General features: G+C 39.7%; 6 protein-coding genes and 1 pseudogene across 7 annotated transcripts; 2 read left to right on the top strand and 5 right to left on the bottom strand.

Annotated features, from left to right (window-relative positions):
* Nucleotides 1-13485: 13485 nt before the first annotated feature.
* pdzph1 (PDZ and pleckstrin homology domains 1) lies at nucleotides 13486-28959 on the top strand. The gene is made up of 12 exons (XM_085358622.1): nucleotides 13486-13546; nucleotides 14050-16284; nucleotides 16378-16539; nucleotides 16909-17070; nucleotides 19836-19937; nucleotides 24221-24331; nucleotides 24444-24622; nucleotides 24707-24864; nucleotides 25060-25102; nucleotides 25269-25455; nucleotides 28249-28384; nucleotides 28860-28959. The coding sequence occupies exons 1-12, from the start codon at nucleotides 13486-13488 to the stop codon at nucleotides 28957-28959; spliced, it is 3636 nt and encodes a 1211-aa protein (XP_085214748.1).
* LOC146629470 (uncharacterized) lies at nucleotides 20085-22699 on the bottom strand (annotated as a pseudogene).
* Nucleotides 28960-33883: 4924 nt separating the features above from the next.
* Nucleotides 33884-38956, bottom strand: macir (macrophage immunometabolism regulator). Of its 2 annotated transcripts, none has more exons than XM_085358620.1 (2): nucleotides 38899-38956; nucleotides 33884-34884 (listed from the first exon to the last, which is right to left on the bottom strand). In XM_085358620.1, the coding sequence occupies exon 2, from the start codon at nucleotides 34865-34867 to the stop codon at nucleotides 34226-34228; it is 642 nt and encodes a 213-aa protein (XP_085214746.1). In that variant the 5' UTR covers nucleotides 34868-34884; nucleotides 38899-38956; the 3' UTR covers nucleotides 33884-34225. The 2 variants fall into 2 exon arrangements, with proteins under 2 accessions (XP_085214746.1, XP_085214747.1); XM_085358621.1 differs by having other exon boundaries at nucleotides 33884-34880; nucleotides 38899-38949.
* A 4035-nt stretch (nucleotides 38957-42991) lies between these two features.
* LOC146629467 (uncharacterized) lies at nucleotides 42992-44512 on the top strand. Its single transcript, XM_085358619.1, has 3 exons — nucleotides 42992-43071; nucleotides 43258-43301; nucleotides 43806-44512. Exons 1-3 carry the CDS (start codon nucleotides 42992-42994, stop codon nucleotides 44510-44512), a joined length of 831 nt encoding a protein of 276 aa, XP_085214745.1.
* Nucleotides 44513-47157: 2645 nt separating this feature from the next.
* lonp2 (lon peptidase 2, peroxisomal) lies at nucleotides 47158-71099 on the bottom strand. The gene is made up of 17 exons (XM_085360107.1): nucleotides 70773-71099; nucleotides 69236-69371; nucleotides 67594-67707; nucleotides 65769-65900; nucleotides 64978-65100; nucleotides 64732-64892; nucleotides 64440-64534; nucleotides 63318-63436; nucleotides 63053-63192; nucleotides 53621-53762; nucleotides 53149-53299; nucleotides 52718-52844; nucleotides 51989-52128; nucleotides 48902-48987; nucleotides 48371-48578; nucleotides 48083-48273; nucleotides 47158-47997 (listed from the first exon to the last, which is right to left on the bottom strand). The coding sequence occupies exons 1-17, from the start codon at nucleotides 71003-71005 to the stop codon at nucleotides 47767-47769; spliced, it is 2529 nt and encodes an 842-aa protein (XP_085216233.1). The 5' UTR covers nucleotides 71006-71099; the 3' UTR covers nucleotides 47158-47766.
* On the bottom strand, nucleotides 58201-60205 carry LOC146629466 (uncharacterized). Its single transcript, XM_085358618.1, has one exon. The coding sequence runs from the start codon at nucleotides 59755-59757 to the stop codon at nucleotides 58204-58206; it is 1554 nt and encodes a 517-aa protein (XP_085214744.1). The 5' UTR covers nucleotides 59758-60205; the 3' UTR covers nucleotides 58201-58203.
* A 3672-nt stretch (nucleotides 71100-74771) lies between the features above and the next one.
* il34 (interleukin 34) lies at nucleotides 74772-99927 on the bottom strand. Its single transcript, XM_085358617.1, has 8 exons — nucleotides 99728-99927; nucleotides 95962-96207; nucleotides 83698-83801; nucleotides 83166-83243; nucleotides 82968-83045; nucleotides 80810-80917; nucleotides 76507-76690; nucleotides 74772-75713 (listed from the first exon to the last, which is right to left on the bottom strand). The coding sequence occupies exons 2-8, from the start codon at nucleotides 95996-95998 to the stop codon at nucleotides 75655-75657; spliced, it is 648 nt and encodes a 215-aa protein (XP_085214743.1). The 5' UTR covers nucleotides 95999-96207; nucleotides 99728-99927; the 3' UTR covers nucleotides 74772-75654.
* Nucleotides 99928-116303: the final 16376 nt, after the last annotated feature.

Here is a 116303-nt window from a genome sequence, read left to right as displayed (position 1 = left end):
CATTTCAGTGTTTTTTTCTGTAACGCTACCGATCTCCGACTTGTAACCCCATGTGATGTCTGTGTTATGTGTGTAAGGTCGGGGGGGTTCCCATCTCGCTGCATGGGCAACCTGCTTGTGACAAATAAAGCTTTCATTCATTCTTTTGGTGTCTCATCAACCTGCTGCACTCTTCATCTCCTCTTCTCTCATCTTTCCTGGTTATAATAAGAATGCAATCAGAATTTGCCATTCAAACTCCATCCAAACCTGTGAGTAATTAAATAATGTAAGAAAAATGTTCTGTGTAATATGCACAATACATGATTTTTATTTTTTATTTTTGGAAGGACTCCAAAACTTGTCACAACAAAGATGGGAAACAACTCCAACATGCACAAATATTTGATCACACAGCATGCAATTAATTTGCACAAAATGTAATGTCCATTGTAATATCTGCTACTCAGAGATGGTAATGACTCTCAAAGTGGTGCCAATGAGAATGGATAAGAGAACTGATAAGGAATTAAATCAATAAGCAATAGTGATAGTGGAATTGGAATTGCTAAGTGCTTATCAATTCTTATCTCATAGTACTATATCACCCCAATAGATACCTCACTTTCAGACTGATGGCTTACTTGTTGTTCCTAGGATAATTAAAAGCGGAATGGGAGACAGATCTTCAGCTTTGGGGCCTCTCTTCTTTGTAGCTGATTGTTTTTCCCCTGCAGAGAGAAATTACAAAGTTGGAGGGAGCTGCATGCATAAAGCTGACACTAAAAAATTAACAAGCTCTGATAGTAAGCTACAAAGTACAGCAAGCTGCCCATACCTGAGGCCCTGGAAACTGCCAAAAAAAGACTCATAGCCTTGGCCATCTGCTTGAAGAGGTATACCAGGGAGCTGGAAGGCAGGAGAAACCAGCTGTGCTCCACAGAACCATCTGAGGTATACTACCATTGTCAGGGGAATGAGAACAGCCCCACCAAAGCTGGAGACGAAACACTACTGGAAGAGTATATGGGAGAAGGACGCAACCCATAACAGTAATGCACACTGACCGAAGAAGCTGACTGTACTCCAAGAGTTCAAATGAACTGAAGCATATATTTTGTAAATTCAGTCAAACAGAATAAAGAACAAACAACAAAAATAGTTATCAAGGACTCAGCAGCCAATTTTTATTGAAAAAAAAAGCCCTTCAAAACAAAGTTCCAAACTAGATTTTTACTTAGATTATCAATCAAATACCTCACTAAATTAAAGCCTTCAGTTAATCCAAAATGCTGTAGCAGGAGTACTGACATGGACTAGAAAGAGAAAGCATATTTCCTTATATTGGCTTCCCTTCATTGGCTCTGTGTTAAATCCAGAATTGAATTCAAAATCCTGCTTTCACTCATGTGTTTAGGCACCTCTCTACATTTAACTGTTAGTTGGTAGTTATTATCTCTGGCTCTCTTCCACAGTGTGTCTTTGTCCTGTCTTCCTTCCCTCAACCCCAACAGTTGTTGTGATTTGCCATTATATAAATAAAATTGAATTGAATTGAATGGCTTGCTAGAGTACTCCCACTCAAATTCAAATTTAATTAGTAGGCATCTATTGGCTGATCACGTAGGTCAATCACACCCCAGGGATCATTACAAAAGGGCAGCTTGACCAGCTGTGGCTGCGTCTTACTCTCTTTTGTTTCGCACTTTCTGTATGTGAATAGAGTGTTTGTAGTGAAAGGCTGGACAGGTAACTGTGGGTACCCTGTATACATGCGACAATATAGTTTCTAGCGACAACTGCTAGAAACTAGTGATAGCCAAATGAAGTTTTCTGAAGCATTGTATCGAGAAAAAAAAGGGTTCATTACTTGAAGCTTTTTAAGAAAATCCTCTTTGGTGACATCTGGTGGCCAAAAATATGAAGTGCACTGCTTCAGTATGATTGGCCACTCTACAGAGCTGGGTGTTCAGCTTCTGTTTAATATCATGTGAGAGTTCAATGAAATATCAGGGTACTTCTGTGTTGCTTTGAACTTCTTTTTGTTTGTGTGGAAAAAATACACATATCAATTTGATTAATAAATAATTTTGACGATTAACATGTTTAATCACGTGCCTTTCTGTGTTTGCGTGTGATTTTGTTTTGTTTTTTTTGTCAATAGATAAAATAAAGAAGGCATTATATAGACAACACAATCTTCTGATAGGTTGGGACCAAGTATTTGTGATCACTACAAACTTTAAATACCAAAATATGGTGCAAAAAAACAAACAAAAAACATAGTAAGCAGGTGTTGCTGGAAAGACTAATCGAGTTAGATGTCTTTATTGACCCTACTGTGACTGTGATTGATGTCTCCTTTCAGGAAGCTTCAGCTCCTCCTGGAAGCAGTGCTTATCTTGTTTCACTTGATAGAACTGAGCACCATGCTGTACTTGCTACACCTCCAGGTGCCCAAATCAAGCCCAATGCAGCTCCAGCAACCCTGCCTCGCTTTAAGCTTTTCTTTCAAGAATCCCATGGACCTAGCAGTGATGCAAAACTTGAAGTTTGTTTACAGTAGGAGACACAGGAGAAGGATAAGCTGTGTGAAGCAGATTGTGATCTCTGGCTGCAGATCCATAGGCTTGAGATAGAAGCTGAAAAAGCAGATGTGTTAGCTGATGAGTTTATGCACACAAAAGTACAGTCCCGATTAAAAGCTTAAGATCATTTAATAAAGTGGCAAATTTTTTTTTTATATCTTTCATGGTTGGGTCTTAACAAGGTTCCAAGTAGAGCTTCAGCATGCAACAAGAAGAAATGGGAGTGAGACAAAACATTTTATTGAGCTTGCAATTTATTGAAAACAGGCTGTTTTACAGCTGATCAAAAGTTTAGGACCACACCTCCAGTGCCAGGATGATTGCCATGATATATGCACCAGGGACACCAAACAACATCTGAAGAAGTGGATGGCACAACACAGAAGAGCTAACTTGTCCGGCCAGGACTCCACAGTCTATTTACACCTACAGGCCATTGGACACTCTTTCAATGTTGAGGATGTACACATCCTGGACAGGGAGGAACGCTGGTTTGAGCGCGGAGTCAAGGAGGCCATTTATGTGAAAAGGGAAAGACCATCTCTGAATTGAGGAGGCGTTCATCTTTCACCATCTTACAATGCTGTGATTGCAGCCATTCCCCAATTTTCTGTGAACAGTACTCATGGCCATTGATCAGTGGTCATTGATCATTGGCTGTGTCATAGTCTGCGGTGGCAGGCCGTGGGGGTGTGGGGAAGAAGGACCCAAATGCAGAACTCTTGGCCCTGTTTCAGGAAGCCGGTTTGGAAAACTCAGAGTGAAAAACGATACGCAGGGTTGAGTAACCCCGAACTGTCCAACTCGGAATATTCGGTTTCAGAAAGGCTGATAACAATTAGTTCAGTCAACGCGGAGTTGCTTTAACCCCAAGTGAAGCGCGCGGACGAGGATACATAAAGCCCTGATAAGCGGAGCACAGATTAAGCGAGTCACCATGGAGACAGAGGGAAAGAAGGCGCGGTCAATGTATTTCACAGCGCTTGAGGCCGAAATTCTGATGGCAGCATATGCCGATAACATGCAAATTCCGCGGAAAAAAGTAACACAGCCTCAGCTGCAAAAGCATGCATGGCAAAACATAGCCGACAGAGTCAATGCGTGAGTGTTAATTTAAACATTGATCGAGGGATTTCCACCCATTTAACACGTTATTTTATCATATGTTATTTTATTTGTTATTTTATACATTTTATTTTGTGATGTGATGTGAGCACAGGTGCAACCCAACAGGCCCCAAACGTGCCTGGCAGCAAGTAAAAATGAAATATAAAAATATAGTCCAAACAGGTAAGGTGTAATTGTATTATGAGCCATAGTGCTTGGTCTGTTTGTCCCATGTAAATCAATTGCAGTTAGAGGCTACATTAATTTCCTTTCTGTAAGCACTTATTGAAATTATCTGAGCACATTACAAGTACATATTTGCTTACTCTGTATGCTCAAATGTGGCCCGTTATAGCCAACAGAAAAAAAGCGGAGGCCCGAAAAACAGGTGGGGGTCCTCCACCACCACCACTCACAGAGGCTGAGCAGTTGGCCCTCAGCCAAAACAGTGGGCGCCCTGTGGCCGAAGGCATCTCTGCGGGGACATCCTCTGAGGCAATAACCCCGCAAGACACAAGTGCCTACATAAGGGGTAAATTCAAAATAATACATGATGTGCATACATCCTTTCTTCACAGTCACCTTTGCAGTGCTGCTCATTCATTTGATAAACTCTTTACCATAATGAATTATTTTGTAGTGAAGTTATTTTCCGACTGATTTTGCCTTCCCTCAGCCTTGGTTGTCTTTGAGAGCATAATGACAATGAAGTGTAAGGTGATTGGTATGTTTGTTAATTGCCATTTGGTCCCTTGTAAGTTTAAGTGACCTGTATAAACCTCATATTCTATCAGTTGATGGTGATGGTGTACTGCATCTGGTGCAGCCTCCTGTTGAGCCAGAGCAACATGCAGTTGTGAGTAATACTCCACAGATTATATGAGTTTACAGTAGAACAGCAATGTTGTCTATTTCTTTACTACAGGAAAATAATGAAGAAACATTGACAGCTGTTACAGAGGAGGAAGCAACAGAGACACTTTATGAGGTTTACATCTTTTAATACTTTGTGTACAGGAAACACAGGCGACCAATAAAGCCAGTTGAACAAAAAATCTGTTTATTCTTCTTTCAACATGTTGAGATGATGGGTCAAAGGAAATGATTGTGACATATGGTGTCTCTGACTGCTCTTCCATCTTGTATGTCCGTGGGAGGGTCAGGATGTTCATGGTTTGGATCACTGCTGATGTTTGGTTCAGAAGGACAGTGTTCTCCTCTAATTGTGGCAATGTTGTGAAGAATCACACATGCCACAATAATGTCACATGCCCTTTCTGGGGTGACCCTGAGTCTTTGCAGGCACTGGAACCGGGCCTTAAGCATTCCGATAGTCATTTCAATTCTGGCTCTTGTCCTGCAATTAGCCAGATTATATCGCTGCTGTGGGCCCGGTTCAGGGTCAGGGTAAGGGGTAAGCAAATAGGGTAAACATGGATACCCCCTATCACCAAGCAAGTAGCCAGTGAACTCTCCTAAGACAGAAGGATACACTTCAGTTCAAATGTCCCTGAAGCAATTGGTCTTTATATATTTTAAAGTATTCTCAACTCACCATGTCCAAATTTTGTGCTCAGTGTACATTCACGGAATATTTGTGAGTCATGGACAGAGCCTGGCCACTTGGCTTCCACATTTGTGATAATGTTGGCAGCATCACATATGATCTTCACAGTGCAGAGAACACAAATTAGCATCCATTACTATAATGAAATAATTTGTTAGTTTGACATGCTACAGGGAACTATGTACCTGTACATTAATGCTGTGGAAAGACTTCCTGTTCACATAGTCTCCTTCATTTACTGAAGGAGCAATGATTGGAATGTGAGTGCCATCTATACAGCCAATCACACCTGGGAACCGTGAGAATAAATGTAAAATTTAAGTAGTAGTTCAAGTATCACCACATCATAAATTAAGTTTCGTTCATCCTGCTACCTGCAATTTTGTGGAATCCCTCTTTGATAAATCTTGTGGGTCTATGACCGGGGAACACCACAAACGAGTACAGGAGACGTTTCAGTGCAACTGTAACATTCCTGACTGCCCGACAGACGGTAGCCTTGGAAACGTGCTCAGCGTCACCAATATTATACAGAAAGCTCCCGTTTGCAAGAAACCGAAGTGCAATACAAATAATATGCAATGAACTGAGAGCATGTCCGCGATGTGTCACATGCGTAATATATGGCCTGAGGATGTTATCCAAATAAATTATAGATTGTGCTGAGAAACGGTAACGTTCGCACAGAAAATCATCAGGAAATGATAAAATGTCCAAACGCGCTCTGATCACTCTCTCCCGGCGGAGAGCTCTGCGGAGAATTTGGGCTTCAACATCTACTGGCTCTTCAAGGAAGTGGCACGCCATGTCCGACACTTCCTACTGTCAGGTTTCCGACAAAGGGGCGGAGACAGTCAGGGTTAGTTGTAGTAAACCTGCTAGGGGGCAGGTTAGCTTCACGGAGTGTGTCGTCATAGTGACTCACTCAGGCTGCAGCTGAACTCGCTTTGTGAAACCGAAAACCCAGAGTTTTCGTTAACTCAGGGTATACTTACTCAGTTTTTCCACTAAACCGGCTTCCTGAAACAGGGCCCTTGTGATGAAAGCAGTGCGTTTATTTACAGTGCTGTAAATATTACACAATATGCATGCACTCCCGTGTTGTGTGTTCTGCTCCCGAAGTCAGTGCTTCATGTTCTCCACTTCTGTGTCCGCACACCCCGTGCTCGCTGCCTCCTGGGGGGTGAGGGGATAACATAGGCAGCTGTCAGGACACTCAACTACAGCAGGCATACACTCACTAAACTTGGCTCACTAGGAAAACTCACATGGAGTTTCACACAACGAGTTTCTCCCCCAACGAGGCTGAGCAGCTGCAGGTGCGTGGCATGAACTTCAGGTTTGGCCAGCCACCTGGCAGGGCCACACCCACCAGGCCTGAAGGTGCCTGTCACCCAGCCTGTCAGCCTTACAAACATGGGAACACATGAACAGCAGCACAGTGCAGCAAAAACACATGTAATATAATATGAGTCCACACTGCTCATGGACCCTGGGTCCCTGGAACTGACCTCACAGCCCATTGTTCATTCCATGGGCTGGTTTCAGTCATTATGCAAATATACTGTTTATAAGATTGGGGAAACCTGCAGTCAGCTGAGACAGAATGAGTCACTTGGATGAGTGACGAAACGTTTTTACCACTGAAAATGCTACGTCCAGATGAACAGTATCAACCTTTTGGGATTCACTTACCTGGATGATTCAGCATGCATCAAGACATTTTACCTTTGTAATAAAATGTTATACTGGAGTTTTGATCTCCTGACATTTTACTGTGATTTAGGGTGTGTATGTGTGTGTGTGTGTGTGTGTGTGTGTGTGTGTGTGTTCTTCTTTGCTGGGATTTTTTTGTACCAAAGGAGAATGCACACATGGCACACAGCCCAGATCTTGTGTGGGGGAGAAAAGCCTTCAGTGTTTGGTCTGGATGACTAAGCAAAGTCATCCTTAGTCATCCTGCAGTGTGGCTTGTAGCTGCAAGGGAAGGGTGGAGCAGTGGGTTCAAGGAACAGTATCAGGGGAGGCTTGCTGGCATCCATCACGCTAACCATCAGTGTTAACTGACTTTAACATGCATGATTTAAAAAGAAGTTATATTGAGTATATTGTGATTGACAAGGACAGAGTCATGATGAGAAAAAGTTTCTATGGACTGAGTTAAAAGGAGATCATGCTGAAATAAATATTCAGGAATATGTGAAATGGCAGAGGCCAGAGGTAATGGCGGGACTTGAGACCACTGGCTTAAGCTGTGAAACATGGAAAGTCAGATAGATTTGTAGTGAGGCAGTCAACTTCAATCGGACTGCCGAGGGGCTATTTAATAGCCCCTCAACCTGGACACCATATATGTATGTATATATATATATATATATATATATATATATATATATATATATATTAGGGGTGCAACGATACACAAAATTCACGGTTCGGTTCGGTTCGATACTTTGGTGTCACGGTTCGATATTTTTTCGATACAAAAAAAATGTTCATGCCTTTTTAATTTGTCATTTATTAAAATTATAAATATATATTTTAACTCAAAAGTACAGTTTTTAAATTTAACCCTAACCCTTGTGCGTGTTTTTTATTTTGACAGCGAATGCGCACCTGCGGACCACTTATGTGCAGCCCTGGTTATTTAGCTCATCATATTGCAGCCACAGAAATTCTTTTGTCCATGAAACCATAAAGCTGCACTTTCTTTTTGCCTTATAGTCTGATTTGTCATAACTTCTCAGTTTTGTGGTAAGCTTTTCTTTGGCTGTCACTTCTTCACCCTGACCTGTCTTATTTGGCTCAGCAGAACTAAAATATATATCTGTCTGTGAAGGTCATCGTAGTCAAATATAAATCCTGCTGCTTTTACACACGCACTCACATAAGCTCAGCGATTCTCTGCGCGATCAACCTCTCACATGTTTAAGCTTGCTGCGGGAGATTTCACTTGTCATGTTTGCATAGTAAGCTAACGATTAATAAGACGATGTCAGAGGAATTGGTGCACAAATTATCATCACTCACAGATCAGTGCTGTCATTGCAAAGTGAAAGCAAAAAAACAAGCGCAAATTCAAACGCGATTTCAATATGTCACATATTGACAGTGGCTCACCGATGCCAATGACATAATTACCCAGCTACATTTCTGAAAGAATGCAAAAGCATTGACATATATTTTTCCTTCCTACAATAGCCCGACGGGCAGGGAAGAGATAGATTTTGGTAGCCCGACTGAAAAGATCGCTAGCCCCGGGACGTCGGGCTAGCGATATTGCGAGCCCTGTATCTGATTGAGGAATCACTCATCTTTGGAAAAAGAGAGTTTATTACAGAGAAATGGCTCTTTCCAAAATAAAAGCTATACTATCCGCTTCTTCTGGGCTATATTCTCAGCAGCATATTAAACATATAAGGAGAATCATGTGCTAACAGCTGTCTAAATGACTCGGCTAAAGTTAGTAGCATGCTTGCTTGTTTTTTGTCTGCTTCCACTTGTCTTTGCACTAGGATGATGTCGGCGTAAATGTGCAGTCATATTCGTTGTGTTCCCACTAGTGCTGTCAGCGTTAATCTCGTTGAAATGACCTTAACGCCACAACACGGCAAATCTCCGTTAACGAGCTACCGCCGATCGCCCCGTGCATGGGGCTAGACGGCCAACACGTTAACGAGCTAACTGCGCTAACACACTAGCTCCCACCCATGTAATTGAGCATTGCATGGCACATCCAACATACTGTTTTACTTTAGTGCATGACTCGCTTACCTTCAGGGTCATACGTCACATGAAAACCAAAATAATTCCAAACGCCAGATCTGAATGAGGGTGCGGGAGGTCCATGTTGTAAGGAGAGCTTAACTTCTGTCTCGCTAGCTTGCCCTGCGCTCTTCCTTCTGATGATGCTGTCTGTGTTGAGCGCTCAGTGAATCTGCGTTCGACTACTCCGCCTAGGCTCGACAGTGCAGCCTAGGCGGAGTAGTCAAACGCAGATTCACTGAGCGCTCAACACAGACAGCATCATCAGAAGGAAGAGCGTCTGTGTTGAGCGCTCAGTGAATCTGCGTTTGACTACTCCGCCTAGGCTGCACTGTCGAGCCTAGGCGGAGTAGTCGAACGCAGATTCACTGAGCGCTCAACACAGACAGCATCGTCAGAAGGAAAGTTGATAAAATAAATAAAAAATTTTGTATTGTTCGATACATATGCGTACCGAACCGAAAGCACTGTATCGAACGGTTCAATATCGATACGAATATCGTTGCACCCCTAATATATATATATATATATATATATATATATATATATATATATGAGTAAATATTTCTAAGCATAATGACAATCAACAATATAAACCTGACAGCTTGTGTGGGTCATCAGAAGTGGCCAAGGGCAAAAAGCCTGCTTTTGGTTTATTCGCTCTCTCTGGGCGCCATCTACCGCTCCACCATTGTGCTGGTTTGTTAGGCTATCTTTTGGTTCTTGCATCCTTATTCAACACCTTGCATGTACTTACCCTCGTCCATGCACTACTGATACCTAACACTTTAACAATTTATTGCCTGTTCAATTAAATAAACTGGAAAAGGTGTGTGTGTGGACTCTCCTTTGTTTTTTGCCAACTTGAGCAAACTGGTAACAGTAGGAAACAAACATAGTGACTCCTTTTGTATGCCAATTATTCACACTCACATTCACACCTTTGGACACTTAGAATAACCAATTAACCTAACCCCATTAATTCCATGTCTGTGTAAGGAAGCCAGATTTACCTTTTGGAATGTTTTATAAAGTAAAAAGCAAAGGTTGCATGCTTGTATTGTCTGGTCTCCTTACCCGAAGTGGAAACTGCTCTGACCTGGTTCCTTTCTCATCCTGCATTGAATCATATCTGTTATTAACCTCTGTCTCTCTTCCTCAGCATGTCTTTTATCCTGTCTTCCTTCTCTCACCCCAACCGGTCACAGCAGATGGCCCCGCCCCTTCCTGAGCCTGGTTTCTTCCTGTTAAAAGGGAGTTTTTCCTTCCCACTGTCGCCAAAGTGCTTGCTCATAGGGGGTCATATGATTGTTGGGTTTTTCTCTGTACCTATGAAGCGCCTTGAGGCGACTTTTGTTGTGATTTGACGCTATATAAATAAAATTGAATTGAATTGAATTTCTCTCCAACTGATCTAAAATCTGTAGCTTATCTTCAGTTTGTTTAGAATGCAGCAACTAAGGTCTATTGTCACCATTCTTGTTGACCTTTGTTGAAATTCAGAATTGAATTTAAAATTCTTTTAATTACAACTAATGTCCTGCTAATATAACTGTTCTGTTATGATCCTATTTCTCTTTAGAGGCATCCATACTTTAGCACCTTCATCAAAAAGGCAATAGTCTTTTTAGTGAAACTCAACACTTTGCTTTGGCTCTGCAAAGTGTAATATAAACATTTTAAAAAAGTAAATAATTGCAGGAATCGTTGAGCAAAAGGGAGGTAGTTATTCACAGTTGGTATTGTGAAAAAAGGACATAGAGAGATAGGGGTGAATGCTTTTTAAACATGTAGGAAAAAATGTGCATCATGTGCTTTCTGCTTTCAATTGACCAGTGAAAAAGTATAGCTGAATAAGCAGGCTTAGTACTGCATCATCAGTGGCTGACAAGATTAAGCGTAATAAGCTGCTTAGTATCAAGAATAGAAACAATAAGAACTGGAACAGTCTGAGAGACACAGGCAATGTAGACAGTGGAAAAGAAGCAGCTGTTCGCCGGCAGTCTGTCTATCTTTTCATGTCTGCTACATAAAGGTTTGATAGCAGTCATCAGGATATCACATCAATAGGTAAGTCAGATGTTTTTCTATTTTTAAAATAAGTTTACTTGGTCAACATGATCCCTATAGAGCAAAGCTTTCTAACATTAAACATAGTAACCTAACAGCTAGGGGTGCAACGATACACAAAATTCACGGTTCGGTTCGGTTCGATACTTTGGTGTCACGGTTCGATATTTTTTCGATACAAAAAAAATGTTCATGCCTTTTTAATTTGTCATTTATTAAAATTATAAATATATATTTTAACTCAAAAGTACAGTTTTTAAATTTAACCCTAACCCTTGTGCGTGTTTTTTATTTTGACAGCGAATGCGCACCTGTGGACCACTTATGTGCAGCCCTGGTTATTTAGCTTGTCATATTGCAGCCACAGAAATTATTTTGTCCATGAAACCATAAAGCTGCACTTTCTTTTTGCCTTATAGTCTGATTTGTCATAACTTCTCCGTTTTGTGGTAAGCTTTTCTTTGGCTGTCACTTCTTCACCCTGACCTGTCTTATTTGGCTCAGCAGAACTGAAATGCTTTTACACACTCACTCACATAAGCTCAGCGATTCTCTGCGCGATCAACCTCTCACATGTTTAAGCTTGCTGCGGGAGATTTCACTTGTCATGTTTGCATAGTAAGCTAACGATTAATAAGACGATGTCAGAGGAATTGGTGCACAAATTATCATCACTCACAGATCAGTGCTGTCGCTCTCTATACACAGTTCGCACGATTGCAAAGTGAAAGCAAAAAAACAAGCGCAAATTCAAACGCGACTTCAATATGTCACATATTGACAGTGGCTCACCGATGCCAATGACATAATTACCCAGCTACATTTCTGAAAGAATGCAAAAGCATTGACATATATTTTTCCTTCTTACAATAGCCCGACGGGCAGGGAAGAGATAGATTTTGGTAGCCCGACTGAAAAAATCGCTAGCCCCAGGACGTCAGGCTAGCGATATTGCAAGCCCTGTATCTGATTGAGGAATCATGCATCTTTGGAAAAAGAGAGTTTATTACAGAGAAATGTCTCTTTCCAAAATAAAAGCTATACTATCCGCTTCTTCTGGGCTATATTCTCAGCAGCATAAGGAGAATCATGTGCTAACAGCTGTCTAAATGACTCGGCTAAAGTTAGTAGCATGCTTGTTGTTTTTGTCTTTGCACTAGGATGATGTCGGCGTAAATGTGCAGTCATATTCGTTGTGTTCCCACTAGTGCTTTCAGGTTAATCTCGTTGAAATGACCTTAACACCACAACATGGCAAATCTCCGTTAACGAGCTACCGCCGATCGCCCCGTGCATGGGGCTAGACGGCCAACACGTTAACGAGCTAACTGCGCTAACACACTAGTTCCCACCCATGTAATTGAGCATTGCATGGCACATCCAACATACTGTTTTACTTTAGTCCATGACGCGCTTACCTTCAGGGTCATACGTCACATGAAAACCAAAATAGTTCCAAACGCCAGATCTGAATGAGGGTGGGGGAGGTGCCCTGCGCTCTTCCTTCTGACTATGCTGTCTGTGTTGAGCGCTCAGTGGATCTGCGCTCGACAGTGCAGCCTAGGCGGAGTAGTCGAACGCAGATTCACTGAGCGCTCCACACAGACAGCATCGTCAGAAGGAAAGTTGATAAAATAAATTACAAATGTTGTATTGTTCGATACATATGCGTACCGAACCGAAAGCACTGTATCGAACGGTTCAATATCGATACGAATATCGTTGCACCCCTACTAACAGCTCTAATTTTCACATTTGAATAAGTCACATGTCTGACTTTACTGACATTATTGTCGTTTATTGAAAATCATCTCTTGTCTTTCTCAGAAAAACAAAACAAAAAACAAAAAAACAAAACAAAACCAGGTGTCAGCTCTAACTTGTTAACACACTTTGATGTTTTATCTGTTTATAGATGGTGCTCATTCAGACAAAAGGAGGTTTTTTTGTTTGTTTGTTTTTTGCTTCTTAAGCAGGAAACTGTTTGATGCACATGTTAACTGAGTTGCACAGGATTATATACCAGTGCATAAACTTTCTGTACATAACTGGATATTGCCAGGTTATAATTTTTCCTTTTGTATCAGTTTGTTCAACAGTAATTAGACATTTCAATAATTACTAGTGTTTGTATTTTTAAAAAAAATGGTGATAAATACTGAGAATTAAGCATCTTAATGATTTACATTTTCTGTTTCTTTAATAATTGCTTTCATGTCAGTGTAAAAAATGCCAAGCAAAACATTCATTAAAACAGTCAGAGCAAACTGACATATGATCTGCTTAGTCTGGAATCTGAAAATGTATTGAGCCAAAATGTGTACATATACCCATAAAAAATACAACACTTGTTTGTCTTCGTTCAGTGTTTTGTTTCCCAGCGGATGTGAGACTGTGGTGGATTTCAGAATGAGCAAGAGGGGGAGAAGGAGAAATAGCAAGAGGAGGAAGAGCTCCAGCAGCAACAAACGTGAGTTGGAGCTTGGGAGGACGCAGTGAGGTTAATCTTGTGCTTAGCTGATTCACATTTTTCTCCACACGTGCATACAACGTGCAAGTACTTCTTGAGACCGGTAGAGGACTAATAGCAGCTTCATAATAGTGGGTTTTATGGCATAACTAGTATAATGTTGAATCCTAATGGGCTTTTAACTTTATGGAGAAAAAGCTAAAATAAACAAGCAAAAGTATTGATCAGTACTTAAACCTCAATGCATGAGGTATCCAACAATCAAGCAACCCCAGAATGAAATTCACCAGTTCCAAAGTAATTTTGTAGTGTTGGGAAAATTGTGTTATATCATTTTATTTATGTAGCACTAACTCACAACAGCATTTGAGCTTTATATTGTTACAGTAAAGGGCCTACAATATTAGAAAGAAACCAGAACAAACTATGAGTAAGCACTATAATACTTGTACTGTCAAACATCCTCTAATATAATTATTTCACTATTTTGCTTTTTCTTTCAGAGAGTATCTCACCATACATCTTTAAAAAGCAGAACAAAAGCACTGTCTGCACCAAAGATGACATTGTTGAAAAGGGAGAAACAGACTCTTTTCGAAAGGAAAATGTACTGTCAAGATCTGAAGATGAGGAAAAATACAACAATCCTGAACCCAAGGAGAAAAGATTTAAGCAAGATTATCACTTGAATTCATTTGCACACCAAAAGAGTATTTATACCAAAACAACAAAGGACGAGAAGAACGGAGTGAAAATAGTAACCTCAGTTTCTGTAACAGGAGATTCATCACCAAATATTATGTTTCAGCAGTCACAAGAACCCTTATCTGAAAATCAAATCCACTCACCAATTCCAGTTACTAACATCCTGAATATTAACTGCACTGGATCACATTTAAAACTTCAGCTTAATACATCTGGCAACAAGACCACACTTGTTTTCATGAATAAAAGCTGGTCCAGTACTGAGGTTTTTAAGAGCAAATTTGAGGAGACATGGATGCCAGACAATGAGTCTTCTGAACAACCATTGGATAATGTCACTGATGAGGAAAAAAATCACAACAATAATGACAAAGATCACACTGGAACCACAAGTAAACAAACTGAGCCTTATTGTGATTCAAAATGTGCCAGATCTGCAAATATATGGGACAATCCAGACTGCAGTCAATGCTGTAGTGATGACAAACAACAAGGATCGGGAGACTTTAAACTGGCAGATCATCTATCAAGCCCACCGCTGCTGTTAAATATTAAACCTCAAGGAAAGAGGCAAAGTTTCCATACAAGTCTCAGTTCTGGTGATGGGTTCTGGCACATCCCCCCACCCCAAGAGTTTGCAGATATTAAAAACAATAGTTTAGAAGGTCTGACACAAGACTTAGCTTCTTGTAGAATCAACACTTCTAGTCCAGCTGTTGATAAACGAGGAGACTTGACCTCCACTGAGGAACTTCAATGTCTATTTTGTGCACAAGAAGAAGAAAGAGGGGGTCTGCCACCTTCTTTTGATGAGTTATCACAATCTGACAATTATGACCCAGTGTTCATGAGACCCTTGATGTCTACCAACAGGTCTAGCTTCATGAAAGACTTCATCAATAGTCAGAAAAGAAAATCCTGGATTAGAAATAATAGTATTGCCACCGTCGAACACAAAGTATGTTCATTACCCAAGAAAAGACGTCAAACATTTCCTGGGATGTCACAGGGTCTAGGACTGATGCAGGAAGATCTCCAGCTACCTTACAGAGAATCTTTTTCCTCTTTGGTCATGTGCTCACTTCCCCTCCAGACAGAGAAGCTAGAAAGGACTGAAAAGGGCGATGACAGGTTATCTGCATTTGGATTAGAAAATGATACATTTTCACAAACCAAAGGGAGTTTAAAACAAGTTCCGGAAATTCTAGACAGCCATGCCAGAGCACAGCCATTGCTCAGTCCATTCTATGTGACTGGTTCTGAGATTAATCCTGAAATCATCATGAACACTGAACACTGTGAAAGACATGACTTCAACAGTCAACATGATACTAACTTGAGCATTTATAAGGATATGGAAAGTCTAGACACTGATGATTGTGAATATACTGTTGATCAATGTGAAGTAGCAGACAGTGGATTTGACCAAGAATTTGGAGAAGGAGAATATCACAGTCCAGAGCCCCTTACAGAAGAGCTAACTCGAAGAGCTTTTTCTATACAAGTCATCCCTCCATCCTGCAGTGGCTCAGAGGAACATATGCTACAGAGTCACCCAGAAATACTACCTGCAAACAATGAGGTTAAAAATGCAAACCAGAAGGATTCAGTCTCTTTTTTACCCGGATATAGCAAGTTCTCAGTTCAGACAATAACAGATGGTGCATTTGAGCCAAGTCTCTTGCAGAGGGACTCACAATTATCCCTGGATAGTTGTCTAAAGAGGGATTTTAGAAATGCTGTGGACGACCCATGCATGTCCCTCTTGCAGGACTTAGATGTAGAATCATTAAACTTAAATGAGGTTACAGAGGACATTAAACCTAAACCAACTAGTGAAAACATGGAAGATACCGACCCTATTCTCCCACTGATAAATGAGAGGACAGATTATCTGGAAATCGACACAGAAAATTCAAGACAACCTGCAAGCATATCATCAGGTCCAGCAAAAGATTTTAAAGACACAGAGGTCCTTGCAAAAGAGACGCTTGGTAAAACTAACAGGACTGAAAAACAGTGTGTATCTAAATGTAAGTTATTTCCATTCATATTCATTTAAATTCGTTTCAGCCAATTAGTTATGTAAAACTCACCTATTTGTGATTCTTCATGACCATTCCCAGCTTCTTTAGAGATCAAGGAGCATCTGAAGCCTGTGGTTCATAAAGATTCGGAAACAAGTGGCTCTGAACACTTGGCTAAAAGGCGAAAGCTCTTCAAAGAGAGCAAGCAGTGGAGCTCTGTTGGAGGAAGCTCAATCACCAGTGACATCACAGAGGAATCAGGTGACTTTGATGGAAAGCTTGAACAAATGTCAGGGAAAAAATGTCATAAAGAGTAAGTTTAGTGATTAAATTTGATCTGCCAGTCCTGTAAGTGGTGCAAGCAGAATGCTGTATTATCTGTTTATTATCCATAAAAAGTGACTGGACTTCTTTAAGTTTTGTGAAGATGTTTCACATCTCATCTGCGAAGTTTCTTCAGTTTTATACAACCAGGTGGACAGGTATTCAAAACTTAAGTCGCTTTCTTTCCAAGCTCCTTACACTTCTTTGCTGATTTGACAACTGCAGATATAGAAATGCATCTATATGTAATGAATTGTGCTGTTTAGTGTTCGTTTGTTTGATTTGTGTCTTTCTTTGTTTTGCTAGTATCAGAGGACACGCCTTCTATGGACATAGCATTTCAAGAAAATGAAGACAGGGGCTTTTATACAGAAACATTCCACTCATCAGCATGGATTTTTCAAGGAGATAATGTAGGCTCTGGGGGAATTCATACCAGCCTAACCACCAGAACTCGTGCCGTCTCAAGTAAGCTGTAGCTTTTGTGTTTTTACAAAAAAGTTAACTTTATTTAATTTAATGACAGTAACAGGTCATTTAGTACTGAATCCTAGTTGTTACTGAGAATTACTGAGAAACTCTTGAGTACTGCAGAGATATTACTGTGAATTTAACTTAGCACTACCAGTCAAACGTTTTAGAACACCCCAATTTTTCCAGTTATTTATTGCAGTTCAAGTAGTTCTACTCCAATGAATAGCTTGAAATGGTACAAAGGTACGTGGTGAACTGCCAGAGGTTAAAAAAAAAAGGTAAGGTTACCCAAAACTGAAAAAAGTGCAGCTGTTCGGCAGCAATGGAGGTTGATCAAGCCTTGAAAGCTAGTGCAACTAATTCCTACAGGTGTTCCAACTTTTCTGGATTACTTACAACCCCCTCTGTCTGCATAACAGCAGTGTAGGAACACACTGTGGTACCGTACCCTCGTGAGCATCAGTTGAACAGCACTGTACTGCAGAAAGTAGTGTGTTGCTAAAAAAAAAAAAAACAGTGCAAAAAACAAAATGGACAATGGAAGAGAGCCACACCAGCATAACACTTAAAAATGTACGTCTTCCTACAGATAAATTGCAAAGAAAGTCAAGGTGTCAGTGAGTACAGTGGCACTCATAAACTGGGGCAAACTCTGACAGGAAGAGGTCTGGCAGATGCAAAGCCACAACTGAATCAGAGAACAAGTTTCTGAGAGTTAACAGCTTGCGGCATACAGGACAACAGCTTCAAGCACAGCTTAATAGCAACTGTAGTAAGCAATTCTCAGTTTCAACTGTGAAGAAAACCTTCAAGCTGTAGGTTTGACAGGACAAGCTGCAGAAAGAAAGCCCTCGCTAAGACGTCAGAATAAAACAAAGAGGCTTGCCTGGGCCATGAAACGCTGCCACTGGACTACAGAAGACTGGAAAATGGACTGATGAATCAAAATTTGAAATCTTTGGTTCATCACAAGGAATCTTTGGATGCTGTCAAGTAAGCAAAAGGATGGTTCCACAGTGTGTGGCATCAACTGTCAAACGTGGAGGAGGAAGTGTGATAGCCTGGGGCTGTTTTGCTGGATCAGGGGGTGGTGACTTGTACAGAGTGAGAGGCACCCTGAACAGAAACGGCTACCACAGCATTCTGCAGCACCATGCAGTACCGTCTGATATGTGCCTAGTTGGTCAAGAGCTCATCCTATAGCAAGAAAATCGATTACCTCAGGAAAAAAGAACAAGATGGTAAGCTTGAAAACATGGAGTGACCAGCACAGTCTCCAGACTTACTATCCATCAAGCTAGTTTGGGATGAACTGGACAGAAGAGCGAAAACAAAGCAACCTACAAGAACTTCTGCAACAGATATGGGAAAAACGTTTTGAAGAATATTTGATTGCTATTGTAGAAAGAATGCCACGGGCATGTTCAGCTGTTATATCTGTGGCTACTTTGATGAGTCAAACGTTTAGAATACATTTTGCTCTATAAATTGATTCCACGATTTCTGTGCTTTGCATTGCTTATTTGTAATATGCTTTCATTTCAGAGTGCAATGAGGCATTAAATTGCATAATCTTCTAAAAATCGGGGTGCTCTAAAACGTTTGACCGGTAGTGTACATACAGCGGGTGAAATAAGTATTGAACAAACTAACAATCCTCTAAGTAAATATATTTCTTTCTTTTTAGTAACCTGTCCTGTCTGGAAGTTTTAGCAACCAGATTCATGATCTAAATGCTTTGTGGTGCCAAACACATTTGCTTTGCCAAGAGGAACATACAATTTTGCGTGTGTGTGAGTGTCTGTGTGAAACAGAGAGAGAAAGAAAGAATGTGAGTGCCTGTGCATGGGTGTTTGTCATGAAACGTACTTGATAATGAGGGTGAGAGACTGCAACAACGTCCCCTGGGGACGAGAGACAGACAGGGGAAGACCCCACCCAGTCCCCCAAGAGTGTTGAAAATCCGAGGCCAAAGTGTGTCCCCGCCGGTTTAAGGAAGAGGGAAGCCCACAGCTAAAAGGCAGGAGTGCTAAAGAACCAGAGGCACTAGGCAGCTGACCCTGGCAGAGGCCGGCCATCCCAGCACAATCCGAGGAAATGACCTGGGCGCAATCGGTGGAGCCCCAATGCAACAAAAATGTCCAAGCCAACCAGGCAGCAGGTCAGCAATCACACCAAATCGCCCAGCCAGGCACCCCAGAGCCAGCAAATGCCCATATCCTGTGGGTGGGGCAACAACAACCAGTGGATAGCAGCAGGGAGAGGAACCCCCCCCACCCCTCATGAAGCTGCACAAAGACAGATAACCATCCACATCCACCCTGCCCTTCGAAGTGCGGATGAATGGATGATCCCCAGAGCCAACAGCAACCCTGGGATGCAGTTGGCTTGACCCTGGAACACCAGCCAACCTCTGCCCCAGACAAGGTGCAGGAAACACGGGTGCATGAAGACCTGCCTGCTCCTATCTCTGCTTGTCAGTGTTAAACGTGGCCCGTTGGGTGTATGCGTTGGGGTGTGAATTGTAAATAGTGAGTATGACTGTGTAAAAAGTAGAGTGCTATTAAAATGACGATTTTGTGTCATTTTCTCATTATTACACATAAATTAATTCATGTACATATTTGGTTTGATTGTGTACATTGGATATTTACCTAGAAAATTGGTGATGAGTTCAATACCTTTTTTACCTGCTGTGCATATGTACATTTTGCTGCTCTTGTTAAACATCTCTTTCATCATCTTCAAACATCTTCCAGTTCGAGAGAGGACTGTTAAGATCAGCAAAGGGACAGGAGAATATCCCTGGGGCTTTCGAATACAGTTTTCTAAACCCATTGTGGTCACAGAGGTTGACACAAGTAAGTAAATTTCTATATCATAGTGCTGACTCAACTGCTTTGTAGTTGTTATTTTGCGTGTTTTTTTTATTTTCTGGAATTTAAGCATTGCAAAAGTAACCAGGATGCAAATGTAATTACACATTTCGTGGACCTGCTGTTTATCCTCTACCTAATCACACGAGCCAAGGTGTGAAAACAGGTGTGGGCCACAATCAGGGTTTCAGGTGAATCCATTGTGAGATCTAGCCCCAACCTATCATGTGATTTCCTGAGGTCAGATGGCCCAGGATGTGAGTGGGCGTTTAGGCGTCTGGGAAGGGATCTCGAAACTGGATTATAGATGGCAGACAGTTGGTGTTGTAAGGCACCGCCTCTGTTCAAAGAAGGTCGTTTACAGTGGACATAGATGGCTTCTTTCACTCCTCATTCAAACCATCTGTCTTCTCTGTCCAAAATGTGAACATTGGCATCCTCAAAAGAGTGATCTTTGTCCTTTAGATCCAGATGGACAGCTGAGTCTTGTCCCATCAAGGTGGCTCTTCTATGTTGTGCCATGCATTTATGGAGTGGCTGTTTGGTTTCTTCAATGTAGAGGTCTGAGTATTCCTTGCTGCACTGTACAGCATACACTACATTGTTAAGGTTGTGTACGGGAGTTTTGTCCTTGGAATGAATCAGTTTTTGTCTGAGTGTGAGGCTGGGTCTGAAGTACACTGGGATGTCATGCTTGGAGAAGACTCTCCTGAGTTTCTCTGATAAACCTGCTACATAAGAGATGACAATATTGTTCTGCTTGTCCTGATTCTCCCTAGTTGTGTCTGACCTTCTGCTCTGTGCATCTTTGCTGATTTGTCGAAAGCCCAGTTAGGAGAACCACATGTTTTAAGAGCTTTCTTTACATGTGTGTTTTACCCCCTTTCCCCTTCTGGCTTAGAGGGAACATTTTCTGCCCGGTGTTGTAGGGTCCTGATTACTCCAAGTTTGTGTTCCAGAGGGTTTAAGTTTAAAGATATAATTAATCCACTGTTATCTTCTTCAATGCCATGTGGCAACAGTGCAGAGCAGCTACCTGATCTTTGGTTTGTCTGTTTGGGAGCTGACACAGTCTCTAAGTCTACACAGCCAGTGATGAGAGGTGTGTAAGATTGCAACTCTGCTTCCTGGTCCCAACTCTGGATAGTCACGTTTTGGGGGAGGGGTTTATAAAATTGGCCAGATCTCTAGAAATGAGACCCATCCATGAGCTGCTCGATCCAAAGTGGGATAGATGTTTTCTCTCCTAACAAGACTGGGTTTTCTGTAGAAAATTTCCCAATCATTTATAAAGCCCACATCATTTTTGGACACCACTTGCTAAACATGTCATTACTGGTCCAATTGGGGAGGCAACCAAAGAAAACAACTTTGGTGATCAACCTATCACTATTAATTAGCTACATACCACAGACCTTCAAGTTGGCAGTAGTTAAAACTATTACTTAAATAGCCGTCACTTGACTGAGCGGTCTTAGCTAATTATAGGGCAATCTCCAACCTTCCTTTTGTCTCAAGAATTCTTGAAAGAGTACCCAACAGCTAACTGATCATCTGCAGAGGAATGGCTTATTTGAAGAGTTTCAGTCAGGTTTCAGAGCTCATCACAGCTCAGAAACAGCTTTAGTGAAGGTTACAAATAATCTTCTTATGGCCTCTGACAGTGGACTCATCTTTGTGCTTATCCTGCTAGTCCTCAGTTCAGTAGTCGATACGATTGACCACAACCGCCTCTGTCAGTGCGCCCCAGGGCAGCTGTGACTACAATGTAGCTTGCCATCACCAGTGTGTGAATGTGTGTGTGAATGGGTGGGTGACTGATTGTGTAAAGCGCTTTGGGGTCCTTAGGGACTAGAAAAGTGCTATACAAATACAGGCCATACCATACAATACAACAACAACAACAATAATAAAAATAATAATAACAACAACAACAATATTGTTGCAATTAGAGCATGGTGTAAGAATTACAGGTACTGCGCTGCAGTGGTTTGAACTGTATCTATCTAATACATTCAGGTAAATGGAGAGACCTCACCACACACTAAGATTATGTTTAATTCAGCTATAGGTTAGTAAATGGCCTGCATTTGTATAGCGCTTTACTCAGTCCCTAAGAACCCCAAAGCGCTTTACACTACATTCAGTCATTCACCCATTCACACACACATTCACACACTGGTGACGGCAAGCTACATTGTAGCCACAGCTGCCCTGGGGCGCACTGACAGAGGCAAGGCTGCCGGACACTGGCGCCACCGGGCCCTCTGACCACCACCAGTAACACGGGGTTAATATCTTGCCCAAGGATATTTGGCATGCAGCCAGTAGGCAGCCTGGGATCGAACCACTGACCTTCTGGTTAGTGGCTGACCTGCTCTGCCACCTGAGCTACAGCCACCCTAGTGTATAGTTTAGCCCTAAAAATCTTAGAAATATTGAATCCAACTGGATGTTTACTCTTGATGACATTACCTTGGCCTCCAGTAGCACTGTGAGGAGTCTTAGAGTCAATTTTGACCACGATATGTCCTTCAATGCACATATAAAACATCACTCTGCAGTTAATCATAATTTATTATTATTCTCTGACTCTCTTGCACTACTTGTCTTTGTCCTGTATTCCTCCCCTCACCACCAAATGGTCGTGGCAGATGGCTGCCCCTTGCTGAGGCTGGTTCTGCTGGCGGTTTCTCCTTATTAAAAGAGAGTTTTATCTTCCCACTGTCACCAAAGCACTTGCTCATGTAGGGCGATTAGATTGTTGGGGTTTCTCTGTTTTCTCTGTATTATTTTAGGGTCCTTACCTCACAGTATAGAGTGCCCTAAGGCAACTCTTGTTGTGATTTGGCACTAAATAAATAAAACTGAATCAAGAATTAGGTATAAAACATGAGTTAGTAAAAAACTGCAAATTTATACTTTACTTCTTGTTTTTTTATATACTTTATTTTTATTGAAAGTTTTATAATTTTGACATTCATCCACATAAAAAAAACAAAAAACATAATACACACTGACAACAACATCTTGGCACAGTGAAACCCTCATATCTGCCCGGTCTGGGGGAGCTCCCCTCCACCTCTTTTTAGGTGTCTTCAGGTTTTGTGTTACTGCTGAAGTCTACGTAGCACTTTACAGTCCACCCCTGGTGATGTTCGGAAGGGTATTTCCAGTCTATTTTATGCCTTCTAAAAGCAGTGGCCACATCCTTAGCTGGCTTTTCTTCTTCCAGTGGTTGCATTAAAAAATATTTAGCTAAACTCTGGTTATATAACCCACCACCCATCATCCCACATTTCCACCTTCAACAAATCTCTCCCACTTCCTCCAGTTTTTATGAAATTGGTCCCTTTTGAGATTCAAAAGAGATGTAAGTTTTTCCATTCTGTATATTTCCTCCATTATTCCTATCCAATCTTTCTTTGTTGGGTGCTCTTTCTCCAGCCACTTCCTGGTAAGAGCTTTTTTACCCGCTCCCAACAGGATATTTATCAAATATTTGTCCCTTAAGAAGACTGCTGATGGGATATCGCCCAGATACACAGTACAGAAATCCAAATTTAATTTGAGACCAGTCACCAAGTAAATTGATTCGACCATTTCACCATTTCACTGCAGTATGGTTGGATTACTGGGCATTTCCAAAATATATGAAAGTGATCTGCCATATTTTCCTCACAGTTTCTCCAGCAGCGTCTCTCGGTTGACCAGTTTGTTTGTATTTTATTTTGGGGGTTATAAAAAACCTAATAACATTTTTCCCTTCAGTAACCCGAACTAGTGGTTTTCATCTGTGTTCCACATATATTTAACCAACTTTCCTCTGATATGTTGACTTTAGCCTCCATCTCCCATTTAATTTTAATATAATTGGTTGATTGATCTGTGATTGCAGGTTCTGATAAAGTTTAGCTATCAATTTATTTTTAATCTTCCCTTTATAAGCTTCTAGTATAAGGGGGACTAGGCCTCCACTATGTTCTTCTGTAGTTTTTATGTTACTGTTGAAATAGGACCTGACTTGGAGATAGCTGAAAAAAAAATCTTGGTTTTCCAAACCAAATGGGCTCAGCCCTATGTATTTAGAATGGGAAGGCAGATGAGCAAAAATCTAACTCCACAAAAAGGTTGTGTAATACTTGAAAAAATTTCTGTGCAATTATGTACCGTAAGGACTGTGTTTGCTTTTCTGCTTGTCATTTGTTTTGATAACTTACATCGTGTTGTTTCCTTGTTAGTTTAACATTTATTTATTTCTGTTTCAGATGGAGCTGCAGAGGAAGCTGGGTTGATGCTAGGAGACTATGTCCTAGCTGTCAATGGTATTGATGTCACCAGCATTCCTCATTCTGAAGCTGCTGATTTAGCCAGACAAGGTGTGTTGTGCTATAAACAATAAAGCACATTTGTGGAATGGATTCATAAAGAACCAATATGGAGGCCAGAAGGGTAAATTAGATGGTAACTGTGATATTGTTGATATTATAGGTCCAGATGTTCTGACATTGACTGTTGGTTCAGACATTGCTCGTGGTCCTAACGCACCGAGACCAGCCTGTCGTGGTTACCTTCATAAGCGTACTCAGTCTGGTCTGATTAAAGGATGGAGAAAGAGGTGGTTTGTACTGACGCATGACTGCTGCCTTTACTACTACAGACACAAACGGGTAAGCATGATACAGGTCATCAAAATCAAACAGTCCACAAAGAAATTTTTGTGTACTTTTGGCGCTACTTCATGGTCATTACAGGATGAAGGCAAAAGGCAGGCACTTTCAGCAATAAAGATGGAAGGGGCTGAGGTGGGACCAGACACTTCACTTGGAAAACCATTTGTGTTTAAGTGTCATCCTCAGTCTGGTTTTCGAGTTTACTTCTTCTGCGCCACTTCCAACCAGGAAATGAAAAGGTAGAATGACAGATATAACTTTCCAAACCAAACATATTTAAAATATTTTTATGTACCATTTTCTTTTTCTGTATTCTGAATTCTAATTGCAGTTCTTTAAACTGCAGTCTATATTCTTTATTTCTTCAAAAAGCGAAAGAGAGAAATTGAAATAAAAACCATGTTTAAAATCTTATTTGTCTTGTTGGATTCCAGATGGCTGGAAGCAATGGAGAAATCTACCCATACCATTACACAAGTAAGTTCTATATTTTCATAAATCAAAGAGGGCTTGTTACAGAAAATGTTCATTTAATTGCATATAACATTTACCTCAGATTGGAGTAAATAGGTCATGTTGTTGATTGTGGTGGCTTACTACCAGTTTAAGCTTAAACTGATCTCAAATAACTCTTATGTTTTAGAACCATGTTTGGGTGGATGTCACTAAACACAACTCTAATCTGCCCCCGCTGGCTGTAAAAAATCCAGACTGTCTTGGATTGCTTCATAAAATGGATAAAAGCAAGGATTCCTGGGTACAGCACTACTGCATTCTGAAGGATGGGTGCCTCTACTTGTACAGTGGCATCCGTGCAACTCACGCACAAGGTACAGCTCTACATCATGTTTTAAACACTGACATGGAACATAGCAGTGGCAGTTCCAGAATTATAGGAAGGGAAAAATATTTCTGAGAAAAATAATGACAGAACTGGTGTTTTATTGATTTTTTTTTTTTTTTTTAGCATTTGGCAGGTGGTACTGTGATGTCTGTCTTTGGTGACAGGGGTTGCTGCAGCACCCTCAGCACCCCTGCTTCCCACAGCCTTGGACAGTTCTGTTAAAATGTTTAATGTTGATGAAAAAAGGCTGCAAAAAAATTGACTGTAATTATAAAAACTATTTGATGTCATATAAATGTCACAAGCAGAAAATGCCAGAAAGTACCAGTGCTGGGCTCTCAACAACAAAACTGAAGTTTGCAATAAGATGTTAACAATCAGTAAAAATTAAGGGTGTACTATCAACTATATCATTTTCAAAGTCAAGATTCCAGAGTTTAAGCTAGTCTTACTTATACAGTGTTGATCAAAAGTTTCAGACCACTTGAAAAATGGCAAAAAACATCATATTTTCCTTGGTTGGATCTTAACAAGGTTCCAAGTAAAGCTTCAACATGCAACAAGAAGAAATGGGAGTGAGACAAAACATTTTTCTGAGCATTCAATTTATTGAAAACAATGCTTAAACTGAAACTGGCTGTTTTACATCAAAAGATCAGGACCACACCTTCAAAAAACCCATAACCCCCCCCCCAAAAAACAGAAATCAAAGATCCAGACATGAACTCAGTAATGAGTAGCTCCGTTATTGTTGATCACTGCAAAAATTTGTTGCGGAATGCTTGAAGCAAGCGTTTCCATGAGGTGAGTGGGAACATTTCTCCAAGTGGTGAAGACGGCTGCACAAAGCATTGGCATCTACTGTCTGAAACTGTTGTCCATTTTTGTAAACTTCTCTTGCCATCCATCCCCAAAGGTTCTCAGTTGGATTAAGATCAAGGGAACATGCAGGATGGTCCAAAAATGTGATGGTATTCTCAACGGCATTAACGTTGGAAACATCCCATGTTTGGTGCTCTTTTGCAAAATCCAAACAGTCAGTTCTGTGGCGTTCAAGGAGACGAGGCCTTTGAAGATGTTTTTTATTTTTGAAGCCCTTCAGTATCAGATGCCGTCTGATGGTTATCAGGCTGCCGTCGGCACCAGTAACGGCCTTAATTTCGGTCGAGGATCATCCAGTGTCTTGACGGACAGCCAACTGCATCCTCCGGCTCATTGCTGGTGAAATATTTTTCGGTGTTCCACTTGACTTTTTTGTTCCATAACCCTCAGGATCATTTAAGAAATTCCAAATGACTGTCTTACTGCATCCCACCTCAGCCGTGATGGTGCGCTGCGAGAGACCCTGCAAAATATGATTTTAAACTTTTGATCGGGAGTGTACTACAGGTGAATTAACAGCTTACTGAGCTTTATGCAATAGCAAATATTTTCGTCTCTGTACACTAAAGGTAATAGTTATAGGAATAGAAATAGAAATTCAACTTCTTTTCTCAAAATAGAATTACTTTTGTCAAAAGTGTAACTTTAGTCTTAAAATGATCAATAATATTCTTTTTTCTTAATGTGGCCCTAGTACTCGTCTGTACATTTAGAGTGGTGTTATTATTACTTATCTGCTCCTCTGTGTATTAGGAATTCAATCGAGTTTTTTAGAGACACTTCTACTGCCCCAGTTTTTAAATTCAAAGCCAATCTCATAGCAAAAATTGGTATATTCATTAGAAAAGCAAACTATACGCTCATTTTCATTAATAGGTTTATTTGTGTCAGTTATCATGACTTTATAACCTATACATTTCTATAGGAGTAAATAAACTGCCACAGGAGTGTTTTAAAATCTGTCTGTGAAAATTTTTAACTCTTTGGTCATGTTATTCTTGTCCTATTTTATTCCTCTTTTATGTTGGGGAAACAAATAAATATTCACTCTAAAAAATACTGTTCTCATAAACTTTGTTCATGCTCTTTATCTCAACAACACACTTGACGGGGAAACGTTAATGTGACACAACAAAAAACATCAGCGCTATCATCAGCATTGGCTGTTTCTGATAAGCTGGCAACAGTCAACAAGGCTGATTTTCAGCTCATATATATATATGTGCATCCACAGCAAGCGGCAAGTTGGTGACAGCCTATTTCATGAACTGGTGAATCAAAATAAGGATCGAATAAAGGCTCAAAGGAATTCTGTATATTAAATAATGGATCTCTGTGGGTTTGTTAGACCCATGTTCAACATGATACAGATGTTCTAAAACAGGTCTGTGTGCAATGGTGAGAAACAATTTATTGTATACACTCTTCTCTAATTGGCCAGAAACTGTAGTACAGAAACATACTTTTTCACCTTGGTCTTATATAAATTATTGTAACAGCCACCGTGGAGCTTTTTTACTTTCTGTTTCATATTAGTTTTATGCCTTACCAGCATGAATGTAATGACATAAATACAATGTAAAATGTCACTAATGTTTATTCCCATTTTTATTTTTTAGGTAAGGACAAGTAAGCCAATCACTCAAACCTATTGGTTATGTCTCACAGTGTTTTGTCCCTTAAAATCTCACTTCAAGTGTCTGCATAACCACTTACCAGTTAAATGAAATTATTTTTAGAATAAATGCTGAAAGGTGGTTTTGCTCTTTTGATTGAAAAAGGAAAGCAAATACATGACCTGCTGCTGCGAATGAATGATCTGGTCTGGTGACCTTCCATTGTGACTACATTTGTGAAAAAAATGGAACATATATTCATCTTATCATCATTTCTTCAGGTGGCATCTACCTTCAGGGTTACATGGTGCGAGAGCAGTCTTATGGAGCCAAGAATTCAATCATTGAGCTGAAACCTCCATCTGATGAGTTCAGAACTTTCTACCTGTGTGCTGAAAACGCAAATGAAAATAAACGGTGAGGAACTGACTCTTGTTTTATTCACAGGCTTAGTACGTGAGCTTGTTGGCTGACCAGCATGTCTTCTTAGTACTAGGAACAGCAACCCCTGTGATCTTGCACTTAGTACACCTGTGTCAGTATAAGAGAGCTTTGTATGAGTGCGGTTTAGGTATCAAAAGTGACTGACTTGTAACAGCGTCTTCTATTTGACCCAACAACGCCAGGGACTGTGGTGACATTCTGTTACTCTATTTGTACACAAAGACATCTTTCTAGTGTGTTTTTGTTGTGTCTGCTTCTCAGTGTGCTGCTGCTGCTGCTGCTTCTGCCCTCCGACTCTCCACTCTCTATCCCAGTGTGCTGCTTAAATTAGACGACAATTGCAGGATTTATCAAACTATCTCGTACATAAGCTTTTTTAAATATATATATTTTTAAAAACAACAGTTGAAAGATGCTGTCATGTTGACGTTTCTGTTTTTCTTTACAGATGGATTATAGCTATCAAAGCTTCAATAAAGAAGTGGCTGCCTTTACACCAGGCACTTCAGCACTACATGAATGGACCACCAGAAGAGACCAGAATGTGAATGAACATGTGTCTGTAAATACTGACAGAATCTTGTGGATCACTGATTAAGCCTCCTGTTTGCAGACTGCTATACTTTCCATATGTGAGGGACAAGATTATTTATTTGATTTTTCTTTCTTCTCTTTTTTTTACACTGCTTACTTTCAGCCTTGTTCATTTTTTATAATTCATTGTGGATATTTGCAATGGATTCTAATTTTTTAGATCAAGGTTGTATACGCAAACAAATGAGGCGTAAAATTTATACTCTATAAATAAATTTTATTATGATTAAAAAACAGTCACATGGGAAAAGTCAGTACATCGCTAAACGGTTCAAATATCACATCGATCACCTTCATCTGTGTAGACTGCATTAAAAGGATTACATGTTTGTTTCCATTTCCTGTGATGTATTATTTTACCTAACTAATCTTATACCTAAAAATACCTTATACCTTTTCATTGTTTTTAAACAACCATGTTCTTTTCCTTTGAAAGCATCCTTTACACGTCCTGTATGCCTGTCTCTATAGACAGCACCAACTACTTAAGAATGCTGAGGATTTTGCAGGACGGTGACATCAGGCTTATAGGCAAAATAATATCTGGATATTAATAAAATTACTTCTGATATTTTTCATTTTCTTAAAGGAAATGTGAGTCATTTTATTGTTTTCTGTGTGCACGTACTTCAGTTAAAAAATGTTTTTAGATAGCTTCGTAAAACAATTCACAAGATTAAAATTAACAACAGACTCAGTGAAAACAAAAAGATATTGATTACATCAGTTTAGCTAATTGCCCTTTAATCTTTAGCCATTTTGTTCTGTACTTCATTTATACTGTGTTGTGAATTCCAAAAACTCTTTGGGCAGGTTTCATTTTTTTAAATTTTTTATATCACATGTTGACATTTCTATGCTTTTATATTAATATGGTGTTTTTATACCAGTTTTCCTTTTGATACTTCCCCCCACTGTAGAACAGACAGAAATGTATTACTGTCACTGTAATAAATTCTACAATCAAGTCCTGAGATTTTGCTTCTTACATTTAATTACCATCCATTTCTTACAAATGTTATGATTCAAATTAAATTAATTTATGAACTCTTTCTGCATTCAGTATCTTCCTCGAGGACACTTTGACATGCAGGGATTGAACCACCAAACCTCGGATTAGGAGATGTGCTACTAATATAGTTTCTTGAATAATAAATAGTAAGATATTCCTGCTTTACGTAGGGCTTTTTTGTAGAACAACAGAATAGAGTAGAATTTTTTCCAGTCTAAATGACGATCCTCTAATGTAGTGAGATGCAATTTCCTCTCCAATTTGCAAGTTTTCTGCTTGTATTTTATTGTCTTGTATTATGCGTTGTATTACTGGCCTTTGAACATTTTGTTCCTTCTACTATAGTCACTCTGAGCTGTGTGTCTTCTACATGGTAGTCTAGCTGACAGTGAGCTGTTCATGCCCCTTGCACACAACCTTCTATTAAAGTGACTGCATGCAGTTCAGAATTGAGACTTAATGCGCAACTAAGTAAGATAGTGGGATGACTTTTTTTTTTTTTTTAAAGTGACCCAAGTTCTTTATGAAGTCATCATATTCAATCATTATTGGGGTGTCTCCAAAAGCAGCTTTCAATACAGCCACATTGTCAAATAATCTTTTACTGCAACATTTACAGTGATCTCCATCGCGCTCAATAGATAAAAACTTTAGAAAACTTCTTTTTTTTATCAGCTGAAAGAAATAGGAACATTTTAAAAAGTGATCACAATAAAGTACAAAAAAGAACTTGGCTACACAGGAGATCTACATTACCTTTCACAGCATATCACAGACTGTCTGGCTATTTAAACTGTTGTATAAACTACTGAATTTCACATCCTCTACTGCCAAAGGTTTTTCTTTTAGGTAAAATTTTTTACCTAACTTAAGTCACTCATATTGCTAATTAATATTTGTTCCCATCAAGACAAACATTAAAGTTCATAGAGGAAGGTGTAGTGTAACATGTTAAGAGATCACTAATGTCAGCTCACACAACAACATTAAAAATGTGAAAGTCTTTTTTTTTTTAATTATATTGTTATATTATCATAACCACTGCATTATTATTTTGTTTCCACCAAGTATTTGTGGATAAAGTGAAATGCACTTAAAAAAGAAATGAAAATACACTTGTTGAAAGGACATTTTGCAGACTACCCAATTTGAATTTGCTTCATCTGAGTCTGGGCCAAGTTGAGAATATTCGTATTATAAATATTCAGAAAGAACTAACTCAAAATTCTCTTTCTTTACACAGCTTTTTAGACAAAAACAACACTTTCTAAAAGCTAAATTCATTTAGAAATGTGCTTGTTTTGATCATTACATAATTAATATTACAGTATTTATGATGTTTTAAATGGTAATAATTATTGCTCATCATAATTCATAATTTCTGGCTCTCAGATTGTATTAGAAAGTTACAGTGGCATACAGCAATGCGACTGACATGCTCTATGGCTCTGACCTGAGAATGTTGAGATAAACGGTCTCACAGATTGCACCTCAGATTATTTCATTTTACGCAACAGAACTTGGGAGATGCCATTATAACATTAAATTTAGATTTCACAAAGGCTTGTTACAGCTTAAATTAATAAATTTTACACTGATAAATGTAACAAAAAACACAAGTTCTGAAACAAGAATTCACAATTTCAATTCTTTCAAAGAAGCATGTCCAACGGTGCATACTCAAGGGGTGTACAGATCTGTAAGTGTTTAATGGCTTACTTATATATACAATACTGTTGTTGTAGTGTTTTCTATAGGAACACATAGTTAGTGCCATGGTGGTGACAGAAGCAGAGAATTCCAGAGACAGTCTGTAGCACATATCCAACAGTGCAATACGTCCAGAAAAAAAGTGTTCTGCAACAGAGGGACTGAAAACTCAACCATTACGAGCTGTAAGGGAAATCTACACACTTATTAAAAACACATCTCACATCTGTACATACTGCCGTCATGAACAATGCAGAAAACAAATGATGCACTGATACATATTTGCTACAATAAGCAATAAAGATTTACAAGAAGTGAAGTGACACTCTCTCACACTCTATCTGTAGTGGAAGACACATGGTCATTTGGTTGAATTTCATCAAACTACACGATAATCCTCCATTCTGTCCAGTGTGGCTGCAAATTGAGTCTCTTAAAGAAGCATGGCAAACTCTGCATCCCTCTAAAATTCTTTCTCATGCCTTTCATAGTCACATTAGTAAGCGATACCAGCGGTCTAAGGAGATGACCAAATAATTGAAGCATCCTTAGTTAAAGTCTGACTGGAGATATTTTACATGTCTTTCCTCTGTCATTTATATTTACCACCTTTCATCAGTTATTGGATTCAATCAAAAGTGAAAGTACATACACTACCAGTCAAAAGTTTGGACACACCTTCTCGTTCAATGGTTTTTCTTTATTTTCATGAACATTTACATTGTAGATTCTTGCTGAGGGCACCATAACTGTGAATGAACACATGTAGAATTATGTAGTAAACAAAAATGTGTGAAATGACTCAAAAGATGTTTTATACTTTAGAATCTTCAAAATAGCCACCTTTTGCTTTGATTACTGCTTTGCACACACTTGGCATTCTCTCGATGAGCTTCATGAGGTCGTCACCTGAAATGGTTTTCCAACAGTCTTGAAGAAGTTCCCAGAGATGCTGAGCACTTGTTGGCCCTTTGCCTTCACTCTCATCCCAAATGATCTTGGGTTTAGGTCAGGTGACTGTGGAGGCCAGGCCATCTGCACTCCATCACTCTCCTTCTTGGTCAAATAGCCCTTGTGCAACCTGGAGGTGTGTTTGGGGTCCTTGTAATGTTTTCAAAAATAAATGATTGTTCAACTAAACACAAACCAGATGAGATGGCGTGTTGCTGCAGGATGCTGTGGTAGCCATGCTGGTTCAGTGTGCCTTCAACGTCACCAGGAAAGCAGCCCCACACAAAGACACGGCGAGTGGAATCAAAGATCTCAAATTTGGACTCATCAGACCAAAGCACAGATTTCAACGGGTCTAATGTCCATTCCTTGTGTTTCTTGGCCCAAACAAATGTCTTCTGCTTGTTACTTTTCCTTAGTATTGGTTTCTTAGCTATTTGACCATAAAAGCCTAATTTGAACATAGATGTTCTGCTACTGGGACTGTTGTGTGGCATTTATCTGGGCTCTAATCTGAGGTGCTGTTAACTTGCATCAACTTATCCTCAGCAGCAAAGGTCACTTCCTGGGGCAGTCCTCATGCGAGCCAGTTTCATAGTAGTGCTTAGTGATTTTTGCGGCTTCACTTGGGCACGTATTGGAAGTTTTAGCAATTTTCCATCTGACTGACTTTCAGTTCTTAAATTAATGATGGACTGTTGTTTCTCTTTACTTAGCTGATTGGTTCTTGCCATAATATGAATTCTAACAGTTGGGCTCTCAGCTGTGTACCAACCTGACTTCTGCACAACACAACTCGTCCTATAATGTGGAAAGTTGTAAAAATAAAGAAAAACCATTAAATCAGAAGGTGTGTCAAAACGATTAAATGGTAGTGTAAGCACTGATAATTATTATATTTGTGAATCAGAGGAAGAAAAAAAAAACCTCTTAAAAGCACATGGCATATCTTATATTACGACAAACTTCAAGTGGCATGTTTTTTTTGTTTTTAATTGATTTACTTACATTACTGTAAATTAGAGCGTGGAAATCATATTGACATCTAAACCAACAGCACTACATCAATAAATAAATACGTAAATAAATGTGCGACATACAATAACGTTATATTGTTAATTTGACAACTCCAAATGCAGTTCCTTAATGTCAAACAAACAAGAACAGTCACAGTAAAACTATTGTACTGATGTCAACGGTGCATTTTAAAGCTGATACTGTATGTGATATGTGCTTTCTCAGCTATAAGCTGGTATAATAGTGTGTATCCAACCATTACAAACACACAACAATGCCAATAAAAATTGTCAATAAATAGGTCTATCAGTTATTGCTAAATTTATATAATTCAATTTTTTAACCTCAAAAACCTCATAATGCTAAGCATACAGAACAAGGTAAACCTCCCAACTAATAATAGAACAAGATTATCATCAGACTGTCTCCTTAAAGAACTGTTTATAATCATAGTAGAAAGAAACAAGTCTAGAAATAGCACCTAAATACCCCAGAGGATGAAACACATCTAAAAAAGTTTCACTGTGCTTTCATGTCTTGTTTCTGGTAAACACACGCTCCCCTCGTAGGTTGAGGTGCTGCAGTTGGTACTGTAGCACTTCAGTGTCTGATGACTCTTTGATACTTATTTTGTCCAGATTAAGGTAGTCAAGAGACTTGGACTGGGCACCTTTACTTTTAAGCAAACAGAGTGGTAGTGGAGCATGCAGAGCCCTCCCAGACTCGCCGTGGGCCAGAGATCTGAGGAAGGTGTCGCTCGAACTGGGCATACGCCTTCGTCTTCGTCCATTAGTAGCAGGAATGTCGTATGGTTGGTAGTACCGGCCTTTGGCTTTGAAAATACGTGAAGACCGGTGGATGCCCAGGTCCACAGACTTAGGGACAGTGCTCTTGATGGAGCTGGACACTGCATCTGATACACGGGCCTTCTCAGGATTACCTTCTGACCACTTGTGGGCCAGTTTGAGCAGCTCCTCACCAGTGGTGAAGCCCACCAAATAGTTTGAGTCCATGTGGAGAATCTGGTATCCTGCAACAGTACCTCTGATTGGTGAACATGGGGTGCTGGCACAGCGAGGTCTCTCTGCTTCTGGTTTCAATGTGGCTTTGATGTCAGTTGTAGGAAGAATGGAGACACGTGTCCTGGATACTCCACTTATATCCATTTCCATCGTTACAGATATCCTGACTGATCAAAAGGTTAAAAAAAGAAAGAAAAAAAATATCAGCCATGAGAATTGACACACACACACACACACACACACACACACACACACACACACACACACACACACACACACACACACACACACACACCACTTTATTTTTTATAAAGCATAAAACAACAGAGCTGACCAAGGTGCTGTACAATAACATCAAACAGAGGGTGGACATAGCTGGTGGTGGGAAGTTGGCCGGTCCCAGCACCAAGAAGGAGGCTCCAGGCACATCACCACTGAGAATATTGTACTATATCTACCCTCATTAGTATTTACATTTTCCAAAAAATTGATGCCTTCACTTAGATTTAATCTATTAGAAATATGTAAAAGTGGGCAAAGATTTGTGCAAGCAGCCAAGTTGACTTGCTGTCTTGAATACAGCGGGTGAGCTGACAATTGCCATTCATGGCAGCTTGAAGTTGCTCTATAGCACCGGCCCTATCCAGATCAGTCAAACATGGCATGCTTGAAGCAGACACCAACTGGCGATTGTAGCAGGTGCTGACAATCAGCTAGCTCCCATGCTCCCTGTTTCTCATGAAAATGCAACAAAATGTCGACAATTGGAGGAAAAAGAAGAGAAGAAAAGAGTTGAGAAGAAAATAAACAAATAGTTATTTTGTCATATATTTTAAATACACTAATAATATTCTGGTTATATGCTAATAACAACAGCTGCCATCCTTTCAACAAAGAATATAAATGGTTGCCAGGTGCCATACAATTTTCCAACAAACAAACAAAATAAAATCAGAAAAAAGAATCACTTTCCCTCTGATAAACAGTTTCCTTACATTCTGACATCACACGAAAGTTTAATTGGCTAAGTGTCATAATCCAATGCCAGCTACCAGCATCAAAAACACAGTATCGCCACTTCTAATACCTGTCGACTGATTGGCGTGTATTAGACTCCTTTCACAAAGTTTTACAATTTATGATTCTCTTATACATTCTCATTAGGTTCTCAATGGCCCCACTTTGACAGTTACCACCATTGTTAAGGAGCATGTTAAACACAGTACACTTGTGCAAATTAATTACATGCAATGTGGTCAATGTGGTATGTTGTCGGTGTTTCCCTTCTTTGTTGTGATCAGGGTCATTATTCAAAAAGTAATCAATACATATGTTACACATAACGCTTTTCTTAAAAGTCATGCAGTATCTTACTTGTTATACTATAACAAGTATAAAATAAAATGGCCTGCAAAATGACCTCCAGCAGGCCATTGGTGTGAAACACAAATTCTTTGCGTTGATGCTTCGTTTAAGGCACGGCTCTGTAACCATGGGAAGGCAAAAGCGAGCGTTTTAGCCACATTTGCGACTAAAAACAGACGAGAAATAGAAACGTATCTAAGAGCAGTGTGTGACTAAAAGGTTTGGCAACATTAAGCCCACACAGCCCCCAGTTTTAAACAGAAACACTGATAACGCAACAGCAGCAGTGATGATGACACAGGCACAGTTTAACGTGAAGCTGGAGTCCATTTACACACACAATACACAAGAGCAAAAAGGCAGAGCCATTACCAAGAGCGCAGAGTGAAAGAAAATGTGTTTCTAACATCCAAAACAGCATCCATCCTTTGGAGAAAGCTTTGTTTTAATTACAATTAAAGCATTTACTTTGAAAAAACCTCCAGAAGTTGTATTAAAATATCCAGACAAATGTTTTTGTTTTTTGGACAAATGAAACAGATGATGAATGAAACAAAAAAAAAAACAAAAAAAACGTTGCAGTTTCTAAAATGGAAGCCAATGAGCAGTTCATTTTGAAAGACCTGTATTTTTCTCATTTGACACATATATATATATATATATATATATATATATATATATATATATATATATATATACACACATACATACATACATACATATCTGTATATCTCAGATTTCTGTATAGTTTTTTTATTTCATATTTATATCCCGTTCATATCCTGTACATAGCTTGTACTCACTACAGCCTGTACATACTTATTGTTATAGAATATTCATAACATACTTCATACCATGTACATTATAACATACCATAATAGACCCATTTCTGTAATATACTTACATATCTATATTATTGCTAATATATATTGTAATATATCTATATCATGGCTAAAGCACTTCTGGATGAATGCAAACTGCATTTCGTTGCCCTGTACCTGTGCATGTACAATGACAATAAAGTTGAATTCTATTCTATTCTACATATATTTGCTCATTAATAAGACAAAAGCATTTTTTTTATCTGATTACTCAAAGAATCAATGAAATAATCAATAGATTAATCAGTTACTAAAACAATCAATAGCTGCAGGCCTGTGTGAATGTCTCAGACCAAACAATCACAGACTCGATGAGGGTCGTCCTGAGTTCAGTGGCACTGTGAAGCCAGACTGTCATTTACCATAGAATACCAGAATTGGTCAGGTGTGTGTGTGTGTGTGTGTGTGTGTGTGTGTGTGTGTGTGTGTGTGTGTGTGTGTGTGTGTGTGTAATGTACTCAGCTCTGAGGGACACATTATCCTGTCAGCTACTAAAGGGAAAGTTAGCCATCTGATCAGATGCATGGCATGACTTTGCCGTAATCTCTACTAATGTATACATGAAACATAAACATTGCTCTATGTAAGCCATTAAGCAGCATGAACAAAGAGACACTAAATCAGGTTAAAGCTAACCTGCAAGACCACCGTGATACATGGCAAAAATAGTGTACATTAAAAGTATTATTATTATCATTATTATTATCATTATTATTATTATTATTATAAAGGATTAGTTATTAGTGACTTGAAATTAGGGACAAGCTCGTACTGCTAGATCAGCTATTGCATATAGCATATAAGCTATCTCATGGTAAAGAGCTGAAACTCATCTTACAAACTCACCAGATTAATCAGGTAATGGCATTTACCAGTCCTTTTGGGGTCTAGCAGCCTAGCTATATTAAGATTTCTTCCACTTGAAAAAGCAGCCCTAGTTGTAGCTTGAATTTATTTAATGCTTAATTTAAGCCACTGAAGAAAAATGATGCAATGTTCCATCCTAAGCTAAGCTTGCAAAAATGCAGTAAACTGTTCAGTATAAAAGGTCAATAATTACTGAAGAATAACAGATGACAACTCAGAAAAGAAAAAACATGCTGCTAACTTGCAGAGGAAACAGCAATCTTATAGTTCAGTGAAAAGGGGCCTTTAAGGGAGGAAAGCCAATACCGGGAGCAATACTGTAAAAAAAAACAACAACCCAGAAAATCAGTCATGAATTTGTGTGAATAAAGCGTGCTGGCTATTTTTTCTTTCCATGAAACAATTATAAACCAAGATATTTTATGTGTCCAGACTTTAATTTTAAAGAGAAATTGAACTATTTAGACACAGAGGACCCGCACCCATAAAAATAGGACTAATAGCCGCAGCGCCTGCAAGCGCAATGGCGAAGCTAGTCGTGCCATACGAAGGAAGCCTGGAAAAGCAGCAGCAACGACAAGCATTGTTATTATACCAGTGCTACTGGCTTCACACCAACACACGTACATCTCAAGCGTGATATAATTGATAACCTTAATATTAATGTCGTATTTTCGAAGGAAGTGAGATAGCGCAGGTGGAAGAAATGGCTGTTACACCCAACGACAGGCCTGACTCATTCTGTTCCTCGCTGAATCAGATGGCTCACCGCGCTAGTGAGAGCAAAAACCTCTTACATACAAAACGTTAGTACACTGAACACACATTATCTACATTTCTGTAGAAACGCGACGTATCGCAGCGTTTTAAACACTGGCTCAGCACCGCACTTGAAACACACCGATGCTGAGCACTGAACTGTCGTTATATGGCCTGAGAAGCTAGTTCATCATCAGTAATGTTCACCGGAGATTTTCTGGCTTCATAGCCTATTAACCGAAAGCAGAAGGAAAAATAAATACTACTAATGATAATAATAAGAAAGAAAGAAGGAATTATAACACGAACCCTCGAAATCTCCGCACTCCGTTATCTCACGCCCGTGCTCGTCAACAGCAACAGGAACACTTCCTGTCTTCTTCTTCTTCTTCTTTTTTCCAGGAAGAAGAAAGCAAAGGATGACAAGGCTGAAATTTACACACCTGTGTAATTACGAGCAAAATCAAATTCAGTGAAATGTAATTACATCAATTATTCCCAACGAAACATTTTCATGAACAAATTCAAAAAATACGAGCTTAAAAAAGGAAGCATTTTGATAGTAAATTGAACTACAAAAGTTACTTCTTTTTATTGCTGGAAAATAAAAAGGAGTGCGTCTTTTTTTTAGGAACTAGATGCAGCAATTTATTGACACATATTCAAACATACATAGAAATGCAGCAGCACATAAGGCAAAGGCAGAGTTCGTGCCATTCTGACAAGCCTGAAGTAAAGATTTAGCACAACCGACTTTGATTATTCTTTAACACAGCCTTAACTCTCTTTGGCAGCTCTCTTCTTTAAGTAGGATTCAGGAGTAGTTGTAGGCATCTTGAATGACATTAAAAAGCTGCTGTTCAGCTGCTGTAGATGGTGTTTTGTTTAGTTTGGGTTTTTTTTAGGTTTACTACTTCTTTATCTTTTACTTGTCCAGTTTCCTCAAAATATCTAACTACACTGTAAACATCACTGGGTAATAGAGCTTTGTGAATCACTTTGTTGGTGTAAAAATATTGTTTTATGCTGGTCAAACTGTGTTATCATTTGCATATACTCTACATTCAGTTAATGAAATGGAAACAAGCTATGTGTATTTGTGACATGCTGCTAGTAACAAAAAGTAAAGGCATTTAAAAAAAAATGTTGTTATTTGTCAGATACAGACGGACAAAATGGTGGTAGACGGACAGAAGAAAACGGCCGTAGTGATAGATGTACCGATTCCGAATGACAGCAACATCAGGAAGAAGGAACACGAGAAGCTGGAGAAGTACCAAGATCTCAGAGAAGAGCTCGAGAAGATGTGGAGGGTGAAGGTAACAGTGGTTCCAGTTGTAATCAGAGCACTAGGTGCAGTGATTCCCAAGCTATGTGAGTGGCTCCAACAGATCCCAGGAACACCATCCGAGATCTCTGTCCAGAAGAGCGCAGTCCTAGGAACAGCAGAGATACTGCGCAGGACCCTCAAGCTCCCAGGCCTCTGGCAGAGGACCCGAGCTTGAAGGATAGACCATCCGCAGGGCTGAGAGGAGAATATATGTATGTAATGTGAGGGTTCACTATGTGGTTTGGAATCTCTCTGAACGATTAGAAACAGCAAGATGGAAATTGATAACTTTCTTAGCAGCCTCTTTACTCTCAGCACACAGCAACAACAACCAAACACTTCCTGTGTATAGCCTTCATGAATACTGCACTGGCCACTCAAAGCCAGGAAAACCTATACTCAGATCAATGCAGGGAAAACAACTAGGTAGATTCAGCACATACTTATTACTGCTTTGAACATGCATGTGTAAAAATTCAGATGCGTAAACATGTAAATAGCAAAGCATGTAACCACTGAATGGGTACATAACTAGCTCTTTAACCCATTTAAACACCTCTTTGTGTATAAAATAACATTTAAATTTACACTTTACATTTATATATATACATATGCGAAACCCTTCCTGGATACAAACCATGTTGGAAATGTCTAAATAACACTAAACAGCTTGTGTGCTGTATCTTGCAAATGTAACACATGAACATTTCACAGCAAATGGAAATTGGGCCTTGAAAAGCTCATCAGGGCTGCAACCCCAGTCTACATCTCTATTCTGTGTCTCACTGTACATCTGTATAGTGAAAATAAAGGCATTCTATTATATTCTATGGATCACACAGGGAATCACCTTTTGATTTCTTCATTGTCTTAACAATTTAGAAATTCTGGATGTTGTTCTTTCTTTCTCCAACACACAGGAGGAAGAGCTGAGCAGCCATTTTCCTTGTGAAAAGTCTTCATGCTACCCACCACTTGAGAAAGAATCCAAGTGAATTACGTTAAACAACACTGGGAGTCTGATTTTGAGTGCCAATATTAAAATGTTTAACTCCTGGTGCACAATTGTTCCGATGTGCACATTTAGTTATAATAGAAACAATCCTGTGTCTGTGCTGCAATACCAAGCTTATCTGGAATAGATAAATCTGCTGCATGTTGGGTCTCCTTGCCCTTGATAATCCACATCTGTTCACATCAAAAGTGAACTTCTACTTCAATACAATTCTAAAAATCACATCTTCAGCAGCCAACTCAACACATATTTTGGGTCCCTCACTCTAGCAAGCGGTGAGCGCAGCGCATGCCGTGTCCGATGTGAAAGGGCCTTGAAGCAGATTTGGCTTGGCTTGAAGAATGTTGGCCACTTTGGAAGGAATTTACCAGACAACTTCCTCCTAAATATTTTGAAGACTGGCTACCTGGCTTTGAATACAAAGCAATCTGAAATAACAACAACAAGAAATTAATATAGAGCATCTACCAGGCTGTTATAAAAACATTCAGCACTACCAACACTAATAATATTTCATTATTAGTATTGGTAAAAAAAAGATAGCTAATTGGCAATTTTCAGTTATAACATCAGATCCTGAAACTAACTTACATTTCTTGCAATTTGCTGTCATGAGGTCCTCATATCATCTGTCTTTTCTGAGCTTTGGTAGAGTATTATTGTTGAGTCTGGTCCCAGTGATTATCCTTTAGATGCAGGTGACCATGGTGATAAAGATGAGGCCTCTGAAGACGACACTGCCACTCCAGTAGGTTCCTTCAGGACCAAATAAGTGGAACCTGGCAAACTTAATTTCACAAGTACAAGTAAATCAAAACTATATTTATATGAATAGTAGACAAATAAATTGACTTAGTTACATTCCATCACTGCACTCAAATTGCCCCCTTGTAAAGATAGAAATCCTGTACATAAATCCTATACATGTCTGGGGCCCGGATCTCCTCCAGTCGCTGATGACCTGGGGGGCAGCGTTATGGCTCCCCATACCCACTATTAGACACTTACATGGAGAAATCTTATGAACATAAACGGGCCCACACACACAGGTGTATACACAAGTGTTCAGACAGGTGTACAAACAGGTACTCACACACCATCTTGGTTGGCTGCTGCCTCTAAACATATAATGTATTATTAGCACTGTATGCTGTTCACTCAATATTTATTACTTACTATTACTGATGCTTATGGTTGTTGCTGTGGTTTTCCTACTATGTTGTCTGCTTTTTGCCCTTTTTTTCACTCTCAGCAGGCGATCAAGCAGATTTTCAGTATCTGTTCTCTCTCATTTCCTTTTCTCCTCTGTTTTTCTTCCCGTCTCCTTCTGTTATATCCCAGCCTCTCTTTCTTCCTCTATCCTGTCCCCCAGTCCCATCCATTCTGATTGTAATAACTAAAAATGAAATAATAATAATAATAAAGGTCGAACAAAAAGCCAGACAGGCGATTCCAAAAGAAATAAAAAATTGCCCCCTGCGGACGGACTATTCTTCAAGCTCAGGTCCTCTACCAGAGGCCTGGGAGCTCAAGAGTCCTGCGCAGTATCTTTGCTGTTCCTAGGACTGCACTCTTCTGGACAAAGATCTCGGATGTTGTTCCTGGGATCTGCTGGAGCCACTCGCCTAGCTTGGGAGTCATTGCACCTAGTGCTAAAATTTACATTGGATTTATGAAATTCAGTGCATCATAAATAGACAAAGTAAGTTGAACTTTTCAGATTTTATTTCACTTTTCCTGTGTAAAGTTTGAATCTAGCCAGATTTTTAAACATTTAGTATTCTCTGATTGGTTAACAGGTTACCTGGAATAACAGTTTGTGTCTCCCCAAAAGTTTGAGTGAAGAGCAAAATAAACATGTATGCATAAAAGAAGTGGGGGAGTTGATCTGTTGGGTACCTCAGTTCAACTTCTCATTAAAAAAGCCTGATTGGAAACACCTGCCGGTAGGAAGGACCGATAAAGACAGCAGCATGTCCTAAACACGTAACTCAGATGTACGCTGGTGTTTGGTCGGAGCTGGTGTGTGTGGACCCGTGGAAATGTGAGTGCTTTGCATGCACAGTCCAGCTGGAGGGTTTGTGAGGACAGTGAGTGCAGCTACTGGAGTCATGGTTGCCCGGTTCTTAATTGCAAGGTACAATGTTTAAATGTATTTTCATGATATGCACTTCCTGTACTTGAATGTGAGGCTTTGGTCTGTAGTATGTAATCCAGGCAGTTTTTTTCCTCTCCCCCACTTCAGGTGATAAAGCTGTTGGTCACTAAACAGGTCTACCAGTGTACCTTATCAGGACTTTGCAGCTACTGGGTTAGGGTCGAGATACCTCATGCTCAAATTGGCAGATTTGATTTGGTTAAAGCAGGGTATTTAAATGGCTCACAGCACACTGAGAGGTAAAATGTAACGCTGAGTTTGCATTACTTTAACGTCACAGCCGGGTTTCATTTAGTGGGGGGGAAACTCTACAGGTTCCATGTATGATGCATTAAGTTAACTTGCAGATGTTTAGATACCAAAATCTCAACTTATGTAATCAGTCATCGTAAGCATGGTGTTTTATCTTTTTACTTTAGTAATTGCTTTGAAAAGACGGAGTTCTTCAGTGTTAAATTTGGAAAAGGAAAATTCAAGCTGGGTAACTGTAGATGGTATAAATGTATATGAATATTATGCTTTCTGTGAGTGGATCACACAAATTAACAGACTTCCTTCCTCCTGTTAAGAGTATAAGAATACAAATGTCTTTGACACTGGCTTAATAAACTCAACACTGAAGTTCTATCTAAACAATACTGACAAACTGTAGATGTGTTCTAAGCTTTACCAACATGATTATAATCTGTACTCATACCCATGTTCTTTCTCAGCCACAAGTTCTGTGCAGCCTAGAACGTGGCAGGGTGGAAGAGGGGAACAAGATGTGTATGGAAATCCTCGCCCTTTCCAATACATGAGGGCTCTGAGGCCGACAGATCCACAGATCTACCCTAATGTGCGTAATCAGGTTCAAGTCGAATCCCCAAGATCATATCAGCAACGCTCTAATATTCCCACCAACAGACCCATGGAAACATCGCTGGTCCAGCCACGAGCACACAGAAACAATCTTGTGGCCAAGCCCAGGAGCTTTGACATAAGCCTGAGGATTCCTTTTGCTCACTCTCATGATCGTGCTAATCCTCCTCGGTACGGACCAAGCGGCCTTACTATTGACAAGAGTTTTAATAATCCCCGCAGAGACCATGCCCATGATCCTTCAAACCTGGGCTACCAGTTCAGCTTATCCATTCCCTTTTCACATGGTTCTCCACGCCCTCCAGGTAGCCAGGAACATCACGGTGGACGTCGACACAGGCCTGAGAAAGATGATTTGAGTCGTCAAACAGAGCATTTGCCAGTTCACACAAGGCTGTACCCTGACCAGCATCATGATGAAGGCCGCCTGCAGGAGTTTGCATTTCCGAAGCCAGCTGGAGAAGAACACCCATCAAGGCCACGTCATCCTCAAAGATATGCCGACCCTTACAGTGGATACTACAACTTCCAGATGAATCCTACGTGGAATAACTACTAGTGGCATTACCGTGGACCTCATTGGGGTCATGTAAAGCATCCATCTTCTGACCCTTGGCCAAATTTCCATCGGTCAGCTTCAGACTGGCATGGATGGAAGAGATGACCCAAACTCACAGGGCAGAGGTGGGTCATTAGTTTTTAGCTATTACAACATGGCATTTCATGTTGTTAAAATCTGTTCCTCACAAATGTCTCCTCCTTTACAGCTCTACAGTGCAAAAAGGATGATTTCCTGTATTTATCTAAAATAAAGTGAAAGCTCCCCTGTAGTTTCTCTTGTCTTTTGTCAGGTTGTCTGAAAGAACGGCTGAACATTTGGGCTGAGGTTAATTTTCAAGAGCTATTGACCATTCATGTCTGAGTCTTGTCCTCATAAGCAAGAAGCAACAAGTCTATGCCCAAATCTGCTTTTTCTAAATACTTCGGTGATGTGCATTTTGAACCAACTCCAGTCGTCAGTTTCACGAGAGGCGTATCAACACCATTATAAGTATTCCAGACTTTACACTGAATCAAATATCCCATCCCGATAGTTTCTTGTATACAAACATTGTAGAACTTCAGTTGAGTGCCTGCCATGAGATTGCTATTAATATTGCTATTCCTTAAAACAGTGCATCATTGTGGCTGAAGTAGCAATAGGACTAATGGTAGGGAAAAGTGGCAGAAGATCTTTTGGAAAGATGTACTTGAGTTTCAGGGGTGATTTATAAAAGCTGGACGTCCCAGGTCTGGAAAAGCTGACAACAATGCATCTTTACACAAAACACTAATACCTTCATTATTCAAATATAATTTGTTTTAAAGAAGTTGAAGTGCTCCACACCCACACGGACTGCTAAACCCCAGCAAGCACAAAGGGAATGTGCAGCTGACCAGAAAAATGCTTTAATTCAGCAGCGTATTGGCACAATGATGCATCCTCTAGGTGGACAAGTACTCTCTGTAAGAGCTATTGCATCAAATGTGTTTGGAGGAACTGGTGAGCACAAACTGGTTGGAGTGTAATTTGATGGTGCTCTGTTGTGCAGAGTTTCAGGTTTTTCCAAAATTTGAGAGATTCACCTAGAACATCTACAACTCACCAAACACTTTTGTTTAAATAATTGAAGAAAAAAAAAAAGGGTTGTGGAACTGTTTTGTGGCAAGGCACACTGACTCCAGTAGTCTCTTTGATACTGCACCGTGCAGCGTGTAATATTTGGCTAATGTGTACTCAAACATGTAGCCCCCAGTACAGTCAACTTATAACTTCAGTGAATAAGTCAGACTTTGCACTGTTTTGTTTTGTGTGATATTTAAATATGATGGCTGTCAAGTTTTTTCAGTAAACCTTCTTATAGTCATAAAGAAATGTTTTTGCAAAATATTTCAAATTGTTCTAACAAATCTGTGCTCAAAGGAGTTCCTCCTGCTCGAGGTGTCTTGCAAGAACACTAGCATATAATGTGCATGCTGCGTTATTGCCATCACATGTATGAGGCATGTATTTACTTTTTGTACTGCACTTTTTCTTACTGTTCTTGCTTGTTCCTTTTTGGTACAGATGAGTTAATTCGAAGGTTTCCACATCTCAGCCGACAACTGAAACAAAGCAGCTGACAAAAAGGCATCTGTACCTCCAAAAAGTGATGCAAGAGGCTCCTACCACCAGCAAATGTGTGGGCGTGTCTCACTGTCAGACAAGCTATAAAACTGTGGACTGAATATTTTTTGTTTGCATTATAATTTAAAAAAGAAGAGAATGGAAAGGCATTAAAAAAAAACAAAAAAACATTTCCCCTCGTGATTACTCTTGAAGGCCACGGCATCCTTAAATATTATTCTTCATCTCTAGTTTTTGTATCTCACCAGGCTGCCAGCAAGCCCATCTCTTGCTGTACAAGATTATAGCTCCTATAAAGCAAATGAGCAGAAATTAATAATGAACTTAGATTAGTTGAGTTTACTAAAGATTCGCATGGAAACCTATTCCCCTAGACCAGTAACTAGGCAGGTGGAATGTGACAAAACAAAGAGGGCAGCACTCAACAAGACTGAAGAAAAGTGCAGCCTCATGAAGACTCTATAGCACCCCTCAGAGGCAGAAACGTTTATTACAATGAATGAGCACTTTTAAACATGCAACTATTCAAGCTGTTACACAGTATTACTGTGTATGACCAAAATACGAGGTTGCATGGAAGAAACTGTATTCTATGGTGTCACCAATGGACTTTGGATGCATGTGTGTGATATTTTCAGACTGCTTAAAAGTCGAACAAATAACTGGACATTAGTGTTTTCCATTTTATGCTTTTCAGTAAAACACGTATTTATGGAATCATGTCCCTCTATGATTTAACCATAACTCACTAAAAAAACAACATCAGAATCAGAAGTCATCTCAGTGAGCTATCAAATTAAAGATATTAGTCAGCTAATCATCTGAATATTCTACTGCACACTTGAATCCTTGAGGCTAAAGCATAAAAAAGCTATACTTTTAAGATGCATCCATATTCAACTGTACAGTTCTAGTTTTTGTCCAACTAAAAGTTCCAAGAGCAGGAAAAACGTAGGCTAAATAATTAAATCGGTAAATGTCACAGTAAATAAAAGAAATCTAAATTTATTTTATGTTTCAATTTGTCAGCCTAGTGGAGGAAATGAAAACAAAACATCTTTACAGTTTTTAATCACAGAATATATTCATCACCATCAGTGCAGCTAAATAAAATTTTATTGTGGATGTGAAAGATCCACTGATAAAAATCCAACTAGAGTGAAATAAAATATGTGATTAAGGAGAACAATTTACATAAACAAACATCAATCAATTTCTTTCCCTTAGCAGCACTCTTCATGCACATTTGGGCTTTTTCAGCGCACAAATTCAACCTGTATAAATCTTTAAGGCATGTATCACTCACTAGTCCCCCTGCTTCGGAAGACATAGCCAGGCTACTAATACAAGGTCAATGTAAATGAAATAAGCAGCTATTCAGTTGAAATGAAAAACAAAGCCCCACTATGATGATATTTAGCAGTTATTTCTGAGCTGGCTGCACAGTGCTATTAGCAAAGAGGAGCTGGGGATTTTGTAAACTGAATTCTCCTGTATCTCAGCTCCATCTTCAACTTCAAGTTAGCTTTGTAATACTGAATAAATCATCTGCAAAAAGACCTTACAGCTCTTCTAAGGATCAAAAAACGGCTTAATTATCCAAGATCACAGATGCCTTACATTGTTAATGTGTTTTGAGCAGTGTGTTACAGTTTGCTGGTGAGCTGAGGGTGTGCACGCGTGCTGCTTACTCCCGGAAACCCTCCATCGAAAGAGGCGTTGAGCACCTCGTCCAGGTTTGTGGCTGTGATAAAGTCGAGGTTGGCTCTGACGTTTGCTGGAAGCTCCTCCAGGTCTTTCTCGTTGCGTTTCGGGAGGATGACGCGCTTCACTCCTGCCCTGTGTGCAGCCAGCACCTTGTCCTTAATCCCGCCCACCTGCAGAGGACGGGCCACACTTGTCTGTCAAAACTAGAGTGGACTAGAGATGATCGTTTTATGTGTGTTTACTACGATAACTTACTGGCAGCACAAGCCCTCTTAACGTGATCTCTCCAGTCATGGCGACGTCTGATCTGACCAGTCGGCCGCTAAACAGTGAAGCCAGGCAGGTGACGATTGTAACACCAGCAGAGGGGCCATCTTTGGTGACGGCTCCAGCGGGGAAGTGGAGGTGGATGTCTGTCCCCTCTAAAGGATCTGAACCCCCCACCACTGTTCAAACACACACACACAGTTGCACAACATAAGTTGTTTTGTATTTCTCTAAAACTACAAAATAGAATATAAACACTGGTGTATCTGGACTCACTGTTTGTGAGCTGGTAGGTTTTAGCATTCGCTCTGAGCCAGCTGATGGCCAAGTGGGCAGATTCTTTCATAACGTCTCCCAGCTGACCCGTGAGAGTGAGCTGACCTTCTCCCTCCATCCGACTGGCCTCCACAAACATGATCTCCCCACCAAGCGGCGTCCAGGCCAGGCCGAGAGCTACACCAGGCAGGGTGAGCCGCTCAGAGACCTGCCAATATGCACACGTGAAAACATCTTTTTCAATCCTCATAAAAGTACATAGAAAACAAGTTCCACATGACCTGGAGAGATGAAGGGAGAAAGGCAAATGACTTTAATCTGACAGGATGAGCAGCAGCTGTATGGAGCTGAGAGATCTGCTCACAGGCTGCCTTTATAGAGTCATGGATTGTGATGGAAACCAATCGCATCGGTTGAGGTCCAGAAAATTCAGGCGGTCAAAAATGTTCATGAGAATAAATTCTGCATGTTTCTGTAATAAACTTGTGGATTATGAACACTGCACATGCTGCTCTTTCTCTCTCTGCTTACCTCCATTTCAAACACTGGAGGCCCCAGGATGTCTTTCAGTGCGATATGATCAATCACTATGGGCAACTCTGGAGGTGCTGCCTTGTCTGAAAACAAACATTACAGCAAAACATTCACTGAAAGCTAAATCAAGGACTGCCGTGTGAATAACTGCATTCAGTTCCTGTCTAGAAACAACAAAAAATCAACAAACATGGTAACACCTGCAACATTCAGGATTCAGAAAAGGGTTTCACAAATTTGTGGATAACATCACATTGGCTACATCCATATTTTTTTGTAGCCTGTGGTTCAGAAAGCTACATGTCAAAGAAACAATATGTGTTGTTTATACCCATGTTCGTGCAGTTAGGTGTTAGGAATATTCTTACTATTTCAAGTGAACGTAAACACACTGCAATCATCAGATCTTAGAGATTGTTTAGTTAAAAAAAAACAACTACATACACCAGGCTTCACAGGGAAAGGGGAAAAAAATGGCAGTGACATAGCTGCGAATGAGAACGAAAAACCAGCTGTGAACACATATACATAAATCGCACCAACATGACGCAAACATGCACACACGTAAAAGTCAAACAGAAACACAAATATCACAGATGAACATCAAAAACCGCTACCACTTAGAAAATACAAAAAGAATGCATGAGAACATGTATCAATTGTGCGCGTGCACACACACACACACACACACGCACGCACACACACACGCACGCACACACACGTGTGGTTACCTGGAAACACAAAGGCCGCATTAAAGAACAGAAAGAAACACTTATGTCACGTTTATCCCATTTTTCTGTCTTTCTCTGTAATTAAACCACTCTACCTAAAACAAAATTTCCGGTCTTCATGTCTGCTACTTAATGATGCAAAAATGAGTTTTGTAGTTCTTTGTTTTTATTTACTCTACTGAGAATCCCGCAGACAAATCAAAAACTGAGTACTGCTGTGTAATATCCAGTGCTTTTGAGTAGGACACTGCACAATAAGGTTTATTTAGGATATTAGCATAAAAATCATAATGTTGTACTTGCGAGCATGCTTCAGATATCTAACACCTGACGTAAAATTTGATTTACAAATGATCATTAGACAAATAAACAACCAATAAGTAATTTGTCACCACGTCAAACATCTGTCTGTTATAACATCACATTATGAACCAACATCCATCAAACTGCTCTGGTCAAGATTTACTCAAAGTTTATTTTTCCCAGGCTCATTTCAGCCCCTTGTGCCCAACACTCGCACTCTGCAACAAAGAACAGAAGCACAAGTGTTTTAACTCAACATTATTAACGGCTGTTACCCGAACTATATTGTGGGAGATATTTCTCCTAACGTATTAGCCAGTTGTTGCTCACGTGCAGTCAGTCTTTGTTACTATGTCTGTAGTTCTTTGTTTAACCACACAGATAAGATCTGTGTCAGTTACTCGCGTCATCTGTGTCGCCAAACTAAGTCACAGGTTGACATGAAATTTATTCTGAACAAGCTCAATCGACTTTTCGAGATGTCCAAATAATATCAGTTAGTTTTACAGTGTACAATACTATGATACCAAGTAAAATATGTTGCTGTTCATTACATATGAGGCCTGTTACATATGTTGTTGTGATTTGGCCCAATATAAATAAAACTAACCTGATTGGATGAGAAAAAAATTACATTCGATTCTGGATTACAGTAAAAAAAACATTTACTTTACATTATGACTCAAGCAAAAAGGGATCTTGCAGTTCAATAAGACTTTGGAAGCTTGTTTCCCCCAATGAAAAAAAAAAAACATGTTTTGCGATCCATGTGTCAGAATATGGTGTTATTATCTTAAAATGTCAAGATAGTAAGTCAACATTTTAAGGTACCTAACTCAAAACTTTGAGAAAAAACCCTGCAAAATGTAGAAAATAACTTGAAATTTGAGTTGAGTCAAACATTTGAGGTAAAAGCCTGAAATATTCCATTCTGAAGTGCCTTCTTTCACCTGCACAAAATCTCAGAGAGCTGCTAAAACACTAGTCCTTGTTTCTATTTTAGTTATAGGCTGGTTTGTTGTATTTAACAGAGGAAAACCCAACAACCATAATACCCCCTATGAGCAAGCACTTTGGCGACAGGGGGAAGGAAAAACTCCCCTTTAACAGGAGGAAAGCTCCGGCATAACCAGGCTCAGGGAGGGGCAGCCATCTGACGCGACCGGTTGGGGAGCGACATGGAACACAGGTTAAAAGACAGGATTAACACCCTACAATAATACATGCCTCAGAATGCTAAATGTTAGACTTCATGGCAGTACAATTAGAAAAAGGTTGAACAAGTATGGCTTGTTTTTGGAAAAAAACAAACATGTAGCATATCTGCACAAACACTTCATACCAGCTGTCAAGCACAGAATTGGACGGGTGACTGGATTGGATTTGGGTTTGTTCTGCTACCACAGAACCTGAGCACCTGAGCATTGAGTGGACTATGAACTCCTCAGTACACCAAATTTGTTTAGAGTCAAAAGTGAGACCATCTGTCCAACAGCTAAAACTGGGCTCAAATGATGCAACAGGACAATGACCCCAAGCTCTCGAGCAAATTCCACCACAATATGAGAGACTGATGAAGTCATACAGGAAAGAATTACTTTAAGGTACTGCTCCTAAAGGAGGTTCTAAAAGCTACTGAATCACAGGGTGAACTTCATTTTACAGGACCTATGAAAAACTCTTTTTTTACATGGCAGTATGGTCTTCAAATACATAAAAGAAAAACCCTTAAAGCAACAAAGCCTAAACACTCTGGTCAAAAAGGCATTAGCAAAATCTTTTTGTCATAATAAGTAAGTAAATAAATAAATAAATTTATAAAATAAATAAGTCCAGTGATGAGTGTTTCATTTTGCTATTATTACTGAAATAAATCTGTGTTAACTAAGATGCTCTTTTCTGTTGTACTTCATCTTTCAATATTTGTAATGACTCAACATTTGGTATTTAATGCACAAGCTTTGTTAGTGTGTAGCTCTGTGCTGTTCTGCAGCTAAAGCTTCAAATTAAATTCCACAGCCCGACCAAGATGGAAGGTTCAGACCCTCACCTCCATGCTGTTTTGAGTTTTCAGGGGTCAAAGTCTCTGTCTTGGTGAGTGTGTGACCCTCGGCAACCTTGACAGCTACAGCTCGGCAGATCGCCCCGATCTTCCTTTCTAGTGAGCGCACACCTGCTTCTCGGGTGTACCTAAAAGAGGAAGAACAAACAGAAGGACAAATAACAGATGACTAAAACACAGCTGTCACTGAGAGTCACAGTGTGATCAGGTAGGGTTAAAAACTTGGCAACACTCTGACTGTCAGTCATGTACTTGCTCTTTGTTTTGTCCTGTAACTGTAATCACCTGAAAACCTGAGAACCCGTCTCTCTCCTTTTTGAAATGTGTTTTTTTTTCTTATTTGTTTGCAAAAGAGATCTACCCAGATCAACCTATATATTTTCTATTTTTTGCACACTAACCAGACCGCCTCTGCATGTCAGAAAGACATGTGAACCTGTGATACGTATTCTACATGTAAGTTTACTTTTATAAAATTATGTCTGTCGAGTCTCTTTTAAATGAAGAAGCTATAACAATCATTCTCACAGATCAACGGTCACTGAACAAATCATCTCTCTCACAATTTCATTGTTGAAAATTCACACATGTTTCAGTGTGTTTCACCACCAGTATCTGACACTGATGCCGCTGTGTGCTGCCGTTAACATAAAGCTTAAACGGCTATGCAGTCTTACAGTCTTAGGTGACGATGACTGAGTTTGTGTGAGATTGTACCTGCTGATTATGTCCGGTGTGGTGCTCTGAGGTATATGCAGCTGTTGAGGGGTTAACCCATGCTGCTCCAGCTGGTTTGGAATCAGGTGGCGGTGAGCAATCTCCACCTTCTCCTCCTGGGTGTAGCCTGAAACAACAGTAATAAAGAAAAACAACAACAACAACAAAACAGGGAGATCAGATGCTAGATTTCACTCTGGTCTTAAAATGACTCATAATTTGTATCTTTCAGATTTGGATTATGTCATGTCCTTTGAGGAACACAGGTGCCCATTTAACAGGAAAATATTTTTTCTTTTAATTGGAAACTTTTTGGACTTCTATAGTGGAGTTCTGGGAACGTATTTTCAATAAAATAGAAACCCTCTTGTTATGATAACCTCTGATAAATCTGCTGAGATATTTCGTCAGAACAAAGTGACTAAACCCACCTGGTACCTCCAGCACCTCCATCCTGTCAAGCAGGGCCGGGGGAATGGTCGCTGTAGTGTTTGCTGTAGCGATGAAGAGCACTTGTGAGAGGTCAAAGGCCACATTCAGGTAATGGTCTGTGAAGCCGTGGTTCTGCTCTGGGTCCAGGACCTTAGCGTGCACACAGAAACCCTTTTATTTTGTGTGTGTGTGTGTGTGTTTTTTGTAAACTGTGCAAACTGCAGTAAGTGGGAACTTTGTGGCATCATGGGGCAGGAATACTAATAACACTTGTGTTATTATGAAAATTATTATTGTTGTAGTGGTTAATTAGGTAGCTATAGCAACCAATTGGTGGATACGGTATGTTGCATGTTTCTACTTGCTACTGACAATTAATCCTTCAAAACATTAAGGTTTTGTTTAGGGAGTAAATAACCAGAGAAGACGTGATACTACATCACACGTAACCTGAGAGAGAAACAGACTGACCTCCAGCAGAGCAGCTGCAGGGTCCCCTTGCAGGCTCTTCCCCAGCTTGTCCACCTCATCCAGAAGGAAGACGGGATTATTGACGCCCACTGTCTTCAAACCATTGATAATGCGGCCGGGCATGCTCCCTACATATGTACGCCTGGAGACATGGCAAAGACACAAAATGATGCTCTACTCTGTGAACTTTTCAGTTTCAAGCAAACCAAAGGCTCACGATATACCCTAGAGATATGCACTGAATTACCAAGCAATAATATCTGAGAAAAAATAAACACAGATGCGACATTCTCTGTAGTGAATAAAGCTAATGCAAGCAAGCTTCAAGTGTTTGCTAGCATGTACTGGCTGAAAGCAGTTTGTGGGCTTCGAAAGTAGGAAATAAAAATGATTTAAATCACATAAGAACATCAGAAATATTTTTAAGTTGAACAAACTGTATAATCAATTGTTTGAAGAGTCTGGTCCTTATTTCTGCTGTTGGTAGGACATGCACATGTTTCTTATTTGGGTGTAAATATGTATGTGAGCCATTGATTTAAAACAACACGACCATCCACGTAACCCGAGATGAACTCTTTTGCCCCATTCGCCTCTCTGCTCGCACAGAGACTCCAGACATGACACCCATAACAGTAACAAGAGGATCTGTGTGATGTGGTGTATGTGCTTGGCCACAATTTGTCTTCCAGTTGGTGACAACCTTTTAACACTTTCTAACAAACACAGATTACCAGTGACCTCTCTTTATTTTACAGAAAAACAAAGCTTATATTTACATAAGGTCATCTACATAAAAGTAAAAGTCCAAGTCAGAAGAAAACAAAACGTTGGGTTACTTAACGTAATCCCTGGTTCTTTGATAACAGAGTGAGGTGTTTCACTATGGGAATCGCCTCGGCGTGACCAACTACGGAAGCTCCAATGACACCACGTCTGTCTATGACAGACCTGTCGAGCCGTGCTCAGGGCTCCGCCCCCTCGTACTAACACGGCCGACCAGCTCCTCCTAACTCATTCCAAGCAGATTTCTTTCCGTGCCTAAGCAAGGAGGGAAGTGTTGGTGAAACACCTCACTCTGTTATCAAAGAACCAGGGATTACGTTAAGTAACCCAACGTTCTTTTTCTAACTTCGCTCGGTGTTTCACTATGGGAGATATGGCCCACTCCCAGATTGCGCCAGCTCCCGAAGCTACTCTCCAGTGCTACTCCAGGATCTCAGGTCGAACCTGAGGCACCAGAATCCAGCACCGTCTGAGCCAGGGATGACTGTGCAACATCCAGCCGATAAAACCGGACAAACGTGTGCGGCGTAGCCCAGCTTGCTGCCGCACAAATATCCTGGACTGATACACCTCTGAACAACGCCCAGGATGTGGCCACACCCCTAGTGGAGTGTGCTCGGAGTCCCGGGGGGGCCTGCAAGCCCTTACAGCTATAAGCCAGAGCTAAGGCCTCTACAATCCAATGAGCTAGTCTCTGGCGTGATACGGGCCTGCCCTTGTGAGGGGAGGCCCAGGAAACAAACAGCTGATCCGACTTCCTGAATCCAGCTGTTCTGTCAACATAAGTCCCCAAGGCCCGGACAGGGCACAAAGTGTTCAGCCTCTGCTCCCTCTCGGAAGAGAATGGAGGGGGGTGAAAAGCTAGGAGCTCTACTGTAGGGCACCTGTATGATGTTTCCAACACTTTAGGGACAAAGGCTGGGTTAGGCCTCAGGAGTGCTTTAGTGAGTCCCGGGGCCAACTGTAGACAAGAGGGGTGAATAGACAGAGCCTGTAATTCACTAACTCGCTTGGCTGTGGTTAGAGCCAACAGCAGAGTGGTTTTAAGAGAGAGAAACTTCAACCCCACTGCCCCAATAGGCTCAAAGGGGTGGTGGGAGAGGGCGTCTAAAACGACTGACAGATCCCATAAAGGGACCAGTGGTCTAGAAACTGGGAGCGTTCGACGCGCTCCTCTCATGAAGCGACCTACAAGGGGGTGCTGCCCAGCAGGTTTATCACCAAACCCCACGTGGCAGGCTGAAATAGCTGCTAAATAGACCTTTATAGTGGAAAAAGCTTTCCTTTTGTCCAGCAAGTCTTGAAGAAAACACAACAGCTCCACCACTGAACACTGAAAAGGGATAATCTGCTTTTCATGGCACCACTCTTCAAAAACACGCCATTTACTGCTGTAAATGGAACGGGTGGAGGAGGCTCTGGCATTCTGAATGGTTTCAATAACCTTCGGAGGCATGCCTGCTGCCTTCAAATTCCACCTTTCACGGGCCAGGCCCAGAGAGCAACCTGGTCTGGATGGGGATGGTATATCTCCCCCCGCGCCTGAGACAGAAGGTCCCTGCGGATGGGGAGTGGCCATGGCTCGTCCACCAGAAGCTGGATGATTTCTGCTATCCAGTGTTTGGATGGCCACCGTGGAGCTATTAAAATCAGAGACAGCCCCTGATCCCTCACTCTGATCAGTGTTGGGGAGATCAGGCTGAGGGGAGGGAAAGCATACAGCAGAGTTTTTGGCCAAGGATGGGCCAGCGCATCCACGCCCAGTGGCGCGTGTGCGTCTGACAGGGAGAAAAACAGGGGGCACTGTGTGTTTTCTCGCGAGGCGAAGAGATCTACGGCAGCCCGGCCGTATCTCTGCCAAATCTGCTCCACCACCTGTGGGTGAAGCCTCCATTCTCCGAACAGTGGATTTCCTCTGGACAGGAGGTCCGCCCCCCTGTTCAGAATTCCTGGCACGTGAGTTGCCCGAAGGGAGAGGAGCCAAGTGCTGCTCCACATAATTATTTCCCTGGCTAACCTGTGTAGCTGCCGGGAACGGGTGCCGCCCTGGCGGTTGATATAAGCAACTACAGTGGAGTTGTCTGTTTTCACTAAAACATGTTGACCCCGGAGATACGGCAGAAAATGCCGTAAGGCTAGGAGCACCGCGCGGAGCTCCAGCACATTTATGTGATTCAGAGTGAGTCTCTGTGACCAAACGCCATTCACTGCTCTGCCCATCATAGTTGCACCCCAACCTGACAGGGATGCATCTGTGGTCAGCGTCACCCTGGATGATACTGCCCCGAGCGGTACCCCCGCCGCGAGAGCTGTCGGGCTCCTCCAGGGCCGGAGAGCCGCAATACACGGCTGCGTTATTTTTACACCACGACTGAGATGTCGGCGAGGGCACAGCTGCAGAGAAGCGACCCACCGCTGAAAATCTCTCATCATAAGCAGCCCCAAGTGTACCACCGATATCACCGAGGCCATGAGGCCGAGGAGGCGGAGACAGAGTCGGAACCGCACGACTTTCCCCAGCTGAAAACGGGAAAGACAGTGAGTGAAGGATGCGATCCTCCGCTCTGAAAGTGCGATACGATAAGAGATGGAGTCTATTCTGAGCCCCAGATACTCTGTAAACTGTGCGGGTTCCAAGTGGCTCTTTTCCAGGTTGATAGTGAACCCAAGCTCCGTGAGGTGATTCACCACCACCTCGGAGTCTTTGATCGCCTGCTCGCGCGATCGTGAGCATATTAGATAATCGTCTATGTAAGAAAATATTCTGATGCCGCTGTTCCTTAACGGAGACAGCGCTGCCTCCACACATTTGCTGAACACCCTCGGAGCTAAGGATAGCCCGAATGGGATAGTTTGAAACTCGTACGCTACGCTCTGATAAGCGAACCTGAGATATTTCCTGTGTGGAGGATAAATGGCGATGTGAAAATATGCGTCTGATAGGTCGATTGTAACAAACCAATCGCCTGTGTGAATTGAGCGACAAAGCGTCTTGTGTGTGAGCATTCTGAACGTGTACTTTCTCAAATGCTTGTTTAACACACGCAGATCCAGAATAGGACGGAGCGACGTTCCGTCCTTTTTCGGGATGAGGAAATAGCGGGAGTAAAAGCCCTGCTGAGCTTCTTCGCTCGGAACCGCTCCGATCGCCTGTTTGTGTAACAGGGAGGATATTTCCTCCTCCAGCACATTCGCTGAATCGCGACTGGCCACAGAAGCTGACACTCCGCCGAATCTCGGTGGTTTTGCCGCAAACTGTAGTCTGTAACCATGGGAAATGGTTGACAAGACCCAGGGATGAACTGCGCATGCGCGCCACCGCTCCAGCCGCGCTGCGAGTGGGCCTCTGAAGAAGCGGTAGCGTGACGTCACCCCTGTCTCCCGGAAGGAGTTGGGGCTCTCCCCCTCGGGAAGAGCGTGAGCTGGGAACACATAATTGCAGTGATTTTCTTTTGTTTTTATTTTGAAACTGGGGGGACATTCTGCCCTTGGCAAACTGCCTGGCTGCAGAAATGCACGTTTTATTTCTTTTGTTACCCCCAAACCACAGTGAAGTGTCTGGTGACTCTGGGCAGCGCTTGGTGACACAGACAGAGTGTTTAGAAGTGTTTGGTGACACTGCGCCATTTGTCCACAAGTCTGTCCTCCCTGAACTGGAGAAGGAGACTGAGAGGGTGCTCCTGGTGAACTGGAAACTTCCGGAGACCCTGAACTTTGGAGTGATTTGGTTACCCCTTCTAACACCTTCCTTCTCTTTGGGGAAGAAAAGAGGGGTGACACAGAATGCTGCAGGTGTGCTAGGCTGACCGCTTCTTTTTTCCCTCTCCGGGGTGTGACGGCTTGTTCTTTGCAGCAACTGCTGCAAAGGAATGCTTGCCCCAAGGTCTTCGGTTCTCTACCTTGGCCTGGTGGGCACCCTGCTGGCCTCCTGCTCCTCTCTGCATTCTGACCCCACTCTGTCTCCCTCTCGCAGCTGCTGCTGTTGCTGCAAAGCCAGCTCTTGGCACCTGCTGGGGCTGAGAGTTAGGTTTTCTGGGTAAGCAGAGATTGAATGCTTCACCCTCCTGCTTTCTGCGGGTGCTTGTTTCTCTCATTCTCTCCAGGGCTGGGCCAAAGAGACCCTTGGTTGGGTCATAGGCTGCATCCATGACCTCAGCCTTCTGAGCATCACCCAGGCCTGACAGGTTTAGCCACAAGGCTCTCTCACCCGAGACTGCAAGGCCCATAACGCGACCACACCCTTGGACTGCTCCCCTGGAGGAGCGAAGAATGAGATCATTAACCACGCAGATTTCATCCCAGAGGGCTGGGTTCGGGGAACCCGAGTCAAGCTGACGGCCCATGTCTTCCAGAATTTCTGCCTGATATGCTGATAGCAGTGTGACTGTATTAAGCGAGCACACTGACTGTGCAGCATATTTGTATGTCCTTTGATAAATAGATGCCGTGAGGCGATCTATCTTGTTGGGCAAAGAAATGCTAGAAGAAGCTGAGATTGCCCTGCGGTTAGGGTGAAGGTGATACGCCACTGAAGGCTCCACTGCTGGGGGTTCAGTCAGCCCCAGTTCACCCATCCCCTGGATCTCAAGCTTAGAGCAGCCCTTGGTCGGAAGCTTGCTTTTAAAAGGGCTTGACCAATAGCGACTCATTTCTTTCATGCAGGCTGGGACTGCTGGCAGAAGCTGCTTTGATGGCGGCAAGGCTGGTGGGAGCCTCTTGCCGTCATACAAGTCACGTTCTGCCCCTTCGGCATCCTGGGCGGCTGGCCATGGGATGCCTAGCTTGGCAGCAGCCCGTTTACAGACCTCGTACAAATTGCTGTCCACCAGGGGTGCAACTTCAGCCCCACTCGGTGGCCTGGACTGCTGGGGAGGAAAGGTAGAGTCATCCTCCTGTTCCTCATCCATGTCCTCCAGGTCGAGGAGGTCGGAGTCGGCATTGCCCTCCGCGTCCTCGCCACCCGGCTCGCCCACGTTTTGATCGAGGAGGTCCTCGAACGATGGGGGCATGAGCGGGGACTCTTCTTCCATCATGTCCGCCCAGCTTGTGGAGGCTCGCGGATGACGGATATCGCTCGTAGCAGTAGCAGCCGACAGGCAGGGGTCCTGACTGTTCGTTACTGCTACTCTCAGCCTCCTTTCCAGGACTTTCTCTGGCATCAAAGCACAGTGTGGGCATCCCTGAGGGTCCGCCAGTGAAGCCTGAGCATGCTTGGCACCCATACAGACGATGCACATTGGATGAGGGTCCCTGCCCGAGATGGTGGCACCGCATGATGCGGGGCACGGGCGGGATGCAGCCTCTTTAGCCTTCGGCTCCGACCTTTTGGCGGGAGTAGGAGCCGTAGACATGGTTAGCGGAAAGGGGTGAGACTAGGCTACACCAGGCTCGTCTCGACACGTTAGCCCGTAAGTAGCTAGGACTAGCAGCGGGTGTTAAATCCGATCTAGTCGCGGCGGGAGTCAGCTCGTCGTGACACGTTGGCTGCACTCCGCTAGCCAATATCGTTAGCAACTTAATGCTAACCGAACCCTACGTCGACCAACAAGCTAATGCTAGTGAGACGCTAATGTGGTTCGTGGCCTGCTAACAAGTTAATGCTAGCCGGACACTGAACGAACAGCTCGCCGTAACGCGTTAGCCCGAGTCACACAACGTCGGCTACCTCGCTAACTAAAACCAGGAACCGCTGGGACAGCTCGCCTGACGCGGTTGCTGTTCCACAGTGCAACTCTAAGTACACTTCTTTCGAAGGACTTACTCAGCACGATCCAAACTGGAACCGGAAAAACTGCGTTCGGCGACGTACTCCTACACGGGACGCCTGAGAACTGTTAAGCAGCTAATCAAGTTAGCCTGGATGCGCTGAGGGAGCTCAAAGTAGTTTCTCACGGGAAGAAAGCAAGAATGAGTTAGGAGGAGCTGGTCGGCCGTGTTAGTACGAGGGGGCGGAGCCCTGAGCACGGCTCGACAGGTCTGTCATAGACAGACGTGGTGTCATTGGAGCTTCCGTAGTTGGTCACGCCGAGGCGATTCCCATAGTGAAACACCGAGCGAAGTTAGAAAAAGAACCAACAAATGTGCCGAATACTTTCAGACTACTGTCCGAATCCATTTATGTCCTTTATCCTTCATTTAAATTAAACCCAAGTGGACTTTAAGGGATGCTTGAATGATATCAGCAGGCTTTCCCAAGAAATTTCATTACATCTTAGTACAGGTTTTGGACTTAATAAAATAAAAAAGACACTATTTTACTCTAGCTTTCCCAGTGGGGAGTGTTAAGGAAAAACTTGGGATAAAATACATGATTTTTCATAGTGAGCTTCATTATTTGTGAGTGTGATTTATAAACAGAGATGGGCAGTAACGCGTAATCTGATTACTTTTTTCAGGTAACGAGTAAAGTAAGGGATTACTATTGCAAAAACGGTAATTAGATTACCGTTACTTTCCCGTAGGAACGCTGTGTTACTGCGTTACTAAAACCGTGATTTTTTTTGCGAGAGTGTCTCATGACAGTGACGTAAGCGAGTGCGACATTCGTGATAACAGCTGTGTGCAGATCAACAGTGGATCATATATCGAGTGTGGGAGAGAGTATGAGCGTGCAGCGTTTAAAGCGTGGAAGTACTGACCTTACTTTGAGTTTGATTCCATAAAAAGTGACAAAAACATTAGTGTCCGTTGTGCGTGGGAAGAAAACTTCTTTTTACAGCGGAAAAAACCCCTAAACTTCCAAGCAAGCACCGAGTGTGGTACCACGTAATGGGAAACTCACAGAGAAACTCGCGGATTCTTCCACTGACCGCTGCGGCACACCTGCACCAGAGCACACCTCCGCCTACCTACTCCTGCTTTACAGGTGAAAATAGAGCAAAAGGACCGCTGAGTCTTTCATGTTATTTATTTTGTGTGTTTTACTTGCATCTATGTGAAAGACTGAGTGTAAACACACAAAAAAAATATATTTTATGTGCTGGAATGTGTAGAAAATAGGTTTAAATGTTAAACAAATTTCTTCCAGTCAGAGAATGTTGCATATAATTTAATTTTTGCTTGATACATAAATTTAAAAGATTAAAACTAATAAAACAAGTTTTAAAAAGAGACGTTTCCATTTGATTACATTTTGTATGATGGATTGTAGAAAAAGTAGAATTGGGCTGAAAGATCTATCACTTTATCACCTCTTCAGGTTGTAAATCGTGTTTTTAAAAAGTAACTAAGTAACTAAGTAATTAATTACTTTTGAAAATAAGTAATCAGTAAAGTAACGGGATTACTTTTTGGGGGAGTAATCGGTAATTAGTTACTTATTACTTTTTTCAAGTAACTTGACCAACACTGTTTATATAGCATCAAATGTAATGCCTTATGTTACGCGAGCTTGTGTTTTTGCTCCACCACACGTCCACGGAGCAATTTAAGTCCCAGCATGAAAACAATATACTCAAGCACATTTCTCTAGCCACTTTAAAAGAGTTCTACATAACAAGACTACAGTAATAGAATAGAATAGGATAGATTTTATTGTCACTGTTACAAGAACAATGAAAGGCTGTTTGGCACGAATCCTGCCTAAGAAAAAAGAACAAAGATCTACCTGTTAAATTTTACAATTACATATTGCTTTATATTTATTTATATTGCACTTATTTAGAGTTTCGCTCATGCACACCTTCACAAAGTTCCTAATTCCAAAGATGCAATATCCATTTGTGACTGGTAGGGCCACTGTGAGCCTGCAGTGCAGTCAGTGGACACATTAGTGTCAACAACTGGTGCAAAAGTTTGAATATGACGACGAAAGACAAAGGGAGCATTTACCTGCATTATCTTAGTTTTCAGGGGTGCTCCTTGGTGGAATCATCCAGTAATATATTATTATTTTAGTTCAGGAATTAAAATACTGGCACATTCAGCTGGTGTCCTAAGTCTGGAATTTGTATCTTTACCCTACTTTTAAAAAATTACGCTGCAGGGAAACAGGGATTTAAATAAAAATGCAGACTCTATTCCAAAGAAAGCAACACGCTTTGTGTGGGTGGGTGTGAGTAGACCACGGATCTCAAACTCCAATCCTCAAGGGCCGGTGTCCTGAAACCTTTCCATGTGTCCCTGTTGCAACACACAGTAGTAGTTCATTGGTAAAAGAGTATAGAACTTGACTGCATGCTGAGGTGGCAATTCAGCCATTTGATTTATGTTACAGCAGCTCATGAGTGAATGAACATGACGCAATAAAAGCACTTTTGTCATTTTTCCAAATATTTACCGGTAAATTTCCTTAAAATTACTTGAATAGGGTTGGGGGTTGCCACTTCAGCATGCAGTCAAGTTCTATAGAGTCTTGCTAATGACCTACTAATTGTATTCAGATGTTTTTGAACAGGGACACATGGAAAAGTTTAAATTAACTAGTCCACAGCCACAATAACAATCAGTGTCCAGACGAACAGAATCAGCTGTTCGTCTGTTAAACCAGTTTTCTCTGGTAAAACGGTTAAAAAACTAGCATATCTCAGGTCTATTATTGTAGTTTGTATTTTTTGGGGGTTGTTGCTATACATAGGCAACCTGAAAACTCACAGTCTACACTGTGGACACGAAACCTTCAGTTGCGTAACAATCTTATGAGCATACCTGTGTCCTCGGATGTCAGACTGGTCACAGACGCCTCCCAAAGCAATTCGGTGAAATTCTCTGCCCAGAGTTCGGGCAATCGAGCGTCCTACACTCGTCTTACCGACTCCAGGAGGGCCCACAAAACATAAGATGGGGCCCTAAAAACAGCAGATACAGCAGTATGAAACTCAAAGATTAATACATAACAAATGTAAGAAAAGTGCTTTGTGTAACACAAGATTTCATCTTTAAGCATCCGTAGACTGGGATATTAAGGAAGCACCTTGAGTGATGTCTTCAGCTGCCTGACAGCTAAATACTCCAGGACGCGTCTCTTCAGCTTGTTCATGGCGTAGTGATCGTTGTCCAATAGGGTACGTGCAGCTCGGATGTCCAGGCAGTCTAGAAGGTTTAAGTGTTTTAGGTGAGTTAAATGGACAGGCTCTTATATAGCACTTTTCTACTCTGAGCACTCAAACCGCTTCATACAACTAATTCATTCACCCAATCACACAAGCACTTTTTCTAAACTGTTAAGTGCTCACTATCTAACATTCATACACATTCATTCACACTCCGATGGATGAATCGGAGAGCAACATGGGGTTAGTATCTTGCCCAAGGATATTTGGCATGCAGACTGGAGGAGCCTGGGATAGAACCACCAACCTTCCGGTTAGTAGCTGACCTGCTCTAGTAGCAATTTGAATGTGAGACCAAAGAAACATACACAGACATCAAAAACCAGGTAGACAATTTGCCCCACAGTGGTTTGGCAAATTTTAGAGGTCCATCAATCAGATGTCAGAGAGCAGCGCATACTTTGGTTGTGACCTCTGACACTGCTGCTAAATGAACCCTTACCCTTAACATTTGGAGTCATTACTTATATTTGGTTACATGTTTACGCCTGCAATCAGCAGGGACAAACCAGAACAGTTCTTGTGAAATTCAAGCATTATTATGTATGCTGGGACGCTGTGTAGCGCCATTTAATTTGGCCTGATTCAGTCCACCCAACTAACTGTATGCGCAAAGTGGCTGGTTATGAATAGCCAATAACACTTCAATGAGTTACCAATACAACTCCAAGCTTTCAAATAATTGGTGTCCAGGATATGTTGACCTTAAAAATGTAGCTTAAAGAGTGCGAATCAAAACCCAAAGAGACTGAGAATGTTTATTTCATTTTGATTATTGTTTAAGAACGCATTAAAAAGATGACAGCCTTAATCAACGCAGTAGATGCTTTGACCTGGAAAGCAGACAGCTGCATATCAAAGCCTTCTCAATGTCAAAGTCTGTAAAGTTTTTACTGTCACTACTACGGCTCAGTGAAATCTACCAAACCCAAAGAGTTTAACTGAGCTGACGTCCATTAAAAGTTGTCTGCAGATTAATTTACCTTTGGTGCTTTTGCTCCATGGCAACTCCACCATCAGGTCCAAGTAGTTTCTGGTCAGGGCATACTCAGGCATTGACTGAGGCATCTTCTTCAATCTGACAGATTGAAGAGGAACATGAACAATCTAACTGAAGTATTTAAGGCTAATTACAGTACTGGATCATGTTTACACAGACACCAAACAGAGCCAGATCTAAACATGGTCTAAACAAGTAAAAGCAGCAGCATTATTTGTGTTTGTGAAGTATGCACAAATACACTTTATATTGTGTATATGTTGTATGAAATTTACCTTTTGAGTTCTTTCAGGCAAATTTTGAGGGCAGCTTCAGGCATGTTCGCCCCATGAACCTTCCTCTCCAAGGCTGCTGTGTCATCACCATCATCATCTTCATCCTCCTCATCCAGATTGAACTGTCGACCTGGGAACACTGTACCTTTCCGCACCAACACCTAAACAGAGGGGAATCCCAAATGTGAGCACGAGATTTGGAATGTAAATCACAGTGTGAACATACAAGGACTGCACATCTGTTACCCTCTTCTCATTATCAGGACTCGTCTTCCTGGTTTTCTGCAGCAGTTTTAGTCCCTCTATCTGTCTGGTCAGCATGGGCAGGGCCTTCTTAAAGCGCTCTTCCAAACTCAATGCATCCAGGACCTTCACAGCACATGGAAAACAACACATTTTATTTATTGTGAAGATTTATTGTTGAGGGAAAAAAAAGTCAAAAATCACATCAATGTGTGCTTTCATGCTAAAAAATAAAGTACTAAATCCTTAAATGGCAGAATAAGTGGAAAGTTCCTGTATTGCTTCAAAACCCCAACAAATAGTGACCTCTCTCTTTCTCCTCTAAGTATACTGTCAAATATTGTGGATATCAAGGACGTAGAACAGAAGGAAGAAGAGGAAAGAAAGGTAGAGGAAGAAAAAGAGAAGTAAGAAAATGTAAAAAGTGGAACAGTAGGAAGAAGTAGGAGGAGGAGTAAGAAGAAGAAGAAGAAGAAGACTAGAAGGAAAGAAGAAGGGGAGGAGGAAGAAGAAGAGTCCGCTTCCCTTTTACGTCCCAAGTAGTTGCCATATCAAAAGGATCACCATATTTCAGGATGTAGGATGCCCTTCCTGCAGTAAACCTAGGATTTACTGCAGGAGGGGCCACAAGTAGTTTGGGCTAAAATGGGTATTTGGCAAAAGCAGAGCAACTGAAGTTAGAACACTTGCAGAAACTGTTTGCATCAAGATTAAAACCTTTTTGATTTCTAAAAAATGAATAAAAACATGTTGGCTCTTCTAAAGCTTTGATTGTGTATACAGTTTGAATTCACCTGGAGTTTCTCCTTGTTTGAGGTGCGGATCATCGAGGCAACAACGTCAGGTAGAGTTTCCCTCGGCAGACTGTCCAAGAGGCGCCTGAACTTGGCCACGACTGGAACAGACATGTCTAACATACCTAACAACTACACACACACACACACACACACACACACACACACACACACACACACACACACACACACACACACACACACGTGTAAATGTGTAAACAAAAACAAAAAAACACAATAAATCAAGTCCAACTGCATGTGTATGTTTTCATCTTCAGTCTGATCCATCACATCATGCTGCAGCACAGCACAGTTTACTTCTATATTACATTTTTAAAAAGTTGCCTGTTTCTTATTATTCTCAAAAATGTTCATATTTCACAGTTTGGTAAGTTTTGAAAATAATTGACAACAAGCTCTTACATAAACTGCCAATGCAAACATTGAGATGAAGTTTTTATAAGTAAAGGGCATACAGTGGCAGCTGCAATCTGCAGATCGCTTCATTGTAAAATGACACGCACAAACTTAATTTGTACATAGATTTGTACATCCCGCTCTGCTGGTTGGATGTGCAAACAGGGTTTAGGTGGAAAGGAAGTCAGGAGGAAACCCAACTTCTGACCTCAGTACAGAAGTCAGGATCTGATATATTCAAAGCAACATCTAGATGAAACAGCTGCTTTATGAGTTATTGTTGTGGATAGATGACACTTAAACTGAGCTGTATGGCCAAAGTTAATACTTGAGAGGAAAAAAAGTAGTTTGTGGTGAAAAAAAAAAAAAAACAACTAGCAAATATTTAAATATGACAGTAGAACTATATTAGGCTGTTTGGCAGCCAAAGCAGAGAAAAGATTCTAACCAGAAAATAACTGACAAGCTGTGGAGACAGCACACGCTGTGCGTGCACAGCAGCCTAAAAAATAATTCAGAATGACATGAGCTGTTCTACAAAATCATCTGCCAGATGAAAATAAATAAATAAATACATTTTTAAAAATCGAATAGTTGACTGGGTATCAACAATTAGTGTTTATTTAGCCATTTCATAATCTAAATAAAACTTTTTAAAACGTGCATTATAATTTAAGGGACTATTTTCAAATAACAATATAAATTTACTGAAGATGTGGCATTCCCTGTTTTTCCCCTCAAAAGTAATTTTTGTAAAAAAAACAAAACAAAAAGCACATTCTGCTAAATTTAACAACACTTTCGCCAGCAGGGGGCAGCATTTTACCAGTAGGTGTTTTAAAAATGTTTTCCACTGCTTTTTCAATTCTGATGATTCTTTTTAACTATACCTCAATTTTCCACAAATCTAAACACGAATGTTCACAGTTTAGAGTATTTTAATGCAAAGTGGTATTTCATTAAAATACAGCCTGGCCCCAATCCAACTTCAGTTAATATTTCTTCAAGACAACACATGTTAAAGTCGTTTCAGTTGTTGTGTCTAATTTTTTTGCCTAAATTATATATATTTTTGAATATACAAACACATCATAGATTTTGCAGGCTGTGAAAAATCAAGAAATGTTTTAGTCCACATATAAAGTAATTTGCTGAATGCAAGTCTCTTTGTAGGCAACAGCTCTTGTGTGTATGTAACACTTTAGTGTATATTAAAGAACCCTCACATGTCCGTCAGTCATCACTCTTCAAGTCTGCACCGCCCTTTTGGCATTTTTTTTCCTCCTTACAAAGGCATTTTTGTTTTTAACTTAATCAGTTTTTCAAGACATGAATTTTTTTTACGACCTCACTCTCTTAAATTCTTAAACACACACACACACGCGCACACACACACACACACACACACCTGTACAGCAGCCTGGTAGAACTTCTCCGACAGCTCCCCCAGCTCTCCATCATCTGTTGCGGTGGCATCTCTTTGTGGGGTCGTATACCGCTCCAACTGATCTAACTGCTTCACCTGTCATTTTTTTTTTTTTTAAATAAAAAGTGAGTCACATTGTGAGGCCACACATACTTGTGTATTGTGCATTTCTAATATGCTAAAACATGTTTCATTACTTTATTTAATGATGAAATGGTGTTATAAAAGTCATACACTAGATGATCTTGTTTAAATGCTGATAAAAGAACTTTTAATTCACACCGGGTAATAAAAATGTATTCTCACTATCACTCAATTTAATCCCATCTTAATAACTAGACAGTGGAGGTCAGTGATTACGCCGCAGTACAAGTGATGCGTTGGTTTTAGAAAAGTGAGCACTCCTACTCTGAATGGGCCAGCTGCACATGTGCTGGAAACCCCAAAACGGCCCCTGAAAGAGATACTACACAACGATCAGTGTCCACCCACATCTGCACAATTTGACTTTTAAATGATTTACAGAAAATCAAACGTGTAGTAATTCATGGAGGGAAACTGCCAAGACTTTCCGAATAAGGAATCCATCTTTCTATAGATGTAGATCTACGGAGCACGTATGAAATGCATCAGGCATCCTAAGCTGACTTGAAAGTTGTTGAATAGGAACAACTGTGTGTCTGTAGCTTCCCATGTGCACAAGGAGTTATAATCTCAGCCTTAGGCATGTCTGGCTGACTTGCCAACAAACTTTATTTCTGCAGCTTATAACTTCTGTTGAACCTCTTGCTGGACTTGGCAAGTAGTGGAATCAGGTGACCTTTAACTTCTCAGACTGATTTTTTGTTGGGTTTTTTTAGGGGATTTATAATGTTCAGCTATTGCTCCTTTTTCTCACTAATGCTACTTCTATTACTTGTGGGTTTGCATGATTTACAGTTCAGAAAATTCAATATTACACTTGACCTTGGTGCAGTCCTCCACTTTACTGCTTGAATCAAACCAATTTAAATCTAGTTTCCCCCTTTTTTAGTCAGATTTCTTCTGATGCGCTGGACCTTGGAAAAAGAAGGCTTGAGCAGCAGATGAGTGGGGCTTCTGTGCTGCCAGCTAGAGCTATGTGCCTGAGATTAGCATATTAAGGACCAAGCCATCTATTATTGGCATGATGTAAAGCTGAGAGTAGAAAACCAAATCAGAAGCAAAATGTTTGCAGCAGTCTGTGCAGAAATCTGAGCTTTTGGCTCACAGGGATCACTTGTACAGTATGGGAACCCCATTACCTGAAACTTTTGTCATGTTTACTATAAGCATAAAAAACATTAACAGTGTGTTTACAAAGAATATTGCTGTACAACAACAGGAAATAGCAAAACATTTCTTATTATCTACCCTCAGGCAACTAGTAAATACAGTGTTGCAGGAAAGAATACTTCTTACATTGACTAAATCAGAGTACATCATCAGTATGTAGTGATACTACTGCTTCGTTACAGGTACAAAACAGAACACTTATGATGACCACTGTCGCTCATTAAATAGACAGCACATCCAGAAACTTAGGTTTATCTTACAAAAAAAAATTGCTCCAATATTTTAACATCAAATCAAACCGACAGCTTACCTCTGCCAGGACAAAGGGTCGCTCTTTTAACAGACTCGATACACTGAATCGGCACAGTCCAGTGATGAGGAGGGTATAGTGAGGTTTGGGCCAGTTACTGCCCACTACCTGCACTGCAATCCCTGCTGTACCAATTCTACACAGACACACACAGAGAGAGAAAGAGAGTGTGTGACAGATGAGGTGGCCATTGAAAAGCAGTTCACTGAAAGGTTGCATTCTGCAGTACAACAAACTGTTCTGATTTTAAATGCTTGCAAAGCCTCAGTATTCACACCTCTGATCGTGTTGGAGCCTTTCACAGTGTCTTTTAAGCTTCATATAAGCAGCAAGTGTGCTGTAGTGTGTGGAAAATCAACCATCTGAGTTTCATTCAAACCCTGTTACATTTTAAGTATAAGCGCCAAACATTTACATGAGCAAGTGCAAGTATTTCCTGTCCTTCACTGCAGAGGATTATAAGGATTTATTCATTCCATCTCAAATCAATGTGGTCTTTCTGCTCAACTACCTCAGATTTTCCTAAAAAAAAAAGCTCTTAATTTTTGAAAAAAAAAAAAAAAAACAGTGATTTTTGTTGTTGTTAAGATATTAGTAGTTTTCAAGATACATTTTCTTGAAAAATGGTCTGGTTTTTTTTGCACTTGGAAATAATGAGGGTGCATTACAGCATGAATATATCTCAGAAAATATTAAAGATAAAAGCCTTTAATTCAGTTATAATTATTACCTCAGTTATAATCAGAGCCTCACCTGGAAATGGCAGAATTGTGTTTCATTTGGATTAACTTACCCACTGATATCTTCTAGTATTTCAAGTATTTCTTCTACAGGTTTCATTTTGCAGTGTCACATATTTTTTTAGTGCATCTTTAAATATGGAACTTTATACAATTGCTTGATTTATTTTTCACATTTAAACTAGTCATATATATTTAAAAAAAGCCTTAAATCATTCATTCAATCATTCAATCAAAATTGAAATCGTACATTTTTTTAGGGAAATCTGAGAAAATGTTCTACAATTTTTATGATTTAAGATAGCATGACCACCTTCCTCACAGATTAACTCAGTGTCGGACAAACCATCTTTTTCCTGGTAACCAATCTAGAGACGGGAACACGCTGTTTGGTAACCTACTGATCTGGAGTCCACTGATTAAAGGCTAAAGTCCGCTTCTCTGTGCTTGCCCGGCCGTTTCCGACTTCATGGCTACAGTAAAAGTGGAGATGTTTCTAGAACAAATAATAGTTTAAAAAAGGGGGGTAGGTAAAGTACATGCTCAAATATGCATTGAGTTTCGATTTACCCAATATTCAGTACATTTCCCCTGACGATGACACACACTACAGACGTCTAAACACATAAAATACTCCTGTGTACTGGAAATATATTTGATCTTCTTCCTTATCCTGCAGAGATGTTGTGACCTGTTACGTTTATGACAACTTGAAGGGGACCCATCAGCTGTATGTCACACCTCCACACAACAACCGTGTAAACCCACAGAAAGCTACACAGCTACAAGTTCATTACTTGTGCAACGTGGGGAGGTCGTCGGTGTCGTGCTCCGGGTCTCTGGTGTTAGGAATCACCCCTATGATGGTGCTTTTCAGCGAAGTCCCCTTCAGCAGCCGCTCTCGGACAAGGTGCATGTTCCGTGGGGAGTCCACGCTGAACCTGACCGTGGAGCCCGGGAGAAGAACTCCTTCGTGGGTCAGCAGCAACGGGAGACGGCTCGGTATCTGAATTGCACCGCCGGAGACCATTGTCCAGTTTTTGTTTTTTAAATGTCGGTGCCCAGTGACTGTTTTATAACACAACTTCAGTAAACACCTACTTGTTTTGCTGTTAAGTAGGCCAGCCGAGATCAAACACAAGACTTCCGGGTAGAACTTTCAAAATAAACCTCTCATTGATGCCCTGATGAGGACATTTAATTTCTATTGCAAAAAAGAGAACTCGTATTCGAAGCAATTTAAAAACTACAACGCAACTGGGAGTTTTTATACTCATTTTCAAACTATTTTTACATCCGAAAAAGCTTTTTTCTGTCATTCTCCCATATCGTAACTTCCTGTCGGAAGTTGTTGGATGGGCTACGGTGAATGCAGAGGGACAAACAACATGCGTTCGCATAATGATTTCAAAACAAAACAAAAAAACGAACTTTAGACTGAGTAAGCTTTCACGATTTTATTCGTTAATCTGTTTTCAGGGTGGAAGAAAATAAGAATTTTGAATAGTTGAATTGAATTGAATTGAATTGAATGCTTTAATGGCCATATGCAGGTTGCCCCGCAGAGGAATAGGACCCCCCCCCCCCCCGACCACATGTCACATGGCAAGCTGCACACTACCTACTATTATATTCATTGCATAGTATAGTTTAAAAAATACTCCTCACAGCCAGATAAATTATATTTCTGATATGTTTATGCAATGCTGATTAAGTAACGCTGATTAGTTAATAATAAACTAATTTTAAAACATCAATCTGCACAGTAGCTCTACTAATAATCAATTAAACTTTTTTTAAAAAATCCCCAACTTGCATTTTATTATTCAAGATTCTTAAAAATAGTAAAATAATAGTGCACAATCATATTTGGACACTCTTTCCAAAAACACAGGACTGAATACAGGGTTAGTTGATAAAAAATAGCAATTTATTATTTATTTCTTTAATAAAAGTATTCTTATAGCAAAGTACAGTTTTTAAAAAAAGAAAATAAATATTCAATATCTCGAGTATAAAAAACAACAACAAATCTGTTCCTAAGATCTATTTTCTGACAATAAGCCATCCATGTGTTTGCCAGGCAGGAAATATTACTTACTTTTCACAAAAAGGGATTTTCGAATACATCTCGCTCTTGTGGTTACAAAAAACAGCCATACATTTACATGTGATTGAGAAAGTGTGATAGAAATACACCAATTTCTGCTGTTCCTTGTCTACATCATTCCAGAGTATCTTTTGCACATGAGAACCAACCCAAGTTTTGCCCCTTAAAAATCTGATGCTAAATATAATATATGAAAATCATCGTTCTCCCTCCAAAAGAGTGACAAGATCAGGCTTGCGAGGCTTACGTGTATATTTCATGTTTGGAGTGAATTCATGAACAAATTAGAAAGCATTTTTCCATACGAGAAACAAATACGGAAGTCTTATAAATGAAACAATTTTTCTAATGTGCAAAAAATGCAAATACATGTAATGCAGTTTTGGATAACTTACATTTATATTTCAATGTTATATTTCATTATTAAGTCATATATATATGTGTATATATATAATTTATTTTAGTTTAAGTTAAATTCTTTCATGTTTCATTTCAAAAAACAGTATCCTTTAACATAACAATCTTAAAGGGAAGGATAATGACTGCTCCTAGCTGGTACGATAAACCAGTTCTTTTTTTTTTGCAATGTTTGCACAGGCATTTCAAGTGTGTTTTTGAAACTGTTAGCATTGCTAATGATAATAAATACATTCAGCCCTAACGCAAATAAGGGGATATGGGAATGTTGCACCATAAACTGACTGAACGCAATGAACGCTGTGCATGGAAAGTATAATGAGGAAAAACAACAGTCTAAGGAAAACAGTGGCACATGATGGGGTGAGCAGATTGTCTTCAGTAAGTGACCGTGCCAAACAGTTTCAAAGGCCGACCCCACCCTTCATGCTGTAACGTTATGAAACGCTGCTCTTTTTAACTGCTTGAAACTTGTGCATTAAAGAACTATATCAGTTCAAATGGTAATGTTTTTCTCAGCATTGTCTCAAAGCAGGTTTAAGGTTTGCCTTCTATACTTCAGTGGAGAACCTGTTAACATAGTGAGTTAGTTAATTAGATTAAATCTCTTTAAACGAAGTCTATTTGTATTCATAAAGTTTAAGTTTCCTAAATAAGCCAAATATGCCTCACAAATCATTGAAACTACTACCAGAATGCCTGTTTTCTTTTTCTACTGTTATGTTTATGTTTCTGTATGTCTCAAGATTTCTTTCGAACACCTAGCCTCAACTTCACGTCACCATCATCAATAATCAAATGAAGCATGTATAATAGAGTTTTACTCAAACAACAAGAAAATATGAAGTATGCTTTCAATCCTGATAAGAACAAATGACCTTTAGGTAACTCCCTTTAACTTCTGCTCACCCTTGCCTTAAGTAGTTAAATGTGTTGAATGGCCGAGTTTAGAAATATGGCTATGGCAGCTGAAATTAATTGATGGTTGCGAGCTGAAAATATTAGCATAAGCTGCTTTGTTTTAATGGCTTGCTGTTTTGCTTACTTTTCTGTTCATTTTACCTCATCCAGCTGTTTTTTTCCCCCACCAAACTGCAGTTTGGCTGATAATAAGAGATAAGAAAAATTCCACAGAGATGTGCTCCAGTGTGGGGGAAAAAACTATGCAACCCATTACAGTTGTTGATGTTGCCTTGACACAGCAGCTGCTCAGTAAAGATGTTAAGCATTTACTGTATTGAAGTGTACATGATCACATCCAAGCCCCTGGTTAGTTAGCAATTTTGAGAATCAGAGTTAATTATTACCAAAGAAGAGGTTAGGGTGTGAACATTTCAGCATGTAAGAAGCTAGATTTCTGGCTATTAACACACCCCGAAGAAAGCTGAAACTGCACTACTTTTTACTTCACTACGTTTGTCGACTACTGTATTTGACAAATCTGTGTAGAGGGCCTTTTTTAAGTGAATCTTCACTGGCACTCCAAACAGAAACACTAGCTGCTGAGGTAACCACAGAACTATGGATGGGTCTGTTTTTTTATGTGCACTACGCCTATCATAAAAACATTTTTTCAGTCAGTATTTATATAGTTGCACATGTAGAATAGAATCTCTAAGTCCAAAACTCCACTGAAGAAGCACCATAACACTTTTTGTGAACTTTGAAATGCATCTTGAAGCTTGTTCCCGTGCGTAAAGGTTTAAACTCTAAGTGATATTGCATGAAAATCTTGTTGACTTGCCTACATTTTCCTTTTTTTCCACATATTTACAGTGCTTGTCAGCCAAAAGTCCAACTTCTGTAGTAAACTGTATGTTTCTCTTTGCCTTACCTTCTCATAACCTTGCCTCGATTTGAATCGTTTAAGGGGTAACTCTTAACTCTGACAGAAAGAAAATGGCAGAGGAACCTGATATTAAATCTCAGTATGGATGTGTTGAAAATGATTTGAATGCTGAGAACAATCCCACAAGATTTCTAATGTTCCAACTACACTGAGCTGAATTTTACATTTCGGTTTTGCAACTGTCTTTGTGTGCATTTCCAACATGTTCATAGTTAAAATTCTGTGAGGGGTAACTCAAGATAATGGACAACAGACAGAAGTGTCAATTATTATTATTATTATTATTATTATTATTATTATTATATATATTTTTATAGAATATAACTTAACTATGGGGCAAACAACATCTGACTGTGATTTAACTTCATATTTAAAATGCTAACAATCATTTGAGCTTTGTTTAGCTAGTAAGTCCTCAAATTATTTAATAGTTGCCTCATGAAAAAAAATCATAAGAGATCTACAGCAAGTATAAAATGCATAGGTTGGATGGAGGGAGATGAATGCATTTTCCAATCTCATTCTTTGCATAATAAACATATAGGAAAAAAATACATAAAATGGAGCCAAAATGAGCACACATTTTTCAACAGCCTTGGCTAAGCAGTCTGGGCAGCTGTATAAAAATGTACAGTCAACAACTGTAGAATAAGACCAGTAGTTATCAGTTTGCATTTACGCTTGGAGTTCATATACACTGCTCCTGCTTTAGCACACTGATGTTCAAAAGAGGAGAATTCTAGCAAATGTACAAAGTCAGCTGAAGTTTCCCAATCTGTCCTCGGCCTCTGACGTGAACCACACAGACTCGCAGGAACGCATCACAACTTTTTGAGCAGTGGTTTGGCAAAGCTGCAGGTGAGCATTAACCCTTTGTTTAGAAAGAATCCACCTTAGATAAAATATTGACCACACATCAGTTCAGTCGCTATTTGTGAACATGAGCAAATCTGATCCAAAAACGCTATAATCTTAATCTGAGAGGATGCCAAGAGACAATGAGCTGGCATTTTTACTCAAAAATTCATTTGATGTCATTTAACAGAAAGCCTTTAGGTTCACAAAGGTTTGAGAGATATTATGTCTTTAATTTCCATCTGCTTTGACACACAGAGTTATGAGGACAAACTCTGGATAATCTTAGCTCTATATAGCAGATTTGGAAAAGACTTATTGATGTTCACAAATCAGGTCTGAACTCTCATTTCAGTGTGTATTGTCCTTTTACCCATCTCCCTATAGCTCAAGGGAAATAATACTAATCCCTAATCACTAGGGACAACTTGACTCCGCTTGCTTCTTCTCAGCTTTCGGGCTGCATGTCTTTCTTCCTGCCTTTCCGCCAATGAGAAACTTCACAGTCTGAAAAACAAATGAGAAGAGAAACTAATTTAGGCGTTTACACATTAGCTTTCCTCATCATGTTTTATTGCCACATAATCAGTATAACAATATAACTTCTCTTTCAGGCAAGTGAAAGATCATGCCAGAACAGATCCGAGACCTTTTTGAAACAAATCCCCTTTGGAGTTGTGTCATCCAGTGAAAAACTCTGCCTCTCGTGCTGTTTTGTCAGGTGGTTTTAACGTTGTTGCTGATGCGAGTCTTAAACAAAAGTTAAATGCAAACGGTGTTTTTCTGTGCATGTGTGTGCTCAATCATTTCACTTTATCAAAATCTTGAGACACAGTTCATCCAGATGGTTTGGCAAAGGCTGCAGGACAACTCAGAGCATCAAAAGTTTGGCTAGGTGTTCCAGGCAGGACACTTACATAACACAGCAGTGCTAGAACCCAAAAAATAATGTGTGTCATGATTCCCAACCACAGCCTTCTTATAAGGCATCTAATTTGACACTTGCTTCCTTGCTGGAAAGTCTACGTTACTGAAAAATGTACTTCCACTCTATCATCCCTGAGTTTCATAAAATATTTAGTCCTGTCTGACAGGAAACATCTGCAGAATCTTAGCTAATCCAAAATCTGAAAAACAAATGCTGATGCCTCTTTAACATCAAGACTGACATTATGTAATGAGCTGTTTGGGGAGTTTATACCCGACATCATCTTAACGAAATGAACCCATTTAAAAGCTGACATGGGATGGTTCTTAAACAAATTACAGCCTACAGTGTCATTTCCTGTCTTATACTTACAGTCTTCCTGAACGTCTGCGTTGGAAAAGCATTCACTGAAGAGGCAGTACATGGTGCGGCACAAGTTGTCCAAGAGAGACTTTGGAGTAGCAAATCGCCAACTAGACTCTGGCATGTTTTCAGGCTTTTCTGTTAAACTATCCCAAATGTCCTGGATTTTCTCTGGAAGGTCCTCTTGGAAGACCTAAACACACAAAAAACACAAACACATAGTGAGTCAGTTAGCCTGAATCAAAAAATAGGGATCAATAAGGTGTTATTAGAATAAAATCTCTTCTATCTTAGAATGTGACACTGGCAGCTATAAGGTCTGTATACACTTATGTGACTTGATAAAATAGTACAAAAGCTTACTTGATAAACCAAAAAAAGTAAGATTGATCACCATAAATCGCATCTTTTCCACATTATCCCTGCATTTCCATTCAGAGAAAGCCAGCAGATGCTTTTAATTCATATTACAGCCAGCTGTCCAGGTTGACCTTTAGTCTCCAAAAGTTTCATTTCACACACTTCATACCTGTACAGACCAGCCTTGCAGCCACCCAAGGGCTCAGGGTGATTAGAGTTTTGAGGCTCTGGTATCTAACCTATGCTTTGCTTTGAGCGCAAACCTAAAATTAACCAACTGTGTGGATTCCTTTAAAAGGAAACTCGGGACCTGTCCTTTTACACCGACTTGTGGAAAATAGATTCACTTGGTCTGCCAGTTATGTATTTATGGAGTATCCTGAATTTTAACTTTTTGTATTCTGTTTAACACCAACTTCACTTATTTAGCAGTTTTTCAATTTTAAAGCTTTTGGATTGGTAAATGTTAAAATTGGATCTTCAAATTTTACAATGCTTGGATATAACAGGAAGGTAATTAATGGAAAATATAAACTATTGGGTTAACTAGTAATTGTGAAAAAATTAAAGGGAAATATACCCACAGTAGTAAAAGTGACTTTCTGCCCTAACCCTAACCCTTACAGGAGAAAGTTCATTCAATCATTATAGTGGTCAGCTATAATGGCAAAGCCATTATCCAGCAACGATCAGGACTAGACTTTCAAAGTCGGCTTGTTCAGTCATTTTCAGTCCAGACCCAAAGCTAGCACACTCTGACTGGCATAAAACAACATTTTTGCACCGACAAGATGATTCCCAAAGATCTATTAACTGAAAGGCCTGGGATATGAAGTAGACTTGACAAGCGGTGGACAAAAGAAGAAGTGACATGCCTAAAGAGCTGTCTACAGCAGACAAACTGAAAGGACAGGTGGACAGACCAAACAGGTCAGAGAAGAGCAGACGAGATGCATCCTGACAACGTGCCATCAGCTCTATTTTATGTCATATAAAGGCGTAATTCAACCCCCAGTTTTATCGGGGTTTATCAGTTTATAACATGTATGTGGCAGGTTACGTCACAAACATAGTTAACTTTCTTACTGCAGCATGATGAGGAATCCTAACATCTATCAGCATGTCTGTGAGATATTTTATGTTTTTTTAATGCCACCTTTCTCTCATTTTCAGGTAAATACAGTGGTGAGAAATAGCTTTTTTCAGCTGAGGCAGTAAAACCTTTTATTTCTTTTTGTGACTTGGAGAGAGTTTTACATGCATTTGTGACCACTCGCCTTGATTATTGTAATGGACTTTATATTGGTATTGATCAGGCTTCACTATCACATTTGCAAATGGTCCAGAATGCTGCTGCTCGCCTGTTGACAGGGACACACAAATGTGAGCCCCTGTTCTTGCCTCCTTACATTGGTTGTCTGTCCATTTTAGAATTCATTTTAAAATTGCATTGTTTGCTTTTACAGTTTTAAATGACCTGGCGCCTTCTTACCTGTCAGACCTTCTTCACCGATACACTCCACAAAGGTCTCTCAGATCAACTGACCAGTCACTCCTTGCTGTCCCCATGTCAAGACTGAAACACCGGGGGGACCAGGCTTTCGCTGTTGTGGCCCCCAAATTATGGAATAAACTGCCCCTCCATATTAGGCTGGCCCCAACACTTGAAATGTTTAAATCTTTTAAAAATACACTTTTTTTCAAAGGCTTTTAGGAGTAGGACCAGAGTCAGCCTGTAGTCAGTTTTAGTCAGCTGTTGGTCACTCTTAATCTTTTTATTTTGTCAATTTTATTCATTGTAAATCTTATTGTCTATTTTACTCATGTATTTAATATGTATACAGATTTATTTTTATCTTCTTTTTATTTTGTATTTATCTTGTATTTATTTTATTGTTATTTATATTTATTTCTCTGTCTGCTTAATATATGGTTTTTAACTGCTATCTCTGTTTTATTATTGGAAAGCACTTTGGTCAACTTTGTTGTTTTTAAAGTGCTATATAAATAAAGTTGGATTGGATGGGATTCATTTGATTGGCTGATGTGTGTGACAGACCAAAAACTCATTAGCCCCCTAAGAAGACATGATATAGCTTTTGGAAACCTTATTTTTTTTTGTTATAATAATTCTTTTGGCATACTGGTGTGGAAATTGTTATGACTAAACACATTATTTCACCTTAGTCGATACTTTTTACTACCTCCAATAGAAGTGAGGGGGGGAAAAGCCCAACTGTAACGTGGAGATTTTCTTCCTTTCTGACCTCCAGAGAGATGTTAAGATTTCTGATCATGCTTCAGAAAATGTTTGTAATAGAGTAACCTGTGATGTTTTAAGCTGGTTGGGAATTTGTGAAAAGAAAGACTTAATCCTGATAAAACTGGAGGTTAAATAACAGCTTAAGATCACATAAAACAGCGCTGATCCCATCTTGTCGGCATGCAGGCTGATTTCACCACTTTGTCCGTACACCGAACATGAGAAGGAAAAAAATAAAACACAGAGAGGGTAATGTCAGACTTCAACTTGTTGGTCGAGTGAACCACCAGTGCACCTGACTCAAACAGGCTCTCCTCCACACAGTTCTCTACAACCTAACAGGTGGATTTTCCCATTTTACTGGAGCAGGCAAACAATGAAGAACCACTGACTGCTTTAAAGATAGAGAGTGAAAATATATCCTTGTTATTATTTTCTTCCTTATATTTTTTTAATATAAAACTCACTGTTACAACCAAGGAAGTGCAAAGTGACCCCTTTAGACTGTTGTTTAGGTTTAGTTTCCTTGGTTTCTGTCACTAGATAGCTAACATAACCACTTTAAGGAAGGGAAACAGCGATGAAAGGCTGAGGTATGCCAAATTGCACAAGGACTGGAATCAGCCCAAATCTTTTGGAGTAATGAATCCAAATGTGACATTATTGGTTCAAATCGTCACCAATGCATACAGAGGAGATCAGCAGAGAGGTACAACAGTGAGTGTCTACGGTCATCTGTAAAGTGCATTGGATGCTCTGCCATGGTTGGATTTCAGCCAGTGGTGATGGAGATCTTGTTAAAATTGGTTTTGAGATTTTGATCCAATTTTAATTTTGATTTTTTGACTTTTTGATGGAATATCATCTTGAAATCATCTGATTGGTAGAGGTTTGATTTTTCAGCATCAAAAAATAATCCCCAACACACTGCCAGAGCATACCTGGACAGAAAAACACACTCTGAAACTCTTTTAGCCATGGATTGGTCTCTCAGGATTTAATGTTATTGAAGCCAGAAAACAGAACAACAGGCAGCCAAAATCCAAAGAAGGCTTTGAATGAATAAGCTTTAAATAAAGGTGGTCATACCAAACAATTCTTTGGAGCTCATTAGAATTATATAAACCCAGTTTTTGTCTTATATACTGTATTTTGATGTATATTTACTCATGTTTCAATACGTTGGTGCACCTATTTTCCATTTTCCTACCAAATATAATGAAATGTGGTTGGTTTGGGGGTTATGTAAGGTCCAAAAATATGATACTGGAAAATATGACAGGTCGCCTTTCTGTACCAAATGTTCCATTTTACTCAGTCAAGAGGACAAGAGAAAATGCTGGACAAAAAGAAGAACAGGATGTAATTATGTTCACAGACTTGGTCAGATTTCTTCACCTACTGTCTGCTGAAACTCGGAAATAGGAAGAATATCTGCTGCTCTGCTGCGGCTAATGGGGATGTTAACTAAACTAAACTTACAAGCAGGACAGCTATAGAAATTAATCTAAATTGTCAGATGTTTAGTAAGCTGTCTAAACTGAATAAACAGGTCTGGAATGTTTACTTTTGACTAAACACTACAACATAGAAAAGACCCAGGTTCTAAATATTAACAAATACAATCAAAGCAACATTAATACCTAACATCAACTGCAGCTCTGGTGCGCATGCTGTATAGAAACTTACCTCAGCAGGATGTGACTGCATAAAGACTGCCTGAGCATCCTTGAAGCGTCTTTCCAACTCGGCTGTGTAAGGACGTGAAGGATGTCTCGTTGGCAAAACCCAGAGGATCTAAAAATTCAACTTGACTTTAGTTTATACAGCATTAAAGGTGTTGATTTGTTCAGCAAGGAAATGTTAGCAAAATCAAAAATGTTAAGTATTTCCCAAAAGATTCTTTCAAAGTGCATAAAGTGTTTAATATAAAATAATTAAATGCTACACAGTGTTAAGGGAAAATGTAACCATTTATTATGAACTATTATTACTGGAACACTATCAGTGTTATTTATAAGAAATTCACAAAATGAACTAGCAGTCCAAAGACATGCTATATTCATAGATTAGAATCTCCAAGGCTCTGGGCAAACCTTTAAACACACAGTAGTACTGAGGTAGCAAGGCTGGTGAGGTAGGACTAATCACTAGTACATACATTTACATATAAAATAAAATAAAATTGAAAGTGCTAACTAAAACAAAAACAGATCCACCAGTCAAAGCCACTACCACTCTGACAGTGCTTGTAGAAACTGGTCCCCCTCCAAACGTAAAAGCATCGAGGCACTCAACAGGAACAGGTGGTATTGAACTTTCAGTTTTATAGCACAATAGGCAAGAGGTGGACAGCGTTTTCCCGCAGGTTTAGTTCATGTTACTCAAGCACAAAATCTTTCCAAATTTTCCCAAACATTTCCTAATTATATGAATGTCATGTGGGTAACAAAGCAGCCTGAAGGAGTATGTTAAGGGTGGTTGCAAGGGTGACTGAACCAAAAATTCTGGCTTAAATGACAGGGTGTGTTGGACTGATGTTGTGCAAGGAGTTTGTCATGTGAATGTGATAAGAAGTCAAGGTCTCAGATGGACTGTCTGAGCTAGCTTGCAAAGTTAAAGCTCATTTGTGCTTCCATGTGTCCCCATGGGTCGGCATGATGTAAACTTCATCATCTGCCCATCTAATCGAGGATCAGCCAAAAATCTGTCCCGGACCACATGTGCATACTGAACATGCCCCACAAAAACAAAATTGATGCTTGTTTGCATTGTACATCTAGTGGTTGCTGAATTTGCTTAATTAAAAAGTTCTACGGCCCAGTCTGTGTGTAGTAACTTGTTTTTCTGTGTTCAGCGTAAGCGGCAATTGATGTGCCAGTTCACTGAACAGCATGCTGAAAAAGAAGACTATGAGCTGTCTGTGGTCCTGAAATATGAATAAAATGGCGTGAAATTTACAGATTTTATTTATTTCGTTGACATTTCTTTGGCATGACATGAAGCCTTTTATACTTAGTGTGGAGATTTTTTACTGATATTTTCTGTTCACCACTAAGTGCTTGAAGTTGCCTCCTTTGGCTTGTCCTGACAGTATGTTTTAAACACCAAGCAAACATTCACATGTAAACTGGACTTTAAGCTGTGTCCACATCTCAAGCCACACTGCTGTGTAGCTAAACAGGATGGCACCAGGTTTTCCAGGCTCTGCATCCCCTTCACATGTCAGTCATGTGAACCTTTGCTCGCATTGGTAGTTTCTTTAACCGCTTTCCATCAAAGTTAGAATCAGCTCAACCTGGTACCCACCCATTTTCAGCAGCCAATTCTTATTTTGCCTGCCAAAGCCACAAATCAAAATTACATTGGAATTCTTTGGTCTCTAGTCACCACATGACTGCTATGATTTGGTGCTATGAGTTACCTTAGGGTAGAAAAATCTGTTTTCCTTTTGTGTTTATTTTTCCATCAGCCCACCTGCTCAGCCATAAAGTTAACTTAGGATAGCTAAATTATCTTAAGGCCCCTCTCGCCCCTCCTCTGACATGTACAAGAACAAGTTACCGAAAAGATTATGGGTATGAATACGTTTTACAAAAGAAACAAGGGTATAAATAATTCCAAAGCAAAAGGTTTTATATCCCTGCAGCATTACTGTAAATTGAGACTAACTGGTGCGTCATGCATTTGTCTACATCCAATTAAATGTCTAATTAGCTTAATGGGCCGATGGCCCCAGCAGTCTCTCATCAGCTCTTCTTAGACAAACAAATGATATACGACACATCCACATTTCAGAGCAACCAGCAACACAAACAGGTTCCACTAGTAACAGCTCTGTTCTTACCTTTTTTAAAACACCTTGATACACTTGAAACCACAGCCTCTGGAGAACCAGGTCATTCAACCCCTCTGTTCTTAACTTCTGATGAAGGAAAAAGAGGAAAAAGACAAACTCATCACATCACCATTCACACTCAGACTTTATTAGCAAGACCTTCTCAAAATATTTATATAGAAAACAGAGGTTGTCTTATGACTTTACCATTCGGCTGATATTTGACAGTCTAAAGATTTCCCTATTATGAACCTTGATGGTGTACTCGATGGGGAAGTTGTGTTTCTGTAAAGGAAAGAAAAAGCAAAACAAAAATTACCACATAGATTTTGCAACCCAACTTACTTCTTTTATGTTTTGTAGAAATTTACTATTTGACCTGACACATGGAAAGAAATTTCGATTTTCGATGTTTTTGCCCACACAGGGAAGATATAAATGCTCTAATTATGATTACGTCCCCATGTGGGTCAGTCACTCGATAAATAATCTGTTTACCTATGTTTTGTTTAAAAAACCTTGCTAATTTACGTTGCAGCATTTTTGTCATGCACATACAAGTTCTGAGCCCACATGTATTAAGATGCCAGTGATATCAAGTTTCATTATGGGAACTGTAAGAACACGTTTTTGGAGCTTGTCCCAAATTAGGAAGAAGTCGGAATAATTCCATTTTCCTCTAAACCCTGCACCACTGACCCCACACCACATGCCTGCAGTCATGTCATCAGTGTCTCACCATGTACCGTCGTCTGTGGCTGAGGCTGTCGTTGATCGTCCTCAGTGGTGTGCACATACTGGAGTGCGTTGGGGCCATCAGAACGGGAGCTATCAAAAACAGGCCTATGGAAACAAGAGTCACACAGCACGAGATTAACTGTACAGTTAATTTCTTTACAACGCCCTTTCACAGGGCTCTGCTGAAATTCTTCAGATGCAGTTTGCATGTGCAACATTTTTGTGCATGTGCGTATGTTTCCCTGCTCCCAGTGTGACTCTTTTACATGATCAGTTAACATTTAAATTTTAACGGAGGAAGTTAAATACCTTAGAGAGCACATCAAGAAGATGAGTAACACACTGAGATGCTGTATACATGTAGCTATTTTCAGAATTATTAGAAACTCACTCTGCGTCAAGCATGTGTTTTCATACATGTGATGCTTCCTTCTGTCAACATATGTGTCGCCTGCTGGTCTCAAGTTAAAACAAAGAACTTACTTCATAAGCTCATGTGGTTTTGGACTGGAAACCACAATGCTATCACCACTGTGATATCTTAGACAACACCAAAATGTTACCTTTCCAGGACCTAAACTAGTACTCAGATGTTTGTTTTTAAAAAAGTTAACACTGATGCACATGCACCATTAAACCAATCTGCAAAACGGAAATAGCGTCAAGGCCAGCCACCCTTTTCATTTAAGCCCATTTCTTTTCATATCATGCAAAAGAATGGATTAAAATAAATAACTGACGTCAGCATTAACGAGGTCTACATTTTTTCCTACCTTTTATCACCCAGATTTATTATATTGTTTATATACTGATGGGATGAGTCTAGTTATTTCATTCTTTGTTTTCTGACTTGGGAAAATAACATAAACAAAACGCCATATGTTCTGATTGTCTATGATTAGAGTTTTGGTTATGGTTGGAGTTAGGGATCCTCATCAATGACAACTGTGTGTGCTGTGTATGCCTGACAAAGGGTCTGAGCAGATGGGAATTAGCTGGTAGCAAAACTTCGTATAAGGTATCCTTTCATTTGTGAGATTATTGTTTTTGTCCATGTCCTGACAACAACAACAACAACAACAATAATAATAATAATAATAATAATAATAAAAACTACCTAATACTGTGTAGCGTATAGTAATTACCATCTTACTACAATGACCATGGCATATGTATTTCTGTAGCTTAACTGCTCCTAGTTTAATTAAAAATAAACTACATAGGGTACCAGGAATATCAACATCTACACATATTTTTTAAATTACTTTTATGAAACTCAGGTACTTATATGTTATATGTCTTATGTGTAGTGGATGATGTCAAAAAGCATGACAAAAATTACGTCTACATTACATATATGTGTACGCTGCTGTCTGTAAATTAATTGTGCTAAACATTTTTAGTGCAGTGGCTCTTTGGGGGTCACTGCAATGTGTTGTCATGGATATCTCTAAACACGTGTTAATCACACAGTGATGCTAATAGTGCTCGTAACTTATTACTTTGTCTTATGTAATGAATATGCTGTTTGCAAAGAAGAAGAACAATAAATATATGTTTTATTATTCATAAAGAAATAACATACATGTTTGTCTTTTTTTTTTACATGAATTAAAATCAACTTTGGCCTTAATTCTTTTAAACTAGTAGGACTTCTAAGACATTAGATGTTTGGATGTCATAATACCAACATGACAGCTGTAAAAGACGGTAAGCTCCGATTAGTTGTGGAGCAAAGTGTACCCTGTCATGTCTCTTGGTTGAGTAATACTTTATGACTCTAAAATCACATGATCTGATACACTGATGAATATATGCAGCATACCTGAATGGTGACACTGTCATAAGAGTCTACAGTCACTTCATATATTCGAAGCCTTTAATGAACGCAGCTGCTTTTATACATCCATCTTCATTTATAGCCTCAGCATGAACGGTTGGGTCAGCTGTTTAGAAAGCCACTTTCATGAGAAAAGTCAAACAACTTAACTCTCAGCACAGGGTCACATTTTAGCCACAACTTAAGAAAGTTCACAGGGCAGCCAACAGCAAGGAACAGACAAGATGATTAGTCTTAATAACATGGTGAGCGTGGCCCCACTGCAAAGAGGCAGCCTGTTTTAAGTCTGTACAGTATGTTCTTGGTCACAGGGTAAAGACAATTACAATTTAGCATACCTCTTGTTAAATCTGTACAAAAGGACAGTGTTGGTTTAACAAGTTACAAAGTAACAGGTTACTGTAATAGGATGAATACAGACATATAATGGAGGATTTAAGTGAGACATTACAGTCAAGGTACTTGCTTTGTGGGGATGATGCATTGTTGTTTTAAACATGTAACCCTTCAATGATTTTCTATAGCTTAGGGGATAGTCCAGTCCTAAAAGGTTTCACAGAAAGGCAAATGTGCAACTTTACTGTAAAACTATTTGAAAAAACAGCACTTGAAGGAACTCCTTAAATCTTGGTTTTACTAGACTTAAACTTATTCTAGTGAGTAAGGTTATTCTTTCCATGTGATCTTCCAGCTTGTTCTCTTGTACAGCTTCAGGACAAATCTTTTTTTTATTTTTTATCCATCTGATAGCTGTTAAAAAAGCCCCCCGGGTAAATGAAAACTTACACCTTCTGGTGACAATAAAGGAAAGGTCCCAAGGTCTCTGAGGAAATGATTGATCTAGTTTGTCTTAGCACGTTTTGTGTGAACCTCTACTCGGGTTATTCTGCAAGGGGGAAAAAAGGTGACTTTCTCTACCGTCAGAGATTAAAATGAAGTTCTCAAAATCTGACATCTTCTATGAAAAGAACCATATGGATACTTGACTCCACTGTATGTGTTTGAACATGTGCCAGTTCCAGAATCTTCTCTCAGTCTCAAATTCTTTCAAGGTACAAAGCTCAGGAAAAGAAATGAGGCATGTAAAAGCCACATACTACAGAATTCCTTTGGCTTAAATAATCACACCTGCATCCTTTGAGCTCTATTCAGACAGTTGTTGAGTACGTCATCATTGTCCTTGTGCTTTCCTTTTAAATTATTTAGAAGAGGGTGTACATGGTTCATAAAATGTGCTCCTGTATCTGAACCTACATGTCAACACATGTTGGTGCTATTCACGAGGGAATGCTTGCGACTCTGCCTGTGTGTGTGAAACTCATTGGATTAATTTCTACTGTTTCATTTTTGGCTAGTGTAGTATCCAGCTGATTTTAAGATTAAGTTTCACTCTGTTGGTTCTGAATGCAAAATGAATACACAGCAAAACAGGTTTGCCTTACAGTAGCAGACAAAGTAGAAACCCAGCAGGTTGTGTAATGTGAGTGGTCCCCTAAATGAATTCCATTCACTGCAAACACTATTAAAGCATTACCAGACTAATGCCTGAAGTACCTTTTGCTGTTTAGAGACACTTTATTGCTTTGCTCCCTGGACCACAATATTCTCCACATGTGTCATCCGTCACAGAACATCAGGTTTGTATGCAAAACTAATGCTTATGCTTATGTACTTATGGTCTAAAAAAGAAGTTATAAAGTTAAGTTTTAAATGTGGGCTATTATCATTTTTTAAGACAACTTAAAGTCGATCCCTTCTTGTTTGTTCTGTTACAGTAAATTACTGTAAATTTAACAAAGTTTATGCTCCACTTCTACCAATTATCAGTTTCTACTCGAATGTATAAGTACATTCGAGTCAAACACAGACCATTTTTATGGAACTGTTCAGAGTCTCTTAATGATAGTGTAATAAATGATATCTGACTGCAAGCATAGGTGACAGCAGGCAGTGGATTCAATGTAAAAGCCTTAACAAGACTTATGATAATAGCTATTTACAATAAGGCCATTTTTAATTCTTTAAATACTAATTTAGTTTCAAAGCCACACCAACTGGGAAAAAACAGCACAAACTATGATTTTAATGCGCAAGAATACATAAATGAGTGCTGCATTTCTAGGTGATGAAATTCAAACCCACCATTGTTAGCCCACCTTTAAATTACCAATAAATTAGACTGAACCCCAGTGCCTCAAAACGGCCCCTTAAGGCAGTTCTACGCTCTATTTGGGGCCTTTTAATTTGATTTTGCTGAAATCAGAATTTACCAATAAGTTTGCAGTTACCAGCTTGAGAGATGACATTATCCTAGCCCACTGAAATCCATGCACTAAAATGAAGTGTAGCAATGGAAAAATCCAAACTGAGACAGGTTATCAGACTAAAACTGTCATCACTTACGCCATTGCTTTTCACGTTGACGCCATTCTAAGTTGGGCCAATTAGTGAAGTCACCACTTTAGAACACAATGGACACAAGTCTCCCAGTTCATCGACAAAATTAAGCCTTACATGGGTTCAGCTGCCCCTAAAATGAGTAAGCTACAGTGTAGATAAGATAAGAACCGAAACTGGGATACTGTGGCTGCCAGTGTTAGTTCCAATAGGAAAGCTCATATCACCTGATTTCCCTGATTTTGGAAAAGTACCACGATTTTGGAAAAGCACCAAGAAGGCAAATGTCTATGTCTATACACAGTGTGTTCCCAAATGTCATTTCTCAATCATTAATTCTACTCCCACTTATCCTATTCAGTTGCTGCACAGCTGGACCCCATCAAAGAAATTCTGAAGGAAGAGGAAATAAGCTGGACCATGCCCCTAGACATCACAGCGATAAAACACAAAGACAAACATTCACACTGATGTTCAAAGGCAGGTTAGAGTTTGTGAGTTTGCATGTCTTCGAATTGCAGGAAGAAACATCTGTGAACACACAATGAGAGGTTTGAAAAGCAAAAGGCCTGAGCTGAACCCAGGAACTTCCTACTTTAAGCGATACAGTAGTTTATTATAAGAACTTTAATGAGTCAGCATTTAAGATAAAGAACTAGTTATAGACAAACAACAAATCTCTTTAGTTAAAGGAGTTGGTAGATTACAAATTGCCTAATCAAATGTAATGAACAAAGCAAAATCAATTATTACCAAGACTGCTAAAGTGAAGTACTGAAAACAAATGTGCTCCAGATTAATATTTAAATATAAAAAGTGTAAGTCTGTATTGTCGGATGACGTATAAATACTTTTCTTTTTTCATCTGTGATGTTTTTGCTTTCATTTTCTAATGGAAGTTGTTTGAGCCATTACAGGTTGAAGCTTCAGCTTCACCTTTTTTGGACTATATAATTATAGACTGACAATATTGTTGGTTTTGTTGGTTATTGTTATCTATTCATTTCCGAGAAAGGTGCTCTCTGTTTATGTGTGGGTCACACCTAGGGGTGGGTTTTTATAATCGATTCATCGATTAAAATCGATTCTGGCTTGGATAACGTAAAATCGATTCATTAAAATCCTGAATCGATTTTTTAATATAAATTTATTTTGTCCGAAATGCCAGAATCTCTGGTGACATCTCACAAAATTTCAAGAACCACCAAACAGTAAATGAGAGCAGGTACAGGGATTCTGCACATAGACTTAAACACACAGCGCGACCCGCGGATCAGAATCAGTTAGATGTCGCCTTTCTCACAGTCGGGGCTGAAAGCCGACAGCTCGCTGATCCGGGTCCGCGCTTTGTGTTCACGCCCTTTATGCGCTGATTCTAAAGCTGTTAGTTTTATCTCTCTCCAAACAATATTGACCGAATCAGCAGCAAAAGAAGATCCAAACGCTTCACATAAACATCGTCATGAATTCACTCTTTTACTGTTTTGCTTCCATTGCAATGCGCAGCTCTCTCTCTCTCCCTCTCTCCCTCTCCCTCTCTCTTTCTCTCTCTCTCTCTCGAACAGTTTCGCTTTCTTCATTATTCGCTTGCTTGTTACACAAGTCTACTGTTGCTTACAGCGCTGTCGGCCGCTGTTTTTTCCCCTTTTACATTCTTCCGAAAAGAAAACCTCATTTCTGCTGTTCAATACTGAACAAATTGAAACTTTTTAAAATTATTCAAAATGCAAAATGCTTAGCCATGTCTCTAATAAAACCGCTGTAACGTCAGAGGTAATGTTGATTAATTAATGGTTTTCTTTCGTTTTTGATGTACTGCAGAATATTTTTATAAAATCCCAGGCCAGGAAAATCACCTACATGTTTTTCTGTGTTTTATCTTCAGCTACTTTGACACAAAGGCATCTGCTGTGATGCTCACACCTTGGATAAAGTCTTGAGAGTGTCAGCTTCCTTTTTATAGATACAAAAATATGTAAATGTCCTGATCTGAATTATATCTCTGACTGTCAAAATTTCCCAGATTTAAATCGAATCGAATCGAATTAAATCGAATCGTGGATCGAATCGATTCGGGACCTTGTGAATCGGAATTGAATCGATTCTAGAAATCAGTGACGATACCCAGCCCTAGTCACACCTACAGGGTCTTTGAGTTAAAGAGCAAGCAACAGTTGTCTTTGTGATATTGCGTGTATCCTTCTACCCCATTACTAAGGCATGTATGTGTTTTTTCCTACTTCCTCATTCCTCATGGCCCCCAGCTTTCACTGTTCCTGACACTCAATCATCAACAGCTCTGCAAGAAGCCTGCGTACCTGACAGATCAAGCTCTGCAGCATTTCTACCCTCACTACTTGACTTTTTGGCACTCCATTTGTGTACTTGTGCATGTAAAAGTCAAACGAAGAATGTAAAGTCTATAGTCCATATTTAATCAGAAAAACAACCCATCTTCTCTTCCGTCAACTTTCCTGGGCATCTTGGTATTTCCCCGTCTCGTAAGCCTCAATCAGACCTCCAATCTCCACACAGAGACACAGTTCTGACCCAGCTTAACAGGAATGACTTCTTGTCAGTGTTTAAAGGTGTCCTGTCCAAGTCTGCGGATATGTATAATCCCAACTTTACTCAGTCTCTTACTCTATTCTTCTATGTGACAATTGTGGCTTAGTTTGATCTGTTTTAATAACAAAATGTTCACCAAAGTTTTATATTCATTTAAGTGTTACTATGATGTACTCATGAGGTTTTTTTTTATTAATGAAATGTTTTAAAATTCTCATATCTTCATATCATGTGAAAAAAATATCTGCATTGCCTAACCTACCGAAGTGTAACTTTGCAATCCTTCAAAAAAGAGTTTTAATAAATCTCAGGGACTTTGCCTCTAAGTGGAAAAATAAACAATGCTTTGCTAAGCTATGCCATGCTATGCTAAGTTAAGCTAAGCTATGGTATGCTATGCTTGTTTTTAAACTCTTATCCTCCCATGCATTCTGCTTGGATGAGCCAAAACACAAATTTAAAACACATTATATCTATGACTGGACGTTTACATACATAAACCAAAAAGTCCCGCCTCCTCTGACAGAGTGCCTTGTATATTACCAAGTATAAAGCATTCCTGAGCATGAGAACTGTTAGGCTACAATCACCTTCAAGCTTCCCACAGTCATGGCCAAGGAACCCTTGAGTATTTTCTTTAGGTTTTTCCAAGTTTAAAATGTGAATGCTCCTTAATAAGGGTATGCAATTAGATTGCACACTACAAGGTTAACAGCTAACCCTAACAGTCAGAGTCTGGTCCATTCAATCAAAACTGGCTTTTTTCCACGTTGCCAAGATAGTGGAGACATGTTTTTATAAAACAATAATTTTTTTTCAGAGTTCTTTTAATGAACCAGCTCTCTGCACCAAAATCCCCACATTCAAGGGCTCGGTGACCCCAGGTTTCTTCCAAAACCCTATAAACATGCATTTTAATTATTGACAGTGCAGGCTGCCTCACAGTAAGAAGATTCTAGGTCAGGGATTCTGGGCCAGGTTACCAGCAGGTACCAGGTACCTACTGGTAACCTGGGGGGTTAAAATAAGCCAGGGGATTTTAAAAATCTAAAGGTATGACTTTCATTTTCAGTCAAAAGTACAAACACTCCTCCTCCTCTTAACCTGATAACACAATTCTGTAATGGGGACAGATATCGCAATGCATGACACTAGGGCTCCATCTCTTATGGTTTTGATTATAAACTGCCCACAGTCTTTTTTGTTTGTTGGTTGGTTTTAAAGAATTTGTAAACAAAGGAAAATGTTTCTGTCACTATTTGGAAGCATTATGGGATTTAGTCAAGCAATGTGGTTGAAAAATGTAACACACAACCCTCTGATGTGTGCTGTGGCAGCAAGTCTTCAGTTACAGTCTAGGAAGAACATAAGTGTTCCTGCCACTAAAGGAATTTAAATTAACAATAATTAACTAGGATGTCAGTAAGCAAACATTCAGAGCATGGCTACGGTTGCACACAGTCTATATACAACCATGTTTTCATTTTCTACAACAAAACACTGAGAAACCACACAGATTTTACCAGATGTCATCTGTCCCTCTTGCAATATTCAGGTGTTTGCACTAGAAGAGGTTGAAGCACAGACTGTATTTGCTGGCACTGTAAAAATACATAAAACTGGTTTAACTAGCTATCAATTCTTACAATTTCTAATAGTAGGTTAATTAAAATACGTGATGTATTAAGCAGCTTAGCCTTTAAGAATCTTTTCCTTTTAGCCGTTGCCAAACATTTGATGATGTTTATGCTTTAATAATGAAGTGCTGACAGTTTCCCATTTCTCTCTATTGCAACTCCTCCATTTAACTGCTTTTACGAAGCTTCAAGTGTTACTACTTAAATTTTGAACTAACATTTTTTAACAGCAGCTAAACAAGTAGGTTTAAAAAGTACATTCAGCATCCAGCCAGACATCAATGTCTTTTCATTTTGACCAAGTACAAAATCATAGCAAACCTGAAACTTAGTGACAGCTATTTGAATAATTTATTCAGTTTTTCTAAATAAAATTACATTACAATAAGGTACCTGAAGTATTTTACTGTGATCAGGAAATATGTAAAGGTTCCCTGCACACAACACCGTGTTCTGATATTACTACAGGGACATACAAAGCCAATAGGCAACAGATGTCCGACTGCTTTGGTGATAAATTGTAGTAAATCCATCACCTGAGATTGAGTAAGAATTTGTCTGCATTTTTTTTCTAGTTGCTGTAATGCGTCTAAAACCCATTTATTATAAGGATTACATATCTATTACAAGGTTGGCAAGATAGATGAAAGCTGAACATATATCACTTGTGGTTGTAAAATGCCTGCAGGTGGTGTACATGGGCCCCGGCGCGCAAGGAAACTGAAAAGAACGATATTCTAAAAGAAGAGCTTGACATGCATTTAGCTAGTCAGTGTATTCCTTAAATATGCTGATGCAGCATAATCGAAAACTGGATGAATTCACCCATCTTTTTTCTTTGCTGTTGTTTTTTTGAGTGTGTGTGCCAGGAAGGATATTCTGTTATGTATTTGTATCTAGATATGGACACATAAATACATATTTATATTTAATGATTTATGACTGCTCTTCTTTTTAAACGCTGATAAAAACTAGTAATCCTACTTGCATGGTACTTTAAATTTGAAAATTCCTCCGTATATGTTTCCATTTTTCTGCATTAATTTTCATGCAATTGAAACATATCTACTGGGTCTTTTATAAAATTTTGACTTTGGGCATATTTTAATGTTTTCTGCACACCTTCTCAAAGTATGCAGTTTACTTTTGTTGATTACCAAATGACCAAAGTGGTAACAATTGTGGTTCTGACACGTATATTCTCAGGCAATGCTCTATTTTCCAGAGAAGCAATGCTTTTTTTGGTTTGCAGCAAACCCACATGTTCACTTTACAAAAGATTTCAAGGACAATCTGCAAAGTAAATCTTAGAAAAGTTTCACGATTCTCACACTTCCTCTGTAAGTTCTTGACAAGTATACATACATATGAGTGTCTACATGTCAGGTCAGGTGTCAGGTTAGCCTGGGGTCATTTGCCACGTCAGTTAATCTCCTCGGCTGTCTCAGGAGTATTCATTCTCAGACAAACAAAAACAAATTGAATATCTGACTATTTACAGGTCTTATTAACCTGATACAATACAGCCAATCTTTTCAAAATCAGGACAACCAATAGGTTATTTTCATAAGCATTTCTGGTAGAAAAAGAGTATTGATGAGTTAATGACTACAGGCATGTGGCCCACCCATGATGCAACCAGGATTGGGCTTTGATTACAAGGAATGCAGTGGGTATTTGACACTAGCATTAATCACAGATAGACAGGTTTGACATAAGGGCTGAGACCCTGAAGACCTTCTGTTACTGTTCACAAAAAGAAACTGACAAATAGTATTTAAAATTGATGTTGCAGTTTTTTAACCCATAACATGGGAAAAAACAGACAGGCATTCATGAAAAGGTAAGTAGGTTTTAATAGCATTATAACCTTATGCAAGACACACAATAATCAACAATGGCTATTTGCAACTTTATTTAGGTTTACACTAGGGCTGCCACAAACGATTAGTTTGATAGTCGACTAGTCACCGATTATTTTTGCGATTAGTCGACTAATCAGATCATGCATCCACTGGACGTACAGCGTACAGCTTATTGCACCAGCATGCATCTGCTCTGATATAACTATCATTAGCTTAAAGCTTTAAGTGTTTAAGGTCTGTGCTAACTAAAAATAAAGACAAGATGATAGTTTGTTAAATTTTAATTAAATTTGCAGATTGTTTCGGTGAAGTTTAATAAACTCCTTGCTATCTAAAATATAACGGGACACCGGAGTAAATTCTCAAGCATTTCACACTTCTGATAATCAGCTGTCTGCTTGATGTTTATTCAGCTGTGTAAAAACTATAACTTTAATCTCAGACAAACCGATTTACTCAGGAACAAATAAAATACTAAAAAAAGCCAAACAATAACATTAAGTTATCTAAGTGACTTATATTACATGTTTAACCTGAGTAGCGAAAGACGGCGGTGGGTTTGAAAACGATTTGCTGGGACTCCGCTGTTCTCACGGGCTCTAGTGAGCCTTGCCCCCGGCTAGCTATCGAGCTTTTGAAAATATGTGGTGTCTTGATAAACTGAGCAGATATTTGAGGTTTACACAGCTACATTCTCGCCTGAAAATATGTTAAACGTTTATTTTGTGACCCAGAAATAATAAGAAGAGTAATATTAAAACTACCTAGCTGCCACCATTGTTGGAAACTGAGCTGGGCTGCTCTATGAATTCTGGGACACAGCTTCTTCTTCTTCTTCGGGGTTTAACGGCAGCTGGCATCCTTGTACATGCAGTGCTGCCATCTTCTGTTTCAGTCCGTTATTACACTCTTAAATCCTACTACTTACTGCGTCTTTTGTGATCTTACAAAGCTTCAAACGACGCGTCGACTATTAAATCAGTCGTCAACGATTTTGATAGTCGACGTAATCGTGACTAGTCGACAAATCGTGGCAGCCCTAGTTTACACTGCATATGCATCAGCTCACCTTTACAGCTAGCAAATGATGCTTTACATGTATACCGAGTGTATTTTACAGTCAATCAAAAATATTTGCATCAGGAAATAGAAAAAAATTCTAATACAAATTCCTCAGGCATCCCAATCTAAACATTATCTCATGCATCATGACGTCTGGGCACGAAAGTCTGGAAATGTGCCACGAAAGCATATCAGACTGTTTGGCCACTGGGCAGAGAGCAACCTTACAATCCCCCGGCCAAATCCTGTGACATCATGTCATAAATGCAAATCTATGAGGACATCGGCGATTAAATGCAAACTTGTATTTCAAATGTAGAACTGGTCACTGCCTTGCTAGTGTGCCACTACTTCCTGCACTCACCGAACAATATGTTACAGAAACACACTGTTCTAAGTTTCGTGGTTCTTTTGCAAGACATGCCAACAAACAAACCTTAATCAAGTTCCCACACGTCAGACAACGCACGCACACAACATCGTGCTTTAACACAGTATGAAGGCCTATAATGAAGAAAGGCATCCTTCCTTCTACCTGTAGGTGTCTGCAGGGATTCACTCTGCTAGGAAAAATGCCCAATTCTTCATCTTAGTAATTCTGAGAAACCTACTCTTACTAATATTATTAGACCAAAAGAAGTCATCATCCCACAAAAATCTGACCAATCGTCGTCTATGAAAATAACTGAGTCAGACCTAGAGGGAGTGAAAGAAAACACACAAAAGTAGCAAAGTACAAAAACAATGAGGCCATGGTCATTTTCCCTTCTAGTTTCACTGTGTCTCATACCGTCATCGCATATCTGCACAGAAAGCCCCTCTAGCCGTCTGCAAACTTTGAACAGGAACAACACACAAAAACAAGATTCACACACACACTTGCACATGCCTCTTACCTCCCAACAGGCAGACTGCAGTGGACAGCTGAACCATACTCTTTGGTTTAAGTCCTCTCCTCACTCCACAGGGCTTTGAACTCAACACAGTGAGTATGTAAAAATACACAGACTGGACGGGCCACACACACACTGCAGTAACACTGTGGTCTGAAACTCTTGTGCCTTCAGTGGGACGCACTCCCAGCTTTAGGTCCTCATTGTACTGTTGATCATCCAGATCCTTTAAATGGCTGCTGAAACAATCTGAAACAGGAAACAAAAAGCAGTCGAGCATTAGACATTAAGATTTAAAACCAAAATTACTAAATGTTTTCACATGTTTATCTGTAGTCATAAAAAGGTTTGAACGAACGGCTTTGGTTCCTACATGTAGCTTCAGTTATCTTTATGTTTCATTCATAATGTTACTCTTTTATTCCACAATGTCACATTTTATTTCCTGATTTCCCTTTTTACTTCACACACACCTCGTATAACCAGAAAGCAAGTTCAACAGCTGCTTCTTGGCTTAGCTTGGTGACACCTGACATCTAGTGCAACAAGAAAATTAGCTGCTGCTCTAAACAAACAGTACACATACACATGACCTAATATCTTATATTTACTTAGCCTAGCAAAGGCTGCACATAATATCCAACTAGCTAAACAAGTTTATGATAAAGAGACAGTGCAAACAGCAGTAACAACAATTGGTTTTAAGGAGCGACGAGGTGAAAATGTTAAAAAGAAATCTCTATAATCAGCCAATTAATCACACTGTAACACTGCACACAAGAGCTCTGAACCTACAAGAAAACTGACACTGAGTAGATCTGTTTTCCCACAAGACAATGATCCCAGACAAGCCAATCAAAGCAGTTCAGTCAGAGGTCCCAACCTCAGTCCAGTATCTTACTTCCAAGAAGAATCATAAAAAACAAGTGTCTCTGCAGGGAAAGCTTTTTTAGAGCAATGACAGGTTGAACTTTAAAAATAACCAAGAGTGCCCAAAACATTTGCTTTGTTCAAAGCTATATATTAAATACTGGGGTGTGTTCCAGGGCAAATGAAAGATCTGACCAACATAACTGGGAAGTTGTTTCATAGCATCTCATGGCCATCCATTCAAAAGATATTGAGATATTTTAGTCTAGACCAAAGTCCTGGACCTCACCAAGTGACTTTTACTGCCAGTTGTAAAGCTTTCCTAGCATGGCTATTTAGCCAAATGCTTGCACTGGGTTTAGGAGCTTTAAAAGAATCCAACATAATGAAGTCAGAAAGTAGTGTTTTTGTGCTGTGTCACCCCCGATCATCTCACAATGTGAAAGTTAAGCTTCTTGTAGAGATTCCAAAACTCCTGTGCGGCAAGGATGACTAACCCACACGACCAGCTGCTCTGTGTTTGTGGTACTTAGTCAAGTTGTTGAAAATGGAACCAAATGTAATGTCTGGGTAGATATTGCTTAACATGGTGATTCTCAAATGTTTGTCAAAGTTGTGTATATATATATAAAGTTATGACTGTGTTTTTACATTTCTATTTGAGTCCTTTGCATAAACTAATTTACAAACACACAGGCAAAATCTATGAGTTCAAAAAAAGAAATTAATTAATTAAACTGTCAAAGCAAAGCCTGCTCATGTGCTCAACGGGCCTCAGCCAAAATGTATCAAGTGGCAGGAAAACCTGGCTAACACCATCAATTTGCCATCAGGCAAGCAGAAATGGCCCTTAAACATCATACATCCATTTTGAGAGAGATTTCCAGAGAACACAGTGTCTCAACAAGAGCTCTAAACCCGTTTGTTCTGATAAAATGATGGAGGGAAATTATATGATAAGTGGAGTTTGTTTCAAAGCAGATAAAAGCTCACACTATACCAGATACTCTCTTGCAAAAACCAAATTACAGCCATCATTCTAGGTCCAAATGCTCATTATAAGGCTTTCTGTGACAATAATGAAGATTTTTTTTCAATTTTCTTCAAACAGACGAGTGTGCTGCATAATTTTTGTTTGCCCTTTGGTGTGCTTTAAAGTAATAATTTTCAGAAACATTCAGTTTCTTATACAACCTAACACAATGTCAACCAAACTCAAGCTAAAGTTTACACACACTCACACATTTACAAAAAATACACTTTCGATTTCTTACAGTACTTTGTACACACATCTGCTTCATACTGCACTTGGACAGAGGTGAACTTCATTTCAGACCACTCACAAAGCGGCACCAGCACCTATGCTGTTATTAAAACCTCAGAAATACTCAGAAAATGAGCACAAACTGCAAACAGCCATCATCAATGAAGACCAATCTTCTCATTAGCTGTTCCAATGAAAGACAAGGTTTTTCAAGAACTCCTGCTGCAATAGCAAATGTGCATGTCTGATATATTATATTAAATTCAGTATATAAATAACAGGGCTGGTGCCAGATGCCAGTTTGACACACCGGTTGAGCAAGTGCCGTTTTTGCCTTACAGCTCCAATGTAGTGACTCAGATTTAAGTCCCACCTGCCTCCCATTGCTGCTTTGCTTTCGTTGACAGGAAAAAAATATATATCAGAAAATTAGAAACATTTCAGGCCAAGTTTGGTAAGCCTCTATCCAATATCTTTTTCTGTGGCTAAACACACAGCTTCTAATTTGTAAAATCACTAACATTTTCTCAGTATACTTTAGCGTGTCTATTTGACACCAGAGAAAGGCATTAAAACGGGTACTTATGCGGGACTTATACATAGTTTGAGTGTCTTTTTCTAATCCTCTCTCACCTTCCTCCTCATCCTTATCTTTCGCAGCCTGATGATAAAACTTTTGTTATATCCATTGCAGCATTCCTCAGTCTCACATCACACCTCAGTGACTTCACTGTTGGTAAAATATGTCACCAGCATTTAGAGGATTGTGACATTGAGCCCATCCGTTGCTTCAAATATCAACAAATGACTTCAACCAACCGCTGGAAAAATAGTCAGTGCGTGGCACAAAAGATAAGTCACCTTTTACTCACACACCTCTCCTGTTTGTTGCAGTGTTGAAATGTATCTGACGCAGATGTTTGTGCAGTTTAGCTGCAGGCTACTTGTGCTTTGAGGGCCCAAGCTCCCCTCTGAGATCGATAAGGCTCCTCTATCCTTCACAATCTAGGCTGTGGCAACTGCTGCAAGGTTTTGAGATGTCGCCACTGATTGTATAACTCAGGCTTGCAAAACTGTCAATACGCCCATACTGTCACACTTGCATGTAAGATTTTCTTTAAAAAAAAAAAAAAAAAAGACTAAGAACAGAAGAGAAAGAAAAAGAAAAAGCAGCTCTTAGCATTAAATACCCTCCGCACCTAACGAAACCGAAAGTAATGCCGGACCGCTCAAGGCACAGCTGCACACACGAGCACATGCAGGAACACCCACAGAGAGAGAGAGACAGGGAGAGACAGTAAAACAATCACACCTTTATGTCCAAAAATGAAATCTCAAGAGATTAAAATCTGCCTCCAAGACCACGCAAATGGCACTTTTCTCTCTGTGAGTGCGCTCGTTGGCATGACCATTAATAGCCCTTAAAACCCTACAACAGCCACACACCTAAGTATTTAACTCTAAATGCAAATCAAAACCAATTTTACATTTTAATCTTAAAATAAAGTTTCAGTCCTCAGAGATGAAAATCTGCCAGAAAGTCAGCGTTTTCACTTTTCACAAATGACCTCACTCCCAGACTATCAATTTGGTCCTCACCACGTAGGCTACAATATTATGCAGGTACACACATACCTCCAAAGTCCCTTTGCCTCGCACTCCCAGGGTGAGAAATCCTTTTCAAATGCGACGGTTGTAGTGAGCCTTTGTTAAATGCGAAGAAAAGCTGAACGATAGAAATCCGGTCTTAATCTTGTCAGTGAAGGAAGTCCACTACTGGATTTGTCCATCCACGGAGTCCTGGTGCGCTGTCTCAGTGTGCCGCCAAGTGCGCCACAGGCTGCCGCTCCTTCGGTCAATTCCAGTCACCACATAAATAGCTGCCAAACCTTCAAAATAAAAGCACGCCATCCGGCATAGACCCTCCCCTTGAAACGAAAAAGAGTCTATACGGACATTTTAATCATTTCAGTGGCTATAAAACTGACAACTGAGCGAAAAAAATACTGAGCAAAATATGACTCATATTTGTTTATGACAAGACTGAAGGTTTGCCACCTCATCCAAGAAACACAGACTATTCTCCTTATTGAAACTGATATAGCATCACTGTATTAGAAGGTTTATTTATGTAACAATTACCTTACTTGTATTTTAACAATTTTGACACCCCATCATTAACTTTAATCTTCATACCTCCAGTAACTGATTCATTTAATAAAATTAATAATACAATTAATATTTATTAAATATGAATTTTACTATCAGATTTTACACAGTTTTGTTTCCACACAGCCTGATCCATTCTGCTGCTAAACCTGTGAATTGATGTTACACTGGAGAGAGATTGATATATCGTTAGCTATTTGCACATATAATGCTATCGGCATTCATAACAGCCAACTAATGAACATTTAAAAGAAAGACGAGAGAAACACCCTTCAACAGCGATATGAGTGTTGATTTTTGCATAACTTGTCCACCAGAGGGCACTTTATGAGTTCCATGTTGGCAATATTTGCTGGGAACAAACCAGCTGATCCAAACAGGTTACATGAGTAATGACGACTTCAACTCAGTTTTATTTAAATAGCATCAAATCCCAACAACAGCTGCCTAAAGGTGCTTTGTATTGAAAGCTAAAGACCCTACAATAACATACCCTAAAATTGATTTGAGACAAAAACTGCATTCTTATATTAACTTAAAAATGTTCATAAAGAACTACACATAAAAAGCATGTTTTGTATGTCTGGAAGAAAAATAAAGCAATAAATCGGCTGACATATCAGATTTTTATATCACCAAGTATTGGTATAGGTTTAAAATTGTGTATTTTTAATGAAAGCCAACTTCCTTTTAAATGAGTCCTTTAATTCTTCCTTAGCAACATAGAGGGACACTAAGTGAGAAACATAGTTTGGAAGTTTCAGCCGGAATTGCCAGTGGCTTTCCCACTCTGGCTTGACACATGAAAAGAGAAAACAGATGATACCTCGACTCGTGTTAATTTTCCACTGGTCTGCAGTGAATATGTTTTCATTCACCTTCTTCACTGCTCTTACAGCTCCGTTCACAAACTGTTCCTCAGCTTTTCCAAGGTTGTCTGGTGCACTCACCTTTGTGAACTAAAGTCCTGCTGGGAAGACAAACACTGAAATGCAATCAGAGGTGAACCAGACTGGTTATGTGGCACAATAAATAATGTCTGCTCAGGTTTTTAAAGACCAACTTGTATTAGAAGACTGGAGATCTCAAAGACTTCTTTGACTTTAAGATTCAAATTACCCATATTTATCTCTATTCTTTTTTGAGGGCACATTAATTAATAAACAGTCTGCTATTCATAACTGCTTATCTTGAGACTCTGTGGAGGGTAAAGCGGCTGCCTGAGCTTGCACGATGTGGTATATTTCACTTTAGATGGGAGCCAAATCATACCAAAACACTCAGGACCAAATCCTCACCACAACCACATGTCTCTCTCCAGAATGGCTGCTGAGCTCAGATGGGAAAAGCCCACGGGAGTGCAGGACATAGCCACGGACATTGTTTTTGAGGTAATATTTCCATTAGGTCATATGAGATCACATTTGCCAGAGTTTTCTAACCATTACCAAACCAAGATTAGGCACTCATCAAAAAATGGAAATGGTCAAGAAAAAGAACCGACCAATAAGTCATAATTTAGAAAATTTAAAAGACTTGCTGTTTGGTTCACAGAGTTTGACTCAACAAAATGATTTCTCACACCATAGCAAACATTCAGAAAGTACCGTAAATTCATTTATTTTCATTTACAGTATAGACTGTAAGCATCTCTTATAAGCAGTGTCTCACAGTAAGTTGTGATTTCTTCTGTTCTGTATGAAATAATGAGAGTGCAATGTTAATCCCTGCAATTACTGTCATCAAAACATTCATAGTTTACATCAGAAAATACATAGAGAGTGCATTGTGCAGCATTTTGGCCGCCAGCAAACTATAACACCCTGGGAGCACTTGTCATTCTGATGGCACTGTTTCAATCGTTACCTTAAATATTTACTTTTGAGAGATAAATCCAGAGCAAGTTATGATCAATACATTTTGCAGCGCTGTTTAAATGAGTTATGTTCAGGACCAGTGTTGGTCAAGTTACTTGAAAAAAGTAATCAGTAACTAATTACTGATTACTTCCCCCAAAAAGTAATCCCGTTACTTTACTGATTACTTATTTTCAAAAGTAATTAATTACTTAGTTACTTAGTTACTTAGTTACTTTTTAAAAACACGATTTACAACCTGAAGAGGTGATAAAGCGATAGATCTTTCAGCCCAATTCTACTTTTTCTACATAATCCATCATACAAAATGTAATCAAATGGAAAAGTCTCTTTTTTTAACTTGTTTTATCATTTTTAATCTTTTAACTTTATGCATCAAGCAAAAATTTAATTATATGCAACATTCTCTGACTTGAATAAATTAGTTTAACATTTAAACCTATTTTCTGCACATTCCAGCACATAAAATAAAATAATTTTTTGTGTTTACACTCACTCTTTCAAATAGATGCAAGTAAAACACAGCAGAACATAAATAAAGTCAAAGACTCAGCGGTCCTGTTGCTCTATTTTCACCTGTAAAGCAGGACTGCAGTAGGCGGAGGTTTACCCTGGTGCAGGTGTGCAGCGGTCAGTGGAAGGATACGGCAGTGTCTCTGTGAGTTTCCCATTACGTCGTTGCGCTCTTGGTGCTTCCATGGAAGTTTAGGGGTTTTTTTCGCTGTAAAAAGAAGTTTTCTTCCCACGCACGATGGACGCTAATGTTTTTGTCACTTTTTATGGAATCAAACTCAAAGTAAGGTCAGTACTTCCACGCTTTAAACGCTGCATGCTCATACTCTCTCCCGCACTCGATATGTGATCCATTGTTGATCTGCACACAGCTGTTGTCACTAACGGCGCACTCGCTTACGTCACTGTCGTGAGACATTCTGCAAAAAATCACGGTTTTAGTAACGCAGTAACGCAGCGTTCCTACGGGAAAGTAACGGTAATCTAATTACCGATTTTGCAATAGTAATCCCTTACTTTACTCGTTACTCGAAAAAAGTAATCAGATTACAGTAACGCGTTACAAGTAACGCGTTACTGCCCATCTCTGTTCAGGACTAGCACCTCTGTTTTGGAAATGCTACAGACAAGTCAGGAAACAGACTACACAGAGAGAGAACAGAAATACATGTTTGGTAATTGATAAGGTGCATTCAAAAATGATAAATTAGGAGAAAGTGTTGGTCAAAGATTAAACAAATGTAAGGCAGAAAGAGTAGAAAATGTAAAAATCACCTTTTTATCACTAGCAATCCGAGCATTTATGTTCAGGAAAAGTCAGGACAGTGGCCAGATTTATTAATTTCCCACATGCACTTCCAATATGTTCCTGCTAAATTATGGTAAGTTTCTTATTTATTTATGTTCAGGCACACATTTAATGTAATGTTGTGACTTAGATGTTGTTTCATCGACACACAAAAGTGGATAAATACCTAATGAGGTGCTTATTATTTGTTGTACGACTTCATTAGACTGTAACAACAGCACATTAAAATATTAATTCTTTATGACTCTTCACTGCTGAATTTTAAATCTTTGCTAAAAGGCTCCGTGTTCCAGAATAAATACCAGAAACATGATGTGTCTGACTTTAGTGAAAGTGCCGAAGCTATTCAAGGTCAAATATTAAACGATACACCTAGCCAATGCCCTCAAGACAAGATGAGTCACATGATTTGCATTCTCATGATCTGAGCATTCAGATGATGCCATCAGGCCCAGTGAATGAGGAGATTACCTTGACATAAATGAAAGTGGTACTGAGAGTACAATTTGATGATGAAGTCTTATTCATTCGATGCTAGCACAGCACTTATTGTTGGAGCTTTTTTTTTTACTTAAAAATGTGCTGCGTAACAGCTTTCTGTTAAATAAAGCATCAAATGCAACATCAAAAAACAAAACAAAAAAAACCCAGAAAATAAAAACATCAAAAAGTACAACCATAGAAATGCTTCCCCTTTGCCAAAAACAGTGACTCAGCTTTGGTAGAAGTGCTTGGTTGCCACCAGTAAAGAAGTCTGTGGTTGTACTCGGAATTGTTATTGTGTAGAGTTCTGCATTTCTATTGTTCACTGTTGCCTAAATGCCAACTCAACTGAAGATTGGTTAACAATAATTTTAAGGTCTGCAAATGTAAAATACAATGTAATATGAAATATTCCCCACTTGTAGCGTGAGACTTTAAACCATGCCAATAAAACAGACTGGGGAGTCTACAGGTATGGACACAATGCAGAGAAGTCTCTCCATCTCTCACTTCTTCCTCCTCTCTCCTCCACATCTCAGTGATACCGAGAAAGGCTGAGAAGTCCAACTCATAACACTTTGGTCAAGAGGTCATTTGTTTATTCTGGGCCAGTGAAAAGCGTAACCAGCAGCATTTTCATTCCTCGCATTGGAGTGAGGACAGAGGATAACCAGTGGTGTTTTGTTTTTACTGGATTTTAACTCATAGAGAAGAAATGTCTCCGTGCACAACGTAAGCCATGCACAACATTTTTAATCACCATTTATGGAAAATGGATTTGTGTCAAATTTCAGAAATCCAGAGTTTTATGTTTGGCTGATTATCTTTTCCCATTCCGGTTTTATGTTTTGCACAAACGCTGCATATTTATGACTCGTAAACGCCATAAACTTAGATAAGCAGTTCCAGCACAAGCTACAAGCTCCAAGAATGCATTTTCAAAAATAACAATTTCTTTAAAAATCATTGGTGGTGAAGTACAGAACAACACAAACATATTTAAATTCATGTAAGTTTCCACTTCGCATTAGTATCCCACAAGAAAAATGATGGACTTTCATTATTAATAATGCAACTGAATTCTGTCTTTTGTTGCGCTTCTGTTGTTTGTTAAATTTCAAACATCTGGTGTGTAGTAGAGACCTAGCATTAAAAATGTGCATACGGCAATCTGAGTTACAAAGCTGATGTCACCTGAGTAATTCACAGGTAAAAAGGCTAAATTATAAAATTCTCTCAAAGTAATCAGCTACTTGCAGACACCAAATGCCTTCTAAAGACGGCTAAGTGTTGGCAGTAGGACTATGAAGCAATAAGCTGAAATGTTAATTCATCCTCTTTACATCTGGTTAGTCTCTCATATAATCATGCAGCAATATAATGCACAGAATCCACATATCCATTGCTATTAGTTAATATCATTCAGACTTTAAGTGGGCATTAAGATTAATTTAATGCAAAAGTGTAGTAAAAGGGCATAAATAAAACAGGCCTGATGTGTTTGTCTAAACTTTTAGCTAAGGAATATTGCTTGCATTCTTTAGCGTGATGTATAGATAGAGGAATGACACACAGTTATGACACTTAGCTGAGTTGAAAGTTATAGGTCTGGTCGCAGATTTGTTGCCAAGGTGGTACACTTGGTTACATGTTGGTGATAACTACTGGGCTCTTCTACGTTGGATTTAAAATGATCAAATGGTCATAATGTATGCAGTTCATTTCTCATTTGACATTTCATGCTTCAGAAATTGACACTGAAGGGTTTGAAGCTAACCACATAAACCAAAGAGTGAAACTAAAAATATACAAAGGAACAGCAATGGTTCCAAAGTGCAGTGTCAGTTTTATTGAACTGAGATAAAATCAAATATACATTTTAAAACAGTTGAACTACGTACTGATCTCAGATTCTCTGTTGGTGAGAGTTTCAGGTGTCATATGCTACATTTGCTATTAATGGACAATATTAGAATGTGCCCAGAAATGTTTTAAAAATTCCCACTTAAGTTTAAATAAATAAAGAATGAAAGCACCAACAGTAAAAATGAAAAATAATGGGATATTAAATTGTGAGGGACACAACTGGAACACACTTTTTGGTTTTAAAGTTTTACCTGCAATGTTGTGCAAAGAGGAAAAAGTTTTGTTTTTTTAATAATAATATTAGTAATTTTGATCATGTGATTCAGATACAGTTTTAATAAAGCTGCAGTTAACAGTAGGTTAATCATATTCTGAGGGCTTCAAGTATAAAATCGACCCTTTGTAAAGCACATGTTTGTATATTTTGTTGTTCACACAGCAAAGGCTCACTCTGTAGCTGTAGCTCAGGCGGTAGAGCAGGTCATCTTCTGATCGGAAGGTTGGTGGTTCGATTCCTGGCTTCCCCTAGTCTGCATGCCAAATATCCTTGGGCAAGATATTAACCCCAAATTGCTCTCCGGTGCATCCATCGGAGTATGAATGTGTGTGAATGTTACTTAGAAAGCACTTAGAGCAATGTGCTTGTGCGAATGGGTGTGAATGGGTGAATGCACAAGCGCTTTGAGTGCTCAGAAGAGTAGAAAAGCGCTATATAAGAACCACTCCATTTACTCTCAGTCAAGAGTTTTAAGGCAGATCATTATATCCTGTGGCTGTAACTGATCTTCTGCGCTGCATCACTCTCCATATTAAAAGCCGCACTTCACTGACAATGTGGTTTTCCTGCAGTTAAAGTTTCCATAGCTTTTCTCCTTATTCAGAGGAATCAAAGACATGTTTTACATTCAGCCTGCCAAAATACGCAGACAAGGCTAGAAGTCTGCCAGTGTGTTATTCTGTAATGTTCCTCCTTGCTGTTATGTCGTATTCACTGTTGAAGTGAAGCAAAGGCACAGTGAAACAGGATTGAGATGAGAAACGGCCTAAAAGAGCCAGCACTGAACAGAACTGGGGCTATTTGGAAAGGTGACGTCTTCCAGCTGGGAGGAGCTGGTAGAAATTACTGGAGTAAAAACACACCGACCTCACTCTGCAACTGGACTGAGGACTGAAACCTTAAAGTACAAGATAATGTACTTTCATAGTTGATCCATATTTATTGTGAGCAAAAAACTCAAATAATTTAAGCACCCACTCACATCACATGTGATGACAGTACTAAGGAGACTTGTCTGGGCCCAACTGAGATTGCAGGTGAAAACATCTCTCAGCTCTCTGAAGTTTCCACATCAGCCAGTTCTGGCTGATGGTCTGGGAGAAATCTTCTGCATGTGAATAAGACTGAAGAAATTGTGATCAGGGGATGAACAGGCTCTATTTTGAAGGACGTTGTGATCCTTTTCCATCAGCCAGTTGAGACAGGCACAGTGTCCTTTGCTCTGGTCTGCTGGTGGGGCAGTATCAGAACTGGTGACCAACAGACTGAATAAACTGATTAGGAAGGCTGTCTCTGTGATTTGGTGCAAACTGTGGTAAAGAAGAGGGAACTGATCCAACTGTTATGCATCGTGAATAATCCTGACCACATTTTGCATCACTTGCTGGACAGGAAGAGATTCCAACAAACTGATTCAGCTACGCTACCACAAAGAGAGATGCAGGGAATCTTTCATACCACATGCAATTACCCTCTATATTACAACACATCTGATCTTTCACATTAGCACTTTACCCTACATTCTTAACACACTGAAGTAACTACTACACTTGACATTGTTATAACAAGCCATTTAAATTTTAAATTGTACTCTATTAACCATTTAAAGTCAGTTTTTTACTTGTTGACTTTAAAAATATTTTATTTTCTGCATGCAATTATTTTATTTTATTAAGATACATAAAACACAGCTTCTTTAAGCTATAGGCAACATGCTTTTATGTTTATCTGAATTTTTAAATACTGTACTGAAGGAATTTCCCAAAGGTGCAACAAATAAATAAATCGTTCCAGTTTTTGTTTTTAATCCTGTCCAGCAGGACTGTCATCACTCTAGCAGTTTTATGTTTGGAGGAATAAGACTTGTTAGTCCCCCACTGTTTCCCCTATTTAATTTTCAGTGTATAGTGCTACTGATGAATTTGGATTTTTTATTTACTATGAACAAAACCATGACAACAATTAAGATGACTACAACAGCACTCTTTTAATAGAAAATGAATCACTGTTTTTCCTTTCTTTACTTTTTTCCCCTGATGTATCCAGTTGTCCTCATTAAATAAATTACATCCATGTTCGCCACGACCGCACAGTAACATAAGCATGATTCATTGATTAACTGTAATTTCATGTGTTTTCAAACAAGGCAGCGAATCCCAGAAAGAGCTGATTGACCACATCACCCTACAAAACTTCCAGAGAAAGAGGGTTTAATTTTTCCTTCAGTGTGGCAGAGCTTCAGGACAGTGATGACAGATGTGACTAAAGGACAGCAGAGGTGAAACGATGGCTGGAAACCAACAGTAAAGTTCATGCTGCTTCCGTCACTCCAGCCATATGTGTATCAGTCATATTTCCTCCTCTTGTGTGGTCAACTTTCAGTCAGGCTTTGGTTTCAGCTGGAATCTTCTTTGTTGATTTTTTTTCTTGCTTGCCAAGGAGAGTGAGCCTGCAAAGTCATTTAAGTGTGATTTTATCACTTGAATCGATTTTTAAAAAATCATGCCTCCAAGGCACGAGACATGTTTTGCCCTAGAAATAATATAATGAGACGATGATCCGTGGCACGATGAAAGGATGTTATTTAGTATATGCAAGAATTGTAGGAACAAGATTGCCCGTCTAATATAGTTTGTCTGACAAAATTGGCAACCAAGCATCATAATTTAGCTCGCTGCCTGTAAATTGCATTTTCTCTGACCCCAGGGCCCAGGTTGCTTGAATCTTCATGTGATCCAGATTAGGGCTGTTTGTTGATTCATTTGATAGTACTTTGTATACTGCCTACAAATTATATGCGTTCTGGTCGGCTCTGTACCTCACTATTTACATCCCAAGCTAATCTAGGAAGTAGAGTGTCCTTTATTTAGAAAGGTGGAATGTAAGGGTCTGGAGGTTGTATTGTCCTGGCACTGACCTGCAGTGAATGTTTATTTCATCCACCATGACCGCAGTCTTTCCCTAACCACAGCTAGATTGTAGCTGCTATGCGCACACATTGCAAAAAATAAAGAATTTCAAAAGTGTTGGCACCGGAGTTTTAAACAAGACAAGAGAGTCTACAGCTAGGCTGTACTTACGCTAAGTGCCACTTTCTTTATGCTAACATGCTCACAATGAGAGCGCTAACATAATGGTTTTAACAGTTGTGTTTTTCGCCATGTTCACCTTCTTATTTTAGCACGTTAGCATGCTATCATGAGCTAATTGCAAAGTGGAGCTGAGACTGATGGACTGTCATTACTTTTTGCAGGTATCAGGTGAGACATCAAAATATTGTCATGGTTGTGGCAATAGATGAAAAGTGTCAGATGATTCAAATCAAATCATGTCATTACACAACAATCCCTCCAAGAGTGGTTGAGTCTTTTCACTCAAAACTGCAAATTTCAACCTCATGGTGGTGCAAGACGAGAAGTCAAAGGATAAAGAGAGTCACAGAGATGCAGCTTCTAGAAGTTTCACAGAGATTTTGACATATTTAATAGGATATCTATATAGTGGAAGCATCTTCATAGCAAGGAAAGTTGATTCCGTGCTTCCTTTATTACCTATTTTAGTAGAGGACACATTGGACCGTCCTATATGAAAGGAATGGAGTCAATAAAGTCCTAAAACTCATACTGATGTACAAATTCAAGGTCAAAAGGGGACTAGAACCTATCCCAGCTGTCATAGGGCAAGAGGCAGGGTACACCTTGGGCAGGTCTCCAATCTGTCAGTCGGTCACTGAGCTGACGTATATAGACCGACAACCATTCACACCTACCAAGCTGATTTAGAATCACCAATAACCTAACTCCATGCTTTTTGGACTGTCGGAGGAAGCCACAGGGACAACATGCAAGGCCCCAGACTGGATTCAAACCCAGGAAATTCTTGCTATAAGTCAACAGTGCTAACCACCCCTGGCCAAGGACATGCAATGAAGAATATACTATTACTACTAATACTACTATTTTCCCCACACTAACTCACTTTCACATTGACTAGGACAGGTTTGGAGTGTGTGTGTGTGTGTGTGTGTGTGTGTGTGTGTGTGTGTGTGCATGGACTGAAGACTTTTATATCTGTTGTGTTTGGGTGTTAACTGGGGACGTGTGTGTTGAGTGTGACTCATCTCTGGTCTTGTGCCAGTAAACACTGCTGTCTCTTATTCTCTTATAAACAGCTCAGACTTAAGTTAATACTTGAATATGTGTTTATTTTTCCTGTTCCTGTTTCCAGGCCAGTGTCAGCTAAAAAAGGCTGGTTGAAGGCAGGGTTTGGCCTTCTGAGGCTGAAATGATTCCCAGCCATGCAAGATCATCAGTCAAAAAAAGAAATTTACCAATTTTTACCAGACAACCAGCCTGCAGTACAGCTATGCATAGCACTATGACAGCTTTTATTCTTGAGGAACTGGACTGTGGACTTTTTTGATTCGATCTGTTGTATTTATGCAAAATACATTTTCTTTTAAAATTATGTTTAATGTATTTTACCTGTAACTGAGCCTGCTCAGTCAGACCTAGAATCTGTGTGTGAATCTGAATAATGACGCTAGAAAGAATGGTGAGAAAAAAGTGAGGCGATTAAGCTTCATTCAAAGATGCATGTTTATACGAATTTTAAAGCTTCTGAGATATTTCTGGACCAAAGATTTCTGCAGGGCTAGCAGCCCTAAAAAACTTCTTATAGAGTCATTTAACACAATCCAGAGTCATCCAAAATCAAGAGTAAGACAATGTGCTTCCATGTTGTGTTTATGCAAAAATCCCTTTTGGGATCATAGTGTTGTATAGGTGTCATGTCGTGTTTGTGCTCTCAGATGTGCAGCAAACACAGCTCCATGTTGATAGCCTTGTTCGTGGTTACCTGCTGTGTTTTTTTTTCTTCGGGTGGAGATTAAAGAGTCAGTCACAGTTCAGTGATTCACACCATTCATTTTCCATTCATGAGCAGCCAACTCAGACAGTTACTGACATGTTTGGCTCAACTGTTTCTAGTTTAGTGAATGCTGTTTTTGAGTCAACCTGGATGTGGGTCCACAAATTCTTGGAAGGATTCCTTGCTCCTGCAAGATGTACTTTTTTTATTTTTTAAGTATGCAGTGTACTACATACAGATATACATGATATCTGACACAAGAAAAATTGGGAGAAATCATTGTGATGTTCTCCAGGTATCATGCATCCAGAATCCAGCGTCATCTGTGTTGCGGGGGAAAGTTTTGGCTAAAGTATGCAGTTCTGTTGTGTATGTTCTGTATGTTGGGTTTCTTATTATGTTTACAGGTCTAGATTAGATTAGATTAGATTAGATTAGATAGAACTTTATTAATCCCTCGGGTGGGTTCCTCTGGGAAATTCGATTTCCAAAAAAGCACAGCACCGACAGAAGTTACAGAGTTACAGAATATTATATATATATATATATATATATACACACACACACACACATATATATATATATAAATACAGAGACAATATAAATAAAATATACGAAGGGGATAAATAGAATAAATAGGAATAAAAATAAAAATACAAGTGAATTGCACATTTCAAGTATTGAGTCTATTGCACTGTTGACTATTTACAAAAGTATTGCACAAAAGGTATTGCACAGTGAGGTGAAGAGGCACTACAGCTTAGTTGTTCCCCCCTCCTTTGTCCTCCTGTTTCCCCTCCCTCTCCCCTCCAGGGAGGAGTTAAACAGTCTGATGGCGTGTGGGACAAAGGAGTTTTTAAGTCTGTTAGTTCTTGTCTTTGGGAGAAGCAACCTGTCACTGAACAGACTCTTCTGGTTGTTAATGGCCGTGTGCAGAGGATGTCTGGCATGTCTACAGCAAAGAGTTAAATTCATTTTTTCAGTTGTCAAGTAATTAAAAACACATAAGTATGATAAATCAATGAGAAAATCCAGGCCTGCAGAAAAGTAGATTTTTAACTGCCAAAAGAAACCATTATGTTCTTACTTACGGCAAAGAGACATGATAAATGCTTGTTTTCATTTGTTCGTCAATTCCCGTCATTCCCTAGGAGCAACTGAAACAGATTAAATCATCCCTGAACTATTTTAAGAGAAAAACACAGAAAGCAGCAGGATTCTGAAGCATGAAGTGCTATTCTGATTACTGAATGAATCAAACTGTGAGGTAGCGTAGTGAGACGGTGTAGTGAGATAAATACTTCCTCTGGAGAGCCACTGTTTTGAATCCCTTCAGCAGCTGGAGTAGATCTGATCTTCCCTGGGCTGTAATGATGACTGCAAGAAAACAAAAAGAATGTACACCACATAAAAGCAGCTCCCAAACACAGGCCAGAGACTTCTAGGCTTTGTTGTCACCCTGCTTTCAAATTGTATCAGTGACATTTTTCCATCTTTGTCAGTGTAAGACTACTTAAGCTGTTTCTACTTATTCTTAATTCCAGTGACCTGATTTTTGTCTCATTATTTTTTAAATCAAAAGCTTGATCTCAGTTGTTTCCACTTAAAATGTCCCAAACGTGCATGCAACTGCAGAACGTGCTGTTCTCGTTCACATGTCCTAGAAAGGGACAAAATCATTGCATTTGTTTAAGGCCAAGAAAACATCTCAAGCCCCAGCAAGATTGATTTTTAGACTATGGTTTTGAAAAAAGTTGCACCCACATTGCAGATCCCTGCAGATCAGCAAATACTAGTGGTCAACCTTTCATTCTTTTAACCAAAAGAAAAGAATAAAATTTCATGCCTGTTGTTATAAGGTGATGTTTTAAACCACTAATTACTGCTGAAAATAATAATAAGAGAATTTGTTTTTTGGGGGGGGATGTAACCTTTTTCTGCAAGACGGAAGTTAAAAATAGATTTTATTATTTGACCCCTGCAGTCTGCACGTTTCAGTGAATCAAAGCACCCACACCTACCATGCATTGCCAGATTTGTTTGCAATTAGTACATGTGCTTGTAATCCTGAGCACACAGGCACATGTGCAAAACATTTGGTCTAAAATACAGAGATGAGGGATTTTTCCCCCCCTTTTTTTTAAACCATCTGTAAAATTAATAGCATTAAAAGCTCTGAATGCATGCGATGAAAACCAAGATGGCGCCGCGTATGGATGCCCTGGTGCTTCAGTGCGCTACTTTTGTTTTGTTTTTGTGCATTTCTTCTGTGTCTGGGCACTCCTCTGGATACTCTTACACCAGAGAAGAGCTCCTTAACTGCAGGACTACAACGCCTGTGGATTTATTTCCAATATTTGTCGCATCTGCGGCAGATTTACTGCAGACTCTGATCAGGAAAGTGAGACGTCGAAAGAGAGGTAAGCGGGCCGGCGTACTCGTGCGTTTGAGGAGACGCGGACTGAGAACGGCCCTTCCGGGTAGAGCTGGGCGATAGAACGATAACGATATGTATCGCGATATAACTTTTACTCGATAGAGAAATTAAGCTATCGCGATAGACCTCGCCGCTCTTGTTCTCTTAAAAAAAAAAAAAAAAAAAAAAAAAGGTCAGCCGATCCAAATTAAGTAGCGCAGAGCCGAACCAATCACAGCCGCAGCGTCACGTCGCGTGACTTGTTACGTACAGCACAAGTGCCAAGCCGCACGTGTGTTTGTTTGGGAAGCAGCCAGCGGGTAATGGAGCCAGCGCGTAATGGAGGAAATGAGTGTGCCGACTAGAAAAATCAACCGAGCGTGACCGAAGAGAAAACAGATGATGGTTCCAACGCCGGAGAGATTGTCGAACGGAAGAGCCATAGAAGTTCCGTAGTGTGAAGGTATTTCGGCTATTTCAAGTCTGACAAAAAACAGAGTAGCGTGCACTGTAAATTGTGCCGAAAGCAAGTCTGGAAATACAATAAACTGGTGCATGCGTCACACTGTGCGCCACGTTATTGTTTCGGTGAAATGAATTTCTACAATACTGTTAATTCTACTCTCTGCAGTGTTTAAATGCTTACATATACACACAGTTACTGTCCCTCCACCAGAGATGGGCAGTAACGCGTTACTTGTAACGCGTTACTGTAATCTGATTACTTTTTTCAAGTAACGAGTAAAGTAAGGGATTACTATTGCAAAATCGGTAATTAGATTACCGTTACTTTCCCGTAGGAACGCTGCGTTACTGCGTTACTAAAACCGTGATTTTTTTTTGCGAGAATGTCTCATGACAGTGACGTAAGCAAGTGCGACGTTGGTGACAGCAGCTGTGTGCAGATCAACAATGGATAATATATCGAGTGCGGGAGAGAGTATGAGCGTGCAGCGTTTAAAGTGTGGAAGTACTGACCTTACTTTGAGTTTGATTCCATAAAAAGTGACAAAAACATTAGCGTCCATCGTGCGTGGGAAGAAAACTTCTTTTTACAGCGAAAAAAACCCCTAAACTTCCGAGCAAGCACCGAGTAGCTACGACGTAATGGGAAACTCAGAGAGACACTCGCGCGGATTCTTCAACTGACCGCAGCACACCTGCACCAGGGTAACCCTCCGCCTACCCTGCTCCTGCTTTACAGGTGAAAATAGAGCAAAAGGACCGCTGAGTCTTTGACTTTATTTATTTTCTGCTGTGTTTTACTTGCATCTGTTTGAAAGAGTGAGTGAAAACACAAAAAATATTTTATTTTATGTGCTGGAATGTGTAGAAAATAGGTTTAAATGTTAAACTAATTTATTCAAGTCTGAGAATGTTGCATATAATTAAATGTTTTGCTTGATGCATAAAGTTAAAAGATTAAAACTGATAAAACAAGTTTTAAAAAGAGACTTTTCCATTTGATTACATTTTGTATGATGGATTATGTAGAAAAAGTAGAATTGGGCTGAAAGATCTATCACTTTATCACCTCTTCAGGTTGTAAATCGTGTTTTTAAAAAGTAACTAAGTAACTAAGTAACTAAGTAATTAATTACTTTTGAAAATAAGTAATCAGTAAAGTAACGGGATTACTTTTTTGGGGGAGTAATCAGTAATTAGTTACTGATTACTTTTTTCAAGTAACTTGACCAACACTGCCCTCCACACATACGACTCGGTTCTGCTTCTATGCCCCAGCTTTGTTTACTTTTTCCCACCGAGGCTTCTAGACTTCTGATTGGCCAACATTTCTGCACGGTTAGGAATCTAGCGCCACCTGCTGCTTTGGCATGTTCATAGCAGCGTTTTCCTTCATTTCTGCCTTTATGTGTGGACGGGATTATTTTTTAAAACGAAAACGGAAAATCTCAGTTTTCAAAAATACCCGTGTACGTGTGGACGTAGCCTCAGTCTCTGACTGGAAGCGCTAATTCGTCATTCGGCTTTTGTCAGACTAAAGTAACTGTTAAAACTGTTTGAAAAGCTCAGCTATACAACAAGGAGAGATTGAGAATTTCCTTTTAGTTCTCAGTTTATTTGATATTGACAAAAGTTAGTCAGTTTTGTCTATTCTTCTGTAAAACAAACTAAGATTTATTTTTAGAATTAATATTTTGTTTCTAAGTGGAATTGACAATTTAGTCTGTTTCATTTGTTCTATTTTGAAACTTAAACGCTTTAGCGGCTGTCTTTTGTGTAGTTTGCAATATTTGCCTTTATTTATCTGAAAAAGTCTCATGTTCCTTAAGTACATCTACCCTGTTGAACTTATTATGGGAAATAAATATTTAAAAACAAGCTGCTGATTATTTCACATTTTACTTGTGAGCAACGGCACATTTAAATCTTACAAATATAGTTATTTGGCTTATATCGTGATAGATATCGTTATCGCCTGAAATGAAAAAAACATATCGTGATATGAAAAAATCTCATATCGCCCAGCTCTACTTCCGGGGATCTTCCTTTCCAATGTACGCTCACTCTGGAATAAGATAGACGAACTGGCCCTGATGAGAAGCATGAACAGAGACTTTGCCTGATCCCATCTGCCGGTGGATCACTGACTTCCTGACGGACAGGAAGCAGCATGTGAGGCTGGGAAAGAATGTCTCGGACTCCCGGACCATCAGCACCGGCTCCCCTCAGGGCTGTGTTCTTTCTCCTCTGCTCTTCTCCCTGTACACCAACTGCTGCACCTCCACCCACCAGTCTGTCAAGCTAATCAAGTTTGCAGATGACACCACCGTTATTGGGCTCATCTCGGACGGGGATGAGTCTGCCTACAGGAGGGAGGTTGAACGTCTGGTGTCCTGGTGCAGCCACAACAACCTGGTGCTGAATGCCCAGAAGACAGTGGAGATTATTGTGGACTTCAGGAAGCACAC

This window comes from Diplotaxodon limnothrissa, linkage group LG7 (genome assembly GCF_057381915.1).
Source record: "Diplotaxodon limnothrissa isolate DT_005_m linkage group LG7, D_limnothrissa_male_GT1.1, whole genome shotgun sequence".
Classification (NCBI taxonomy): Eukaryota; Metazoa; Chordata; class Actinopteri; order Cichliformes; family Cichlidae; genus Diplotaxodon; species Diplotaxodon limnothrissa.
This window is presented reverse-complemented; position numbering and strand designations above follow the sequence as displayed.

Bases quoted from the DNA above. Each gene is read 5' to 3' on its own strand.
- LOC146629466 (XM_085358618.1), bottom strand. From the start codon at position 59,757: ATGTCTACGGCTCCTACTCCCGCCAAAAGGTCGGAGCCGAAGGCTAAA.
- lonp2 (XM_085360107.1), bottom strand. From the start codon at position 71,005: ATGGTCTCCGGCGGTGCAATTCAGATACCGAGCCGTCTCCCGTTGCTG. The intron at 48,579-48,901 runs GTAAGCAGAGAG...GCATATTGGCAG, and splicing joins CTCCAGTGTTTGAAATGGAG to GTCTCTGAGCGGCTCACCCT. The intron at 47,998-48,082 runs GTAAGTTATCGT...CGTCCTCTGCAG, and splicing joins TAAGAGGGCTTGTGCTGCCA to GTGGGCGGGATTAAGGACAA.
- il34 (XM_085358617.1), bottom strand. From the start codon at position 95,998: ATGGTTCAGCTGTCCACTGCAGTCTGCCTGTTGGGAG. The intron at 83,244-83,697 runs GTGAGACACTGA...TTTCCTTTACAG, and splicing joins GCCACAGACGACGGTACATG to AAACACAACTTCCCCATCGA. The intron at 83,046-83,165 runs GTAAAGTCATAA...TTCCTTCATCAG, and splicing joins TGTCAAATATCAGCCGAATG to AAGTTAAGAACAGAGGGGTT.
- pdzph1 (XM_085358622.1), top strand. From the start codon at position 13,486: ATGAGCAAGAGGGGGAGAAGGAGAAATAGCAAGAGGAGGAAGAGCTCC. The intron at 13,547-14,049 runs GTGAGTTGGAGC...TTTTTCTTTCAG, and splicing joins GAGCTCCAGCAGCAACAAAC to AGAGTATCTCACCATACATC. The intron at 16,540-16,908 runs GTGACTTTGATG...TTGTTTTGCTAG, and splicing joins TGACATCACAGAGGAATCAG to TATCAGAGGACACGCCTTCT.
- macir (XM_085358620.1), bottom strand. From the start codon at position 34,867: ATGGAAATGGATATAAGTGGAGTATCCAGGACACGTGTCTCCATTCTT.
- LOC146629467 (XM_085358619.1), top strand. From the start codon at position 42,992: ATGCACAGTCCAGCTGGAGGGTTTGTGAGGACAGTGAGTGCAGCTACT. The intron at 43,072-43,257 runs GTACAATGTTTA...GTTAGGGTCGAG, and splicing joins GCCCGGTTCTTAATTGCAAG to ATACCTCATGCTCAAATTGG. The intron at 43,302-43,805 runs GTATTTAAATGG...GTTCTTTCTCAG, and splicing joins TTTGATTTGGTTAAAGCAGG to CCACAAGTTCTGTGCAGCCT.